Source organism: Copadichromis virginalis, linkage group LG8 (genome assembly GCF_057382275.1).
Source record: "Copadichromis virginalis isolate Kocher_CV1m ecotype Utaka linkage group LG8, C_Virginalis_male_GT1.1, whole genome shotgun sequence".
NCBI classification, from domain to species: Eukaryota; Metazoa; Chordata; class Actinopteri; order Cichliformes; family Cichlidae; genus Copadichromis; species Copadichromis virginalis.
The window spans coordinates 12,240,513-12,350,790 of NC_140625.1; the positions used below are offsets into that span (position 1 = coordinate 12,240,513).

The following is a 110,278-nucleotide window of genomic DNA, read 5'->3' on the forward strand; positions in this document are numbered from 1 at the left end:
TTTGTTACTTTTCCCTCGTGTTAAAAATAAATGAATGATCATCCAATAATTCATTCAATAATTCATTCAATTAGCAGCTGTGATAAGGCCTTTTTGATGGCTTGCATAATTAGACAGTTGTATCATCATGCACACACACTGACCCTTGACACACACTGCATGCTCGAAATTTTAATTCCCAAAGCCACCGCGGAGGGGCGGTGTCAGCCTTCTACTTCGGCTCCTCCACAGGATCCTTGCCTATGTATTTTTTGGAGGCTACGAAGACAAAAAAAACCGAAAGAGAAGATTGATGCTTGGTTTGTCAGTGTTGGTGCCTGTATGACTGCATGGGGTAGGAGGCAATGAAGTTCTTTAAAAAATGCTTTTAATGTGTCTTGCTTTATGGGGGGCGGTGGTAGTGGTCGGACGAGACTTTATAGAAACTGAAAGGCGTCAACACGTCAAACCTTATCAACTGCAAAACATCAGCGCAATTAAAATGAAAGGGGGCGGGGAGTTGGGGGGTATTTCCCCAGTTTCGGTGATTTCGAGTCGTCACCGTACCTGAGCCCCTTTGCTGCGCCCGTATAACCACGCTTGTACGTGGCATTATAACTGCAGGTTTGACCCTCGGTTTTAGTGCCTGGATGTGTGAATGTGGGTTATACCTCACTGCTAAGCATGCACTTCTCATGTGCTTTTAATCTCATTGGTTTTCTTGCATGCTGATTTGATTATGATCAGGCCAACACACGCTTGAAAGGGTTCAGCGCTGCTCCGGGCAGCCCCATGTGCTCTACTGTAGTATAGTATATTACCCTCGCTTTTCTTTTAAATGTGTCTGAAACGAGGCTTTGAAACAGTCCGGATTAACTGATGTATTGCGTTTCTAAAAACAAACCGCCTCTGAATCATTCATTAATTCACATTTGGCTATTACAGTGCGGGTTTGTGTTTTATGGGCAGAGTAGCTCCTTCCTGTGTGGTAGGAAAGAGTTAATAACGATGGGCTAAACGTGATGAGTGAGGGGACTCTGTGAAAAGCAGCGGGCCAATCCGCGTCAAGATTAACACCTTGTGGCGCCGTGATTGGACTAAAGCTCGCTCGTTGTCGTATGGAACTCAACACCCACGTGGGGGCACGGACCCTCAGTCGAGCTTTCACTGGCTGAGACCCCGCATTTAAGACCCGCCTATCAACGATCTCTCCGTGTTATTGGCCAATCTTCAGCATTCAACCACTCCCCCTTCCTCCCCTCCCCCTCTCTGTCTTGTTTTTCTATCCGAGAGGAAAGGAAATATCCCTCTCGCGAGCTCCGTGGGCCGCTTGCGCCATCGCTTCACATCTATCAGGAGGCGCGCGAACTCAGAACAGACATTTCGCTCCGGTCCTCTTCTTTCTTAACGGCTCGAAATTGCGACATAAACCATGGTTCTCTGATATGTTATTTAACTGTATGTCGACATGTGGGTGAAGAGTCAGTCCGCGTTACAGTCAGTTTCCACGAGACGTTGTCTGTTGCGATGTTTCCTTATCTTCAAAGCAGCCAGCCGACTCGCTCTCCCACGAAACTGAACATCCACCGCAACACACACATATCCGCGCGCGCCTTTGCCCGTGTTTATATGTGCAGTGACACGACCGTTAACCTTTAATAAATTAATTATATTACAAAAGATTAACAGGCAAGGAGATTCAAATAGAATTGTTGCGTGAGTATCTTTCTATCTATCTGGGAAGGCTATTGGAAGCTAACAGAACATTTTAATATTTTATCTATTTACAGTGAATGACAATTTTAAATGTCACTTATGGGACATCCAGTGTCTCCAAAGAGACCAGACCACTGCATCTGACTATACAAACTGTTCAAACCAACAAAATCTGCGGACTTGGGAAAGCGTTTTATTCTCAGAGATTGTTCATCTTGTTCGCAGCAAAGAGTGTGCAAGCATAGATTGCAGCCCCTTTGTGAAAGCTGATTAGCTTTTTAAACCAGATGTCACAAGTGCAGAGGCGGATATGACTGTGAAACCAAGTTATACTACACATTCATTGGCTTGCAACTTGTCAATCACTCAGTGAAGAATAAACTGATTTACCAGCCTGCTGTACAGTTTTTGTATAAACTAATAACGTCCAAAGTGCTGTATTAAATAAGACGTTTACAGAGGCTTCCTAGGTGTCTTTTTTTTTGCAGCCCCAGTAAGTTGCCATGTGCTAAGCTTTGGACACAGTAGAAATTTACGGCACATTTGCTTCACTTTTCAGAACTGGAAGCTACATCCATGTATAATAAATACAGTCTGCATTTGCAAGCTCAGCACTTGCTACCTTTTCACTTTTTAATAAGGACAAACTGTAACAATAATTCAGGAATCTGACCCCATCCAAGGCCATCCTGATCACACAACCACCAAACTGTTAATCTTCTAGGTGAACCTTATTTTTCAATTAAACCTCTATTACAGCATACACTGTTTTTGCACTGAACGTCGATGATGATGGCAGCGTATTCCTGTTATTATGTATTGCACCAGCCATGCAGGTGAGCCTTGACTGCATTCTGTTGTGAACACAGATAGCTGTTCCTGTTATATTTCTTTGAAGTCCACTGCCTGGACCACATGCGCAGATGGTGCATTGCTGTATTAAGTCTTCGCAGGAATAGTCCTCATGGTCACAAAAAATTGGCAGGCATACAGATGATAGCATGGACCCTCGTGCATCACTTGGGTCCTAGTGGACTTGTGTAAAGTATAATCAAAGCTTAACTACTAACGCCAGGATTGCTGGAAAAGAAGGCTAGCCCTTACTTGGACAAATTAACCTGTCTGGGCCTAAAAAAAGACAGAATTAAAACTTGGATTATACTTTCCATGTCCGCAACTCAGCATCTCATCTACTAATCACGAGGTTGGTTGTTTGATCCCTGGTTCTTCCAGTATGCCAAACTATTCCTGGGCAAGATACTGAACCCCAAGTGCGCACTGATGCATTCAGTGGTGCATGAATGCTTGCAAATGCTATCTAGAAAGTATTTTCACATATTATAAAAAAGTGCTTGCATGAATGAGTGAATGAAACAAGTTGTATAAATTGCTTTGAGTGCTCAAGAAGAGTAGCAACGCTCTGTATAAGAAACGGTCCACTTACGATTTACAAGCCAGTGCACTCCTAGTTTTGATCCTAAGGGGATGGTTGCCTCAGGAAGGGCATCTTCACCAAATCAAACATGTGGACCATCAAGACTTCCATACCGGGTCGGCGACCGCCTCCGTGCATCGGGAAGCAAAAGGTTTTTTGGCAGGGATAGCTCAGTAGGTAAAGTGGTCGCCCCATGATCGGAAGGTCGGCGGTTCGAATCCACTTAACGGCTACCCTGAGGTACCCCTGAGCAAGGTACCGTCCCTACACACTGCTCCCCGGGCGCCTGCTTAGTGGGCTGCCCACTGCTTCACTGAGTGAATGGGTCAAATGCAGAGAAAAACAAGTAATTTCCCCATGGGGATCAATAAAGTATCCATTATTATTATTATTATTATTATTATTATTATTATTAATTGTCAATGGCAAAGTATATATTTTAGTTAAATGGAGTAACACTAGCTTCTGTCTGAAGCTAGCATTCAATACTATTTAAGGTCGGATAGCAAAGGAAGAAAAAAACTAAACATCCATTTCATTTGGAACATAAGCAACTTAGGACATCTATTAGTAAAATCGCCAAACATTTCTAGTGCTAGTTTAGTACTATTAAAGTTGACTATGTTCAATTAGCTTAAATCAAAGCACATTTCAGTTTAAAAAAAACCTACGTGAAGCAGTGTATAAAAAGTGAAGCACTCAGGGCCCACAAGAAGCTCACAGAACACTTTAAACTCAAATCGAATTACAAAATGGTAATTCTCCATGCCCCCCCCACCCCCCAAAAAAGTGCAGTGCATAAGCTCCTAAGAGTTTAAAAGCTCTGACATTGGCATGATGTCAAAATCTCATAGGAGCTGCACTGGGAATTGTTGAATGCTAACAAAATAATTGTTCTTTCAGTTTGATTGAAATGATGACGGATTCAGATTTTACCAGGAAGTTGATTTAATTTTTTTTTTTTTTTAAGAAAAAGACCACAGTAGTCTTAGTATTTCATGTTTCAGAAAAATCTGTGACAACCTCCACTGTAAAGTCAATCAAAGGCTATTGAAATGAAGCGAGCCGCAGCCTGTTTGAGACTCATTCATCTTTAGACAGTATCAAATGGCAAAACTGGGTAACTTTTTTTTTAACCTCGAGGTAGCTGAAATAACGAAGCAAACTGACAGGACTGCATGTGTTTGTTTGTTTTCACATTTGAGTCATGTTTCTGGCATAGCTGGTGAATGTGGCTTTGAGATTACACAGATTTCAGTACCATTACAGGTCCAGTTATTGATCATTCATCCCCAAAACAGGTGCTTTGTTATCTGTGTCAAAAGAAGTAAGTGTTGTGCACATAGCTCCTCTGCCATGAGTTTGACACAACTGTTTTTGAAATAAACAACTTTCAGCGAATCATGCCAGCACTGGTAAAAGGGGCTGATAAGCTTTGAAGACATATTGTTCCGATACATTGGACATATCAGTGTTTGATTCCCGTCCCCACTCTTTGCCATGGTCTTAACTGACTCCTGAACTCGTCTGGTGCCAGGCAAGTTGCATGCTGTAGGCTTATCAGAGTTATTTTTTGCATGAAAGCTGCCTGAGCTATGTAAGCGGCTGTTAGTGAAATGTGGTCAGCAAAACCAAAATAAGATAAGGCTAAAAACCAGAGGTGGAAATCTCCACCCTTCCTTGATTTTTTGCATTCATATATGTTGATTTCATACTGTGGTAATGGTTTATGATACAGACAGATAAATCACCAGTATGCTATGTAATCTTATTTTTCATCTAAAGCTTTTACTGTTTGGACGAGAGCAGTTATTTCGGGCTTGTGTCTCCCTCGGAGGCAGCACTGCTCAGTGGGCCTCACAGACCCAGCTGCAGTGACTCCTTTTGGGATTTCTTCCTCTGGAGCATCCCTTACCCTTTGTCCTCCTCTTGAAATGTTGAATAATGCCGCTAACCTCAGCTCAGATTGAGTCTCCTGTCAATATTCAGTTCAACCTCGGAATCGAGATCAGTCAGCTTTTTCTCGCCTCATCCCATGCTGGAGTCATGCTGTGGATTTAGCTTTCTTCTGATCCAGCAGCAGCGGGCACAGCGGCCCTCGCTGTGTGACGCCTGCAGGAGGTGAGCTGGGCCAGCAGGGGAGGGAGGGGGTGGGGGTAGGGATACCCGCTACCCCCTTGTTGTCGTGGCGATGGTGGCCATAGTGGTGGTTGCCAGGGAGATGGCAGTTGCTTGTCTGACCCGTCCCCCTCGTGCTGTCACTGGCGTTATTGATGCACGCCGCTGCTCGGCATTGTGGGAGTGCGGGAGGGAGGGCGGAGAGGACAACGGTTAATGAGTTCAGGAGGAACAGGGACTCTCCATGCTTGCTCTCTCTCTCCTTTCTCTGTTATCCTCTTTCTCTCTCTAACTGTGTTCCCCCATCGTCTCTCTCTCCTTCCCCCCTCTCTCTCTCCCTCTCTCTCCCCTTCATTTCTCATGGGTGTCTGTCTTGTGCGAATGTGCATTAAGAATGTGGGTCTCTCATGATCCATCATGGCAAAATACACTTTCCCTCTCCTTCACGCACATGCTCCATGCAACACACATGAAGCCGCATAGACATTGCACTCACAAAAACATGTTCTCCCACACCTTTACTCACACACTGTAACCGACTCATTCGCTACCACTCCTTTCTCTCTCACTTACACACACATGCACACACAGAAATGTGGCCCTGCTGTTATGCCTGAAGGTAGGAGAGCTAGCAAGATTAATAATGACCCCTGACTCCCCATAGACAGACCCAAATATACACAGTTTGGAGAGGGAGAGCGAAAGAGCGATGGTGAAGGGAATAAAGAGGAGAACAAGGTGAGGCCAAATGCTGACTAAAAATATACAGTTTGGAAACAAAGAGAGGGGGAAAATGTATACAGTTTAGAAAGCGGTACAGATGAGAGAAGCAAGGGCGGGGGGAAAAAATGGGAGGCCAGACGCCAAAGCGCAGTGGCAAGGGACGCGGGAGCTCATGTCGGCTCTAAGCGGGTTGAATTTAAGAACTCGTTTTTCTTTATGCTTTTCAAAAATGGTCACTAGAGGGAATAAATCTGAAAAACTGGGCTCACATTCATGTGTGGACAAGGACAAATTATCTTTTGAAAAACAATGATCCAAAACAGGTTAGGGTGTGTGCAGTTAAGCTGAAGTGAAAGTGTACTCCAATGATTTAACGCCACGCACGCGCAAAAATATTAACCTCCTAAAAATAGAACCAGATGAAAATTCTAGACTTTTAGACACTACTTGACACCAAGTTCCAAAAATGTCCAAAACTCTTACAATTCCTATAATGACCAATGGTGTTTTTCATTAGACTTTCACTCGTTTACTGTGCAAGCTGAAGCCTACATTACCCCTCAAGAAATTTCTCCAGGAATAAAGAAGATATCATACGTAGTTGGAACCTAGACAGTTATTTATTCATGTTTTCAGATACTGTTGACAAACAGGACAAAATCAGTAATCTAAACCACAAAAACACAAAACAAATAGTCAAAAGTGAAGGCAGCAAAGAACCTGATTTGCATTGACCAACCAAAGTCAGCCACATTCAATGATTAACCCTTTAAGACCTACCATAGAACCAAGTCCGCCAGAGTTATCTTTATATTTTTACATGCTGTAGTGCCATTTTTGGGAGCATTTCAAGTTGCTATACATCAATATAACCGTCATAGCCCAAATTATGATAATATGTATGCATAAAGTCTACAGTAACAATATAAATAGCAAAAAAGTGCAATAAACTACAAAAAAAAATTAAAATAGTTTTTGTTTTTTTGTTTTTTACATATCTTTCTAGTTAGAGAAATTTAAGCGGTTTGTCCCTCAAAACTGTAAATACAAAAAAGTTGCACAAAATAGTTTCTAACAACAGGAAATTTATTTTAAATGTCTTCATAGTTTTATTTTTGAGATACACCAATTTTTATATACAGCTGGAAAAACGAAAATAAATATTATAATGCAAATTTGCAAAAAAAAACCCCAGCATGTGCATCAAAATAAACTATTTTCAGCAGTGCAATTTGAGTTCTATACAAAAAATATGAAGTCAAACATGACTTTTAAAAACAAAGGTAAAGGTAAAAATCTACATTTACCGCGAAAATGACGTCACTTCCGGTTTCGGCCAGGTAATGGTGGACACGCGATAGTTCGCGCTGACTTCTACTCCAACATAGGAAATGTTATGGACAGCTGATCGGATTGTGTTTCTGTAATATTGTGTTTTTGTTGCTTCAAGTGCTTTTTATGCTGTTTTTGCAAAGCTATATGTGGAAGGAAACCGTGACTTAGGACAAGCTGATGGCATAAGATGTAAGTACAACTCCTCCGGTTTCATGTGCAGAAAAAATTATTGTGTTAGCTTAAGTGGTTCCGGTTCTACAGGGATTTAAAAATAGTTACGCAAAACAGAGCGTGCCCGCTCCGACTGGTTTTAAAGGGTTAAGTAACTGTGGAGGAAAAAACAATTGCGACAGAAAATAGGCCGGTCCTGAGCTAAACTTTTCTCAATTATAGTGACTCCCAATGAGAGTGTATATTATCAGTGACTGACATATGACAGGGTTACCCAGGCAACCAGAGCCTTGACCATCTGCTAGTGACCAAATGTCAGTTTCAAAGTGATGTGCAACAAACAACTTGCTGTCTGTGTGGATGCAGCTTTAAACCTGCATTTTTTGATGGCCATCAAGGGGTAATACCTGTGATTGCAAAAAGAATTCCAGATGTATGGGAAAACAACTCTCTGACTTGAGCTGTGTAAACACTTTCCTGATGACTTTATGGACCAATTTTAGGTCATATCGGAAAAAAACATACAAAGTACCAAACTAACAAAAAAAATATTAAGCTCAGTTTGTTATTTTAGCAACACTATGTTTCATTGGCTCAACAACTTGTGATTGACGAGTTGTCAGGCAAAGAGTGTACAGACTTGAAGTGAGGTCTGCCCTTCTCTCATCACATCCAGTTAAAAAAACACCAAGATGGCGACTGAGAAAACTAATCAAATAGCACCAGCAGACTTGTTCGCAAGCCTCTGCTGGTGCTACCACCAGCAGAGGCTTGCGAAACCCGAGAGAGTAACAATCATGATGTTGAGATCAGCAAATTCCTGGAGGAAGATTGTTGAAACTGTTGAAATGGACATGAGGGAAGTTGCAAAGAAGTGGAAAACGTATAAATATGTTTGCTTTTGTTACAACATCAACAACTACAACAACAAAAAGGACCACAACGAAGAGCAGAGACCCAGAAGTGAGAAAAGTCCCACAAGGTAACTCAAACAACACCAGGCCAGCTATTAAGCTCTATGAGTAATAAATAATTACAAAATGATAATCCCACATACTTAAACATATACTCCTCTATTTAAAAAGTCATTTTAAATTACAAGGAGGTGGCAGATCATTTATTTTAAACGTTAACATCATATTTTGTTGATGGGACAGGCTGAAAGGTCAGGATAGTTGTTGAGTAGCCTACTAATGTTACTGGTATGAGGTTAGTGACACTGCATTAACGTAAAAGTTTTGATCATGTTAGCCACATGTGCGAGTATTTTTGCCTATGAAGCACAGCTAATTTCACACAGCATTCCTAACATAGAGTAGCTCCATGCTCGATTCTTACTGCCTTTGTTATCAGTGAGTATTGGTGGTGCTTTACAACTGGCTCCTATGTACATTTTTCTTTTGTAGGTGTCCGCTGCCACTGTCGACCCATCAATAATCGCAACCTCAAAATTTCAGATGGAGCCTACGGTACAAACAAGTATCACTGCATTTTTAATGTTTTGACATTAAAATATATTATAAGTATTAGCTCTGGTGACATAGTGCACGATCTTGATACTTGCACTCTTTAATCTGACTATATGTAGAGGAGTTTATTTAAACTAGCCAAGCCTGCAGCACATTTTCATCACAGACGTGTGGTTAATTTATCTTGTCATTCTGAATATTTTCATTACACAACTTCATAACAGAAACTTGGTTGTTAATAAACAGTTATCAACAAAATGACACCGTGGGTGTGATGTTTATGTGAAATTACCGTAATGCTGGTATGACCGGTGATAATCGCTAAAAAAATCTGAAACCTGAAATTTTAAACAAGATATGTAAGAAACCTGGTACGTGTACTGATTTCTTTGATTCAGTAATTTAAGATCCCAATTGTAATACATGTTGTACCTTATTGGATTCACATCTTAGCTGTCGATCCAAATTTAACGTTAAACATTTGCCTTCATAATCGTTCATTTATATTTTAAATAAATGTCTGTCTCTCTGTGTATATAATCTTCTGTATATAATACAGGTTAACAACATGCACACAAAAAAATTATAATTAAAAATAAAATTTGCTGTAGGGCTCCTGATGATCGTTAAAAGCTTCTTCAGCATTACAAGAATGAATTATCATCTGAAAAGCAAAAGAACTGGCCTTTGTAATAGATCTTTAAAGAAACATATAAGTGTTAATAATTACTGAATGTGTGAAGATGTTCAGGCAAAGCTTCATTTACATTGGAGGATGGGACACATACTGATCTAAGTCAGATTTTAAAACTTAAAGTGTGTGATAGCTGAAATTGTGGTTTAACACGAACTGTTTTTTTTTTTTTTAAATCTCTAAAAAGATCTTTCCACAGAGTGTAAGCGAGTCTATTTACACTCTCACCTCTCAGTGTCTCAAACTACAGTCTCAAATTTTTCAGCTGCCTCCCTCCTCCTTCTCACTCACACACGGGCTTGTGAGCAGGAGTGTGTTGACGCACACAAACACTCAGCGATACCAGTACCAATATGCAAACAAAAACACAAACAGGGATGCATACACACACACACACACACACACACACACACACACACACACACACACACACACACACACACACACACACACACACTGGCATGGATTAATGTGTTTGGCTCAACCATTTCATTTATTACTGTCGGAGGCCTTTTGTGATGAGGGCATTTTTCAGGTTACTAACCATTATTCCCTCTAGGCCCGGGGCTCCTCAAAGGACTTGCTTGTGTGTGTGCGAGTGTGTATTTGTGTGTGCGCTCATCAATGTGAGCCTTACCCAGCCTCGTGGTTATGGTCCAAACAAGTAGTCAGATATTTTCTCTCTATTCTTCAGGGGATTCACATTGCCATTTTCTGACTGTACTTAATGCTCCCTCCTCATTTGTCAACACATGCCTAAGCAGCTCGAAGCCTGTTTGTTTCGCCATGAAAGGTTTTTTTTTGTACCTCTATCATACCATGAAATATTGCTGAGTGTGCGCTATCCATCAACATACCAAAAGTATCAGAGAGAGGAGTGAGGGAGAGAGAGGGAAAACACACACACACACACACACACACACACACACACACACACACACACACACACACACTGAAACAAGTGGAGGATACCATGTCACTCGTCTCTGTCCTGATCTCCTTCTCTCTCCTTCCCCCTGTGTTTACGCAGTATTTGGATCAGCTGCGGCCCAAATTACATGCAGATAGAGATATAAACTCAAACCACATGGGTCTGCTTCTGCTCTGAATCATGGTTGGCGTTTGGTTGTGTTTTCTTGGGCTTGTTGCCTCGAGAATAAATTAATTCATTGGTTTACTTTTGGTTTTGTTTGTTTGCTGAGGAACATTTGCTTTTTTGGACAGTTAGCTAACGCGGGACACTGACGCAATAGTTAATCAAAACCTGTCGGGAAGTCAAAGACAGGAAGCAGCGAGAGCATCATAAGCAGTCCGCTCTCCTGTTCCTCAGCAATCCGATGCACTTTAACCGTGCAACCGCGAATGAACCATAAGTGCATTGACAACTATTCAAAACAAATTCAGAGGAAGAGGTCAAGGACAGATGTTTCCACATCCTTAAGGTGAAAGAAGAAGAAAACCTTTAACTGCAAACCTTCAAACTGAATCAGCTACAGGGAATGGTAGCTGATAAATGAAAAAGCTTGTTACTGGCTCTAGTTCAGAACTTATTAAAAGAAAGCCACTAAAGCTTAGTCTAATAGTCTGTCATAAATAATTGGCAGCTGAGGTCCATGGATGGGGTTACAGGATTGGGAAGGACTGAGCTTTTTGGATTCAGTTTGCACTGAACCTGATGTAATGGCTGGAATTCGCAAAAGGTTGAATCTACTACCAAACCAAGAGAGTTAGAATAATAGCTGAACAAAAACCTCGCTAGTGCTGGGTTTGATCCCTTTTGCCTTTTAGAACTGCCTTAATCCTTCATGTTACAAATTCAACAACGTGCTGGAAACATTCCTCAGAGATTTTAGCCCTTATTGATATGATGGCATCACACTGTTGCTGTAGATTTATTGGCTGCACATCCATGACGGGAGTCTCTCATTCCACCACATCTCAAGGGTTGCTTTATTGAACTGAGATCTGGTGATGGCGAAGGCCATTTGAGAACAGTGAACTCATTGCCATGTTCAGGAAACAGTTTGATATCTTTTGAGCTTTGTGACATGCTGTGTTATTCTGGTGGAAGCAGAAGATAGGTACACTGTGGTCATAAAGGGATGGGCATAGTCAGCAACCATACACAGGTAGGTTGGTGTTTAAGCAACGCTCAGTTGATACAATTCAAGTTCAATTTTATTTAATCACAATAACAGTTGCCTCAAGGTGCCTTATATTGCAAGGTAAAGACCCTACAATAATACAGAGCAAACAGCGAAAACCACAACAATCATATGACCCCTATGAGCAAGCGCTTTGGACACAGTGGGAAAGAAAAACTCCCTTTTAACAGGAAGAAACCTCAGTAGGCTCAGGGAGGGGTGGACATCGGCAGTGACTGGGAGTGAGCGGATGAAGGCAGCATGCAGCCATGCTGTGACATTGTTTAAACCAAATTTTGACCCTACCATCTAAATGTTGCAACAGAAATAGAGTTTTCCAGTCTTTTGCTGTACAATTTTGGTAAGCGCATGTGAATTTTAGTCTCAGTTGTATGTTTTGTTTTGTTTTTTTGTTTTTCTTGGTGTCCCGTTTGGATCTTTAGCCATCAGAATTGTTGTCTTAAGGCCAAGAAAGATGCCAAGCGGATTTATTTTACCAAGTGGATCATCATGGCCTTGCCATATTGGTCCATTTGATTGACATTTATTATAATTATGAATTAATTTTATTTTCAGTTGCTACAAAATCGGGACAGACATGACTGGGGGATAGGACAGGGAGAAAGAATGAAAGAAAGAGAGGGAGAGAAAGAAAACCAGAGGGGAGAAGAGACGGTGAGAAGGGGGGGGGAAGAAAGAAAAACAAAAACAAACAAAACACCTGGATCACCTGTATGGAGAAAAAAAACAGAAGAGAAAGCAAACAACAAAGAGCAACATAATAATTACAGCACCATCACAATAAACTAGCTAGCAGTAGATAACAGTAGATACTAAATAATAAACGATATTGTGCAGCACGCAAGATAGACAGCGCACAATGTGCTTTGAGGCAGCAGCCAAGAAAGGTGTAGTCCGCGTCTGTGAACACCTGTGTGTACACCTGTGTGCATACCTGTGTGGATCAGCATGCTTGTATTCCAAAGGTTTCTCCATGTAACGATCTGCTAGGAAGTGTGGGGAGCCATAGCCCCGTCCACCAGGGTATGAAGCAGGTATGGAGGAGATCCAGGCCCCAGATATCCAGAGGCCCCAGAGTACAAGGACCTGAGGAGGACCACCAAAGGGGGGGAAACCGTGCCACCCTCCTGGGAAGAGCTGAGTAGAGCCCCAAAGGAGAGGTCACCCCGCAGCTACAGAGCAGAGGCCAGAGGGGGTTGCAGTGGCGTGCCCGCGGGCTCTGCCGGCAGCCAGCTTTGCCAGAGAGGACCGAGCTTCAGGCCCTGAGGCATCCCACCCCCCGGAAGGAGCCCAGCCAGGCCACAGGCGCCCGGCCCCGCCAATCGGCCACCAGGAGTCAGCCGGTACATACATGAGCGCCCAGCCCCAGACGACAAGCACCACCAACACACCAACGTCTGAGGGCATCAGCCACCGGCAGGGAGTGTGGTGAGGGGAGATAGGCCTCCGTACTTTAGAGGGCCTGAGATGTTCCCAGAGAGGCTGAGTCTAAGACCCAACCTGACATATAGACACAGACGAACAGGCACATGCAGACACAAACGTGCATTCCCACCCCATATGCACAACCAAATACTCGGCACTCACCCAACGTGTAGACAGACACAAATAGACACTGCACAGACAGTCGCACTCCCCAAACATATACTCTATATCCCAGGTCCAGGTACCCCCGCCCTCAGAGGGGCAAGCCGCACCTAGACCCAGGAGATGTAACCCTTCTCTCTGGGGTGGAGGCAAGCGGACCACCTCCTTATCTGCAGTAGCAGGGAGGCCCGCATCCCAGACCCCAGTCTGACGGCCAGCACCTCCACCCAGCCCCCCAGCCCTGACGGCTAACAGAACCGGGATGAGTGAAGACCTCAAACCTCCCTACGCCCACTCATATGTAGTGTTGCTGTGTGCTGTTCTAAAGTGCATTTAAAACTCAGGAGAGCATGGTACTAGCTTCCTCTCAGAGAGCAGCACGGCTCTTCCCGAAAACCCTTAGTGTCTAAATGCATTTAAAATTGAGGGTAGTGCACCAGCGCCAGAGGTGGGTTGGAGTACACCGACCATCCTCTGGATGCTGTAAAACGTGCCCACCCCCAAGGCCCTATGTGTATGTGTTATGTGAGAGTGTGAGTAATGTGGATGTCTAGGTTGCAGAATAAAATTGAGGCACAGGCGGCCAGAAGGGGACAGAGGGGGAGTGCCTCCCCTGCACCCTGGTGACATACCTGCACCCCAAGCCCTGCGTGTGTGGGTGGGTGTGGTAGAGCGGGAATAGGGAGGCAGCTGACGATGGGGAGGGAAGAAAGGGAGGGGCAAGCGGCCCCTCCCTGGGGCCAGCTCCCCCGCTGACCCCAGTAGGCACCCCCACACTCTGGAACCCACCAGGGAAAGGGGGCCCAGGCCCATCTGGACCGGGGACCGCAGCACCGCCCAGCCCCACAGAGTCCGGAGCAGCCCACCCGACTCCACCCCAGAGAAAACTGCACCCACCCCATCATCCAATTATCTCCCAAACTACACAAGACAATAGACACCCAGGTTGAGTTCATTCTCCACCTCTCCTATAACTCTCCCCCCACCTGCAGAGTGAGCTCCTGTAGAGAGGGGACCACCTGCAAAGATATAACAACCTCCCCATCAGTTAGAGAGCCCTCTAGTTGGGCCGATGCACCAGAGGTCCCCTGCACTGGGGCTGAGCCCCCCTGCACCCACCCGCCCACTGCTCCGGCGACACAACAGCCAGGACCCAAGCCCCCAAGGCCCGGCCAGCACCCCAGACTGGGGGGCGGAGCACCCCCAGACCCCTAAGCCTCCACGCCCGTCCCGGACCCTCCCAGGGGCAGCCAGGCTACCAGGCCAGTAACCAACGTCCGCCAGCACAGACCCTCCCCCATCTCTGCTGTACGCAGTTGTATGTTTTTAGTCGACAGGAGTGGCACTCAGTCTGGTCTTCCACTGCTATACCCCATCTGCTTCAATGTTCAGAGATGCTCTTCTGCATATCATGGTTCTAAAGAGTAGTTATTTGAGTTACTGTTGACTGTCTGTCTTCTTGAACCAGTCTGAGCATTATCTCTGACTTCTTACTTCAACATTTTCTCCCAGAGATCTGTTGTTCACTGGATATTTTCTCCTTTTCAGGCTATTATTTGTAAACCCAAGAGATTGTTGTGCAGAAAAATCACAGTACAACCATGCTACATTCAAAGCCATGCACTTTTTCATCCCTATTCTGATGCTAAGTTATAACTTCAGCAGGTCATCTTGACCATGGCTAAATGAAATCAGTTGATTAGCTGATCGGAGATTTGTGTTCACAAGGTGACACAGTGATGGTGAGGATTAGCTCAGCAAGCACTGCCAGATATATGATCAGCTGTCAGTGGCAAGGCAGTGGGCGAATCTTTTTCTTAATCAAAGGTCTAAAAATTTTGCATAAAAGCATTATAATTATTTACAAAAGATGTTTACTTTTTTGATCAGAGATTTTCTAAAATGTTGACATTTTAATGATAGGGTGCTTATCAGTGTGAGTCTAAACTACACACAACAAAACCAACTAAATTCTTTCATGCAATAATTTAAGAGATGATAGAGCAAAGAGATAAAGTGGTTTAAAGTCAAAGCTCAGCCTCAGAGATAGACAAATATTTACTGTAACCTGAAAGCTGCTGAATATTGTGGAGATACAAAGCCCAAATTCATTGCAGATTTTAATCAACCTCTCAACCCCCGGTGTTACAGTGTCAACCAACACTGTGCAATGACAGAGTTTCACAAAGCTTGTATTCAGGGCTGCCATTCACAAATAGTCTTTTACCAAGGCCGAAGCACAAAGATGCAGTTGGTGCAAAAACCACAAAAACCCAGACCCCCGAGCAATGGCCAGGTGCAATGTGATCTAATGGCTGTCTTCATATTTCTCTTATAAGTGTCATCAGAGTCCACTGGGACCAATGAGTTCCTTTATGTAGCTTTATATCAGCTAAATTGTGTTTTTGGGCATGATTTCCCCCGCACTGAAAGATGATGATGTCTGGACACTATAAAGGAATTGAAGAGCGGTGTCACGAGATTCAGAATAAGTTCTTCAGTTGCAAACAACACTGACCCTATACACAGGAATCTGTGTAAAAATAGCTTTTGTTTGTATGGGCTTTTACCCAAAAGTCAAAACTGTACACAAATTGTGGAAAAGGGATAATGCGATAGAACGAAAATTATACAAAAACCCCAACATTTTAACCTCAATTGTCTTTTAAAGTTAAAAATAACATTTTCAACTCTCTGATAACACCTCTCAATCAAATGCACGTAACTCTACTTAAGTATTAAAAGTGTAATTAGTATATATATATTTTTTTTTATTTTATTATCTATCTAAATTGAGTTCCAGGTCCTTCCCCCTGTTTACCAGACGTTAAAGTTTTATTTTTACCTTTAAAATTTCCAGATAACATCTTACAAATGAAATCCAAACAGTGTTAGTTTATTTCGATGAACAGTATATTCTCAGAGTGAAACACACTACACTTTTACTAAAAGGTATTAAGATTGATGAGATTTTTGTTCCAGCACATTTGTTCTATTTAATTTCTCACACTTATTTGTATTATTTAAAAAAAAGAGTGACACATCGGTTGCAGTGATATACTACAATGACAGTCCTCACAGCTATTTCACCTCTTACTCACACGCCCCTGGTTTGGCAAGGGCTAAGATATTCCCTGGCTCATGAGAGACCTTTGCCCAAGCATGCAGGCATATTAGCACCATGAGTTTAACTAATGAAATAATTTTCACAGCTAAGTGAACAGCTGCTTTGTGTGTTGAAAAGATAATTACAAAAATGATTATACACAACAATGTAATGTTTTTAAAAGCCCACATTTTCAGTTTGGGGCATTTACTCATAAAATTACATCCATATAAACAGTTTTCTAATGCATTTCTAATATAGTGAAATGACTTGTGTCTTGAGCTATATTGATATTTGCAGCTGGTTAACTCGAAAAATATATAGGAAGATGATGTTCTTTTTCTCTGTGTGAGCTGGCTGCCATGGGATCATCTTCAAATGCACTCGAATTGAACAGATGAGAGATGTAGGCAAGATCTGGAGGTCTGGGAAGCTGGGTCACCTTTATGAAAATTTGCCAATGCACCGAAGGAATACTAAACAAAACCAAAAGCTACCAATAAGAGACTGGTACAGTCTATGTCATGGTTGGAATTGGTACATTATCTGTTTGTATGATGGTCTCTCAGCAAGATCATGCAAAACTACCAAACTTAGTGTGGAGTGAAGTATGGAAAACTGAAGGTGGACTGGGTCTGTCTCATCTGTCTTACTAGCTCATTTTACAAAGTTACAAAAGCCAACAGATTTTAAATAATAGCGAAAAACAATAAAAAGCAAATGAATACAGTGTAATAACATAGTATAATAATGTGTAATCTGAAATGTTACAGTTACTTTAAATGAATGAAATTTGTGTGACAGTTTTCATATCTTTTTCTTTCGGTATGGCAAGTATGTGCACTTTCAACAAGTTGGTGGAAACAGAGATTTTGGTCCACAATACTAAGATTGCATCACATACTTGATGCACATTTAGAAGCTGCACACGATGCAAATCTTCTGCTTCACCACTTCCCACATGTACTCCACTGGAGCATGGCGATTGGTTAACTGTGAAAATCAGGATGGATCCATGTGTACATCAAATTCTGACCCGACCGTCCAAACGGCACAGCAGAAATAGAGACTCATCAGACCTTCCTTTTTACCTTCCTTTCCTGTTGCCATTTTCATTCTTTTTAAATTCTACAAAGCGTTCTGAAATATTCAAACCAGCTCACCTGGTACCAACATCTGGTACCACATTCAGAGCCATATAAACCACCTTTGTTCCCCATTCTGATGATCGGTTTGAAATTTGGTTGGCTGCTGCCATGTGATTGGCTGATTTGATATTTGCATTACCAAGCAGCTGAAGGTGTCTAATGAAGTGTCCCATGAATGTTTGTATATATATTTTACAAATGTCTTTAATAAAAAAACTTCTTTATTAAATTTAAGTGACTCCCACGACACTAGTGGCATTTACTCCCCCCACCCCATTCTCCAGAGTTTAGCCCACATTTGCTTCAGATGGGCTCTAGGAGGTTTAAGACAATTTATTTTCTGGTCAGTGTTCTCGTATGCACCTTCGTCATATGCTATCTAGAACAACTGAGGCCTGCAGTGTACACGGGAGCACAGCTTTATACTGTGTTTGGCTGCTGACCAGAACAGCCTGAGAAGAGAGTGAGATGAGAGCCACGTTTAAAACAATCTACCACGAATTTGTGCTTTTTACTGAGCGTGCAGCCATGTTCAGCAGTTAATCACACACACACTCACACACACATACACTCATTCATCATTAAACAGCATTAAGTTTTCAAAATATGAATAGGGTTACTCAACTGCTAAAACCCGTACTTTTGTACTGTCATCATATCATCAATCATTCTGTTTCCCTGTGCCTCCGTCTTCATACCTGCATCTCTTATTGTGCGTGTGTGTCTGTGCGCACTCTGTAGCTCCAGCTAATGACATAAGTAAGCAGACATGTTCAGCAACATATTGGCGCATGTAAACACTGTACACTGTAGCAGCCACCCCCCGCTTCCTCCTCTTTCCTCCATGCTTTTATCTCTCTTATCTCCTGCCCTCTAAATCTGCTCATCCGTTTCTCTCTGTCTCTACTCATCTCTATCTGTTTATCTGTCTCCCTTCCTTGGGCACTCCAAGCCCTTTCTTCCCTGTTCCCCCTCTTTATTATAATATGCCCTCTTTTTCTCTTCTCGCACCCCGAAACACCTTCGCTGACATTATTTATTTCTCCCCGCAACTCCATCTGTCTGACGATCTGCCTTCCTTTCCAGCCGTTCATCCACCATCATTCTGCTGCTGATGTGCTGTGATGGAGGAAGTAAATAAATAGAACCAAAGCCAGGAATCCTAAAAGATCTGGTCTTTGCATAAAGGACAGTAATTCATCAAGCAGGATCTGCGTCCGGTTCTTCTTCATCGTAGAGAAGAAGATTTATCTTTAATAGTAATAGTCAGGTGATCTAGGAGGGCGGGAGGGAAGGTTTAGCGGGAGAAAAGAAATTATTAAATGTCACCAGTTGATTGATGCCACCTGGGGCTAAGATGCCATCTTTGTTTTGGGCTTAGTGCTCACTGCATTGGCAAAAAGGGAAAAAGTACGAAAGGGAAAGACGGGCAGGAAGGAAGGGATGTTATATCTCGCACTCTTTAAAATAAATAAATAAATAAAATAAAGACCTTGTCCTGTTTGTAGGTGTAAAGTGAGAGATCAGTGTGTTGAATAATTGCAAACAATAGGTGGTGAAAAATGCAGGAAACGTTCTCCGAAGGCACCACCTCATTGTAGAAATCCCCGCACCAAATCCAGGCTTCCTTTAACCAGCCTCCTCCTGGGTAAGTGAGCTCTTTTCTCTCGCCTACCCACCACACCCTCCCCCTACATAACCAATTAGCTCTGAGGCCATAATGGATGTTGTTTGCCGTGTTTCCCTGTCAGCGGATTGAATTAGCGCCTCTGTGTGTGCGAGTGTGTGTGCGTGCGTGAGTGATCATCTTATCGGCTCTTAGTACAGTAATGAAACACAGTTATAAATGGCTGCAATCCTGTTAACAAAACAGCACCTGAGTGCAGCCCGCTAGATAAATCAGAACTGGGCCGCCGCCATGCCGGCCCCGGCGGCTGTTGCTAAGGCGTGGAATCACCAGGAGACAATTGAATCATTTGCTCATTGTCTGATAAAGCGTCTGTCTTTAACAACCGGATCACTGCTATAAAAAAGAGGAGAAAAAATAAGACTGTTTGTTATCTCTGTGCTTCTCCTTTCACAGGATTTAGGAGAGGCCGCGCTGGAGTTCTGTTTTTGTCATCAAACCGATAATACAATAAAACAACAGCATATTTATTTGATTTCCAACATTAAAAAAACAGCCCGCTGCTCTGGTTCTGGTTTTTCTTCACTGCACCACGGTGATATGGATTGTCATGCATACACTCTCTCTCTCTGTCACACACACACACACATGCACAGATTCCCCCATCTTTGTGCTGGGGGACTATTAAAGACAGTGTCTAATGCTGCGACATACTCCAGTGCTCACACACTTAATTGTGTTAATGTTTGAGTTCACATAATCTTTCAGGGCTGTCATTCTCCCCGATTATTCAGCCCTGTTTTCAATTACCGAACGCCTCGGCACTGTAGGCCCAGAATGCATGATATACCTATCCGCGCGCGCGTTGTCTCTGTGTGTTTTCCCGCCGCTGTTTGGGCACGTGAGCAAAATGACTTCAGCTAAACAAAGATTGAGGATGAGGTATAGCGTGAATTATCTCCATGCTGAGTTTTTTTTGTGGTTTTGTTTTTTGTTTATCAGTTAACTCATTTGGCTCCGAAGCTGCGCACATGCGAATGTTTGCGCGCGCATGCACACGCAAGCGTGGTTTCAGCACAGCCATGTGTTTACACAAGCATGCTCGGGCTGTCAACGGCCAGTCAGATGAAAAATTGAACAGCTCCTCCTTAAACTCATTTTGAAATGTGTCTGCAGCAGTTTTGGCTCCAGTCACCGATCACACCACATCATCAGCTATTGTGAATATGAGAAGAGTGAACTGTGTTAGCGTTTCGACACACACGCTAGGAAGCGGAGCGGGAGTCAACTTTACGGGAGTAAGAAAAATAAAAAGCACATAGCACAGTCATTACGTTGTGAGCAGGGCCCACTCAACCAGATCAGTGTGTGTGTGTGAAAACGATAGAAACTGTGTACGTGTGTTTGTGTTTTCTTATGTCAATCATTCATCAGTACCAGTGCTGGCGGTCTATTGAAAGAATGTTCCTAGCATGGTTTACTTACTGTCACACAAAGTCAAATGTGTTACTGTGTACAGCGAGGATTATGGCTGGAAATTCAAGGTTAATCACTGTTGTCCTGTGAAGTTAAAAGCCTTGTATGCCAACTCCCATACAGCCTGAATGTTCCCCAAATATATCTTTCCTGTGTCATCCTGTTCTGTAGTTGGTTAATGATGTGTTGCAGGAGTGCGTTTAAAAAATAATAATAGTAGTAAGATAGTAAGCCAGTGATAAACTGGGGAATTTCCACTTCTAGCAGATGGTGTCATTTCAGTGCATGATGCAAAAAACCAGCAGGCTAATAATACTGGCTTATGGGTAAATATATCTATTTAGCTTTTATTTCTCTGTCATTATTAGAACAGCTCCAGACAAAGGATTTTCCTAGCTGAGTAGCACATTTATGAAATTGATTTGATCATTAAATATAGAGTTTGCTGGGACATTAGAAGGTGTTTTAGGTTCCAGTTTTTAGGTTCAAGTTAAAAACACCTGAAAAAAATCTATGCACTTGGAAAATGAACTAAAATAAGCAAAACATTTAGAGGCTTTAGACATCTCTTATAACCTGCCTGATGTGGCTTTGATGGACATGTTTACTGAGATTTAGTTTTTTCAAAGAGTGTTGGGTTTTGATTGTGATAACTATGTAATTTGTTTAAATCCTGCATTGCTATTCTTGCAATATTAGTCAAAAGACTAAAAACAACACTGAAACTAATAAAAACAAAAAACTTTAAAACAATAAAAAGTTAAAGTGGAATGAATACACCTTCTCTGGAAGCTGACTGAAATTAAACTTAACTGAAAAAAGTAAAAAAAAAAAAAGAAGACGATAAAAATGAAAGCTAATTAGAAAATACAAAACTTCAATAACTGAGCTGCAGAGTGCTCTTCTTTAGACCTTCTTCCTTTTGCTCTTGGCTCTATATGAGACAGGGAGAGGTGTTATCTTTAATATGCCCTGCCCACATACTGTTTAAACCTTCTGTTTGTGAGCAGCAGCCAATCAAAACAAAAGTTAACATAAAAAGGGGGAGCGGGGGCCAAAACACCTGTTTCAGCGTGTGGATGAACTGAAGGACTGGACCAGGGTCAAGTATAACATAATTGCTACAGTATTTTGAATTGGCGATTATTCAAAGTCCAAGAATAAAAATTTGAAGCTGGAAATTAGCATATAGTTCTAGTTTCATGCTGTGCTACATTACAGAGAAATACGAAACCAGAACAGCAATGCACAAACCGAACTAGTTTTTAACAACACTGACAAAAGTGGTACTGATTCAAAAAGTGTTGCAACCAGGAAGAAAACACCCTACCCACGGTGTGTGATCAAACTATCAAAGCTATTGGGGAGTTGCCCAACTATTATGTCTGTAACTGAAGGCATCATGCTGTAATGATGCTAAAAACATCTACCTGGACTGCATTTCATTATAAATGTCCTTTGACAAATAAACAAAAAAACCCCAGAAAGAACGAAAAAACGAATTAGACACTGGATGTGTCCTGTCCCATTTAGAAGCTCCTTTGGAACAGCCCAGCTGCTTTCAAAGCTGTTTGCAGAAATTTGAATGAGTCAGCTAGCGGGTTAGAGTTATTTGGCTAACACATACTTGTGTTGAGTAATGTCAGCCACCATGACTAGACAGACACAAACAGGAATGACTCAGGATCTTGGACTTTGTTAACATGCATGCAGTGGAGCGTTGACAGCTGAACCTCAACAAAACAGCACTGACTGACGTTGTTCAAGGATGCCACAAAGGTATCGCTAGATAAATAAATAAATTCACTGTAATCATAATAACGAAATTCCCGAAAACCTATTTTTAGCAATGAGGTCCAATGTAAACTAAGTTTAAACACACCAACATAAATTTGTTGCATACATGCAGAAGTTTATTTAAACTGTAAATTGCATAATATATATAATATATTACTTACACAGGTCATGGATAACATTGTAACCACCTGCTTAACATTATGTTGATCCCCCTTTTGCTGCCAAAACAGGACTGACTCATCAAAGCACGGACACCGTCAGAACTCCTGAAGATGCCCTCTGGTATCTGGCACCAAGATGTTAGCAACAGATTGTTTAAGTCCTGCTTTTTGCGAGATGGGGCCTTCATGTTTTTCCCGTATCCCATTGATGCTCGGCTGGGTTGAGATCTGGGGAATTTGGAAGCCAAGTCAACACCTCTAACTTGTTGTTGTGCACCAAACCATTCCTAAAGCATTTTTGACACAGCCATCAGGGAATACCGTTTCCATGAAAGGGTGTACATGGTCTACAACAATGCTTAGGTAGGTGGCACGTGTCAAAATAATATCCACATGGACTCAAGGTTGCCGTACAGAACGTCAATCAAAGCCGATGCTTACCAGGTGTTCCCCAATTAAGCATCGCAAGTGCACCTGTCCATCCGTGTGATGTAAAAGAAAATGTGATTGATCACACTAGGCCACTTCCCTCCATAACTCTGTGGTCCGGTTCTGATTGTCACGTGTCCATTGTTGGCGCTTTTGAAGGCAGACAAGGGTTAGCATAGCACCCCGACTGGTCTGTGGCTATGCAGCCCCAAATGCAACAAACTGGTATGCACTGTGTATTCTGACACTTTTCTATCAGAACCAGCATTTACTTTTTCAGCAATCTGAACAAGACTCACTTTGTCTGTTCCCACTGTCTGTGGGAGCTGACCTTCGCTCCCCACACGAATCAGTGAGCCTTGACTGCCCATGACCTGTCGGTGGTTCACCACTGTTCCTTCCTTTGACCACTTTTGATAGATACTGACCACTACAGATGGTTAGATTATGATGATTAATTAAATTATCTTCAAAACCTCAGTCTGGTATGGCAACCTAACTGAGACAGGAACAAACTGGACAGTATCATCAAAATGCTGGAAAAATCACTGGTCTTCATCTGATTTGTTCCAGCTGAAGTACTAATTATTATTAATACTTTTATTATGAATTGATTTGTGACTTGCTCAACCAATGACAATTTTCTACTAATGTTAACAGTGTAATTACTCTAATCCTAACTTGTGTTTAACTTGTAAAAATGCCTGTGTGTGAACATTTCTCTAAGGTTGGTGCTTATTTTTGTTCCCTAAATCTGACCACACTGCTTTAACCAAACAGCATCAGAAAAGACAAAGTCAAAATGAAAGTCAGGAAAAAGTTTATCTCTGGTTTTAGGCCATGTGATTGACGCTAAATGATCATCCAGGTGCTGACGGGCTACCTGTTGCATTAAAATACACCAGAAATGGGTTACTGACTGTGACTAGTTAAGTTGAAAGCGAGAGGTGTATGAGAGGCAAAGTGTATGACTCTGATACCAGAGGATGACTATTTGGCAAGTCTTAGTTTCCAATGAGTGATTATTTCATTTAAAAATGAGGTGCAACAAGAGTTGACACACATCAGTCATGCAGAGACTTCTCCATGTCTCCCTCCATCATCATGTTATCTGAAACACACCTTAGTTGTCCAATGAACGTGTTTTCTGTGTTTTGCATAGCGTGTAGATGAGTTGATTTATAACTCGGTTTACTATCTGTGTAACAGACAAGGAACTCCTCTTCTAGTTTCTGAGGGCGTTTATCTCTCTAAGGCTGTAATGGATGTATTCACACTGTGAACACACAATTTCTATTGTTGTTTTTGATAAGTCAAAGGGGTGTAAAGCAGTTGTAGTGATAGGGAAAGAAAAGAAATCATTGCATAGCTGTGACAGTTTAAAGATTCTCTATACTTCGGTGTTGGTTTTGGGGGTGGGACAACTTACCAGATAGCCTTTGCAGATATTTATATGGTGGCCATGCAGTAAAACTAACTGCTTGGTAGCCTATAAAGAGACATTTCATATAAAACAAATCTTTTCTTTTGCAGTCCTTTGCACAAACAAGTTAACTGATTACACAATCATGGAACATGTATGAGTTGAATCTCTTTTCTCAACAAACCCAAAAAATTAACAACTGACATCTTTGATGGGTATATCCCCCCCCCCAGAAACCAAACTATTGCAAAGAGTGTTGGGTGCAAACACAGTTTCATTTTAACAAAATGTAAATTCAATTCCTCAGTTTCTGAGGAATCCAATTTTCCAGAGCAGGATTTTGCAAGTGTAAACCTCAAACCTTTGCATTTACCTTTCTGTCTGTTCCTTTTTGACAAACTGGGCTAAATAGGTGTTGGGGACAACCCTTTGTAAAACAGGCTGTGGGTCCGGTCAAGGCTGCAGAAGCCTGTTAGAAGAAGGACAGGCTGGGGAGACAACTGAGGTTGTTTGCCATCAGGTGTGTGTGAAGATATCTCCAAACATTTGGACCCTGGAGATAACAACATGCCAGAGAGGGGGAGGCAGAGAGACAGAGATGAGTGTATTTCCCTGGGACCACCTAAGCTGCCTAATCAAGATATGACTCCACTGTGCATGAGTGTGTGCGTGTGTTTGTGTGTGAAAGACAGCGGGAGAGACAGAGTGTGTGTGTGTGTGTGTGTGTGTGCACGTTTCTGCGCCTGAGATAAAAGGCGGAAAATCAGAGGTTTCCCTCATCCTGATCCCTTATAGCAGACTATGTGCCTGTGAGCGTGTGCGCGAATGTGTGTGTGCATGTCTGTGGGTATAGGTATGTGTGTGTGTGTGTGTGTGTGTGTCAGACAACTGGGTAGCTGCTCCCAGAGCCCCCATCACATCACCTAGACCATGGAGACCAGACCTGCACAGGAGTAATGAGCAGTGCGTTGTTGTGTCTATGTCACTCACAATGTGTGTGTGTGTGTGTGTGTGTGTATTTCTGTGGGGGCGAGTGATAAGCGTTAGCACTGTGATGTTGCATTAATTGCGTGCAGAGTCTTTGGTTCCCTCTCGCACAGTTAATGAAGACACGACACGTCGCTCATCCCTCTCCGACGCTGCGCTTTGAGTGCCACTGTGGCCTCCGCTGCATTTGAGCACTGTAATTTGGCTTTTAAATGAAATAAATTAGTTATCTGGGAGATCCTAAGGATTACAATTATCATTATTTTTCCCTTAGTGACAAATGCCACGCTGTGATTGGTTAATGGCTTTCTTCTGAGTGGCAGCCATCCTATGGGGTCGTCCAAACTGAGGAAAATGGAAGGGGAGTGAAAGGCGCCAATCTGTACGACTAATGAGGTGCAATTATATCGCTGACTGTCTGTTGACGTGACCCCACCAAAAACCTTTGCATATACGCACACACACACACACACGCACAAACGCACGTGCTTAAAACAACCCTTGAAAAACACAAATTTAGTTTGTAACTTACTGGATGGCCATGGGACGAAAAAGAATATCTGTGAGTTACTCATTACATTCATCTTTTTACAGGATTAGGATGTATCGTTGTCCATGTTGACCTGGTTAAAGGTCACCATTTGTTACATTACGTTAGTCACTAGTAGCTTAGCAAACACTGAGTGTCTGACCAAACCGTTGGTGGTTGATTTGTGGGAAATGAATGCAGAAGGTTTTACTAACAAAAAAGATATAAGAATAAAAAAAATTAAAGACTAAGAAGAACAAGATCTTTACTTCTGCTGGATCAGCATCAGTCCTTTTAAGTTGTTCATCCTTTGAGAATTTGCAACTGTGTAATAGAAAAGCAAAGCAGGTTATGTTAAGCTTCAGAGACTGTCTCTCTATATCACAGTGCTGTTAGAGAAAGTTTATAGGTTTGTTTCCTTCTGTTTGGGTAATTTTAATGTAAATCTGTTCAGCACGGTGGACAAATCAGCTGATTTAATGTATATAGCCGTGCAGGTCCTTAAGTTTATTTCTGTGTAATCACCTTTTTATATTTATGTGACCTCAGGCAAACAGAAACTTTTTTTAACAGATTTGAACTGACCTAAAAGACATAAGACAGACTGGTAGCTCATATGGTTTAGACACATTATCACGTTTATTTTAAGTGGGATGTAATAACTAGACATGAAGACGGAATACCGTACATACTTTTAGACCAGAAACTTGATATGTGTTTAGATATTTGATGTGTTTAAAAATTCTATCTGGAGTGTGATTAGTTTGCTTCAGACAGTCGATGTAGAACTAACCAACATATATGCTCAAGAGCTGTTTTTGTTTTAGATAATAGGTTCGTTTGAATATTATGTTGTTCTTATGGTCAACAAATCTAACAAAAAGACCATAAACAAACAAACATTTGACACTAACAGCTGCTGTTTGGTCTGACATATTCTTGCTATAGTTTACTTTGTGCAAACATGCAAAAAGCTAAATTTGTGGTCAAAAACTAGAAAAAGCATAAAGGCAGGGAAGAGAAAATGCTGAAAGATGGACTCACAAATTGGCAGTTTGTTGCTAATGACATAATACCAAATAAATAAGTCTTATCTTGTGAGATTTTTTATATGAACTGTTTTGTTTATGCTTTTGCACATTAGCAGAGTTCCAGGGATATGTGGGGTTTTTTTTCTTTGTTTTTTTTGTTTTTTTCTTGCCACAAGTCTGTTTCATTGTGCGGTCTTTCATCCTATCACCGTGGCTACTTCATGCACGTATGCAGGTAAGATGTCAATTATTGTTTGCACATTAATGGAGACTAGAAGTCTTTATGTCTGTGCTAAAAGCAAAGCTGAAGATCGGCTTGAGCAGAATGCACTTCATGGACAAGGCTTGATTTTTCCTGCAGCTCAAGTCATAGAAAGCCTTCCACTCTTCCCTTTGTCTATTTCTCTGAATGCTTCTCTCATTGTCTTCGACTTCTTTCAGATAATCTCATTTAGACTTCCTCTCTTGATTTTCAAGCCTCCTTCTCTCTCTCAGCGGAGCTCCCTGCCTCTCTCCCATGGCTCTGTCTTTCTTGCTCTTTCTCACTCACTTCCTCTAAATGCACACGGTATTGATGTTTTTCCCTCCATCATGGCCCCTGTGATGCTTTCTCTCCTTTTAGCTTTCCCCTTTGTCTCCCACCTTTTATTTGTCAAAGGTTCTCTGCAGTGTTTTCTCCCCAGGTACAGGCTCTCTCATGCACACAGATGTATAGATAAACCAGGGGTTTAACTGAGTTTTTGAAGGGTAAGGCCAATACTGATTTTTTGAAAGTGCTGATGGCCAGTGAACTGCATATATCAACATAGAATATCTATAAAACAAACATTTTCTTGCTGAACTCATATGAAGAATATCATTATAGCCTAAGAGGAAAGCATGACATGTTTCTTTGATTGAAACAAACACAAATATAGCATTTTTAAAATGCCTGAACTGTGTAGTGTTTCTCTTTATTAAAATTCCAACTACTGCTCTGAGAAGAGAAACTATTAAATATAGTTAGGTTCATAATTTGTTGGATAGAGATGCGATTTTTGTAGTTTTGCCTCTGTACACCACCACAGTGGAGTTTCAATCAACAATCAGCACATGATTGAAGTGTAGACTTTATTTCGAGGGGTTTAACCGAAATTGTGGATTAATGTTTAGAAATTAGACATTTGTATACAATGTACCTCAATTTCAGAGCCTCAAAATTAATTGGATAAACTAATAAAGGGTTAAATATAAAGATTGTCTTGAATGCTGTCTCCTTTGCCTGAAGTCTTGGAGCCATGTGCATCGCTAAATGCTTTTTCTCCTCCCTCAGATTCTCCACCAGGCCTTTACTGCGGCCGCTTTCAGGTTTTGCTTGTGGGTCTCTTTGCTCACATTTTTGTTTTCAGTAACTGAAAGTGACTAACTTGGTCATTGAGAAATATCTAATTTCTTTGCTGTGAGAAACTTGATTTTTTTTTTGCAGCAGTATGCTTTAGGTCATTATCCATTTGCACTTTGAAGCCATTCAATCAGTTTTGCAGAGTACTTTCGAGAGCATAGCACTGTACACTTCACAATTCATCCTGCTACTTCCATCAGCAGTCACATCATCCATAAACACTGGTGACCCAGTTCCACTGGCAGCCATACGTCCCCATGCTGTAACATTACCTCCACCATGTTTGACAGATGATGTGGTATGCTTCAGATTATGAACTGTTTCTCTCTTTCTCCTTATTTTTCTCTTCATATCATTCTGGCTCACGTTAATTTTGGTTTCATCTGTTTGTCAGAACTGTGCAGGTTCCTTTAGATGTTTTCTGGCGAAGTCTAATCTGGGCTTCTTGTTCTGGAGTGTAACTAGGGTTTTAAATCTTCTTTATTTCCATTTATGAATGTGTATCTTGATTATAGACAGTGATACACCTGTGATGTTTTTCTTAACCATGGAAATAATTCTGCTATCCTCCACTTTAAGTATCTTTCGTGGTCATTCAGGATACTTGGTGTTGCTAAGCTGGTCACAGCAAAATCTACCAGAGAGTTGATTTAAATGCCCCTAAAACTTTTGCTATAACTCTTCTTTTTTTTTGCACTGGCATCTTTTTATGACTTAAAATTACATTTAACAGCTAAAAAAAATACAATTTCAACATTTATTTCTGCTTTATTTGTCATGAAATAACAAAGAAAGCTGGTCATAAAACTGCTTGACAGTCAATTGTCCAATTCAATTTGAATCTCTGAAAATGTGGACTGTGTGAATGTCTGTAATTCCTTAATAATAATTCCTTAAAACCCTCTAAAAACCATTGAATTAAACTTGAATGACTGCACTTCAGTCTGGTGTTGAGAATTTTTAATCCAATGTGGTGGTAAATAGAAACAAAACTACAAAAACTGTCTGTTTGTGCAGCTGATCTGTGATGATTTGTTGGAAGTTATAACTCACAGAAGGCAGGGCAGACCATTTTGTGAAAGTCAAATACAAAATGAAACCAAATATGGAAATCTTAATCTAAATGTGGAAGAAATCTGGATTCCTGGATAGGGATGTTAAAATGCAGCTGCCTTTCAGGAAATTCAGGTCATCAAAAGAAATGCCATAGGCATGGAGTTTAGGATTAAGTTCATATTAAATGGATTTGTTTGAATGAATTTGAATAAATATCATGGTTAAAAAGGTCTTACACTATTGGAACGTTATACATATTGTTCAGTAAGTAAAGCAGGAAGTACAGGGTGGGCCATTTATATGGATACACCGTAATAAAATGGGAATGGTTGGTGATATTAAAGTCCTGTTTGTGGCACATTAGTATATGTGAGGGGCAAACTCCTCAAGATGGGTGGTGACCATGGTGGCCATTTAGAAGTCGGCCATCTTGGATACAACTTTTGTTTTTTCAATAGGAAGAGGGCCATGTGACACATCAAACTTATGGCTAATGTCACAAGAAAAACAATGGTGTGCTTGGTTTCAACGTAACTTTATTCTTTCATGAGTTATTTACAAGTTTTCTTTGTTCACAGCCATTGACATGTCAAAGAGGTTAACACGTGAGGAGCGGATCGAAATTGTGTTGATATCTGGTAAATGCAATAACTGGGTCATTGCAGCAGATTTCAATGCAAGACCACCCATCTCCCATGCTACAGTCAGCAAACTGCTTGCTAATTTTTGTGAAACTGGTTCAGTGTTAGATTTGCCAAAATGTGGACGCAAGAAAACTGTCACTAATGAAGAAACATCAGTGGCTGTCCTAGCTTCATTCAGCAAGAGCCCACAGCGTAGCACTCGCCGCATGTCACTGGAGAGTGGCATTAGTCGAACATCCCTTCGGCGGATATTAGCTACTCACAAATGGCACCCTTACAAACTCCAGCTACTGCAGCATCTCAACGAGGATGACCCAGATTGGTGCACAGAATTTGCAGAATGGGCAAAACAAAAATTGGAACAGGACCCTCAGTTCACACAGAAGTTTTTGTTCAGTGATGAGGCAAACTTTTATGTGAATGGAGAAGTCCAAGATGGCCGACTTCTAAATGGCCACCATGGTCACCACTCATCTTGAGGAGTTTGCCCCCTCACATATACTAATGTGCCACAAACAGGACTTTGATATCACCAACCATTCCCATTTTATTACGGTGTATCCATATAAATGGCCCACCCTGTAGAGATAAGTAACTTAATACCAGAACAGGGCAGTAACATCTGCCACATTTTTCATTTTGGTAAACAGTTCAGGCCATTAGGCTTCTTGCTCCAGCTTCCTGGCTCTTCTTTTTCCTGTTTAAAATATGTTGTGTTAAGTAACCAGTGGGTGATGTCACCATGGCTACGTCCTTCCTTTAAATACAGGCTATGCTATCTACATATTTCTGTTACACAAGGCCAGTGTCCACATTTCTACAGAAGAAACTGCACATTCCTGCATGCTCCATGCTAAAAGCTTAAAGTGGCACAAGACAAGGGCTCTTTGTTGCATGTATCGCAACATTTCCTGTCTTCCTCTTGGCTAACTACATTATCAATTAAAGGCAAAATGGACTATCCTGTGGACAATCTGAAACAGCTAAAACCTCTGACGTATTACTTACTGTAGATCCTAATAGTACACAGACACTATTGCTTATTTACAACAGCATGACCAAAATGGATTTGTAGTAGTTAATCGAGGACACAATATAACCCTCATGCGAGGGTAAATTTACAGCGACACAGATATTTTGTGGCTGTGATTCAGGTGTAACCTTCATGCTTAATTTCATCATGATATATTGGCCTACCTGTAATAAAGCAGAAACACAGACACACTGAAATGCTCACGCAGCCTTTGCACCCTTTCTTTTGACTGTAAAAAAAGCAGCTGTAATAGAGAGCCGTGCGCCATGTCAAGCTATATTTTACATTTACAAGCGTATCTCACAACAAGCCAATCTAAGGTGGTAAGGCCAGATGAGGCTGGCTGTATCACAGCCCATCTAGTCAGCAGTTGCTTGCTTTATAACGCAGCCTGTATCCAAGCAGAAAGGATATTTAGGGAGCGATATAAAGAGAGATAAATGATGGGTGGCAGGGAGGATGGATGAGCGAGGGAGAGATGTAAGGAGAGAAGGCTCATGTATAAAAGAGGCTGTAAAGAGTGGAGAGGTTGGTTTCAGTGTGTTTAAGAGCTTGGCAGAGGAGCAGCTACCACTACTGCGACTGTGGTTTCTGGGGAATCAATGTCTGTGTGCGCATTTGTGTATGTGTGTGTGTGTGTAATAGGGGGGAAAGGATCCAGGGTATTTTCCTGGCATTTGATGGACAGCTTAACGCGCAGCTTGTAAAAACAGCAGTGCAAAATGTTCCACGTGCCAAGGGACAGGGTAGGTCTCACACACACACATCAGATACACACACACGCGCACAATAAAAGTGAAGTGCACAGTTGTAGTCTTATTTATTAGGGATCCTGTGGTGTGGGTGAACAGTCACTGGGTAGTAGATCAGCCCAGGGTAAAACCAGATGATGTTTTCTTAACATTTCCCCTGATAATTTCCAACATCTCCCTCGCGTAATCACATTTTCAACATTTCCCCATAGGGGAGGGCGAGCCTGTTAAAACCTTCACACTCGTGACCACATAGTCTCAATTAGCCCTCGCTGATATTTTGTGTGCAGCTAATGAGCTCAAGTAGTTTGTGCAACAACTAATGACAGCGAAACTGAGTCACAGAGAAATGGCAGATAGCACTTGGACTTCTCAGACAAGATCACTTTAAAGCCATCGCCTCCCTCACCGTTCACCTCTGCTCCCCTTGCCCTTTATTGTCCATGTCCCATTGGTATCATATCCCCAAACCTTTCATTTTGCTGCGTTACAACCAATGTTGCACAAGTTGTCCATCTCTCTGAACCCCAACTCCTCATTTCTCATTCCTATTTCAGTCTCAACACGAGAATTTTGAACCAGTGTTACAACATTCGGTGTTGTTGCATTTTGTCGGGGGATTGTGTGGTCGAGCAACGATTACAGAAGCTCCTTTGGCAGAGGTATTGCTCTTTTGCATTCCAAAATGAGCAGAAAAAGTAACTTTCTATGTAACATACCGTAAAGGATGAACTTACAAATGTTGTCAGGAAGTGATCTAAAAGCAGAAATGTTAAATGAATAATTTGTCTGTTTTATTTCAGATATCAGAGCTGACATCTTTGTGGATTTGGTTGTGGTCCCCACATGGTTGGATAAAATTGAATAACTCATGACATTTTCAAAGGAGATATTGAATGAACACTGCTGACCTTCAATAAATCCATTCTTAACTCATATGCTATTAAGATAAAAGATGGAGAACATACACAGTTGTGGGGAAGCAGTACCATGTGATTCAGATCATGGGGTTTTGGGGAGAAGCATTTTTAAATCGAGCTGCATGGCCCGGTTAGTCACTTACTTGATCAAGACTGTGATTTCGACAGCAACAGCTGGATAGTTTCCAATATATTTAGCTAAACCCATGTGTTGTGATGTTTGCAATGTAGGCTTTAGGTGAAACTTTTCATCAAAAATTTAAGAGATGGATATTCCAATTTGTACACATATTCATGCTGCACTTAGAATAAACTGTGTCATGTTTGATCATCATCTTTTTATTTGATTCAGTCTTTTATCTGCCCAATATAAAAAAAAAAGTATGATGTAAATGTATGATATATTTAACTGTAAATATCCTTTTGTTGGAGTGAATAAAAGTGAATAGAAGTAAATAAAATATTAAATAGATAGTAAATAAAATAATAATAAAAGACTAGACCCAGTTTTTGTCCTGTCTCCCTCCCCTCCCTCCCAGAGGGCTGCTTCTCCCCGAGTCTGGTTCTGCTGCAGGTTACTTCCTGTTAAAAGGGAGTTTATTTCTTCCCACTGTTGCCATGTGCTTGCTTTTATTATAGAGAAAACTGCTGTGATTTGGCACTATATATACAGTATCTCACAAAAGTGAGTATACCCCTCACATTTTTGTAAATATTTTATTATATCTTTTCATGGGACAACATTGAAGATATGAAAACTTTGATACGAAACTTTGATACAATGTAAAGTAGTCGATGAACACTTTTGTAAAATACATTTCTTCTTTTCTCTATTTACTTACTTTTCAGTCATTGCTTTGTTAAACCCACAATCATACAGCCCTAGATCATCATCTATCATAACGATCATCTAGCAACCATTGATCATGAGTAAAAAATGTGTCTGACCAGCTGGTTGAATGGTCGCTGGTGGTGACCGGTTGAAATTGGTTGCAATGAGGTATACGGTGCAGGACTGAAAACCTCCTTCCAGTTGACACCAACTTGTTTGCAAACACTTGTCAACTTTTCTCAAAGCAGCGCAGCCATCTTTTAGCAACCACAGCAATTACAAAGAGGTTTTTGGTGCAGCACCCTGTTTACAACTGATTTTTACCAGCCAACAACTTCCAACAAACACTTGTCAACTGGTCAGGAAATAGAAATTTTCCCTTAGCAACCGGAGGTTGCCATGGGGTGGTGACCAGTCTAGGCCTCTGTGATTGAAGCTCTAGGTTCAGAAACCAGACTACTTTACTTCCGTGTTTGAAAACTAATAGTTTGATTTAAAATGTGCCTGTTTACATGAATCTGTCATGCTGAAAATTGACACCAAATGATATCAGCTGCATTAAAATGTCTTATTATGAAGGTAAGTCTTGATTTATAGAACATTTTAATCTTTTGGGCTCAGTTTGTCACGTCACAATTTTTGTAAATTTTCTTTGCAAACTCATACTTTATTTATTAAATTTGAATAATGAATATCGAACAATATGAATAGTTTTCAAATATTTGACAACCCCAACTTCAATCATAGAGAATCAAACTATGGCTATTTTAGTTGTAGAAGATAAAAGTGATGAAAATATTTAATAAGTAATGTCACTCATGTCAGTTTATTGTCAAGATTTATGTTTTTTAGGTTAGAAAAGTTCTTTTCTATCATTGTCATTGTTATCTAGTTAACAGGATGTGCAATGATGCCATGTTGAGCTTAGATGTGGGGAAAAAATGCAACACGTGCTTTTATGTTTAAGGTTTGAATTAAGTGTCTAAGAATCGTGTAGTGCCTCAGAGTATTCAAGTGTCTAAAAATGACAGAGGCAGAGACATTTATTTCTGCACCAATGGTTTTTCATTTGCACACATGGCGCATATGGTTTGCCTGAGCATTTAAATCACTGCGTTTTGCTCTGATGAGTAAGTTTGTTACACTGTTTCAATAAAACATCTCTGCTGACAGTGAAGAGAGGTCCAAGAAAAACAGCATACACACACTTTGAATATCAAAACCCATAAGAAACTGTTTTAAATTAACACCTAGAGGATGTTAAATATATACCAGATGACAGAGCTGAAGTCACCTGGCTATGATGATGCTTTTAACGTATTGTGCTCATGGGGCAGAACAAGTCGGTCTCGTGTGTGTGTACAGGGGACTGCGGTGGTGGCTACTGTTTTGTTGTGGCTTCTCAGAATTACAGAGCTCAGATGTTTTAATATTACAAGCAGTGTGTATTTTTTGGCTTTAGCACTTAACTTTTATAAGGTAATCGTTGGCTTTTGCCCTGTGTTTCTTAGTGTTGACCTTTTCCCCATGTCTCCCGTGTTTCCCTGCCCATGCTGCGTCTGTTTTCCAGTGTGTGCTTTGTGTGACTTCTTCCTTTGACTTCCTGTTTTATTTTTATAATCAATTTGTCTTGTGCATCTTTCACTTGTCTTTGCCTGCATTGTGATTGCCTATCACTTCCTCATTAGCATTAGCTGTGTATTTGGGTCCTTTCTGCTGGTGTTTCAGCTTCACTGCTTCCCAGCACCAAGGAGGTCTTACTGCTGAACACCATTGACAACATGTTTTCTGCTTGTGGGTCAGCTGATAACTATCCTTTAGCTGGGATGGCTGCTGCCAGCATCTCTCATAGTCACCAGGTCCAAGCCTGTTCAAAGGTTGATTGACGTGAGGCCGGCTCCTCTTTAGTTTCTAAGCCAGATCCAACCGCTGTCTTGCTTGCTCCAAAGAGTGAGCTGGAGTGCTCAGGATCCTGGCCGGTCTGCTGAGGGATTTTGTCTCCATTGCCAGACTCCTGCCCAGCATTGCTTTCACCATTGCAGCCAGCTCTCCATACTTCTGGGACCCCCTCTTGAGTGGCTTCATCTGCTTCCCATGCCTCTCAGCCTTTCAGCCAAGTTTTCCAGCTCCCCTGCCTTCTATCCCCCGTGGTGTCAGCCATAACCCTTTGCCTCTCTCACCCTTTGCTTGGTGAATTCAGTTCTTATTGTCACATGGTCACATGAAATGAGGCTCCGACATGACATCTGGTGGGTGATTCACACCATGCTGCACCATGCCCTCTCAAACAACTGTGCATGTTCATCTTCTGAGTACCCACTCGCAATATTTTATACCAAACCCTTCAAAAAAGAGACACTGAGAATTGCACTTGTTGTCCAAAATACTGACTTTGCAAGAAAGATAACTTTTCCTGTGTCCATCTATGTCCTCAATATGCTGATTGCTGTGACACACAGGACATCGAGGGGTAGTCTTCACCTTTAACACAACCAATGCCTCTTTTCACAACCACTGACAGAACAACCAATCCGCTCTCTCCCCCTCTCCTCCCCTCCCTCTATCCATACTAGAGTTACTCATAATGAGGAGCTGCCACTCAAACTGCTTCAAGCAGCACTTATTGCAACACCGTCGAGGTTACAGGACAAGCTACCTTAACGTCTCAGTTGCATTTGTTGAATAAGAGTTTTGAGCAATACAATGGGCAAATCTGGAGGAAAGAGTTTGGGAACAAAGACCACCTCTGCTGTTACTCACTGGATGGGCTATATGAAGTGTGGCTTATGAATCGAAACACATGCATTATGCATAATGAACAGAGACTGAAGAGGGGAAAAAAAATGAGAGACACGGAGGAGACATCTTGTCATCACTAAAGGAGAGCGATGGAAAGATGGACAAAGGAGATGTCCCAAGGGAATATGCACTCATTCTGCATGGCTGCCTATCCGTCACCATGGAAACTGTGTGTGTGTGTGTGTGTGTGTGTGTGTGTGTGTGTGTGTGTGTGTGTGTGTGTGTGTGTGTGTGTGTGAACATTTGTGTATGTGTGCACTGGTGACTAACATTGAGCTGTAGGGTGTGTGTTTATTAGGAGGGGTAATAATGTGTAGGTGCCGAACGGCGGGCCTCCTACCGTGTTAGCAAGAATACCTTCGAAACTCTCTATGATCACAGTCGGCGTCACGTGAGTGCGCAGCTGTGTGTGTGTGCGTGCGTGTACAGACAGATTATGTGGATAGAGATCTTATCGTTTTAAAGCAGGACACCAGGCTGATGAGTGATCTGCCGTATGGTGTGATTGATGAAGGACAGACCGATGAACACTTCATGAGATGAAAGGGTGAAGAGGCATCGGCACGCAAACACTGACTCATGCACGCTCATCAGCACACACACCGAAAGACAAAGCCCACGACTGTGAGGCCTGTGATGTGCGTGTAGGTATCACACGTTTATGCTTACTTGAAGAAAACTTACAGAACCAGAGACACATTATGCAAAAACACACACAGGCACTCGAACACACACCTCAGGAGAAGATAAAGGGACGTTTAGAGATGAAATGTTTTCTTTGAGCCAATGGAAACGTGTCATGAATAACACACAGGGGGCTGTACTACCATATGCATGCTCCCAAACACACACTTAGGCTTACACACATGCAAGTATAGCTAGATAAATAAAGACTGACAGGACTCAGAGTAGTTCAGACAGCAGTGACAAAGACAGACTTGTGCCAATGTTCATACATATCATTTATTGTTTTGATGCAAACATTTCCTCCAGAAAGGAGACTTTAAAACATAAAAACAAAATTTACTTTTAATTAAACTCTATATTACCATATCCTAATTATAAGGTAATATGCGGTAATTTCCGGTACTTCCCGACTTTTGGGATAAATAAAGAACTTCTTATCTTTCTCATGTTATCTTATTGTAACATTAATATTTTAACATTTACCCCAATCTAATCCGAACATTACCATACCCTGAGGTCTTGAGGTAATCATATCCAACTGTAATGTAACCATGGGTATAGGCCTACACTATGCACCTCTGAATCAAAGTGTTTAGTCTGCGCAGGTTTCTTTATTTTGATAACCCACCCGATGCTGTGTCCTGTGTCTGCGCCTCTTTTTGATTGCTAACAGTTGCTTCTAGTTTCTGGGAACGATGACGGCTTGCCTGCGAATGCTTGTCCCTTTACTCTCTGAGCTGTAGTAAATGGACTGATTCTTATATAGCGCTTTTCTACTCTCCCAGAGTACTCAAAGCGCTCTATACAACATGTCTCATTCACCCAATCACACCCATTCTCACAAGCACTTTATCTATACATAGTGCTTTCTAAGTACATTCACACACATTCATACTCCGATGGATGCATCGGAGAGCAAGTTGGGGTTAGTATCTTGCCCAAGGATACGTGACATGCAGACTGGAGGAGCCAGGGATCGAACCACCAACCTTCCGATCAGTAGGTGACCAGCTCTACCTCCTGAGCTACAGCCACCCAGTTGAAGGTTGTAGTGAAAGTTGAAAAAGTGAAACATAGATTGGACATGGAAAAAATCAACTTCAAACTGAAAGTTCTACCTTACTGCTCAAACAGAGGTATTTTAAATTATGCAATTTTTACTTTGCAGGTGAGAGGTCTCCATTTTTGGTTTGCTTTTCTTTACCACTTAGCGAGTAGTCGGCAAAGGTTTGCAACTGAGCCGCCCTAAATGCAAACTATGGGTTACAAAGCACCAAAGCAAGCAAAGTTTTCATTGCAGCACAGAATACACAATATGTATCTCTAAGGTTACGTTCACACTGCAGGTCTTAATGCTCAATTCCGATTTTTTGATCAAATCCGATTTTTTTGTCTGCTTGTTCACACTACAAATAAAATGTGACAGCAAACGCGCTCTAGTGTGAACCCACAAAGCGGCCCGCATGCGCAAAAGAAGACGTCACACACAACGCACTCTGTTTAGACCCAGACCAAACAGTATTGTTTGACTGTTTCTGACTTTACGTTTCCCAGTTTTGCTTTAAGTTATAAAGTTATTTTGTTATTTACAAATGGCCAAATAATGATCCTTATTGCTGTTTTAGAGCGGAGCGGTGCTTCAAAGGATAGTTGCAGATTTCTGTCAGAATCTGCAGATTATACAGTACAAATAAAATGTTCACGTTTCTCCAACGTTGTCTTCCCAACAGTTTCACTGACATCTACACTGGATGGCCAGGAAGCGTTCACGATGTCTTCTCAGGCGCTTCTCCGGCGCTGATAATTGGCGTCTGTCTTGTGTCAGTGACGTAAAAGACGGATGTAATGCGACTTGACCGTTCAAACAGCAGTCGCTTTCTAAAACATCGGATATGTATCGGATTCAGTACCACATACAAAAGTGATCCAGATCGGATTTGAAAATATCGGATTTGTGCCGTTCACACTGTCATACCATGATCAGATATGGGTCACATAGGGTCAAAAAAATGCGCTTTCGCCTGCAGTGTGAACGTAGCCTAAGTGGTCAATTTCATGCTAACAACTGTGAGCAAGCTTTCAGAAAAACCGCCTAAAAACTGTGCCAGAATGCACAGGCATATTTGAATAAGCCTTTATCAATTAATTGATTGATTGATTTCACAGCAACTGCCAGCAAACTCCAGCAACTACTTGCAACTGTCTGGGGAAATACCCATTTTTCCCTCATGACTGGTGGTTGCCAGATGGTCACTAAGTGGTCTCTTGGCCCATGTGGCCCTGACACAAACATAGCCGTACCTTGCCTAACCTGGAAGTTCTCCGGATAATATTTGATGTTTTATTCATATAGCACACAAGTGTATAAAATGGACAGGCTAGGAATCAGATCAGTCTTTGTTTTTCTATTGCTTTCTCTCACATAGTCACGCACAGGCACACATACACTTGAAACTCTGGCACCTGAGGAGAGTGCCCTGACTGTGCTGACATGTGGGAGCAGTTACTGCAAGGAGACACTGCCAAGACCGCTCTGGGTGGGGCAAACAGCTGCCAGGGGTACACACACACACACACACACACACACACACACACACTAATCCAAAACCTTCAGTCTTATTCACACACATACTTTTTACTTTCACTACTGCAAGAACGCAACCACAAATTCTCCATACAGCTTCCTCAAACACACACACATAATTCTCACATAATCCTCCTCAGTCTCCCATTGTCATGCAAACACTCACGCACGCACACACACTTTGCTGAGTCAACACGGATAACAAAAAGACCAAAATATAAGCAGGGTTTCCGGGGCCTGTCTTGATTCCTGTTGTCTGACATATAGGAGGCTTAACTGTTCCATTGATTTTGTACTGTATGTTCCTGGTGGTTCGGCCCTGCTCACTCAGTGTGGCGTCTTAATCTCTCAGGATTGTTGTCAGTTGATGAATTGTCATTTATACAGACAGAGAAGAACAGATCTCATCTTTGGGGACCACAAGCGTGAGTTTTAAAACACACAAAGGCAGTTGTCTTTTATGACTCTTACTCTTCGTGCATCTCTCAGCCTTTCATATATTCAGAGTGTGTGGTTTTTTTTAAAATATGAAGCAGGCTCATCAGGGCTAATTCCAGTGCACAAATTATTACATTTACCAATTAAAATCTAAATTGTTTATTCATTTTCAGTCACTTATCACCATGGTAACTACATCTAGACACCATCTCTGTTTATTATTATTATCAATATTTGTACCTGGCTCATCTTGGGATTTCTAATAACTACAGAGTTTCTATGTGTTCTTAATTGCTTTCAAATCTCCCATATGTGTAAATTGGAAAGAAAAAAAGAATCTACCCCAAATTGCCTTTCACATTTTACCAGATATCTGGTGATATTATTTTTGTGTCTCAGTAATTAGAGCTTCTTAAAAAGAGAGAGCACGAAAAAAATTGCCTTGGTTTTCAAAATGTGTTTTTTCTTTCCTACGTGGGATGAGAATGACAAGCTGACTTCTATAAGTAACTGCAGGCAGCTTTTCAAGCTAGTCAACAGAGGAAGCCTGTTGTAAGTTACGTATATTAGGAAGCATGTTTTCTGCGTTTTTTACAGGAGAAGATAATAAAAAATATTATTAATAATAAAAACTATTAAGACGACAGATGCCTCAGTCATTCTTCTAAATACAAAGCAGCACCCAGGGGGCCTTTAGCTTAAAGACTAGAGGGTTGAATAAGTAGCTTGTCTTAAATTCTACCCCATCACCTCTGAACCTCATTAACTAAAATAATTTGTTAGGTTTGGAGTTAGACAAACTCTAGCACTCCCACAAACACTAAGCTGGTTAAGGAGTTAGGAAAATGGATCAGTGGTTGGGCCCGTTGATCCTGGCCAACCAGTATGCTCACTCATCATAAGGGAAGAATAGACATTTCCCAGTGGGGCGCGAGTGGTTTGTGAAAGCTGCTGTATTTCCATACACAACTTAAAGCTACAGCAGTTTTCTCATCAGTCTAAATTTACACACAGAACAACAGCAGCATATAATTTAACCTCCCATAATTCCCCAGATATCCTGACATATGACATAAAACAAGTGGCCTTTTAAGAAACAGTTTCACACAGAAGCGATATGGACTTGTGAGCACGCCACACGTCGATGAAAACTGTTACAGTGATCCTGTGATATAGTATCCATTTAATATGGAATATTGTTTTAAAAAAACCCGATGAAATGTTAGGAAATGGGACCCGACTGTCTGCCTGTTGCATCAATTCACATTTCAAGTGGTGATAGAAGCATGTGAGGTGATAAATCCTCCAACACTGCCACACAGTTCAGGTTTCGCTTTAATTTACTGTACGTGTTACGTCCAGATAGGTGTAATGTTACAGGTATTTTGATGACCCCCACAGTGTAGCTGACAACAGCTCAAGAGGAAAGAACATACAGGCCTGTTTGCGATATGTATATGTGCGTGTGTGTGTGTGCATGTGGGTGGGTGGGTTTACACTAGTTGTTTAATATAAATACACTGTATATATCTTTTCTCCTGCTGTCGCTGGGGTAGAGTTGGCAGGTTTGGCAATCGAGTGTGCCTCTCTTTCACAAACACACACAGATACGTGTAAATTCTTGCCTGCATCAAGATCCTATCATAAATATCACACACACATTCCCGCACTGCTGCTATCAGGTGTCTGCAGATCGGGTTGCTGTGTCCACTAAGACTTTACAAGATGTTTGACCTATTCTGATTGTCGGGGCAGGCGGCCACAAGTCAGCCAAGTCTCCTCTACTATTCCAAATATCAAATACCAGCATCAGTGATAACCGCCAGAACTAGTCTAAGCAATGTACAGCGTGTGCGTGTATGTGTGTGGAGTCTGTTTTAGCTTCATTACAGAAAGCAAACCATTACTTTTCCTGTGGTTTAATAGTGAAATAAGGACATCATGAAAGAAGTTTGGCACTATGTCACCCTGAGACAGCATCCTGGCTGCAAAATCATCCTGATCCTCGCCTCTTCCTCAGCCCCTCTTTCCTCTTTTTTCTTCTCCTTTCGTCACTGTTCTCTTCTTTCTACTCTTGTCACTCTTTTCCCTGCTTCACTGTGTACACAATGTTTGTAATGATAAAGGATTTAACCTTGACATGGAACGGTGTATCAGAAAATACAAATTGATTAAATTGGTCATTTTAATGCAGTTATTTTGAGCAGAATTTTCTCAATTAACTCATATTGTGCTCAAATAAATAACAGTTGCTTTAATGCGTTTTGCATTGCACCATTGAATCACCCCATAAACATTATTTTAGGAGTAATTTATTTTTTCTTGTTACCTTTATCATTCAGACAAAGAAGAAAACAAAATATATTTAAAGACGTCAGCCTTTAATATGCCACATGTAACAATGATTGCTTTGACAAACCACAGCTTTCACAAACAGCAAGACAAACATGTGTAAAATATGCTTTTCTCACCAGTGGCAGCTTTGATACGTCAGCTCTTCATGCTGTCTCTCATTACCAGCTGCAGATTTTATTCTTGGACTCTACCTTTTCTATCTTTTACACGATTCGCAGTTCAAAACAAACCTGATCTTTGGCGCAGCCCTTCAGTTCATCCTCTTTTAAACAATATGTGTTAACACGAATGTGTTAGCTTTTGTCACTTTAAGCCAGGCATTTTACATCCTGGGCCACATACAGCCCACTTTGATTAGAAGTGGGCTGGACCAGTGAAACTCCCCTTTCTGTAAGTGTAAAGAAGTTTAGCCACACATTTAACCCTTGAGGTGTTTTAATATGAAAGAATTGATATTTAAACAATACATGTCAGTTTTTCTACAAAGAAAAGGAAAGCTGCTGTAGTAAACAAAATACGTCTGTCAGCATGACTGTTCTGGCTTTAGTTTTAAGAAATAAATTAGTAAAAATAACAGAAGAAGTTCTGTTAGATCATCATTAACTAAGACTGTTCTGTGATAAATGTGTATTTTATTTAATAATTGAAAGATAATATCCTTTCTTTCTTTTATTTTCTTTGTTATTAAGTGAACCCATAGTAAAAATCATTCAAATCGGACCTCTCTGTCATTTCATTGTTTAGTTCTCATTTACTTTGGTGTATGAAGGAGATGAATTCCCATGGAGGAGATATTAATTAGTAGAAAAGTTGTAAACCTTGTGAAAATACAGGTAAATGTCCAAAATGTACGTCTTCCTTCAAATTTTCCAAAGCTGTTGAATCATCCAGATTCGAGTGTTTGGTGGGCCAAGTCTGGCTACCCGGCCTTTTGTTTGACATCACTGCTTTAAGCTAACGTTCTCCTAAGTTTCTAAATTGGAAAACCTCCTGATTTTGAAGGGCAGAAGAAAGGAACAGCAGGTGAGTGGGGCTCTGAGCTCACAGGCAGAGCTCTGTGCTCGAGATTACCATATCGAGGAGATACACTCTCAGTATAACAGTATATTTAGAGCAGTAGGAACCTTCCACTTTTGGCTCACAGGAATTTATTGTAGTTGTACTGACATCTTTATTTAACATTTTGACCATGTTTAATAGCAGGGCCAACTGTTATAACAATACATATCCATCTATCTTCTTATCCAGTTCACGGTTACAGAGAGGCTGGAGCCAAAATTTCACAAGGTTAAAGGAAGAGTACAGCATGGACAGGTTACCAATCTTGTCATGGTTCTTCTCTATCCTCAGGTTCTGCTTCTTTCACTTTCACTGCTACTCAGTGTTCTAATTCAGTAATATTGGTCTCTTAGTTTAACACCGTGTTGTTCGCTAACTCGTACGTTCCTGACCCGTTTGGGGATTCTGCTTTTGGTTAAACTTTACTGACCCCTCCTCTCCCTAACAAAGAAACACGAGCCTGTTGAAGAAAAGGGAATCATTCCCAGCAAGTATCTGCAGAAAATATTTGCAGTTCTACCCATGAAAGCAACCGCAACCGTCCGGTGCCTGCAACCTGAGAGAACAATGAACACTTACCTGTCATACCACATTTAACTCGACTTGAACCTGCAAAAAGAAAGAAAACCTTTGTTTGAACAACACTTTTAGCAGCATTCAAAAGCGTTAATTAAAGACTTTTTCTAGCTGTTTTTGGACTAAAGGAAGCTAGAGAACCGAGCCACATTAGGTCTACTTTAATGATCTAATGATGATAGAATAATCTAATGGCCAAGTGTAGATGTCTTAAAAGTCTTAAAAGTATAAAAACAGTGTATTTTGTGTACAGAATACACTGTTTATTATGATCCCCGAACAGTAATGCAGAATGGCAGCTATAAAATTAATGCCCAGTTCTCTGAGGAACTGACACCAAATCCTGATATTTACTGCCTTAAACCTGTCAAATATTTTTACTCATATGTTAAGCTGAAAACATGGCCGTATCATTGACACTTGGCCAGTTATCTGTGGGAATTCAGAAGAAAGTACAAGCCTAATGTTTTCCTTTAAATATTCCATGTAATGGTCCAGAGTCAAGTCATAAAACTGGGGGAAATGGAACAGTGGACGCTTGTTGGTGTTGTAATGTAGGAAGACATGGACATGACTTCCACACTGCCAAGAATCCATGATTTATGTAAGCCTTCCATCTGTTTCCACAGAATACGTTGCACAACTACAAATGAGTCAGGCTGGCTATAGGGACATCTACAGTATCACACACACACACACACACACACACACACACACACACACACACACACACACACACACACACACACACACACACACACACACACACAGATAGTAAGATGGATCATTGTGACGAGCTCTCTGTGGCTCAGATGAACGATGGATGAGGTGATGCAGAGAAGCCGCTGATCTCCTTACTCCCACACTGAGTGACCTGAATATACACAAGCTCGCACACGCATATAAAACTTCACGCACACATACACGTACCAACTATCTGCACACACATGCAGCATCCCGCTGCAGCTGACAGCCATTCATTCACTCTGGTGACATGCTCGGGCTATATCTAAATAGAGGGCTTTCTCTGGATTGGACCCACCCATCCCCCACCTCCTGGCATCACACACACATGCATACACACATATGCATCTTAGGTACACACTTTTCCTGTATCAGTCTGCCAAATTTCGCTGTTTCTCAACTCAGTGGATTGCTGAGGTGAGCATGCTTCAGATGTTGTGCCTTTGCACAAACCTACACCTGAAAACAGAGATATGCAACGAAAACTGCCACACCTTTCTATGACACCTTGACCCATTGCACACGCGCTCGCGCACACACACACACGCACACACACACACACACACACACACACACACACACACACACACACACACACACACACACACACACACAAGTCAGCTTTCAGCATGTTTGCTCTAACAATGTGAAAGCCCTCTCTCATTAACCCAAAGGGCACCCGAGCCTCCCATTGTGGCCCTATCTCCTGCAGCATTCTGGGTAAAGTAGTTTAACAATGTCAACCAGATAAGCCCAGTGCAAACCTGCTGATAAGGAGTCAAAGACTGCACTTAACGTGTGTGTGTTTTGAAGGCGTCGGTTGATTGAGTGGCCGATGAGGAGGATGTAAAAGACCAACAGTAAGCAGAAAGGGAGCATGTGTGTGTGTGTGGTGGGAGTACTGTTTCATATCTTTGTAATAACAAGTCAAACTGCCGAAACAGCTAAATGCAAAAGACAAAAGAAACGCAAATATGCACACATACCACTGGCCCCTATTTGAATGTGGGTATGTATGGCCAAGGACCATGAGTAAAGTTGTTATGTATTGACAAGCAAAACAGACGCTGGCCCGAGTTTTAAAATGGAAAAAACTGTGAAGGAGGGGCTGCCATTTAAAAAAAACAAAAAAACAAACCACAGCTCAGAGTAGAAAAAGTTTATGACCGATGTTCAAGGCAATGCAAGGGGCCACAAGGCAACTGGATTGTAATTTGAGGTCAAAGGTAAAGTAGAAGTTTGCCGTGAGCGGCATAACAAAAGGCTCAATGCGATACAAAAGGTGTGAATATGTTGCAGGAAGTCTTGAATAAAGCACCAGCAAATTTGCAAACTTTGGCCCAGGCAGTCCACAGCCTGCAGGGGGGATATAATCTCAACTGTTCTTGGGTAATACACACACACACTAGCAGAAAACCCATGCAGTGCAGGAATGCACTGACATAATTTATTTATAGTGGTTTATAGACTCTCACATGAGCTGTGTGCTAGCACAAAAATGCAGAGTGCAGATTTGAAATCTTTGCCAGCTGAAATCTGATATCCTCCCTTTGTTCTCTTAATGATCCTGTTCTGTTTTTTTATTATTCTGAATACCTGACCCACCTGTAGAGCCTGCAGAGACTTTATCCCGTCGTCTCTCATGAAACACCCTAAGATACAGTTGCCCTTTCTCTCCCCATTCTTCCTCCTCTATCGGCTACAGCTATAGTTTCAAATTGCTTCCTCCTCTCGTGTTCCCCCACCTACTCGCCTCCTCATTCTTGCTTTCTTCTGCGGTCCATTTTCTTACAGCAGACAAATGATCGGCATTGATGATCACTGGGAGGTATTCAACGAGCTCACAGCCAACAGTAAGGTGGAGGGAGGGCGTGGAGTGGGGAAAGAAACAACTGACATGCTTTTATTTTGTAAGAATTCTTCTTTTTTTTTAATGAAACACAAAAAAGGCAATAAAATTAAGATAAATATTTTTTTTTCTTTTTGTACATGAGGAAATATTTAAGTTATATTTCCATAGCATGACTGAAATCACATAATATATTTTAGTAGGCAATCTCAACCATACAAAACAGGTTCCAGTGGGTCTATAAAAAGAAAGAACAAAAACAAAAGTTGCTTCTGTCAAAATGTGATGTTTAGAACTGAATCCAGTGTTTCTTAAAGAAAAGCTTTAAATCTCTCTTTTTTCATTTTTTTTAAAATTAAAGACCCATAAAAGTAATATTTCCAAACTGAGTTTCACATTAGTTTCCATTTAAAGCTTTTGCTTTGCAGTGTAACAGGAACAATGTTGTTAAAAGTCAGTTAAAAAAAAAAAGGAGGGGGGGGGGGGTTGCATTCATGTTCTTCCCCCTTTACATCCGACACACAGACAGCCAGCACAGGCTTGCATAAACAAGAACAGAATGGTAAATGACGAAAACAAACAAACATAAAAAGACAAAAGACAACACACACACGCCCACACACACCCACACACACACACATATAGACATTTTTTGGCAAAGCAGGAATAAAAGTGACAAGAAGCATAAGTCATGATTGGATCCTTGTTTTTTTTGTTTTTTTTGTCCCTCGGCATTGTCCGATTGATTGGCTCTGATTGTCCTTCACAGTCACGTGACGCCATTTCTGGTTGCCATTGAGACCTCAAGTGCATCAGCCGGGCGGTGTGCAGACAATGTTGCTGCAACAGGGGCCGTCATAGCAACGCCGGATGTACGCGAGCGGACAACAAGAGGGAACTCTGTCGAATACCTCGGTGATTGCAGAGGTCCCAGATTCAGATTTGATTGAGCGTCTTTCATAAAATTGTTTCTTTCTTCCTTTTTTCCTCCTTCTTCTAATGTGGTGAAGCGTAAACTCACAGGTGCTTTGGTATGTTTCTTTTTGCTGCCGGATAAATATCTACATTTTATAATACAGGCTAGAATAGATACAGAAGATTCTTTCAGGATCGCAGAACAGCAGAAAGTCAGCTTGCTTTTTCCAGTATTTGTAAAAAAAAAAAATTAAATACAAATGAAAAACAAAACAAAACAAGGAAATGCACATTCTTAACCTAACGGAGTAAAATATAAAGAGAAAAAAGAAAGAAAGAACTGGACACAAGTAGAAAGAGCTTTTTTGTCTGATTACATTATAAAAAAAATTTCCCAAATACCCTTTCTACATATTTACCCTTTGCCTAAAGCAGAGGCTACAACCACAAAGTCATCACATCAGTCATACAGTCTGATGTCCAATCCAAACATCTGATACTGTTCAGTGCATTGAGAGCGAAGAAACCTCTGCTAGAGGCTGACATCCCTCCCCACCCCCCGCCCACCCCAGACTCACCCACACACCCTAAAAAAATCTAAATAAAATAATCTTCTCTGCAAAAAGAAAAACAAGAAATAAGAACAAATATATACTATTTACATCATGTAATCCTTCCCATAATGCTGTACAAAGCGCAGGCGCGCTCTCACGCACACATATGAACGCACACCCAACATGCACGCACAGTTCAAATAAACAATCCAACTACCTGTACATGTGTCTCCGCACCCGAGCAGGGGCATGCGAGAGAGAGAGGTATTGATGTGTATGGCTTGAAAAGAGCAAAAAAATTTAATGTTGTGTTTCAGTCGCAAAGACTGAAAACTGCACGTTTAATAGTACTGGGCTGATTAATATTCAGAGGCATGCCCACCCGTGTGCCATGACGTCGACATCTTTGCTGTATGAGCACACCCGTCCATGACCACACACACACACACATACGCACGCACACGCGCACACACGTACAGTATAAACACACGCTAAAGCACTATTTACTTAGAGCTAATTATATGTCAAACAGGGTCATCGCAGCCACTCTGCAAACACAAATACGCACATTTAAACACACAGTCCAAACTACAGTGTTTATTGGTCCTGTTGGATATCTTTCAATCTCCGCGTTGTAGTTACACTACCAGTATAAGACCATTAAAACCATCCAAACCAGTGTGGTTTACAGCATGTCTCTCCTTAGCAGACGCTCTCTGCTGCTCTCTTTGTTTCAGGAAGCCAAGTCTCCGTTATGCCTCCAGAAATACTACACTCCAAAGTGCTCATGTCCTTGGTTTTTCTACTTGTTTTGCAGCGATCTCGCCACAATTACAAGATGCTCTGATAAAGTGGTTAAATTTGACGTCGATCAGATTTTTCCTCGGAACAAACCAGTCTCCTCTTAAGTGCCAGTGTTGCCAGGCTTTATCTGGCGGGCTAGCGCCTTTTCTCGTGTAAATCAGTAACCAAAGCCCTCCGTTCTTTGTCCTGATTTGTCTTTGTCCCCCTGTTGTCTTCTGAAGAACCATCCTGGAAACTCCGGAGACAAGGTCAGTTTTCTGATTTCTTCCTAGCTGGTGGTGCTAGGACACAATAGCCATGCCATCTGCACTGACCAGCTGGCCTGTAGTTGGTTCATAAGTTCCGGCCAGATAGAAGAGGTCATTAGCCGTGGTACCCGGCTTGTGTTCGCGCATCAGGTGATCATACTCAGCCTTACTGACCACCTGACACCGATGGGAAATTGTCTGCACATCGTTCTCATCCTCGTGGCTCGACTGATACAAGGCATTCTGGAAGAGAGACAATCGGAAGAATAGAATAATGTCATATTTAAACAGATTTTCATGCTTTTTGTTGTGTGTTTTTGTTGTTGTAGTGTTTTCACTCCTACAAATACCTTTTTGATTGTGGGGTTTTCAATGAGAAAATTTGAGGTTTTGAAAGTGTTCATGGTAGTTTTGTCTTTGCTCATACAATATATGCTCCTGCTCAGTCTAAACATCTTGCTTTTTCTTCTTTATTCCAAATAAACCATTTCTTTTCCAGAAATATAAAATGCACGACTATGTAAAGCTTAGATTAATCTTGAGTCACCGTACGCTTAGTTTTTAGAGATCTGCAAATATTAATAGCTTTATGATCTAAGTGGAAGTTCAATCATCTGGGGGTACGGAATAAAAAGAAGTAATATATGCTCATGAAAACTTCACAGTCTTGTTAATTTGGCCATTTCCCTTCCAGAAATTCTGCATGCACTTCCCACTTTTTACCTTGCCGTCACGGTGTCGCTTCCCCAGGCGAGTCTCCTCTGGGTGGTAGAACCACTTGACCCTGACCACCATACTGGAGCTCCATGACTCCCAGAGGCTCTCCACTCTGCCCACATAGGGCAGCTGGGGCCGGCCGGGTGACAAGAACACAGCGCAGTCCCCGACACGCACTGTTTCTTTGCCCCGCACAATGGCCTTGTAGAAAAGCTTGCGGGCTTTACCCTTCAGACCTCTCCTCTGTGAAGGAAAGAGAAAACAGCACTCAGTTGATTTAGACAGTTTCTACAGTTTGTTTCATCACCAGAGCAGACTAGGGCAAGGTTCAGTATAATTTACCAATCCAACAAAATCTGTGCAACACAAAAGAAAAAAAGAAAAAAAAAAGAAAAGAGAAAAAAACCCAGCCCAGTCAGCTTCATTTTTTTAGTATAATCTTAAGGTATGGATATTTCTATCTTCAATAATCTATATTTGGCAACGTGGCTTTGTTTTGGGACCATCCGAAGCTGGATGTGGGAAAAGTGGCAGTAAGAAAAAGAAGAATCAATGACATCAGTGACAACAATGATAAAGTCAAATACAACACGAAAGGAAAAGCTAGGATACAGATGGGCTGCAAGGTGGCTTGCAGATGCACACCAGCTGCAAACAGACAAAAGCAAATGAAATGCACCATTCAAACCATTGAGCTGAACTTGAATTAATTCTATGCTCGGTCAACTCCACATTTTTAAGGTTTTTGTAAGCTTTTGTGTTTTGTTTTGTTTTTTTTTTGTTTTTTTTACATTTTCTATTTACTAGTGTGTGTTTTTCTCAGGGCCACCATAATGTATTCATCTAACATACTTTTAGTGGATGATTTCCAGCACCTAACATTTACAATAACACCAGTAATCCTCTCTGATAAAGCAATAATACTGAATCTTATGCACAAGTTGAGTAATGTACCTATATTTGTGCTGCACCTTTTGATTTACTGACCGAAGGGTCAGTTTCTTTTCGAGCTGCACGTCTCAGACGACAGATGTAGTGGTGTTTACTAAGCAAACAGCGTGATAGGATGAAAGAAGAGAATGGCAGCGGTTGTTCAAAAGGTTTTGTTCTGTTATCTCGGGACTGCAACTTAATAAACTGGATAACAATTTCACAGATTAAGCACACCAACTAAGATAGATTGCTAATGTGTACAAAGTCTGAAGCAGAATACGCAATCTGAGATAGACCATATTTGATCATCGCATTTACCGTGTGTAATCAAGGTATGACACGGCAGAAACTGGAGCAACAATCAGTAACCTACTTAGATCGGAGGACTCAAGTAGGATACTGATACTCGACAAGTCTGGCAAGACCCCTTTAGTCAATATATGGTTGACTGATGAGGTTTATTTTGGTGGTGTGACTCTGGCCTTTCATTTGCTTATATGGAAGGTCAAAATGCTGGAAAAGCAGCAGAACTGAGCAAGCATCAGTGACAACAGACAAAGCTGAAGTCAGAAACACCAAGAACATCGTGAAATATAGGATCTCGGCTAGAGGTCGGTTGCCAAGCTACTTGCAGAACAAATGTATGAGCCTTATGCAGGTTAAATAGCACCGTATACGATTTTCCAGCAGGACTCACAGACACATATGGACTGAGCCAGCAGGTTTAGATCAGCTGATTTTGTAAAAGCAATAAAAGCAAAATAATATATTTGCATTATGAAACAAATGACTTAGAGAACGTAATTAGAAATCAAAGCTGCTCGGAAATTCTCACAATGACAAAAAAGCTGAAACAGTGCCAAAAAACAGTCTGGGAACACAATAGACTAATCAATAAACACTGATTACTCACAAATAGCCATCTCTTAAGCCTTGTTAAACACTGATAAAAAGTAGTCAAATACTACACAAATCTTCTTACCTGTGTGGGGTTGCCGGACCATTTCCAGAGCTGGCGTCCAGGCAGTAGAGGAGCCATGTTGGGCAGGGGCTCGGGTGAAGACATCCTCTGCTTCTTAGCTGTTGCCGGGTCCTTAGAGGCAGGTTTCAGCTGCTGGCGGCCAGCACTGCTTTGACTGTGATGGTGGGTATTGGGACCATCCTTCCTCTTTAACTGGTTCTTAGCTGTGCTGCTGCTGTTACTCATCATACTTCCTTTTGATACGTAGTCCTTTCTGTCTTCTACTCTGTCGGCTCTCATCTTTGAGCTCATGGCCATGTTGGCTTTTGTCACATAGCCATGAGCTGGAGATGAAGAAGATGGAGAGGAGTTGGAGGTGGCAAGATCAGGGCTCAGGAGATCAGAGTTCATGCTCTGTCTGTGCTTTTGTTTGTCCTGTTGGAGCAGTGCACGGCGCAGCAGCACGGAGGAGGACTCTTCATCAGAGGAGTAGGAGGAGTCATTGTCGGAGGAACAGAGGGATGAAGAGGAGATGGAGCCGGAAGAGGAAGAGGAGGAGGAAGATGATGAGAAACAGATGGCGTGACGAGACAGAAAACGACCACCCCGATGGGACGAGACAGTTCTTCTTCGTGTGTCAGGGTCTTGACCGTCATCCTCATCATCCTCATCCAGCTCCGAGTAAGAGCTTGGACAGTCACTCGGGTAGTCCAAACTGTAATCTCCGCCTTGAACTCCGAGACCAGCCGATAGAAGATCCTTTCTCAGATGTGGAACGCCTTTTACAGGAGCCTTAGAGCGGGCCCCGCCACTGTCTCTTTCCCCTCCTCCCTTCTTGCCATCTTTCACCAGCAGGGAGGGTTGGATGTATCGCAGCGGTGCCCCTGTGGAGGCGTGGCTCTTCCCTATTCTCACTGCAGCCCCCCCTAGTCGAAGCAAGGCTTTGCCATTCTTTGTTTTAGGAGAGGTCACTCCTTCGTGGTCTAACTTCACAAGAAAGTGTTTCCTGTCACGTTCACTCGCTGGCTTCCGGCTCCCAGCTGTCATACCCATGGTGACAGACGAGGAGCAAGAAGAAGACGAGGAGTCCCGGAGCCCCATGGAGGCTACTGCGTTAACTGGTCTCCCAGATCCAGAGTTTCCACCACTTCCAAAGGTAGAGTACCCATTAGCAATACTACTGAATGAGTCAACTTCAAAAGGAGAGCCAAAGATGCCTTTGATAGGGGTTGGTGGAGCCAAAGAGTGGGAGGAAGGCCGATGAAATAACCCCAAGTCTCGCTCTCTGATCTTTTTCTGGGTCTTACGGGACGTCCCATTGAAAAGGAAGAAATCCACTGGCGGTCTCTTCCTGGGAACGCACCAGTTCAGCATGGAAGAGCTGCCTTTTGTTATGGTGTCAGTCACTGATGTCGGTGTGCTGGTAGTCTTAGGCACCGAATGTATTTTCTTCGGTCTACCAACTGTAAAAGGAGCCAGCACCAGAGGGAAGTTAATATCAGTAGAAAATGTCAGGTCTAACGAACAAACTATGATTAATTGTGGAAGTAAGGGCTTTAGTGAAACTTAATATCTTTATCTCCTTCATCTTCACCTGCCTAAGTTTCAACATATCCATTACTCAAACTACAACAAACCTGGTAAACCTGTCTCTCCTCCCAGTTTTATTGTCACTCTTACTTTGAGATCAGTTACTTGTTTGTTGCTTAACTTCACAAAGGACACCGACGACATTTGATGAAATCATGATTTATGTAGATAGTCTACACTTAGGCAAAATGACAGGTGGCTAACTAGGAATGTAAATTTATGAGTCTTTGGGTATTGAACCTGCACTCTGAGCTCCTGATTATTAGCTGATAGTTGGAACAGTAAGAGGCTTTGCTTCGCATGTATGCATGTGGATCTGCACTTCTCAGGCAGTATATATGTTAAAGCCTAAGAGATATTCAGTCCCTACAGATTCAACTAAGCCTTCGTTCCTTTTGTCCTACCTGGTCTTTTTTCCTGAGGCCTTCCTTCTGACTCATTGGGTGGTTTTTCTGTGTCTTTCTTCTCCTGGGTGGAGCTTCGTCGACCTCGTCGTCCAGGAGAGATCAGAAGCGCTGGAGAGGGTTCAGCACCTGACAGAAAAGGGTTGATAAGTGATTTATACATATACATATATACATATATATATATATATAAAAACACCCAGCACGCCCCTGCAGGCGGTTTATCCTTCAAGCTCGGGTCCTCTACCAGAGGCCTGGGAGCTTGAGGGTCCTGCGCAGTATCTTAGCTGTTCCCAGGACTGCGCTCTTCTGGACAGAGATCTCCGATGTTGTTCCCGGGATCTGCTGGAGCCACTCGCCTAGCTTGGGAGTCACCGCACCTAGTGCTCCGATTACCACGGGGACCACCGTTACCTTCACCCTCCACATCCTCTCGAGCTCTTCTCTGAGCCCTTGGTATTTCTCCAGCTTCTCGTGTTCCTTCTTCCTGATATTGCTGTCATTCGGAACCGCTACATCGATCACTACGGCCGTCTTCTTCTGTTTGTTTATATGTTTATATATATATATATATATATATATATATATATATATATATATATATATATATATATATATATATATATATATATATATGTAATACACTTGTGCACTGCTTCTTTTTTCAATAACTCCTATAGTCAAAGCCATACTCACAGCGAATTTGGTATCCGGGGGGCAGAAGCCTGATGTTCACAAGGGAGATCCTTCCTCTGTCACCATCATCAAACTCCACCATCACACTGCCGTCCTTCTCCTCCTCACCTGGACCTCCTAATTGCCCAACACAGTAGGGAGAACATGGGTTGCTGGAAAGATTTGTTATTGCGTGCAGAGTGAGGCGATTGGCATGTGTAACTCACCTCGGTGGACGTAGCCAGGGTAGAGGCAACGGGAGCGCTCACTCCAGTAGGCACACACTCGCGTCCCTGCAGTCAGGATGGCCTCGGTCTGTGGCCTCACATCCAGCACCTGGTAAAGAGAGAAAAAAATTGCAAAACTTTTCAGATGAAGGTCATCACAAACCTGCAAACGTTATACAGGCTAAGGGGTCTCACTTACTGCTTCCTGTAGCAGTTGCTCCAGCGAGTATATCCTGGGGCGATTACCTCGTTCCCCTTCAATTACAACACTAAATCTAAAAAAAAAAATTAAAACATTGAAAAAAAACTGTAATTTTAATTTATGAGTTCCAATTTTTAACAGTTTTTATTGTTACATTTCAAAGCAGTCTTCTGGGAACCAAGAAAAGGGGTTTTGTCCTAAGGCTTTGCAATTATCTCAGCAACTTGTTTGTCAGGATTCTCACAGCTGCCAGGCATTTAAATATGCTCGGTTTTCGAGTGTTTTGAAAATCACACTCTTGCTGCTAAATGCCTTCTTGGTGATAAATTCCGCAGTTTTCGCCTCTCGAAAAACACTCCAGATCTCATGATTAATAAACAATTTATCAATCCCTCAAATAAAGATACCTGTATTTGAGGGATTGATATGTCACATTGTTGCATTGACAAGCACATTTGTGATAAAAACAAAAAAACAGAAAGTGGAAATGCCTTATGCACTACTAACAGGAAAATGGGGTCTTACATATCAGGCAGGTCCAAAGTTTGGACACAGGCGGCATACAGCAGCTCGTCCTCCTTGGAGATGAGGATCTTCAGTCCATCTACCAACATCTCTTTACTTAACACACAGTTTGGCAGAGCTATGGAGGGAGTAGAAAGATGGATTGAAGAAGAAAAAAGCTGAAATATACAAAATTTGAGCATGCACTGAGTGAGCTCGTCAGTTTCGGTGTAACGTGAGGAGATGGACGCAGGAGCAGACACGGAGCATTTGTGTGTGGTAAAGCAAGCCTGTGATTCTGTGTAATACTAAGTTATATGTCAGCGTTTATACTTACCAGGTATTCTGGAAGGCATGTTGGGAGGAAGATGAACCAGCAGCTTTTTGGCCTCCTCTTCTTCATCCTCCTCTCCCTCAGAGAAGCTACTCTCTTCATCCAAGCGAAAGCCATCATCAGCTGCGAAGCTTTGCAGAAGTCTGCTCACGGCATAACCCTTTTCCTAAAAGAGAAACCGGACATTACATCAGTGGTCAGAAAGCAGGATGTGGTAGTACACAAACTAATTATCAGTACACAGGACCTGCAGACAACTAAAAGAGTCGTTTCAGTCTGATGTAACTGATGTGGTTAATGCATCATTGGAAAGTAACCCCAGGCGTCAATGTCTTTTGTAATGTGATACATCATTAAAGCCTCAAGGATGTTGTTTGTTTTGTTTTGTTTTTCTTGGTTTATTTTTATTTAAATTTTTAGTTTTTACACTTGCCATTGTTTGTGCACAGGCGGCACATATTGCACATCCACCTTATTGATGGAGGACTCTTGACCTGAGGTGGACGTTCTCACCATCGCGTACGAACATAAACGCACACCAGATACTACCCATCTCCAGACCGGTTTCAGCTAGTTTATCCAAAGATGACAGATGACTGACGAAGTAAGTAAGCTCGCCCAACAGGTTTCTGCTTGTATTTAGGCTTTCCGAAGAAGAGCGTTCATAATATTTGACGTGTGTGTTAGGTTTTCCACATCAAGAGATCATATATTTTATTAATAGAAGTTTCGTCACCAGAGGGCATGGGTGACTATTTCCTTTTAACGCCGGTGATATGTGTGTGTTTGTGTGCCAGCACGCATGGGTGTGTGAAGCATTAAGGCCAATGATTATCTTTATATTCCTCTGTTTGGTTTGGAGTTATGTGTTTTTGGACATTCCCTTGCAATGACTCAAAGACTAAAGCAACCTGAGGGCATCTCACATTAAAGCGAAATGCGAGTGTCTCGCCAACCGCTGCTCGCACAGATAAAATGAGGCCAGCGGTCTGTTAGCACAGCCGGCGCGCCTGCAAACATGCACCTATAACGACAGCAAACGATGCATTTGCCACAGTGACTGATTTATAGCTGATGTTAAGCATCTGCCCGTATGGGAGCAGGAGTTATTGGTAGGCGCTGTCAGTGTTAATCTACGGGATTTTCAAGACTTCCTGGCAGGGTGTGGCTCACACCTAAACAAGCAAGGAGTGAACTTGCGGCGAGGGCTTTTCCTAATTCTTCTTCTCTCTTTCTCAGCTTTACTTTGCATGCAGTAGCCAAAGGGAGTAACCCTCTGAGTCACCTGCCCTCTTTTACTCACGGTAACCAGTTCCCCTTCTGCTTTGTTACTCAAAAATCATGTTTTATTTCTGCCTTGTTTAGGACTCTGTAACAGCTCAATGCTCACTATAAAACCTTTCCACCAAGCTTCTAAATGTGGCTATTGTATCTCACCTTTCCGTTCTCGAATCCTACTACTTTGTGTAGTGATCAGGGGAGACAAATAGTTGTAGAGCACATAAACTCTCTCTCCCTTAAATAAATAAACTTTGGGAGAGCATTTATTTGCACTGTCCTCAGAGCATCATATTAATTACAAATATTGCATGATTTCTTTCAAAGTACAGTTCCTATTCCGTGCAAGGGAGCAAATAACAAACGTTATCAGAAGCGGTCATGCAAAGTAAGTTGTAAAAAAAAATTTCAGAAGTGATGCTTTTTATCAGTGCCCTCTCTTTCCTCTGATCATTGCCACAGAGATGCACAGGTGTGGCAGTTGAGTGGGGGGATCCGAGGTTTGAATGTCAGTTTACACGTCGCTATCCAATGTCCCACCTTTCCACGAAAGCTCTGTCCTGCAGAGGTCTTCCTCTCATCTTTCTTGCTGATCCTCTTCGCCTCAGTCAGAGCTCTGTGGTTTTCATGGCTGTCGCCAAAACTGCAGCCCACTGGCAATACGCCCCAGCTGAGGGGAGATGCTCTGTTGGTCGGCAGGTGATCTGCACGACTCCTCTCTGTGTTGGCGAGGCCTGGCCTGAGGGGTGCTCTCCTTTGGTCCGTGGTGGGTAAGATCCCCATGCCTGAGGATGGAGACGAAAGCATCATGTAAATTAAAGATAGCGTGTTAAAACTGATATCAAGTTGATATGATCGGGTTATGGTTCTTTGTGAAAAAAGATACATTTTAGAAACATGCGTGTGAAGGGAAAAGAGGAGGAGACGACATGCAAAATAGATTGCAACTCTTCAGCTTCGCCGGACATCTGAAGAGAAAATAATGTTTTCCTCTGAATATGGGAGCAACATCACAATTTGCATGACCGTTAACAGCCAAAAACTACTCAAGTGAACGTTGTCATTCAAACCTGTTGACTTAGGAGAGGAAAGTTTCTGTCAGTTTTTCCTGTTACTGACACAATATGTTATAATCCTTGTGCATGCCTTTTCATTAACGCAACAGTGTGCAGTTCAAACAGATAACATGATATGTAAATGCCTGGTGTACCCAGTCTCTATTCATGGAATTTTTCTTATGGAAAAGTGTCCATTCAGAAAATAAACACAACCAGAAAAACGGAAGAAAGGAAATCTGTCTCCTGGAAATCTAAAGATATGTATAAACATCTCACCAAGAGGTCCTGGTCTCCTACTCCTGGCTTTCTGGTTTGTTTGCAGCTTGGAGGACTGTGATGAAAAAGATATGCCCCCAGCAGGGTTTGCAGGAGCTTCTTTAGAGGATGAGCTAATCTTGATGTCACCGGCTCCGTCTTCGCTGTCATAGCTGGCATCTTCCTCTGTGAAATTGTGAAATCACGACATCAGTATGAGAGTCAGAGCGCTTCAAGTCATTTATATGTAAACTCTGTTAACAGCCAAGGACTCACTCGATGAGATGCATCGACAGCGAGCTTTCGAGATTCCTTAACATTTTGGGCCTGCTGCTAAATGCGCGCATGTTCAAATGCCAAGCAAGTCAAATTTCTATGAGGGTCTATAAAAGTCGGGCATTTCGTCACAAATTAACTCTCAATGAGCAAACCTTCTTTAATGGCTAAACAATAATGCCCTGCTTGTTACTTAACTGCTGTGACAGGGAGCAAATGTTGACACACACACACACAACACACACACATACACAGATTGTTAATGGCAGCTGTGTCTCGCTGGCTGCAGGGGTCGCGTCGGGTGTTGACACATCTGACACACTTGTCACTTACATGGCATTCTCTTCAACGCTTTCCCTGACACACATACAAACACTGGCAAACACACACACACGCACAGATAGACACACACACAGATAGACACACACACAGACACACACACACTTAACTGAACCACAAATTCTTCATGCCAATAAGGCCACGGGGTCAGTGAAATTCTAGTGTTTTCCTCCATGTTATGTTGGTTTCATGGCGCACCCATCTCTCTGGCAAGCCGTTAAAAGTCAGGACGGGTGTCATTGTGTATCCTCAAGTCGAGGCACTTCAGTGTGGCCATTTTCACAAGGTTGGAGAGGTTAAGGAGAGATGGGAGGAGCTGGGTGTGACATTCTGAACGGGGAGGCCAGGGCAGGCTCACATTACCATATGCCGATGAGGGCGGAGGGCCGTGTCGCATGCCCGTGGCAAGTCGTTAACTGTTTTAACAGTGTGACAGACGAGCTGGGAAGTGAGAGGACACCCCTGATGACGGCAGACATCTCACTCTCAGATGCTCCACACACACACACACACACACACACACACACACACACACACACACACACACACACACACACACAATCTCACAGCAAAATCTCACAAGATCTGGTTGGTGTCCTTTGACCCACACACCAAATAAGCGCCGCTTGACTCACATGTGAAACTGTCAGTGAGCTTTTCCAAACTTCTGAAACTGTAGTTTTGTCATAAAGCTCTTATCAGCAAAATGTGTGCATTCCATTGACCAAAAAAGGCTGTAAAATTTTACGGCCAAAGCATCAGCTGCGTGATCCTTTTTTGGTTAATTGGCAAGGCGACACAACCAGACTGTATATCAAGAAAAAAACCTCACCATGCTCTGAGCTCTCGCTGTCACTCTTCTCATCATCTATTTCATGCTTCTCAGTAACTCGGCTGTCCTTGTGGTGAGGTCTGTTAGGGTTGATGTCCAAGGGAACTTTGGGCTTTCGACCTCTCTTCCTCTTCCCGGTTTGAGCGGCGCTGTGGGATTGCTGCAGGTCTAAGAGATAAGCAGAAAAGGGGTGAGCTGAGTTTCGAGGTGCTGCCTAGTGAACAAGTGTTTTTATGCACCCTCTCTCTCCCCCACCTTTTCCGCCTTGTCTGCAGTGACTCTTGGATGCGTCTTTCTCGCTGCTGTGCAGCATATCTGCTGACTGTGAACCACGCTGGGCTGCAGCCTTCTGCTTCAGCTGGGTCACCCGCCTGGCCAGCCTGGAGCTCAGGGCGCTGGGTCGACCTCTGTGCTTACAACGAGCTTTCATCTGCAGTCAGGGAACAACTAATTATTGACTCATTCCTTTCTGCTAATTGAAATATCTAGAAAAAGAAAAAAAAAACAGGAGCAGGAGGAAATAGTTCTCAGCGTGTGTGTTTGTGTGTGCGGATGAACCGTGAGAAGCAGCGAGCGGCTGACCTGTGCAGTGCTGAGGCTTTTGAAGTTGTGATTGGACATTGAATTCCTGGCTTTTTCCTCCAGTACATTCAGTCCAGCCCTGAAAAAAAACATAAAAACACAGCAGGGACGCAGCTGAATGAGAATTTATCCTATGTGAAAACAAAGAATCAGCTTAATCACACGTCTTTATTCTCTGCATCTCTGCATTTCCCTTTTTTTTTTTTGCTTTTTTCTTCTTAGCGTCCCTTCTATCTGTGTTGAAGCTCAGTCATTGTCTCGCTCTCTTCCCACTCATCTTGTCTGTCTCGTAACTTTGATGAGGTAAGAGACAGCCTCGGCGCGGTCTGACGGCAAACACGGGAATATTCGGATCGCGAGACTAAAAAAGGGTAAGAAATTATCTGTCGTGAAGAGAACCAAGAAGAGGGAGAGATAGAGAGAGACAGTGGGTGGAGGAGAATGGTTGAGGGGGGAGGGAAAGAGACAGAGAGAGAGAAATGAAGCAGTCTCGGGGGAGTCTGTCCGTTGACCGGAGCTTCAGGGCTCAATCGATAAACACTAACCTCTATTGAACACTACTCCTCCCTTCCTCCCTCTCTCTCCCTCTTTCTGTCCTTCCTTCATTGCCCGCATGCTCTCTCGCACCACCACAGGCAGTCCCCACACACACACACATTAACATTCATATACACACACATAGGCACACAACAGTTAGCAGCTGGTGTCTGAGGCAGGTGAATCCTATATTCCCAGAGAGGGAAGGTTTGGCTCTCAGCATCTCTGCTCCCAGGAGAGCAGAGCAGAGGAGAGGAAGATTCTAACTATCCAGATCACCTTTGTCTGTTTCATTCCCCTGAATGACTGACGTTTAACCCGAGATTCAGTCAAATTAGTGTTCGGGAGTACACGGCACAAAACAGCAAGGTGGTTGCTAGGTTCTTTAAACCATCTTTAAGTGCTTTTAACAATTTTTTATGTAGCCCAATCACTTCAAGAGCAACTGACAAGAGGTGAGACGATAAGCTAGGTTCACCTATAAAATCCAAGCTGGCTATCCGCACACCTTTCACCATATATGCTTCATATTCCAGATATCAAGAGAACAAGTCAGCACACTTTAGAAGAGCTACCATTCCTCTTCATCTCGCTTTCTTTCAGTTTTATTTCACCCACACCCCAACTCTCATTAGAAGATGAAAGCATAAACAAATGATACATTGCTTGTTAATAACAACAGAAATGCTGCTCAGGCACGGAGAACCCAGCTCTACTAATTAAACAAGTTCTCTGCGTGTGTGTGTGTGTAGTGCACTGGCATGTATGACTAAAGGCTTTCATTGTCATTTTCATTAGCGCTTTCTAATCATGGTAACCGTGACAAACCTCGAGTTTCTCTAATCATTTTATCAAGGCGAGGGGTGCACATGCTAACAGAGGTGGGGCATCGTGAGAAAACACATTTATCACTGCTGAATCCCGGCTGCTTGCACGCACTAGCACACGTGCGTGTGTCCGTGAATGTGAGTCAGTGTGGAGGTTTGCATGTGTGAGGTGTTAAATAATGTGTGGTTGCGTGTTGCAGCTGGTGGGGGTGGCGTGGAGTCATTTATCACTGTAATAACTGTACATCAGAACTTTGTCCAGCTGTATTAATATATGCTGGAGGTTCGCATGGAATCAGGACATAATCAATACAAGTGATAAATATGATTAAAAGTGATTAATGGTGATTAATGAAGCCCTCATCTCCATTACCTTCTCTCATTAAAAATCACACCCAGCTTACAGCTCCCATCACATAACCCCCACTGTGTATGTGTGTGTCTGTGTGTGCATCAGTGTGTGTGTGTGTGTGTGTGTGTGTGTGTGTGTGTGTGAGCATCTCCTTCCAGTGCCCAATCAAGCAAATCATCAGCTAGAGAGCATTTGAATCAATTCAGCTGAAGAAGAACTTCTTGAAAATCAACCATGCCTTTCACTAAAAACACAAACAGAAATCAGGATGAATGAGCTGGGCTTGCCAATCACACTGATTATACCAACGCAATATCAGAGGACTGACCTGAGTCTTTTGGAGCTCTCTGCAGCAGCTGGGCCGGGGGTGGACTTGCGCTTACGGGGGCGGCCGGGCCCCCGGCGAGCAGGGCTTCGAGATGTCTCCTCTTTCCTGCAGAAAGAGGAAGGAGGAGGAAGAGGAGGTGGAGTGGTACGGAGAGGGAGATTAAAGATGCAATCCGGACAGCGGGAGAAATCAGGAAGAAGCTTGTATCGGCTACAGGTCAAACTGCATTAAATATGAGCACGCAGATGCAGCATGAAAGCAGAAGAGTGAATATTGGAATGCAGAATTCAGACTAGACAAAATAAGTGTGTGTGTGTGTGTGTGTGTGTGTGTGTGTGTGTGTGTGTGTGTGTGTGTGTGTGTGTGTGTGTGTGTGTGTGTGTGTGTGTGTGTGTGTGTGTTGTCTCTGCTCACTGGTGGTCGTGTTTCCTCTGTAGTTTGGCCAGTTCTCTCTGTTTTTCTTTGTAGCGGCGCTGTAGCTCAGCCAGCTGGACACGCATGGCCAGCTCCTCCCCTCCCATGGTCTCCATGGAGCCCTTCACTGGGCACACCTGACACACACACAAACACGGACACACACACACAGAGCAGAGGAATTTAAATGCTGAACACCAACTTCAGCACAGCAGTCATTGGATATGTAGCCAGCTTGTGTTTGGCCAGCTTGCTGAGGACTTTCCTGTAACCAAACGCTCACACGTTTGTGTGAAGCAGTTAATTTTAGCAAATCAACAACTTCTGCTCTTACTGGCAGATTTCTAATAGGCTGATGTAGTTCCCTAGGCACTTTCTGTCGCAGATAACAAATATTAACATAAGTAAAATCAATCTGTAAACGTTAAAAAGGTTTCGCCAAGTAGTTATCTAATAATCTGTAGGATAAATGTGCGCTTATTGAAGTCTTAAAATCAAACGCCTGATAGCATTGGTGAAGCCGGATCTTGTTTTGAAGTTTTTTGAATTTAATAAGAAATGTAAAGCTCCACCACACAGGAAGCACTTGTGTCATCTTTACTTGAACATTACCAAAAAATATGAAAATGTTTTATTTTGAATTTCAACACAGATCAAACTAAAAGAGTTTTTTTCTAAATTTTATCCATCCATTTTATTTGATCACTAACACGTTTTGCTCAGTTATTCAGTGAACACACAGTGTATTGGTTTTAATCCACACTGCTTTTTGTTTCTTATGATAGATTATATTTATTGCACCCGTGTTTTAGTGTTCGTTTGCTACACTACACAATGCATTCATTTTATAGTGTGATTTTCCACTGAATTTATGGAATTTATGTGTCATTTTATTGTATGGATCAGTGCATGCAAAACACTCATCGATTCCCACCAGTGCTTAAAAGTAGATATGGGGAAATAAGAGAATAAAGGGGAATTTCTTTTAGGAGAGTGTAAATAAATTATGCTGTAAATAATTTAAGAAATACTGGGTACCTACATGGTGGAAAACTGGGGGAAAAAAGAGCCAAATAAAACACATTAAGTCATGATGTAGTAAAAATGTTCATTTTACATGTTTTATGTTGAATTTACTGGCATGTTTGCTTTAATCTTATTATTTAAACTCTTAGAAATTAGTCTATTTCTCATTTGTATCCCTGATAATAACCAACAGGCTTTTTCCTTTATGATTTCTTAGCTGTTCAGTTCAGAAATTAGATTTTTTTTTAAAATTGTTTTGGTTTTATTTACAACAAGTATAAAACAATTCATTTCTGTTCAAACTGTTCAGCACTCCATTGAGCCACATTTTGAATCCTCACTGATTTACGTCCTCATGCACAAACACAAAATACACCCGTGCCTCACCGGCTCGTGCCGAGGCGTCCAGCTGCACTTCCTGCGCAGGTTCACCCTCTTCCTGATTGGACACTGCTGGTCCACGGCACCATCCGCATCCACATCTACCCGTCCCCCTCCGACTTCCAGGGCACGGGCGGCCACCAGAGTCGCCAGACTGTGGAGGTCAAAGGTCGGCATGTCCTCCTCACCTGCGCGGAGACGGATTGTTTCGATTTAGATTGGTACATCACGCAGCGGCTGACACCTGGTTATAAAACACGCCGTGTGCTGAAAGGATTTATTTCTCGGGCGATGAAACGGCGTCTTGAAAAGTGGTGATATTTATGATATTAGCTGTGTAGTTTATTTGATGTATACTGGTGTTCATGCCTAATCGTACACACAGACACACACGCATGGGAGGGGGGGGTTGTAGGGAACGATCTCTACATCTGTCACTGTCATTAACTCTGTCATTGTCACGGCAGCGGCAGATGAAACGGAATATTCATGAGACGGTCCACACACACACACACACGCAAATAAAAAAACACTCATTTAGAATACACACAGGCACCCTACAGCATTTTCGCTGAGCTATGCAGACATGGGCAAACTGCGTGAGGCTATGTGAGGGAGAATTGGAGAGATGGTAAGAGAAGGAGGAGAAGAAGGACTGTGGGATGCGGTGAGAAAAAGGGAGGGAGGGATGGGGAGTAAAGGGGAGGAGAAGCAATAAGAGGCAAAGTGTTTATTGAGCTATCTATTTATTCTCCTACATCTCCTCATTATGGACATGGACAGAATCCAATTTCCCCTTAGAGAAGAAGACGAGGAGAGAAAAGAAGGAGACGAGGAAAGGAGAAGAGAGGCAGGTGAGGAGAGGTCTTCCTCATTCACTCCCACTGTGTACTGGAGCCGCAAGGCCCATTCACTGACACCTGACATCATTAAGACCTGTGTGAGTGTGTGTATGTGTGTGAGGGAGTGGAAGATGGAGACAGAAAAACACGGCAAATAGCGACGAAAGAAAGGAGGGCAGTCTTTGTCTGTGAAGAGAGAAACGAGAGCGTGCGTGAACAAACGGATGTGAGATTGACAGGTAACTCCTCGGAGAGCGACAGAGCAAGCGGGAAGGAGCTGAGAGATGCGGCTTTGTCCTGTCCCGGCTCGCAGAGGTCAATGCCATCTCATCTGTCAGACCTCTGAGCCAATGGCATGCTCCGATTACCCTGACAGGATGACATCACTACTGACATCACCACACCTAGTTTAGTATCCTGGAGGATGGCCACAATCGATAGATACCTTCCGCCTACAGCGCACAGACACACATATGCACGCACACACACACTCATCGTTGCACAGTAATAATACCATACCGTGTCTCTAACGGGGGTGAAGGGTGTAATAAGAGGCGGCACAGGGGATTTCAAGGGGAAAAACAAAAACAGTAGAGGAAAATTAAAAACCATTACAGCTGCTGTGGACCTAGTCATCATTAGAGACCATTAAGGAATTTATTGGTGTGAAATTTCAAAATAAAGGAAATGCGAAGGAATAAATTACACAAATACCTCCTCTGTCTACGTGTAAATAGAAGTAATGGCGATAATTCATGAAGAAGAGAAGGGGTGGGGGCACATCTCTTGATTCCTTAATCTGTAATTGTGATCTCCAGTGAACAGCTGAGATATCCTTCTGCATCAAGGAACGCCATAAACGCATCTGTCTGGGATCGGTTTCATCTCCCCCAACGCATTCACAATGACAAAAACGCCATCAGCGGTATTAATAACATTCTCGGCGATGAGGTCAGAGCGGGAGGGGGGGGGTTAAATAAATGTGTTGCAACTTGAAGAACGTTTTCCACGCCACAACAGGGCTTATTGATTTCACACCTATTACACATGCTAACCACGTGCATGCACATGTAAACAAATGCACAGTCGCGCTGTATCTCTGACACACACACATGCACAGACAGCAGCTGAGCGACTTATGATTTTTACACTTATTAATTCCGTCAACAAGGCTTGCAGAGGCAGGATTTACACACAAGATTACATTGGTTTAATAAAAAAAAAAAGAAAAAGAAAGAAAGAAAAAAGAAAAAGGAGACGTGTGTTGGGGGGGTAACAAAGAGGGAGGAGAGGCGGGAGGAGGCGCAGGCAGGGAGCAAGCAGCCTGGTGGAGAGACACGTAGACTCTGATGGAGGAGAGCAGGGATTCATCTGGGATTACTTAACAGCTTACACACACACACACACACAGCCGCGTGCACGCCACGTACAAATCGCACACACACACAGATGCTGGCATAAATAAAAACACTTTCTCTCAGAGGGACGAGAGGAAAATAGGAGCGCTTACAGGAGAAGTGTTTTAAAGGAAAGGGTCTAATTAGCAAAGCAAGACGCCAGAGCCTGGGGGACACACTGGGCAGAGTATGTGTGTGTGTGTGTGTGTGTGTGTGTGTGTGTGTGTGTGTGTGCGTGCGTCCTGGCTTGTTTCTAAAGCTTAGCTTGTCCATCTCTGGGTCCCCTCAAAATGCACACATACTTTCACGTGCATGCACACACACTGGCATATACACATAAGCATCCTTCCCAGAGGGAAAAAATTTGGTCTATAGGCAGGAGCGGAGAAACAGAGCTGAGGAAGGAAGCAGGATAGTTAGTGGGAAATTTTTTGTGTCTGTGCATGTGTGTTGGTGTGTGTGACATGAGACACATCTGGATTGCACACATCTCCCAAAGCTCTCTCATGTGTTCACTGTAAGTGTGTGTGATTGTATAGCAAGAAGAAAAGCATGGTGACAGTTTTTTTCTTTTCTTTTTCCTTGATCTCAATTTCAAGGGCATTTTAGTCTTTTTTTAGGTCTTTTTTTTACTATAAGAAGATAATGTAAGAAAGGCAGACCTAATTATTGGGGCTGTTTAGAACTATTTTGGTTTCATTTCATAGGTTTCGAATTGGACCAATGTCTGTAGATGTGTAAGCAGATTAGACCACACAGACAGACGATGCGTTCTCAAATGAATTTCTTCTCACCTGCTTTGCTCGCCCTGCTCCTCTGCTGGATCTCAAGCTCAGCCAGTTCCCCCAGCATCTCCATGCCGTGGTTGGGTGAAGGGCATGGGGCCTGGTCAACAGGTACAGGTGGGTACAAGGCATCTCTGGTGGCACACAGAGCTGCAGCGATTAGGAGCTCCAGGCTCCACATGTAGGCCCCTTGGAGCTGAGCTGCTGTACTTGCCGTTGGAGGGACGATCGGGTCGGCGGATGTGGTAGGAGCGGGAGAGCTACACGTTAATTTCACCAAGCCCTCACTTGGTCTTCTCCCATCCCCCTCATCATCCTCCTCATCCTCCACTACCTCTACATTCTCTCCTTCTTTGTGCCCATCCTCCTCTGCCTGGACTTTTCCAGGCTCTTCAGGCACAGAGACTGTACATTCTGTTGGTTTGGGATGAATTTTCTCCCCCTCATCCCCCTCGATGTCCTCTTTTCCATCCTCCCTATCATTCTCCTGCTCTTTGGGTAGCTGGGGCTCCTCCAGGCCAGCCTGCTGGCCCGGGCAACCCAGGGAGAGCTCTACTTTTAGGGTTTTGCCTGTGGCTGTGGCTGGGCAGGCTGGATCTGGGACTGGAGCTGGGAAAGGGCATGGCGGCAATCCAGAAATCTCACTTTGAGGCTGAGAGACCGAGCAGCCTTTTGTTTCCTGCTTCGCCTCCTCTGTAAGTGCACACTGGGATTCCACCACTTCACAGACCCTCTCATTGTCTTCCTTCCCCAGCTCTTCAACTTCAACAGTGAGAGGCTTGATGTGGCACTGGTGTGGGAGGGACTTAGTGTCAGGCTCTGCCGGCTCATCCTCCAACATAGGTTGCTCAGCCAGTCGAGCCTCTGGAGGCGAGGGCCCGGCCTTGTAACCCATGGTGATTGGAGGGTAAGTATAAACAGGTGGCAAGTCTGGGGGAGAAAGGGAGAGAGCGCACTGGTCAAATAGTTTCTTTGTCATTAAAGCCTGTAAATCAGCCTGAAATAGGGGAAAACAAAATGTATTTATCTGCAACAAATAGAAATATTTGTAGTTTCTTGTTCTTTAAATTCATTGCAATTCCGTTCAGGTAGATAGGATGAAGCCAGTGATTACAGTTGGCATAATACATTAACAGCAAGGTGCTGAAAACACAATGTGCCCACAGTGGTGTGTATTATACAGCATGTGTGTGTGTGGGTGTAGAAGTGTAAGTATATAGATCTAGGTGGGATATTGATGACACCCTGCCGTTTTCCTGTGATTGCAGCGCCAGCCCTGTCACCCCTGCTCTCTTATTATTGATGATATCCCTCCGCCCCCCTGACAACGCAGCCAGATGAATGCGTATCCTTCCGCGTGTTCTTCTCAAGGACCCCTGAAGGATAAGGAGGCTCTATCTGAAGATTTCACTGACCTTCACTGACACACATATGCACACTGGCAGGTCACACACATACATACATGGACAGAGTGCCCATATGCTTTTTTCTGACCTTAATGGCTTGCCTGCCCGCTGTCCCTCTTTGGCTCGCACAGAAAAAAAAAAGTGCACACATACACTCAAGGACACACTGAGTAAGGGACCAGCCATGCTTCAAACAATTTCTGCAAAATCAAAAGAATACCACACTTCAAAGCCCAGTGCTGCATTTCAGCAGCAGCGGCCTCCATCACTCTCCCTCTTTCTTTTTCTCTTATGCTCTGTCTGTCTCTGTGTCCTGTTTCGCCATCTTTATGCTATCTGATGGTCCAGCCTGCTGGCACAGATTTTTCAGTTCAGACAGTGGATTCATTAACGAGCCTACGGGAGCTTCTGCACACACAAACCTGGCTCGAGGGATTGTGGGTAGTCCTGAGGTGGCTGTCCCTCTCCTCTGTCACTGCCCCTCTCCAGTCCTTTAGAGAGGTGTGAAGGAGCAGGGCTGAGGGCTGGGGACCGGGGAGCTGCTGCAGCAGGGCTCGGTGCAGGAGTCAGAGGATTTGGCGGGTGCGGAAGCGTGGATGGGGAGTGGTAGCAGGGTGACTGACGGCTAGTGGGGCACATTCCCGGAGATGGTGTGGATGTCTTGGGTGGAGGTGGGGTGTGAGAGAAGGGTTTGGCTGCATGGGAGGAGGCAGTGGACGTGGATGAAGAAGAAGAAGAGGGAGTCCTGGATGGTGGAGATTGATGAGTTGAATCTTCCAGGGTGATGGTGCTATCATCATGTTTTCTCTATGAGAGGAGAAACGGAGAACAAGCGATTGAGAAGTAATCCTTACAATGATTGGATGAATACATTTTAAATGTGTTACACGATGCTAATTTAACACTTTGATCTTCATGGCCAGTTACGACTGTATGACAGCAGGAAATGCAGTTGTATAAGACAAGCCAAATTGCATCTAAACACAAACATTAATTCTGAAAAAAAAAAAAAAAAAAAACATGACAGAAAAGCAGGGGGGGGGAGAAGAACTGTAGAAATGACCACATCGCTTGATTGCCAAATGATCTGGCAAATGTGAAAGCGTAAAAGCAACACATCAATGTGTCTTTATCAGTAAAACCATTCTCCAACAAAAGAGGAAGTCATTGGCTTAAATAAATATTGCTGAGTGTGATTTTTGCATATGTTTTTCTTTCAGTGTTAAGAAGTCAGGATATCTGCACTGAGAGATCTTCAAACAATTCAGTAGTGGTCGCGTATTGTAGTCATAACAGCTGAAACGAGGAAGAAGTGCCATTGCGCAACTTCAGCGTATTTCCCAATTCTCATTTGTCCACAGTTTCACAATAATAACTCATTGTCATAGGTTTCTGGTTTATACTGGTCTTACTTGTCCTAAAGATTGGCGTTGGATATGCTCCATGGCTCGCTGCTGCTGCAGGGCGTACAGCTCCTGTTGCCGTAGAAAGGAGGGGCGGGAGTAAACTGGGTGATGCTGCAGGTGAGGAGGGGGGCCTCTGCCTCCATAAACAGGAGGCCACAGACCCGAGGGCTCCAGAACATCTAGAGTAGATATTGTAAATGAGAGAAACGGCTGAGTGTTTTCTTTTGATTTAAAGAAAAAAAAAAACAATGTAAAAAGTATGAAGAAAGACATTGATGGATGTTGTTGCAAGACTGAAAATAGACCATTTGTAGCCCGAATGAGCTGTGTTTTGGCCTCAGACACAATCACTGAATAGTGAATGCATGCTTAACAACCTGTAATCACCACTTTTAACGCTTTCTATGCAGGTTTTCTTTACAGGGAAACACATAGTTTCATCACATCCTCTCCCTTAGCACATATGAATGTGAACACACATATGAGTATACATACACACACACACACACACACACACACACATCCCTCCTTGGCTGCCTTGTCGCTGGGAACCTTTGTTCTGTGAGATTAGCCTGAGTGGGCTAATGTTTCCCAGGGGAAGGGTTCAGTGGATGCACTTCCCCTCTCCACAGGAACTCTCACGGAGCGAGGCAAGGGAGGCGGGAGATAATTAAATTTCACAGCCTGTTTGCAAAGCAGCGCTGACACACACACTCACCACACACACACAAAGACAAACACTTTTGTCTCTCCAGCAATGGCTGAGGTGCCCAATAAAACCCTTCACATATCGTATTGTTTCAGACGTGAACACAACTTTAAACACACACACAGAAAGCACACACACAGAAAGCACAAAGTCCAGTCCAAACACATCAGTGCTCCACCACAAGAGAGATGAAACGCCAGTTAAAATGGTTTGCATAATGCCGGGCACACGCAGAGGGGGGGCAGCAGAATAGCTGCTCCCATTAACGAAGCTATAAAACATGGTCCCACTGACAGAAGGACTTAGTTGAGCATTATATTATGATTAGCCAATGATACTAAAACTCTGGGAGAGAAATGGCAGAGGCTTTGATGATACAAATGAAAAGGGGGGGAGGAGTATGTGTGTATGAGGATGCTTAGCATACCAAGGTGGTGATGAGGCCCTGGTTCTGTTGGAAGAACCATTAGTGGGGAGTTAGGGTCTTGGGTAAGTGACCCCAAGACAGGCTGCAGAGTGCTGGGAAGACCTGGAGGAAACCCTGGAGTCATTCCCACGTGACTCAGACCTATAATGTAAAAATATAGCAACTTGGAATTGCAACAAAAAATAAAGAAATAACTTTATGCCGTCTATTGGAGGGCATCAAAAGAACAGAACAAGCTGAAGGTATAAAGTTAGATCTCTACTCACTGTATGAATGCCCCATCCAGAGGGATGGACTTCCTGTTCTCTGCATCCAGTGGCGGTGAGCTGGGTGAGCATGTGCAGCGGGATCAGCCCCCAACTGGCTCGCTCCTCCGGGGACCAAGAGGTGAGAGGTCAGATCCCCGTGGCAGCTGCTGGAAGGGTGGATCCTGGCGAACTCCATGCAATCCTTGTTTTCCCTGTCGTGGCAGTAGGCGGTATGAACTTTGTCATTATCTTGATTATCCCTCTTATTGTCACCATCATCACTGTCATTATGATCATTATCTTCATCCTTGTCATCTTCATTACCACTACCGCCATTATAATCATCGAGAAAAAGGAAATGTGACGGCAAGAGGAACAGACATCACCTTGTGCCTGGTCTATGAGTTCTCATTATATGTTTTCTTCCCTTGATATGACTACATAATAAGAGCCCGATACTTCAGAGACATCCATATTAGTCCCCGTAACATTAATGCACCACATCTCATCTTAGGTAGAAAGAGAGAGAAGAGAAGTGAGAGAGAGCGAGAGAGTGAGGGTGTACAGAAATACCACATCAAAGGGTGAGAAGAGTAAATGGATGAGAGAGAAGAGATGCGCAGCTTCAGACTGGAAGAGAGAAGCCGAGAATAAAAGAACTACAGCTTATCAGATAAGAGCAAAAATGAACAGATGCTAGTGTGTGAACGTGTGCGTATGTGTTTGTGTGTGCATGCGTGTGTGTGTGTTAATATGTGTTTAAGAGTACCTGATGATCATTTCTCTGTCTCTGTCCAGGTGATGAAGACCGATCTGATCCTCATTGATCCTCTTCCTCTCCTCAGCCTCCCGACCAAGAGGATACACAGGGCGTGACACCCCTGAATTACACAAATACAGCACCAGAAACATATAACTTATCGGCACTTTTATGTACAATCAAATGATGTAAACAATTTCCAACCAGGTATAGGAAATAAATGCACAGCAAAAGACAGTACATGGTCTACATAGATTACATGGATTTTGCTAACTTTTAATGTATCCCATATATTCTATGTCAAAATATATCTTAAAGCAGCGGTCCCCAGCCTTATTTGCACCACGGACTGGTTTATGTCCGGCCTTTAAGGTGTCGTGGATAAATACAACAAAATAAAACCATTACCGGTACCAAAAAAGAAGAAGATTTATTCATAACACACGGGAAAAGACCTAGGGAAACTGAGTTAACGCTAAAAACTGAAAAAAATCCTGAAAACCATCAATTTCACACCTGAGCCTCAACTCTCACGTCCCAGTACCAAACAACTCATGGACTGGTACCGGTCCGTGGCCCGGGGATTGGGGACTGCTGCCTGAAATTATTTTGTAATAAATTTCTTCTTGAACGTGCTAAATGATAAGTAGTGTGGAAGGGTTTTGGAGTCATTCTAAATATATCAGATGTCAAAGTGAATCAAGAACACCATCAGCTGTTCTTGTGTGTTTAATTGTTGATATTCTCCATTAATGTAGCCTCATGTTGAAATTTTCAGTGCACAGAGCACAAATGATGTCTGACCTTTCATGCTGTGCAGTACCCTGCCTTGCCTGCTGTGGCCAGGGGTGCTGTCTGGGGAACGATGGGGGGGCCTGGCTACTGCGACTGCAATACCCACTGGAGGCTGTCGAACTTCCCCCTCTCCTGCTTCCCCTGCCTCCTTTCCACCTCTGTCACTTTTCTGCCCCTCGTTAGCGGAGCTTCGGCGAGGAGGGAGTGACTGTTTGGGAGGGTCCTGCTGGGAGGTGCTGCTTTTAGCTCCTCCTCTGTCTCCCTTCTCTGATCTGTCTCCACCCTGCTCGAGGCAGCCTAGACCTCCAAAGGGGCTCCTCTGTGGCAGAAGCAAAGGCTGCTGGGAGCTGTAGTTCATTAGGTTCTTCATGGCACTGCCTTCACTGTCGGCAGATGAGGAGGACAGAGGTGGAGGCAGTTGCAAATGTAGCTGGTTGGGATCATTGTGTGGAGCTTTGTTGCTCAGCCCTTTTACTTCACCTTTACCAACCGAACCTTTTCTCTGGTCCTCTTGGTGGTCCCCTCGTGCCCCCCATGAAAGTGCTGTCTGAGTTCCGTCTTTCCCCCTGTCTTCTGCACACGCTCCGTGGCTACTGTGCTGTTGGTGCCTTATCCTTGCAACCTTTTGTCCCTCCCTTGAAGGTGTTGCTCCCGGTCCAATCTTCCCATCAGAAACTGAGTGGGAACAGTCCCCCAAGGGAGAAGTGCTAGCATCGGGGCAATTTTTTGATAAGCCCTGTTCACCTGACTTTTTCTCCTGGGCATCTGCCGGAAGCGAGGGTCGGTAAACGTCGTCCACAACCTCAACATCTCTGAAGGACGAAGAAGTTTCAAGGCTGCAAGACCTCAGTTCTGACTGAGAATTGACGTTGGAGCCTTGTTTGTGGAAGTGTTGCGTCTGCATACTCCAGTCAGGAGGTTTGTCAGCCTTGCCGTATCCCAGCTGCTGCTGGTATTGCTGCGATTTTTCCTTCTTCTGGCAGCTACTAAGTTGACTAAGGTGATGAGAGAAACTTTCATGAGATCCTTCTCCACTTTTATCATCTGCCTTTCTCCCACCTCCTCCTGCTCCACGACAGTCTGGAGTGCCCAGGTCCCCCAATGGCCCCACTGAGGGCACATAAGTCGGGCCAATGACCTTTGCCTCCCTGCCAGGTGTGGATACTGGATCTTTGGAGGGCGTAAGTGTGAGAGGAGCGGGAGAGCAGTAAAACTCAGGATGAGGATGATGATGGGCATGGTGTAACCACCCTCCCGCAACCGTGGATCCCATATGCAAGGCATGAGGAGGTGGTGGCGGCGGAGGAGGGGGAGGCATAGAGTAGGAAGCCACTGAGTGGGGAGTTGGAGATGCCAAGATTGCTGTCGCTGCAGCCGTCCCCCGTCTCATACATTCAGATGAGGAAGTCGAGGATTCGCTGATCCTCATCTCTCCATTTATAGGTCCATCTTTTGAGCACCTTCTGCTGCCTCCAGATAGAGGTCTACCCGCACCACCACCGCAGCTACTTAGTGCTCCCGCCTTTCCTCGAGAGCCAGCCTCTGCCCCCGAGCCAATGGACAATTTGCAGGCACTCATATGTTTCACTCCCTGACTGCCCGAGTCACTGTCTCTGTACTCTTTATACCGCTCTGCAGCATGTCTGTGGTCTTCCTCCCTTCCCTGGAGGTTGAGGTGAGGAAGAAGGGCGGGGTGGGGGAAAGCTTGTTGGTGGTGGCCAGACGGAGTGGTAGCAGGGCTCATTTGATGAAGATGGTGATGACTAAGTTTGTCTTTGCTCTCCTGGTGCCTCTCCTTGCTGCTCGATCGCTCCTTTTCCTTTGACACAGACGAAATGCTTTTCTCGCCAATATCCTTGGTGCTCTTGCCACCAACTCCCCCGCTGTCTGTCTCCCGGCTGCAAGAGCCAAGTGGGTGTCCCGAAGCGGTCCTGGACAATGGAGGAAGGCTGTGACTGGTGGAGAGAAGAGGTGGCTGAGGAGGAAGGCCTCTCAGGTAGAAGTGATCTAAAAGCACAAGATATAGAGGATAAAATAGATCTTTAGGGTTGAAAATGTGTTCCTACAATGATTTCTGCATAAAAGAGACAAGAAACTGCCATGTTGAATAACTGGACTCTGAGTGTCTAGGTGTTCTTATTCCTGTGGTGATGCTGATTAAGCATTTTAGGGATGCCCTGTATATAAAAAGCTATTTTTTTATGAACACACACACACACACACACACACACACACACACACACACACACACACACACCTACCTTTTTGAGTTTCATAGAAGCGGTGCTGTCCATAGAGGCTGTTGCTATGGTGATCCAGGGGACTCATGGGGAGAAAAGGAGACGCTAGACTTCCTGAATAGCTGGGGTACCCTGTCAGTGGGAGGCAGAGCACGAAAGAATTGATGTTTCTTTGCAGCGTTGACATTCAGCAGCCCTCTAAACAAACAGTTTATCTCTACAATCTATCATGGAACGGGGCCATTTTGGAAAATGCAGGAATAAAAAAACATGTCCAGTTAGTGCTACTTTCACCATAAATGCACTTTCGCACAAACATGCCAGATGAGTTGACATTATTTACAGTGGACAAAGTGGTGACAAAAACCACAGCCGACAGCTACTGCCAAGTGTTTGCAGCATTTTACTGGGTGGAATTTGCTCTTTCTCCCAAACCCAAGACAAACATTATGAAGCATTTGAACAGCCCACCCCCTCTTTAAAACACACACTCGCACACAGACACACAGACACACACACACGGGGTCCTCCCATGAGGTCAGTGGGAGGTAAATGGTCGTTTCACTCTGTTCCTCGTCTTCAAGGACGTTGAACTTTATCGTGGGATAGAGGAGGTCTTGGAGGTTGTGTTGATAGGGGGGTGGCTGGATGCATTGATGGGTGAACAGCACTGTGGGTGTGTGTATATGGTTGGGGAAGGGTGTTATTGGAGGGGAGAAACAAAAGAAAACACACAAAAATAACCACAATCCCATATAGGTACATGAACGTGCGCGCACACACACCATACAAGAGGTGCACGTCTCAGCACTGTGGAGAGAAAAATGGCTTGGGATTGTTTGCGTATGCATGTGTGTTCTCCAGCAGCTGGTTTCATGCCCCACAGAGTGTCCTTGCCGGCCTGTTAATTGGCAGCCGTTAAAAGTTTAACGGCGGTGGCCAAAGTAAACAGCACTCCATAAAAACTCATCCTACGCATTCCACAGTCACACTGCAAAACCACCAACACCCCCTCACTGCTTCCAGCATGTGTGTGTGTGTGTGTGTGTCAGGAGGAGGGGGCTTTCTGTGTTCACGCTGCAGTGTAAATGCACAAATGTGTCATACCCGTGTGTGTATGTGTGTGCCTGTGTGTGTGTGTTTGCGTGTGTGTGATTACTCTGACTGGTTAACAACCAGTGAATCTAAATGGCAACAATTAGCCAAAAGGCTCTATCAGCCATCTAAGGGCAATCCCCCGGGTAATGACGAGTGATAAAACTCAGGAGGGGTGGGAGGGATGAGAAACAAGAGCGAAGGGAATAAAGACAGCAGAGGGGCAGAGTGGCAAAAAATTAGATGAGGAATAAAAAGCAAGAGGAAAGGAAAAAAGGGAGGGAGGAAAGGTGAGCAACTGAATGAACAGGGAGACAAAAAAAAGACACCAGACAAACAGAGCTGTCGATATGAAAAGCCCCCCAATCTGGTGCTGCTGTGAGGCGTATGGTGAGAGGAGAGGGGAATGTGTGTGTGTGGGGTGGGGGGGGGTGGGGGGGTGTCAAAGGGAAGTGGAGGACTTATAGATGGTGAAGATGAGAGGACGTGGAAGGGGAAGTAAGGAGATGAGCTTGTGAGAAATGACAGAAAAAAACAAGGATAGATGTGGAGAGGAGAAAACAAGCGCACAAGGGGCTATAATAGTGTCTGTGTGTATTGGTGTGGGTGTGAGGTAATATGTCTCATCTGTGACTTTATGTGTGTGTGTGTGTGTGTGTGTGTGTGTGTGTGTGTGTGTGTGTGTGTGTGTGTGTGTATCGGCCAGGTTTCTTCTCTCCGTGCTGGCTACGCTCCACTCTCTGGACTCCGGCCAGCTGGCAGACCGCCTACCGGAGCTCCCTGGCTTGAATTCTTAAAAACAATCATTTGTAGTGTGTGTGCGCGTGTTTGTGCATGTGGGTGCGTGCACTCCTGCGTAAGTGTGTGTGCTCAAACATCAAAGCTGAGCCACACACACACACAAAATACGTCTGATACGCACACACATTCTTAGCCTCCTTTCACTGCTGCTCCGTTCAGGTCCTGCCTCTGACTCTTTCTATGAATCTGAACTAAGACAGAAGCTCACACGGGGCTCACTTTTAGGGCTCAACTGCAGTCCTTTCGCAGCTAGACGAGCTGAGAGTGAGGCAGTCGTTACAGACAAAAGTCTTTAGAGGCACCGGGAGAAGTTCCTTAAGGTAAAAACCCAGCTCTTGCGAGTTTGTCTAGTGTTTAAAACATAAACTCAGGGCAGAGTGGAGAAGTGTACCACCAGCGTGAGTGACAGGCGGCATGTTTGTCCAAATTAAATTTCGGTGTTTGTACACTTGGTCGCCAGCAGGGTGTGACAAGGAAGGGAAGGGGATGTTTTTTGCTTTGCCGAGCTTGCTTTCTTTACTCTCCTGGTTCAGAGTGATTAAAGGTAAGGGTTAGAGGCAATTAAAGTGACAAATGTATGAGCTTGCTATTGTTTGCTCAAGTAGTTAGTGGCATCACTGGCAGGTAAAGTGAGTCAGAGGAGGCCTTTTTTTTTTTTCTTTTTTTTTTACAGTAGGCGTTTTGACTTGTCTTGGCAGGAATAGTGCAGGTGTACTACATACACAATGGGCTTTGAAATCCATGACTCAGCAACGACAAGATCAGGATAGTAGAACAGCCATACCCGAATGGTACACAGTCTATTGTTTTCATTAAATGCACGTGCTAAAAGTGTTCAAATGCAGTGAAAAAATTATAATTGCATGTGTCAGATAGCTGGTTAAATGTCACTGCTTTTTATGATATCGACATCAGCACTGGCTGTTTGTTTAATTCATCTGCAGTGGTTTGAGGGGACATCACTGTGTGTGTTACTGTTTACCAGCGATCAGTTAGTGAAAAGGTAGTGAAACGTGAAATCCTGATTCTGGCCGTTTTCAGTCAGTTAAGAAACGCAGCCTGTGGCGGAAACTGTCTTTCTGTTGAAGTTATCTCTTTGACCCATCTCACTGTCAAAAAGAGAAATCCTCGCTCTTTCTGTCTCGTTTTCTCTCTCTGTCTCTCTCTCACACACACACACACACACACACACACACACACACACACACACACACACACACACACACACACACACACACACAGGAACAGCATGCATACACATACCTGAAAGGGACAGATAACTAAGTCAAGCTCAGTCTTTCACCACAAATGGTTAACAGTCGAAAAGAGGACATGATGCGTGTGGATGCGCACATTTTGTGTGTGTGTGTCTGATCAGGAAGGGGGCCGTTGGAGGTCGGTTAGCCCAGAAGGGGCCCTGAGGGTGGGGCTGCGGTCAGAAGGGGGAGGGGTTGTGGAAAGGGAGAGGATGCTGGAAATGGGGGTGAGTTTCAGTGTGTGATTATGTGTGTTTACCGGGGGTGGGGTCACCCTCCTAAAAGAGAGGAGGGGTGAAAGCCTGAAGAATTTTATTAAATAATTTCTGATTGTAACATTATTTTTACGCTGTGTTGAGGTTTGAGCGTGCATGTGAGGCCTGTTTTATGGGTTGGGGCCAGAGAGAAGGGAAATATTTTGGTTGCTCATCAGTTTTTGACACGGTGCTTGAACATGGTGAACTAGAAAGCAGCCACAAACACAAAACCGCATGCTTGCTATCAAACAGAACAAGAAGTGTGTGTGTGTGTGTGTGTTTCCATAAGTAGCATCATCTAAGGCATCACTGCTGCACGTGTTTGGCCTTGGCTCAGTGTTGGTTAAACCACTTAATGGCTCCATCACAATCTAATCCCAAACCAAGACCCTGGATTAACCAGAGACCCAAGTTCTCTGCGCTGCTTCCTGTGTGTGCATGTGTGTGTGTGTGTGTGTGTGTGTGTGTGTGTGTGTGTGAAACTTACCTTCATGCGAATGTGGGTACCAGATAGGGGAAGCGCTTGAATGGGGTCCAGACCTGAAGGAGGGGGAAGAAGGGGAGGCAGCAGGTCCTGAGGGGTGAGTGGGGTGGGAGGACGGGGACCCGAGGCTGCTAGCCAGGAATGAACCCATGAAGGAGGCACCTGAGGGACACAGAGAGGGCCTGGAGGTTAGAGAAATGATAGGGGAATAAATGGGGGAAGGGGAGTCATGGGGACTCTGCTATGGTGCCAATGAGCACACGCGACTGTAAATCACTTGAGAACGCCTTTGATTTTACCTTGTGCCAAGAAAGAGATGTAGTTTGTTGCAGACATATTAATATCACTGACTACTGCTGAGAAAAATAATAATAACACTCATTTTTGACCTGCCCAGGAGAAATTAATCCCCTCAGGCTACATTCGCACTGCAGATGGAAGTCCTCCAATTTTGATTATTTTTTCCTCTTACCATGTGACACACAGATCTTTTTTTTTTTTCTTTAACCTACAATCACTAAAAACCTTCAGGAATTCCATTTTGATCTTCATGGGTATAAAATGGGGGTCTCAGGCATGAATGTGACATTAAACTATTTTTTTTAATCAAAGATGATACCTTTAACCTTAGATGATTTTCATTACTTTGATGCCAGGTCTTAGCCAGAATTAGCATCAAATGACAAACCGAGACAGCTGAACTACTCGGGCCACCGGGAGGCAATTTTAGCTGTTATTCTTCAAATAGCTATCATGTAGCAGAGTGAAAGACGAGATATAAAATAAAAGATTGCAAGGTTGAAGTGGTGTTGTGCCTAATTCCCACTGGTGGAGAGAATTTTTAAAAAGCGTTAACGCCTAACACAAGTGACTGTGAAGCCCCACTTACTGAATTTAAGCTGACCTTGCATGAAAAACCAGCCCCCTGATGTGACACCTAAACATTTTCTTACCCCCTAAATCTTTTACTCAAATACAAACCCCGAGAGTTGAGCCCTGCAAACTGTGTTAATATTACTTCTGATCTTTTTTAGCCCAAAGTGCTAAATATATACATTTAATTACAACACGAACACAAACATACATGCTAAAGTCTCTACAAAATATGCAAATAAAGGCACCACAATAACCATGGCTTGTAGTGCGGTCTGACTTCTTATCTCACCACGTATGATTGGGGTAAAATAATCACACAACTGTGTGAATGTATTAATTTATTTACGCCTGTTCCTATTATGCCAAAGCTTTTTTTTGGTGTAGATGTGCATCACGTGGTCAACATAGAAGATGTGGTAATGTAGCGTTTCCACTGGTTGTTCCTGTGTGAATCAGAACCATAGGCTGCAAATAGAAAGTGGACTTAGCCGCTGGTGAGTGAAGTACAGTGAGAAATATTGACGCATTCTCTTGTTCTTCTGAGATCAGATCTGACAAATGAGGTGGGATGCGACTGAGAAACCAAAGGACGTTGCACGTTCATTGCATAAAGACAGGTCAAGCATAAGACAGCCACCCTAAAGCACATGCTGCTTTGTCCTCCTTTCTGACTCTAAGAGGGGACATAATTTACAAACCGCACATTGCGTTGTATTCAGTAAAACTTAAAACTAGCAACCAAGATCATAAACTCATCCACAAAGTGTGTACTAAGTTAAGAGATCACGTGAGCAGCAAATTCATATTCTCATGAACTTCTATACAGTCAACTCCTGGTGGCCATTAGAAGCAAGCTAGTTTGAGGCACTTAGGTTAGCTTGTAGCTTAGCTTAAATTTTTAGCTAAGCTACATTCACCACTTGTGATCAGAACAAGCACCATTCAAGTACAAACATGAACGAGAATTTTAAGATATAACATTTAAAAAAAACTGGTTAGCTGACTCGAATCATCGTGAGGTGGTGTTATATGTGCTAGCATAAACAAATTAACCTCGCAATTACCTGAGCCTTCCCCTGTTGAATAGCTGCCTACAAGCTAAGGCATAATTCCATCTTTGCCACGTGTGTGCACTGCTGACGTAACGTGAGAATCCCGTTATCATGTACTGAGCTGTAAGTCGACGGTTGGCAACGAGTCCAGCATAGAATCAGTGTTAAAGGGATAAAGTGGCGGGATAGAAGTCATTAGGTAGTTACAAGTAAAACACCGGTTTGCAAAAACTGCTGAAATGACATGTCGCCGACTCACTGCAACTCCTCGCAGAAAAATCGAACAAAGATGCAAATCCAACTTCCCAAGAGATTCCTAAACTCAAGTTTCCTACACTAGTAAAAGAATCAACAAGAGACAAACCAGAGGTACAGTATTTATAGAACTCGATCTCATGTCTTAGCACGAGTCTGCTCTTGCGGTCACATATTTGGTCGGCTGGGCCTGCTCTGCACCTTCAAAAGATTTGATCATTCATAAACCATCACACGGGGTCACAACCAAGTTCAGCTCTTGCACGGAACTGAGTGCAAGTCTAATCTCATGCTGTAACAGTTTCGGCAAACTGAGCAAGAAGACTCAGTTCAGTTTGGCTCATCAGCATGCTCTCATTTAGTGGAACAAACTGAACAGTTGTAGGGGAAGGAGGAAACAAATCCACAGGGAATCAGGTAATTAGTCACGGGATTGAGAGAGAGAGAAAAAGAGAGGGCGAGAGAGAGGTGGTGGGTTGGGTCGTTACTCATAAACGCTGCGTCGCATCAGAGGCAATTACCACAACAGTCCACATCTGAGTCACACACACACACAGGAACACACGCGTACAGTACCTTCACCTCAACGACGTCCCGATGCCCTAACAACCACAACCACAAGTGCCTTTAGCTGTCTGCCAATCTGTCTCTGACACACACACACATATGCAAGAGGGAGGGTACTGGGATAAGTCAAGAGCAAGATGGGGTAGCAGCGAGTATTAAAAGACAAATCTGTGTGTGTGTGTGTGTGTGTGTGTGTGTGTGTGTGTGTGTGTGTGTGTGTGTGTGTGTCTATTTATACAGCTGGATCCCAAGCATCAGAACACACACGCACACACACACAGTGATCAAGACAAACACACACACAAGCCAGAATATTTAAAAGTCGAAATCTTTCCATCTTTTGCTTTTGATATCCGCAGCCTCTGTAGTGATAATAAATTTGTAGGAAACGAAAAAGACACTCGAGACTTTCATTTTCCATCTTCCCCTATTCTCTTCCCCCCTCCTCTCGCGCACGCTCTCCTCTCTCACAGCAGATCGTTGCAGTGTTTTCTTTTTCTCCCCCCCACCCCTCCTCCCTCCAAATCCTCTCTTGTACAAATGTAGATCAGCGGCCTTTTCAGCCAGTCATAATAAAACACAGCTCGTGTAAGGCTGCTCTCAAGGCCCCTGGCAATGCAGACTCTCGCACAAACGTATACTGACACTGACACGTCAAATACACACTGATGCACACATAACGCTACCTGTATCAAGTCTAGTGCAACAGACGATAGAAAAGAAAGACAACTTTCACATGAGCAATGGGGTTTTTAAAAAGAAACACAAATCTTGGCCACAAAATAAAATTGCATTGAATGAAAAAGAAGCTTAGGCGACTATTTCAAATAGTAGTGCTGTGATTTAAGTTTAGCAATGTAAATACTTTGCATTCCTTCCTGACTTTCTTCCCACAGCTGTTCTTTAATGTCTAACCCCTATCAGATCTCTGCCCTTCCCCCATCTCTCCATCTTTTTTCCATTTACTCATTACTTTCATTTTTCTTGTCTTTTCCCCCCTTTTTCCCTTTTCCTGTCACCTGACTCCTGACCCTCTCTGTCTGTTTTCTGTTGGTTGAGTTGAGGAGAAAATCATATTTGCCCACTCTGTCTCTCTGGCCTGCTGATATGGAAAATCATCTCAGAGGCCAGCCACTAACATAAACCTCATTTCTGTCCCTGTTTCTCTTTTCTCCTCCCCTTCTTCCTCTCCTCCTGGCCTGCGTTTCCGCCTTTGTTTTATCCTGATCCACACATTCCCTTTCCATCTGTCACCGCTGCATCCACTTGGAGTTTCCCCTTTTTTCTCAGCAGAAACACCAATAGACAAATGCAAATATGCTGAATTAGCCTCAGCCGATGAAGGAGCGTAGACGCTACTCGTCAGTGCTTTTAATCTTCTGATCAGCTGCAAATATCCATTTATTCAAATATTCATTGTGACCCCCAGTGATACTAGGATTGTATACCACCTATCTCTGTGTTTGCATGTGTTATTTGCCACATATAGAAGTCCCCAACCAAGTAGATAGCTACATGAAGTCTCCATGGCAGTAATTAAAGTAGAAAAACATATTCGTATCCCTCCCATTTTTTTCCGAGTTGGCATTGTAACTTGGAAAAGTGTATAAACACACAGCCAGCGAATCCTCCGATGTTGACAATCCAAAGTAATAAAAATCAGCTTCGATTCACAGTAATACAGGCAGCTGTACTTACAGTGAGCAAAATCTGCTTTAGTTTATTCATGATTGACTGTAATGTGATTTGCTGAGGGGAAAATCCACTCAAAAACACTTAAACACTGTTTTAGAAAAAAAGGGGCTGGATATGCGCCTTACTTTTCTGGGCAGGTTTTTGTGGCTTGGCATATTTCTGGTATTCTCGTGGATAACATGGGGCCCAAAAAATTAAATTACACACACACACACACACACACACACACACACACACACACACACACACACACACACACACACACACACACACACACATATATATATATATATAAACATAAAGAATGACAGAAACGGAACTTAAAAATGAGAACACAGTTGCTAGTGAGAGTGATCGTATGGGCCTATTTAAGGGGGGGAACCTTTAAACGCTACCAAGAGGAATGTAATGAAAATGCCCTTTTTTTTTCGGAAATAAAAAAAGTGAACTCGTGACTGCTTTAATCAAGGATCAACCAATCAGGCCTACTTAAAAACCTTGGCAGTCATGTTTAGAAACAATAACATCATAGAGCCTTTCATGGAGAATTCCAAAGCAAGTGTCTGATGAAGGAATGCGGCCAAAACATCAAGGTTATTTTCTCTTTTTTACGTTATAAAAAGATCTGCTTTGGCATTTGTTAAACCAATTAAGTTACACTATATGCAATATAATGTGTCAATTCAGCTGAAAATGCTTAAAAGTGAGAAAAGATATAACTCTGCAGCCTCTTTTGTGTGCTTCGGCAGCTACTGAAGAGCGCTTGATGAAGTTTACTGTGAAAAAAGCAACAAAAAAAGCATGAAACAGGACAGAACATTCCAAGATTTCTCACTCTTCGAAAGAGGAAGAAGAGGGAGATGAAGAAGAGAAGCGAGAGAGGGGAAGAGGAAGGTAGATTTGTTGCAAGTGGTTAAGAAAAAAAAAGTCCTGTGGTAAAAGAAGCAAACACAGATAAAGTGATGGATGTATATTCTTTGTTGCATCTCACTGAATGGACTGCTGGTGATCGATACATGCACACACACACACACACCTGGAAGGATGATGAGTTAAATCAATCTCCATCCGATGGAAGATCAATAGCCTCTTGTGTTGTATCGTCACATTTGCCAATTAACAAAAGCCTCTGTGCTCCCACTGATATACTGAACTCTCTCCTACATGCACATCTACACACACACATACTGTCACTCGCAGAAAGAACTCGAGAGTCTGAAACTGCACTCTGTGTGTGTCTGTTTGTGTGTGTGTGTGTGTGCGCGCGTGTGTCAGAGGTTCTGACTCTCGTTAGCTTGGCTGTTACGCTTATTGCCGTACACTTGGCAACCTCTCGTCAGTCCGACCCTTTCATAAGCCTCCAACCACCAAGGGCCCTGGCACTGAGCCTTCAGTCTGTGTGTGTGCATGTGCATGTGTGTGTATATCTAAGTGTGTGTGTGTCTGTGTGTCTAGGGCCAGGAGTCAAGCCAGACCTTTTTGATCTGTTTTGACACCACGGAATTGCACAAGTGACAGGGCTACTCAAACAAGGCATTCGTGGAAGGCGCTTAGACACACACACACACACACACACACACACACACATACACATACACGCACACACGCACACAGGTCCATAAAAGCATTATGGCACTGGGGACACAAACACATTCAATGTGTGAGTAAGCGCCCAAGCGGTGCTTACAAAGAATATGTTCAGGGGAGAAAAGGAGTTCTTTTGCTCGACTAGATCCAGATAGCATTTTCCTTCTGCTCTATCTTATTATTCATCAACGATTCCTCTTGACTCATTCATGTTAGAGAGAGTAGGGTGTGCAAGCAAAGCATGGCATGTCGCCTGGGACGAGCAGCTGCACTGAATCACATTACGTAGGGAAGAAGAGAAAGGACAGAGGAAGAGAAAGGGAAAGAGAGAGAGAAAGAGTGGAGGGGAAAAATGAGATGAAAGAGCTACAAATGAGAGATTTCCCTGTGAGGCGTATAAATCAGCAGACTATGAACAGCACTGCTCAAAGCCTGACTCCCAGGCTGCGGACTAGAGCCTCGCCATCCACGCACACGCACGCACAGACACACACACACACACGTGGATACACACACGTTCTCTCTGCTACCATCTTTGAACATTCACTGCTGTAGCAACATTCCTATCTCACAGCACCTACACGTGTGTACTTAAACATCCAACAACAGCAAGTATCCTAAAAGAAAAAGCACCGAATCTGCTGGCTGTTGCTCCATGAAGATTAAATGAAATCAAAAGCTGGAAGAATTAAATGAAAAATGAGAAGAAAACGTTGCACCTTGCCTACCCCACCCCGGCTCCAGCCCCCACACACGCACATACACACACATGCACACACTCTGGAGTTGTTCCAATTTTTCCATTGGCGAACATAGTCCACAAACGCACCGCTAAACTTTGAGAAAAGAGGAAAATGTTCCTGCTTTTGACCACAGACTTTCTGGACGCCACACACCCACCCACCCGCGGCTGCAGGAAGGACCATATATGGCTTCGAAGAACAGGAACTCACAACGGGAGAGATTCTTAGGAAGCAGGGTGGATGGGGAGGGTTTGGCGGCGGGGCTGTCAGAGTAAGTTTTTCCAGGTTTTACCAAGGAAAACATGGGAATTTGGAGAACAGGGGTCATATGAGACTGGTCTGCTGCCTGGGTCAGAATGAAACACAAATGGTATGTGCAGGCACATGCAGACATACACTAATCAAAAGCATAAGGTTGCTGATATTTCAGGGAAGCCCGCGGTGAGGGTCAATAATGCAATTCCGCATGTGTGCGTGCGCGCGCGTGTACAGGGATGTGTATGTAGCACCAACCCACCCCCAACTCCCCACAGTTACCACCACAGTGGTTTTGCAGCTCTGGTATAGAGTGAAGAAGCCTGTTCTGGAAGATTTGGTCGTCATCCAGTCTGACATGCCCGTGCCACGCCTCTGTGGTCCATTCAGCCTCCAGCCACAGCAAACACACACACACATTCACATACACAGGCTATAATGATTCGAAGCTGCATGGACCTGTGTGCGGATTAAATACACCTGGGGGTCAAGACGCCAGGAAGAGTGAGTCTAACAGAAAACACAGCACCGTGAGCTGAGAGCAGAGTGTGTTTCTTCGTATCAAGTCATATCCAATCATGCGATCTGCTGAAGTTAAGACACAATTAAATTCTGACACCTAGCGCTTTATACTCACTCCTTATAAAACACATTAAGACGCTGCCCTTAATAAACACTTGTGGTTTGGTGCCGCAGCCCTGTTACTTATCAACAGTAATTTATGATTACAAATATGATTGAAACCCAACCTTAAGTAAACAATGTGTCAAAGCTGTGCGAGGCAACAGGTCAGTATTTAGATTGTATTAGATCCTCTGAAGCACTCAGTATTGTACATTAACAATGCATCCTATGCGGCTTGTAGATGAAAGGGGAGGCTCAAAACTCCCCTTTTAGCCTCTTTGCGCTTATTGTTTTGGCTGTTTAGTATACCTTTATTTATATATAAGGACAAATAATGAGCTGCTGATGAGAGCAGAGCATTTCTTTTGCAGAAAAATATATTTATATATATATTTAGTTTATCGACTTAACATTTTTAGGAAGCCAGATACACACATGACTCCACGTGCAAGCTTTTATTGCTTAATATCTTCCAGAGGATGTGTAAATAACCCTGATTGTGGTATCTACACTTGCTTGTGATCATTAAAGAATTCATAATATACCACAGCTCTGTCCCCAATCAAAAAAAGAAATTTCTAATTTACAGGAAATACTAGCAAGTGTGATCTAAAATCGGTAACAAAATCTTACTTCAAAGTATACAGCTGGTTTTAAATGTGGAAAAAAAATACTTAAGAGAAGGAAAAGCTTCTAGTTATTTTAAGTGATGTAGAAATAAATGTAAGCCATGTCAAATACTCTTCCTTTTATCTTAGGCTGAAGTTAAGACTTGAATCTATTTATGTTACTATGAAGGTTACAGATCGCAGCCTGAGATTTGTAGCAGGAGTGCAGCACAATCCCGCTTCATCTAAAGTTAGCACAGACTCCAGTGGAAACAAACACACCTACGCAGCAGAAGCGAAGCAGGAGGACGGCTGCAGAGGGGAAGACAGCATCCTTTAACCAGCAGACCCAGATTTAACCACATCCATGTCAGCAAGCATCCACCCTACTGAAGTGTCCTTTGGCGAGACACTGAATCCCTACCTGCTACCGCCAGTGCTTTGACTGACCCTAAAGTCAGATCTTGCCAGCAGCCCAGAAAAAGGTGAATTTCCCAGCAGGGATCAAGTATCACATTATTTTTTGAAATATGCTACTTGCAAGCCATCTGCAGAGCTCTCCTCAGTCCTACACCACTGAGACTCATATCCCAGTATCACTGGAGGAAATGTGTCTGCGCAACTATGTGTGTGTGTGTGTGTGTGTGTGTGTGTGTGTGTGTGTGTGTGTGTGTGTGTGTGTGTGTTCGACTCTGGTGTGCCGTATCACCCTCCATCATCATGAGTTGAGGGGTTGTGGTTCCTAGAGAAGCACTTTACTTAAATTAGACCCTCAACGACTCGACGTGCAGGTGTCATTGTGTGTATATGTGCATGTGCGTACGCTCGTGTCTGCAAAGTATACTGAATGAATGCACGCATGTGTGTGTGTGGGCGTCAGAAAGTCAGTGTGTGTTTGTGTGTGAGAGAGGGAGAGAGGAGACTGAATGCCGAGAGAGGAGCGGGATCAGCAGACGGCAAATGCGAGGGAGAGAGAGGGAGAGAGACAACAAGATAGGAAGAGGAGAGGATGGGGCGAGCGAGAAGGGTGGGAGTCTGCGAGGGAGAGAGTGAGCGACACAGAGAGAGAGAGAAAGCAGGTGAGAATAACCCAGTCTGACCTTATTTCAGCACGGCTTTTCCATTCTTTATATTCCCTCATTGCTGTAATATTTACACAGGAATAAAAGATTATTAGAGCGATCCACAGAGAAGAAATGAAGAGGAAGAGGGGGAGGGGGGAAATATAAACATAAGGAAAGATGAAGACACTCATGAAGGTAGAAAAAAACCAAAGGGAAGAAACCTCAGATTAGAGAGTCTATTGATTATTATTGTCATCAATTAGGTTGCCAGATTTTTTTGATTTGTCTCGTACTGTGGGAAAACTGTTTTGTTTGCTTTCTCCAACCAGCAGCCAAAACCTTCAAGCTTCAAATTTAATTGGTAATGCAAAAAGAAGCAGAAAATCCTTACGTGCCAATATTTGGCATTTGCTTAAAAACGATTCAGATATTTAAAAACGAAAAATCCTTATCAAGAGTCCAATCACTTCAGCTTTCATACGTTATTTATGAACGTATCACAGACAAATCTCTAAAAATAACAATAACCAATAAAGATCCCCAACGTCAGGAAAAACACGCTTGAAATGTTATGAGATTAAAATGTACACAGATTTAAAGTGCACTTTTTAAATGTGTCTCTCCACAACAGCAAATAATAACTCGCAGATGTGCAGATTAAATGAATAACATCTGCCCATCAATCATCAACATTTTAATGAAACACAGAGCTGAAAGAGTTCAAGTCTTAATTTGTTAATTGTAAAACAAAAATGTCAAATTTATTAGGTTACATTTCACCCTAAATTTGGACTTCATTCTGTCTTACCTGATCTTAAATGACATACCTTAAGGTTTTAGACTACCATGGATTTTTCTGATAATCTACAATGAAACTGATAGTTAGATCTGAAAAAATACTGTTATTTATTGTTCTGGGATAATGTAGACATGCCTATTGCTGTTCACCCAAATAATGCAGTTTTGTTCAGGTATAATTTGCAACAAATCTGTGAATAATAAAAACCTTTTTTTATGATTTGCTTGTTTGTTTTAAGAAAAAAACTGAATATGCAGAAGAGAGAGTACAGGTATGACATCCAGGAAATAGTCATCCCACTGGGATTATTAACCAGGAATCCAATGCTCAGGGGGGTGCATGTTCAGTTGGGATGTCCCCTGAGCACTCGGCTATTGGATTGCTCCAATTAATTATTTCTTAGCTGTTATACATGGAATTTTGAGGGGTTTTTTTTAGCAATACTTGGGTTTTTTCCTAGACCAGACTGGACCTTTGAGAATGACAGAGCATCACTGTGCATAGTGTTAAGGTGATGAATTGATGTTACCTTGTTTTGACAGAAATGCCTATAACGCTTTAGTAAAAGGAAACCAAATGAACAATGCTGTTTTTAAAAGAATAATAATAATAAAAAAAAATGCTCATTTTGCTAAATTGTTTTTAAGATGGTGCAAAAAAAATCCTCTTTGCAAGAAAACACTGAATAATTTCTCACATCACAATAAAAAAAGAAAAAGATAAATCCAGGCTATAAGCCATGTCGTGTCTTCAGCGCTTCACTGTTTCCCTGAATGCCCAAAACTGCACAGACTTAAAAGAAGAATTTTCACACCAAACTCAACGTCACATTGCATGTTGAGAAATCCCCTATCAGAAAAAAAGGTAAACATCCTGGCATAACTGCAGCCTTCCGAGCAGCAAAATAAATCAGTATGCCACAACTGAAAAGAAAACACAGGGCTGCTTCTTTGTTCTCACGCTTTCTTTTACATATATAAAAATATATAGAAATATGTAGGATTATACTATTTAAGATATATGTCTTATTTCTAATTTTTCTTTTCTGCCCTTCTGAACAGAATTGTATTGAGTATTTTGTAGTCTAGCTTTGGATGCAACGTTAATATCTGTTCCACTAACGTTTATTTGATTTGAAAAAAGACAGAGCCTGCACAAGTTAAGCAAAATGATAAAACGCAGCGAGGCCAGCACTGGGAGCTTCTGAGAAAGCAACACATTCATACAGACGCGTACACATGGAGAGCAAAAAAGCAAAAAAAGAGAAAAAAAAGCCATACGTATGTGAGCATCCGCACACAAAGAAGTCCTTGTATTATGCATGCATGCATGCTTCCAAACATTACAAAAACACACATCAAAACGACCGGAAAAGACAGTAGGTGGTTATTAAAGAGACAAGAGAGAAAAACAGAGAGAAAGAGAAGAGACACTTTACCGGCAATCAAAGATGCAGAGGAGAGGAGACAGGAAGAGAAGGAGAGGGAAGTGGAGGTAGAGAGAGAGAAACGTGCAAAAAAAAAGGGAAGAAAAGGGGAAAAAAAGGGAGAGCTTGCTTTTAATCAGCCTGGATCCAAAATTTAGACAGGCACACACAGAGGCACGAGCAGTCCCTGTAGGATTAGGGCCTTGGCACTGTGTGTGTGTGTGTGTGTGTGTGTGTGTGTGTGTGTGTGTGTGTGTGTGTGTGTGTGTGTGTACTGTGCACGTCCCACGAGACTGATTAGCCATGAATGACTGATGACGGATCTTTTTTTCCCTCCTCCTTGCTCTCTCTCACTCTTGTTTTCTTTCTCACTACTCTCAGCTCGGGCAAGAGCATGGGAGAGGATACTCCCTCTCCCATCACACACACACACACACACACACACAAAGCTGCACACAGCTCCATGTATATTCAACAAAGGCTCCTGAATATACTTAATGCTTTCATGTGTGTCACTGTGTAACGATCCATGCTGTTCCACACAGCTGCTTCTCTCTTTTTCTTACTCTCTTCCTCCTTCACAATCATGCACACACACACACACACAAATATGTACCTATTTCCTGTTTAGGAGCACATTAGCTGTATTTCACACCAAATACTAAATCTGCTCAATCTGTATGACAGCAGCAGTTTGACTCTTGAAAAACACTGAAGGGTCCTGCATTCAGGCGGCAGGCCGACCGCTCTGCCTCCTTTAACCTCACCTCCAGATGAACCTCGGGCCACCGCCATCCATCTAAAGCCCTGACAGCAAAACAAACTGGACATAGACCCGCCTGAATGGAGGCCATTACAATATGAATGAGCCAAACAGAGCTGAAATGAATCGAGTGGAGAAGCAAAACACAACAGCTGAGGAAAGGGCCCGGGCTGAGTCAAACGAGTCAGCTCAAGTGACGATGAGTCAGGCAAAATGTGACCCCGAGACAGGGTAAAAGCAGAGGCCTGTCTCAGGTGTCCGTAGCCGTTCTGATAAGGGTTACCTTGCCGTGGTGCTTGCAACACTGCTTTTTCAGGGGGTGCAGACCTGTGGATCCACTGAGACTGTGACATCATGTCTGTCCCCCTGCTAAGTGATGTCACCTCCCTGTCATGTTGCGTAAATAGGGAACTGCCTTGACCCCTCTGAAGAGGAGAGAGGCCATAAAATAGCTGGGAATTACAGCATCTGCACACTTTCTTTGCACATATGTGGTGACTTTTTTCATGCAGTCATGTCACGAATAAGAGCCACAACGACGAACAACTTATATTGTTTTTTATGCACGTGCACACACACACACACACACTCACTCACACATACAAAGCCCCCGTCTTCCTGTACAGAGTAAGAAGCTGTTTTAGCCTTGTGTTTTGCGGGCTGTTTAAAATGTCATTTTTCTCTCGTTTCTCTGACTTCAAAGGCGCCTCACTGAGCTCTCACTCCCTCTTGCCAAATCCTCCAAACGTTTCTGATTTAGTGAGTTGGCCACGGGCCGAGTAGCACCGGGACGGGCCCGTTAACAACTGTCCGAGTGGTGGGGGAGAGGAGGTGAGGAGGAAGGAAAGGAAAAGGGAAGAGAAGAGAAGAGAAGGGAGAAACAAATGAGACAATGTGGAAAAGGGAGAAGAAGCAGGCTGAAATTGAGACAGAAATAGGAGGACTGCTGAGAGAAGGTCTGCTAACAACGCGAGGAGGCGATGGGTGTGTGGGGAGTCAGACAGAGACGGGAGATGGATATAAGAGGTGGGGGGATCGATTGAAAAGAGAGGAGAGAGAGAGAGAGAGAGAGAGAGAGAGAGAGAGAGAGAGAAAAGGGGGTGGGGTGAAGGGGGCCATGGCTGTGAGGAGGAGGAGGAAGGAGGGCTGGAGCACCACTCGAGAAGCTGAGAGGAGCAAATGCAATAGTGAAGGGGAAGCAGAAGGAGGAAGAGGGGAGGGCGGGCGTGCGATTAAAGAGGGGTGAGGAAGACCGGGGAGGGGGGGGGGCAAAAGGCCTGGCCAGTAAGAAACAGAAGAAGAAGAAGGAGAAAGAGGAAAGAGGAGCAAGTGACAGAGAAAGAGGAAAAAAAGAGCGCATGGACACAGGAAGTCTGGCGCTTTCCATTCACTTCATGACACATCAAATCATCAGATGGTGGTGTGTGTTCACACCCCTGAGATGTCGCAACCAAACGCACCCCACACCCTTCAAATCACTGCTACCGACAATAAGCAGCTGTTCTCGTGTTGGAGGAGAGTTGGAGATGAGACAAAAGTCTTCCTGTCACAGTGGCAAGTGCAACTTCAGAACAAATGCAAGCTTCACTCCAAACTCAAACATCAAAAGATTTTTCCTTAATTTGTTTAATTTTTTTCCCCTTTCTACTGATGTGACCTTTTAGACGCCTTAAATCTCAGCCACAGTTACTCCGAGGTCAATTTGACCTTATTGTGGAATATATTTAAATGACGCGCCACGGTTTGCTTGAAATATCAAAGCATACACAAGAGTCTCATTTGTAATGGAAATGCCTTTAATGACTTTACCGGCCCTTACTTAATGACTTAATGCTTTTAATGTGTCAACAAATTTCCAAAAAGTCAGGCTCGTTTAAGTGATTTCTTTGGCCCTGCTGCATATTTTAATCTCACGCCTTGATAAGTGCACAGCGCTGATTTGCTATATTTTGAGGCAGACCAAAAATCATGTATGTAAAATGCAATTTTGAAAAGAAAATGGTGAGCATGTGTGTAGCGTGTGTGTGTCTGTGTTATGATGACACACACTAAAATTACTCCAGAGCCTAGTCCAGTGTGTTTAAATGCAATGCTAAGGGAGCTTTAACTGGAATCAATGGTTTTTTACACTTGAATTTATTTTTCTACTCAAAGTCAAATATTGTAGATTTTCACCCAGTTTGCACTGAAATCGCCACAAATTAATTTTGATTTTATTTAACACATATAATATATTTTCTGTTGTGAAATTTATAAAAAGGAAAATAATTGTACATTATCCAACAAAAATACATATATTTAGAAAAATTTCCCTAGTGGTTTCCTACTCACTTATGCACTTACGGTCACTCGGTGTAGCGTAGTGCTGATGACACAAAGTGGGTCAGTCAGTTTTTTTTTGTTTTTTTTTTAATTGAACTGAATCGACAGTTTACACTCGTCTCCTTCCTCACCAAATCCAGTCGCAGCTCGGCTGGCCGCAGCCTAGACCAGCTGTCTCCTCCTCACAGGGGGCCGTCTTGCACACTGCACCCTACATGTGCCCCCTGTACATCCCGGGTTGCATTGGTTGGATTGGAGATTGGTGGGTGGTGTTGGAAAGGGGTGATTGGGCTTGCTCACTGCTGACTCATCCTACACACAGACACACACACATACACTCGCAGGGACAGGCAAGCATCTCCTCTCTATCGCTTTCATTCACTCACACTCTTGAGAAGCAGAGGAGACGCCAGGGCGGGGAGTCGGTGGGGGTGACGGCCAGTGGGTGCTGTCAGGCGGTGGTAATCTGACTGGATTACCAACCAGGTGGAAACATTCAGCCTATCTACCCCCCTCACACCCTTACCCTCCCCCTTCCTCCTCCTCCTCTTCCTTCCTCCTCCCTGGCTCCATCCATCTATCATTTCTTCCCTTATTTTTTTCACATGCCTTTCTTTCTTTATCTATCTATGGGGCTTCCCTTTGCCTTTAAACATAATGAGTACCCTAGACACACACACACACACACACACACTACTCTATAGTAACTACAGGCCTTTAATTCCACAAGCATGGACAGAAACCAAACCCATGCGTACGCGCACAAACGCGCCGTCTCCTTCCATCACGGTGCAGGTTGTTTGTGCGCCAAGGTGTGTGCAGGTAGTAAGGTGAAGGGGTGTGCCTCATCTGTGCTGCCGCAACGTTCAAAGCCTATGACAAAAAACTTCCAAGGGAAGAGAGAGATATAACTGACAGCCTCCTGATGAATGGACTGGATGGTTGTGCACACACACACACGCACAGCTACAGGCATTTGTAGTAGAGATATGCAGAATTTAACTACAGGGTCTTGTGTTTCACTAACAACACCGAACATGGGGAGAAGGAAAGGGAAAATGCTGGGATGAAAAGGGGGCATAAGCTGAAGAAAGAGCTCAAGAGAGCAAAGACCGAGAGTAACCGAGAGAAAAGAAAGTGAGAAGTGGCAGAGAGATAATCTAGTCTATGACATTTTGGTTATGGTTTATTGCTGTTTTAAAGCACAAAAAACAAGCATCTTAAGACTAACGTTCTTCAAAGTGTGTATGTGTTTGTGCGTTTGTGCAGCTGCATGTGTGCACACACAACATGAATGTAAACTCCTTCTGTCTGCATTACTTAGTCACACAAATGCACACTCGTTCACGTACACAATCATGTAAACAAAAACGGTCTGCTGTCTGGGAAGTAACACACCTGTTCAATGACAAGAGCAGCCACGCCCTCCATAATACTGCACACCTGTGCTTCTGCGGGCTAAACCTAACCCTAATCGCACACGCAAACACACACACATATACACTTGCACAACTACTGCCCAGGGGCTAACGTCAGAGAAAGGGGAAGAAAGAGAAAGAGAAGGGGGGACTGGAATAAAAAGCAAAGCAGTGAAAATGGGAGGGGAAGAGAGCAAGACAGACAGACAGAGACAAAGGCTTTCCCACTGCTCCTATCAGTAATCTAAACGCCTGTGTAATATCATTGTGGGGTTTTATCAAATGTGGGCTGAGTCTTATGGCGTTGGTATGCGTCTGTCATTCCATCACCTTGTCAAGCGCGACCATATTCAAGCAGACACCATGCTGATCTAAATAAGAGGCTTCAGCAAATTGATGGATTGCAGGTTTTCCAGGATATGAAGAAGCAGGGGAGAATGAGGGGAGTCTTTTTTTTTTTCATTTAGGATTTTTTTTAAGTGATATACTCAGTTTGATACTGCGAGACTGTGTGTGTATATATATATATATATATATATATATATATATATATATATATATATATATATATATATATATATATATATATATATATATACATAAAGAAATAGTGAGGGTGTCTTCACAAAGATCTGAAACAAACCCTTGTCAAAACCTCCCCCTCCACCCTCCTGTCCCTGCTATGGCCAGCTCCACATCACATCTACCCCCTGTGCTGAGGCCTAGGGCCAGGCATACAGCTTTCTGGATCTCTAAGGGGGGCAAGGACAAAGGTAACCCGCATCCTAACCTCCAAGCAAACACACATACATACACCAACCCCCCATCTCTAAACAACAATCCTCTATGCCCATCATGTCTGTCAAAACCCCATAAGGGACATGCATGGAGAGTCTGGATATCTGGAATCTCAATACAGTGTCATGCACCTTGAGACCCAGTGAGAGGCCCTCTTGAATATATTTCAATAGCATTATCACCCTGCATTACTATGCTTATACCCCCTTTATTCAACATTAAAGAAACATTTTTACACTGGGCCATTATGCATGTCAGCGCACAGCAAAATCAGTCAAGGTGCTATTTAAACTGCAATGCAGGTTACATTTGTATTTGATATATTAGCTTTGAAAATGAGCTGGGCGTGTTTTTGCTCGAATGTTGTGTGTGGAAATCAGAAACAGGCAGGCAGCTCAGCGTGTCATAAAATATAGAAAATATTTTATCAATATAAGTTAATGCATGGAGACTGAATCATTTATAATATATTTAAATGTGGTAAAGTGTTGATCAATATTTATGTGAATTGTTTAATAAGTATTATACTGAAAAGAATGTACGTATGAGAGAATAAAGCAAAGCTTAATAACTTTTGTGCAACAACACGTGTTTTTAGACGTGTTGTCAATAAAATGTGTTGACATTTAGACTTTTTTTACTAAAATATTTTTTAAAATAATAAATAAATAACGTACAGTATCAGTTCAAGTTTTAAGAAACATACACGTTACAGCCTTACGTCAGTTTATATAATTAATATATTTATATATGAATAATTTTTAAAAACGCAGAGGAAGAGCCCAAGTTTACAAACCTAAATGCTCACGTGCAATAAAAAGTATATTAAACAAACCAAGCTGACGTAAAATTGCATTTTAAATTAAAAATAATAATAATAATTGAAAAAAATTCCTCTCATGTGAAGAAACCAGAACCACAGAACCAGGAGGTGGAGCACGAAATATCAAAAGTAATTCACGGTAGGATTTCTGGAAAAATCCACGCGTGTTGACCTGAAATGTGAAATGTATTTTAGCAACTAATTAAAAATGAAAACCCGGTTTGCCTCAATTTTTTCCCTTTTACACATGAAAACAAGCAAATACACGCGAGACGTGGATGGCCACTCTTGACACACATGGTAACTAATGAGATTTCTCATGTAACACGCATACATTCATCCAGCGCGTGGGTATAAACGCAGTATGATTTCGGACAGTCTTTTCTTTCTCTCTTTGCACGCACACACAGCCCCCCCCCCCCCCCCCCCCACACACACACACACACACACACACCCCACACACCCCTATTGAGACAGGATACCAAAGCTACTTGTTAAATCTAATGCATGCACTGTCAACCCATTCGCACCCCGTCACGTCTTCGCTCAATATAGAAACCGGATTTTCTGGTATTACCCTCACCTCTATTAGCCAGAGCTCCCCTTCACTCACTCAGTCCCCCCTCTGCTCTCCACCCGGCAACTGCGACCCCCAGTTTGCGCCCAGCATAAACCAAAACCACCAAAAAATAATTTCAAAAACACACACACGTGAAGGAGGAGGAGGCGCTGCGCAGAAACTGGCTCGGCTAATAGCTTTAATTTATTGTTTAATGGGAAATATAAGCGGTGGAATAACCCAATTCTAATTAATTACATCAACTGGCAACGATTAGTACTTCGCTAATTGATGAATCCAAATAAATCTATGACAAGATTATGCCACTAATAATCCCAGCTTGATATGAAAAAAAAAGAAAAGAAATAAAACCAAATAACCCTGGAATTAAAGTTTTAAAACAACAACACCAACAACAAAGGTGAGCTTGGACTGAGTTGTAAATTTAGAGTTAATTCTATCTGCAAAAAGAAAACACATTACCCTTTTTCTTTTATGTGATTTTATATACAGTTTTTTTAATTCTTGCATTTCGGCAAACAGCCATAAACAGTTGATTAAATAAAGTTAAAAAAGATAATTCCTAAATTCCCCCCACCCCCCGAAAGTCGGAGCACTTTCCGTCAGCGTTAAATTCTAACTCGTCCCTGAAGAGCTCCAAGGTTTTATTTTGCAATATGGGGAACATATGCTTCAGACAAGAGAGACAGAGAAAGAGAGAAACACAGAGTATATATTTTCTTTGGGTTTTTTTGTTTGCTTGTTTGTTTTGTTTTTTTAATCCACACTTCTCTGTAGTTACACGGTGGGGAAAAACACCTTGCTTCCAAAACTGACCTGAGTGCGGACCCATGGAAAGGTGGGATGAGTAATATTTCCCGGGCTGGAAGTGAGCGGGGTGCTGCACGGATCCGTGTCCGCCTGGCGCCATCCGAGACGCGGCGCTGTGAACCAAGGCGCTCCGCTCCGTCAGGAGGTGGTGCGGAGGAGCGAAATCTCGGCTTTCCATCCCGATGAGAAGCGATAAATCCCAAATCCCAAAGTAAAATCCGGAGGCACCGAAGGTTTCAGGCACCCAGATGCAAATAATCCCTTTTTATGAACTTCGTGCTCGCCTCGCATTGAGCGCGGTTTTGGCTTTGCAGGGTCGAAACGGAGTCCCCGTCATGTCCTACAAAAGAGAGAGCAGGAGACGAGTCAAAGCGCTGACAATGACGAGCCAGCCAGGGATGTGGCGCTGAAGAAAAGGCTTGACTGAGAGACAGTCGCTGCTCGTGTTTAGACAAACAAGCACGGTTTACAAAGAGAGAGAGAGAGAGAGAGAGAGAGAGAGTGAAGAAGAAAAAAAGGAGGAATAAGAAGCTATTCAAATGTCACACACAACAAACGTCCTAAAATAAAACAAAATCCCCACATTTACTGACCAACTTTGGTTCTGCGCTGCACACTAACTTTCTAACGCCGATATGCGCCAGCTCGGAAAGGTGGGTGAAGTCTGCACTGTGGATGAAAATGTGGGTGAAGTGAGTTTGCGTGGATTTACCCCGCACTACATCGTTGGCCCCAACAGAGGAGCCCCCCCCTCCTCGCGACCAAACACAATGTAAATCCTGAACACGGGAGCTTCCTTTATCAGCGCAAAAAAGAAAAAAGAATGGAGCAAATGACGAACAAATGAAGCATATACAGTACAAGAGTTCACGGCGGTATAAAGCCTCTCCCGGTGAAGGAGTTGTTGAGTCTTGAGGCTCAACAAGCGCCGGTCATAAACAGGCTGGACCTCGGGGCACTTGCGCTAAAACGTTAAGGAAACCATCTGCACCAAGTATAGAATGCGTAAAAAACATATTCTTTTTTTTCTCCTTTGGGTGACTCAAATAGCCTATCACTCTTTGGTTTCAGACGGATACCGTCAATACGTTTATCTTTTGGTGTAAATTGAGATTTTAATTCGAATCTGATCCGGTTCATATGTGGAGGAAATGTTGATCTCTGACTTGGATCGACATTTCTTATATAGGTTTTATAAACCAAGAGCGCCTTTACCGTTCTCTGTTTTTTTATATACACGTGTTTACCAAAGTTGCTTCACCATCGCTGTTTGACTTTTGATAGTTTGCACCGTTGAAATCGGGATTATTATCCGTTGTGTTGCTTATTGAGGAAAACTGGCGTTGAAACAGCCATTTCTATCAACTCATACGGAGTCAGCAGCAGTGGCCCTCGCCTTCTGACAATAGCCATGCATTTCTGCTACACGTACTGTATATATAGGATACAGTGTAATCACAAACACAAATCAAATCACCTCTATGCTTCATCGCCAGAGTTGTGAGGTGGGCAATAAACAGTGAAATAGACTAGGAAATCATCGCGTTTATATGTATACCTCATAGCCTAGGTCATTTATTTAAATAGGACTCCCTGCGATGCTCATAGGGAGCTCTGGGTGCTTCCATTTCCATCCCCCCCCCCCCCCCCCACACACACACACACACACACACACACGTACACACACACAAACACACCTCAGCAGTCCATCTATTAGGCCTTTCAATGCGTGGCACGTCCATCTAGTGCTCTGTAGATGCTGATAGCACCTCCCAGGAACCAAGATAGAGGAACAAAGAAAATACCAAATGCTCTGGTGGACCAGGGGCTTTATGAAGTGCATAAGAACAGCCTTCATAAGCTCGGATATTCAAGTCTTCTTTAAGTCACACACACACACACACACACACACACACACACACACACACACACACACACACACACACACACGCTGCTCAAGGACTCAACTTTCAGGAATTGTATTTTTAGAGGGGATTTTCACCCTGGCTCCCTAAAGTTCGCAGTTCTGATAAAACCCAGCAAATGTGATCGTGAATCGTGAAAATGTGTGTGTGTGTGTGTGTGTGTGTGTGTGTGTGTGTGTGTGTGTGTGTGTGTGTGTGTGTGTGTTATACGTACAAACATTCCCCGTAACCCTTCCTATAAGGATATTTTTTCGCAAAGTGCGAGGGCATGTAAATAATTTAATTTCCTTTTTGTTTGCTGCAGGATGTTATTTTTTCTGACCACATGTAGTCAACAGTAACAGGGGGAAATAAGGGTAAAAGAAAAATAAATGGGGGGAGAAACGGAGGCTGCTGCTGTTTCTGCTGCTGCTGTTGCTGCTGCAAGCTCACTGGGAAGGCAAAATGGACTCTCCTGTCCCCTAGGCAGTGAGAAACAATGGCCCTTCTCCACGGGACATCAATCATAAACTACTATCGTCTGACATTTGTCTATACATTTTTACATTTTCTGTCCATAAACACACGTCCTGGATATTTACATTACACGTCAACAGAGAGCCACTCAGACTACATTTAACAACCTGAGTCTAAATCCCGTGTTATCGCACGCCACGCAAACAAGCGGCGTGAGCAGATCGCGCGTAACAGTTTTGGGAAGAAAGAAAAAAATCATCATTTGAATCTACAGTAGCGTGTGTGTGTGTGTGTAGCCCACATACGTGAAAGGCGTTCAGACTTCCTTCCACTCTACCCAGACCTCCGAAACCTTCTACACACACCTCCACAAGCACACACACACACAAGCACACATCCACTAAGCAGTGCCCCGAAAAGGGTCAAACTGTCGTCAGAAGAAAATCCCCCCCTTCCCTTACAAAAGTAACCACTGCTGGTCAAGACGACATCACATGAACTTCGCACAAAAGCCAGCAAATCCGCAAAGAATTGCGTTTGTCAGAACTAATGCAATTGAGGCTTCGAGCATAAAAAGAAGAAAAGGAGAGAGAGAAAAATGCGCCTATTTATCTGTGCGTGTGTGCGTGTGTGTGTGTGCGTGTGTGCTGTTTGAGCATAAATCTACTATATCATAAATGCGTGAATCTTTGGATAAAAATGAAAAAAAAAAAGAAATTTAAAAAGGCATTTCCTTTTGAAGTGGTCCGGGTCCAGAGGGCAACTGGTTTCCCTCAACAATTTAGCAATAAAGTAAAGTCGCAAAGCATAACCGGCGCACTAAATCCGGATATTCAGAGGCCGGCTAAACGGGAGAGACAAGCCCGGCTGAGCCGAAGACAGCTCGGCGTCTACACAGCCTTCACACCGAGGGAGCACTGCAGCTTGCAATAAAAAAAACCTCTACCTCTCTCTCGCTCTCTCCCACACACAGAGATAGACACACAAACACACACACTTGCACAATGGAGAACTAACAAAGAAATAATCTACAATTTAAAATGTATGAAAATGGGCTCACTGAAAGAGCAGAAAGGTGTGGAGCAGCACCCCGAATGAATTAGAAACACACGCTCGGCTGTGAGGAGAGGTCAAATCAAGAAGTGACACATATCGCCCACAGCTCAGCACTGCACACTGGACAGGAAACGGTGGAAATAAAGCTACGTGAAATAAATCCCCCCCCCCCCCTTCCCCTCCCTCCTCTAGATTACAGTAGAATCGTGAGATCTGCGCCTTTAATGTATTTAGCAAATGAGAGATGCCTACAGATTAATATTCTGCACAGAACATCAGACCATCTCGCGTTTTATTGCCTCTAATGGAATGACAGCGGATAGCGGTGCGCTTAGAGAACAGCCAAGGTATACCTCCATGTAAATAAAAAAAGATTAAAAAAGACAAAATAATAATAAATGTGTAAACTAAAATTCTCTCTTACTTGAAAAAAATGAACATGAAAAAAACGGCATTCAAACGGCTACAATCACACACACAACACACACACAAAACAAAACAAAACAAAAATGACAAAAACAGAACTGTAAAATAATTTCCTACTCACTGGCAAGTTACATCCACCGTGCGGCGAGTGGCTTATAATGAAAGAAAAAGTACGAAAAATATTCAAAGTGAAAATCCCGGAGTCGCAGAGATGAAACATGTGGGATTGATTACATCCTATGCTGCTGCAGACTGTGGTGTGCAGTCAGTTGAGGTATGGGAGAGACGCATCGTAGAAGTTCAGGCTTGTAGTGAATCGAGGCTCGTTCATGCAGCCGGAGACTCAGACACGCCGGTAGGAGGGAGGGAGGGAGGGAGGAGGAGGAGGGAGAGGTTGAAGGGGTGTGTGCGCGGGGAGGGGTGGACTCGCAGGCCTATTGGTTTGAGAACGACAATGTGAAAGCGTGCCCGTGAGGCGCTCCCCCACCACCGCCCCCACCTACCCTTTTCTATACACCCCCCTCTACGCCACACACACACATACACACACACCCCTTTCTACAGTAAATGCGCCCTGCCATTGGTTGCCGTTCGGAGCCAATGAGGAAGCCGGAGGATCCGCGGAGCAAAACGGCGGGCGTTTGATTTGCAGCCCTCGGCGCACTGCGCGGAGAAGACAGGCGGCACGGAGAGGAAAGGAGCCGGCTCTGCCTGCGCTTTCTGATCGCTGGTGGAGAGCAAACAGCGTCTAGCCTTTTATGCCGTGTGATCCCGTTGCAGCCCTCTGTGCTGTCTGTCTGACTGCAACGCTGTTTTATTATTATTGTTATTTTGCCTGACAGCGATGGCGTGGTAGTGTTGTTGGCGCTCCTTTAGGGAAATCTCCCTTTTATGCTCTCCTTTTTTGATCATCTGCTAAATAAATCCTTATTAGAATTTGAATGTACTTTAGTGAACAAGCCTGCTCTGTTTTGCATGTGTGTGCAACTAAAGTCACAACGAGACCTACATTAGCAGGCCTGAAGTTTCAGTGTAGAGTGCAGATTTGCTATATTATAATAATAGTCTGCTTAAAAAGGGGGGAAAATGCTATTGGAGTCCTTAATGGTCATTGCAGGATAATTCAGGCTCTGTATAAAGGAATGTGTTATAGGTTTACACCTTTTAGTTAATATGGCGGGGGATTAAAAATATTGCATCTGTTTTAGGGAAAAGTTATGATTGCTGTAAACACACAAGATAGGCTACGGTATACTGTATATTACCTATATCTATTTATTTATCTATATATATATATATAAGCTACACACACACACACACACACACACAGGCAAATTGAATCACTGCATAATTTGAAAGCATTACTGTCCTTGGGGTTGGCCCTGCACACGGTTCACTAATTTAGCCAATTAAAAGTGGAAGGATATGGGGGCTTGTGTGTTTCCATGTCGAAATATATGAGCTGCTATAGGCTAATATTGCCGCGCGGGTTTGTTTATACGTGGAGGCAAAGGGTTAAAACTCGGGCGCTTCGGTGCTGCGGAGCTCCCGATTGGCTGGCAGGTTGCCAGAGCACCGTCAATCACCGAGTGTAAACAAGGCTCTGATTGGCTGCTGGCCAGTCCGCACTGGGCTGCCTGAAAAAAGCAATTACTGCCCTTGCGGTTTCAAGGCGGCCCCGTGCTGAACGATGAAAGGAGATAAGGAGGGGCGGTTTCAAGGCGCCCCCCACGGCGAACCCCGTTGGCCCCAGAGCAAAAGGAGAGTCAAGAGTGACTAAATCAAAGGGAATACGGTTAAAAACAACAAAAAAAAGGTAGGGGGGCAAATTACACGTTGTAATAAATGTAGGGGATAGATTCGCGGAATGGTGCAATAACAACTTGTTTTTTTTAGAAAATGGAGGCGAGGACGGCAACAAGAACCGGAAAGCAACTATTTCTCTACCGAGAGGGAGCTCTTCTTCTTTCTTTTATGGTGGAAGAAAAGTTTTGTCTACAAAGGAGACAGCGGGAAGACGGCCGAATGTGGGTTTTTTTTCTTTTGAGTTTTAATAAACAGAATAAAAGCATTTTCTCATCTAAACGTTAAAACGGTGACACCACTGTATAGTCGGAACCGAGCTTTGATTTTGGGCGGCACGCACGCGGTGTTTTGACCAAAAACTTTTTCTTTTTTTATTGCCAACTAATCAATAACTAAGTGGACATTTCCGGGTTCACGCGGGAGTATAAACGGTAGGTCCGTGACGATAATAAGTTGGTCTTTAAATTGTTTGTGAAAGGGTGTCGGAGGGTTTTTGTTTTCAAATATTCCATAAAATATTATATATAAAATATTCCATAAAAATATGGAAACATTTTTAATTAGAATATTTAAATATATGTCATTACTTTGGCTAAATGTTCGAGTCCTATTACAAAAACACACAAAAAAGGGTCATGTTTCATTCTGCAGACAAATCCTTGCAGCCAGCCTGTGTGCTTTTTAGCTGAACTTTTCCACCACCGGCACCACTGAGCACGCACTTTATAAAGTATATCCAGGCTGTTCCAACTGATGTCCCTTTACATTAAAACAGAGACTCTCTCCCTTTGCTTTGGTCCAGTCCCAAACAAAACATTGGTGGGGGGAGTGGAAAGGGGGGGGGGGGGGGGGGGGTTGGAGTGAGCCAAGCTGGTCTGCAGCCGATAGATAGCTTATAAAACTGTACTCGCGCGGAGCGAGGAAGGGGGGAGATCTCGACACTTTCGTGTGAGAGGAATTAATTGATACATATAAAATTCAAATCAAATAACGCCAAAGCGCGCAGATTTATCGCGGCCGTAATTAGATAATCGTTACCGTCTTTTCCCATTTACCCAGCAGCCTGCGTGTCCGAGCCCTGCACTCTCCAAAAGGCTTCAGCCACCACATTCACAGACACACACACACACACACACACACACACACACACACACACACACACACACACACACACAAAAAAAAAGATGCACAAAGCTGGATTTTATGAAGACTCGCACTGTTGTTCAAAGTGACTATTTTAATAGCCCAAATGTGCTTTGAGGCCAGTAAGACGTCTCTAAATTATAACGCATTAGAGTCCATTAAGGTACAAATTAGCATTGTGAAAGCTGGTGCTGTTGGTCCATCAAAATATGCAGGCTGTGTATTTACTCACCGGGCCTCAGTGTGAAGAAATAGATTTTTTTAATATATTTATTTCTAATGAATAATTATTTTTCTAATAAGGGAGTTCTATTACTTGCATGAAGGAATATATTAAAAGACCAGGTAGACCAAATATGTTTCACTTTATCTCACGCCAAACAACAAAAACTCCTGCGGAATACAGCGTAAATTTGGATCTTAATTAACCATTACAGTAAATGATTAAAATCAATGTTGACGCTTTTCCTGACTCCAAAAGCTTTTTTTTTTTTTTGGGGGGGGGGGGGGGGGGGGTTTGTTGTTGTTGTTGTTTTTTAAGGAAAATTAGAAGGAAAACGAGTACTACATCCAACCCTACTACACAGCGTGCTGGGCAATGCATGTGCAGCCGACTATACTGACTATACCTGGCCAGTAATAATTAATATTATTATTACTATTAACTGACTTCATGTCCCCGCTCAGTCTCCTGAAGGTGTTGTCCTGTGCGCTAATGACAAGAGGGACAATAATAAAGACTCCTGCTCCGCAGCTCACAAAAAAGGGCTCCGCCACTTAAAACAGAAATCTGCATTTAATTTATTTAGTGACAAGGAAAAGCCTTTTACTGCTTGATTTTTATTGGTTCTCTTTCACTTAAAAAGAAGTGGGGGGCTGGGTGTGCGGGTCGGTGCGTGCGTGTGTGGAGACAGAGACGAGAAAGCACAATACGCACACACGCACACCCAAGCCTCCTCTGGTCCGTGTGCCAGTGTGTGCTACCCTAGAAGGAGGGGGGAGAGGAATGGAGGGGGGTGGGGGGTAATTAATGCGGATTGACTGATTGCTCTTGAAACAGACCGGTCCTGCGCGCGGATTGTCCTCGAGCAATGAAGCGTTCCTGACTGACACTTTCCACCTACCCTTCTTCGCTTCCTCTTTTCCACTGCTTCTTTCCTTCTCTCGCCCTCCCCTTTCTCCCCTTGCACACTGGGAGCAGTGGGCGAGACCGCTCGAGCTCGGCCGCTTTTTCCTGACGTCCAGCCCCGGCCAGCAGAGGCACTTTTCTGCTCGAAAGCTCGGATGTCACATCTAACAACCCAGCATTTTATTTTATTTTTTAACTTTATTTTTCTACTTTTGTGGGGAGGGGGGGTTGCTTCCAGACTGTGCAACTCTATCAGTCCACTTCAGATTAGCTCTGTCTGAATATATCAACTTTAGCTATCTCGTGACGAGTCACATCACCGTAAGGAGGAATTTTCCGCACATTAAAAGTAGATAGCTAAAGGGCGTTTAAGTCGCCTTCTCCCCCATCCTATAAAACCGAATAAACGTCTGAACTGCTAAATGGGAAACATTATTTTTAAAAGGATAACCCAAGAGCCAACGGGAAACACATTGAACTGGTTGGTTTTTACATGTGTCCAAATGGAGAGCAGTCTCCACGGGAGGCCCATCGTTCAGGGCAGCCCTTCTTATTCTCACCAGATATTTCTGATAGGCCTTTAATGATGAGAATTTCCAAACGGGGTCATTCGCCAGGGAGACGCCCCGACAATCCAAGGTGGTGCAACCCCCGTGAGACAATAGAGTCATATGAGAGGAGAAAAGAAGAGAAGCGCTGCCAAGCTTTGGGACTGTGTTATAAAATAAAGGAAGAAGAAGAAGAAAAGGGCTGTTCCTTTTCCCCGATCTTATAGCGGCTCTCTCTCTCTTTTGGTTCCCAACACATTTTAAGACATCAACCTGATCACAAAAACAAAAAACAAAAACAACAGAGGAAACATAGTGAAAACACAAGTTGACTGGACACATACAAACAACGTGACCTTTTCTCCCCTGTGTGCCGGACAGATGCTGCTGTAACGAGTCAGGAAATGCGAAATAAATAAATAAATAAAAAAGTTGCACTCCTCCACGGAAACACTGTAAAGCCGTATGTCTACTGACACCTTTAGATCGAGACACTGCGTAGCGGAGGAAGATGATGATGATGATAATGATGGTGACAGAGGGAATGGCTTGGGAACCAAATTAGTGCCTGTCACAGAGCCATATATCCGGCTGTAACCACCGCCAGGCCTGTACGGATGAAATGAAAGCACCGGCATCTATTTATGGGCCATCAAAACACGCAGGTGGAGGCTTTAATTATCATTACCATACGAACATAAACAGCCATATCGTGTGTGACTTTGCGCTGTTTGCGCTGTAAGTTTGTATTCAGCAAAGGGTGAGGAGAGAGAGAGGGGGGGAGTATGCAACTTTGGGAGATGTTGCTATTATACACACAAATAAGTGGATTAAATATAACGCGTGTCTGATGTGCAGCGGGGCCACTTCAGCCTGGTACCTTCTTAATTTGTGTATTTGTCTTTTAAGACGTCGACAGCACTTCCTCCACCGCAGAGACGTGTACATGCACTCACACACTCGCGGGACGTTGAAAATGAAAGACGCCTTTGTATTTCTCTGGTTGCTCACAAAAAATGTTCATATAATACAGAGTATCTCCACGAGGGACAGTAGGGTCAAGAGGTCACCCACTTTCTGCAACGAGCCACACAGCATTTCAAGAAACGCCACTGATTCCTTTAACCGGACTTCTTTTGCAACACAGGACTTTGCGTGACTCCATCACGGTGACGCACCAGCAGCAATCTGACTGAAGAAACAAGACTTTCAGAAATCTTTCAACTCTGAGGAAGATGTTTTGAATAGTTTTGAACATACAGTCCTCAGGACGTCCTGGAGTCTGTTGCTCAAACCATAATGGAAGTCTCATTTTGAATGTATTTGATAATAATTACACAAATCACGAGATTGTGGATCATCTAAAACCCATCCAACAATAATTCGATTTGGAAGTGTGCTCATATGTGTTCAGAGATTGAGTTTTAAACAAGTTAAACAAAATTTGAAAAATGTGAAGATAACTTTAACTATAATAAAGGTATTTATTATAGTTAAAGTATATATATATATATATATATATATATATATATATATATGTGTGTGTGTGTGTGTGTGTGTGTGTGTGTGTGTGTGTGTGTGTGTGTGTGTGTACATAATGTTATTTTTTTGGTCCATACAAAATGAACACTAATTAAAGGCTACATTATAATTGGAGCAAGCTTTATTCCACCTGCTAAAAAATTTGCTGTATAATTTTAGATGATTTTGGGCCATTAAATAAAATAAAATCCTAGTAAAATGAAATACTAAATTACTAGTTTTTATTTTAGTTTTTAGGACAAATTCCAGATGTGTGTGTCTAAACGATCAGAATTAAAGGGAGTGTTTCGTTCAGACTTCCCGTGTCTGCAAACTGAAGTTTATTTTCTTTTCCTATAAAGCGTCGGTGTGTTGGCTCTGCTTGAGAACTCTGGGAACTCTGCACGCGGGCGTGAACACTGTATTTGACTTCACGTAATCACGTCGGTCACAATCTTTCGTTAATTATCTAAACAATGGATGCGTCTTTGAACGTTTATTTTTAAATAAATAAAGCACAAGTACAAAGCAATAATGCAGTGGAAACTTTGTGGTGGTGGTGGGGGGGCTGGAAAGAGAAATCCCTGCATCAGTCTCCAAATCCAGGATCAGTCAAAACTACCCCCCCTCCTCCCTTGCTGCCACTTTATCAAACTAAGGCAGAAATCAGACGAACTGCCTGCCAACGTTTTGCCCGTGTGTGTGTTACTGTGTGTGTTATTGTGTGTGTGCGTGTGTTGCTGTGTGAACAGAGACAGAGTGAGACAAGCAGATAAACAAGAGCTCAGTGTAAGTGCACAGTTTTGCCGCGTAACTTAATATAACAGGAGAAAACCTGATAAATTATAACACCCAGCTAAGGGGTGTCACTCGAAGAAGTGTGTGTGTGTGTGTGAGGCCCCAACTGACAGACCTTCTCGCATTAACTTCATACTCTTAAAAGTATCCATCTGTGTCTGATGACAGATATCACACGTTTTAGGACAAACCGTTGTTGGAATCGTTCAGCCTACAAAAGCGATTCTGCAACGTTTTGTGTGTTTTTAGATCTAAATAAATAATCACAGCTGTACAATCAAACATTTACATAAATAAATAATTTCATGTACGCATACGCTACTGGACTGTGGGGCCACGGCTCAAAAAACGCTTATAGAAATGTTTAGGCTAGTTTTTAAAAAATGGCATTGAAAATACAAGAAAACACAGCGATCGATATATAGATATATATATTTTAAGAAAGCACTCCTTGAATAACGTCAAACACAAAACAAAATACCACCTACCTAATAAACAGATGTTCCCCCAAAGCGCCCAGCTTTAAACTAAAAAGGAAAGAAAATCAAATGAGTCTTTCTTCCTCCCCAAAACTTAAAAATAATCGAGCTTAACGCGCATTCAACTGTGTAGCCTTAAACAGTCCTCCCATTTACTTACATGTTAACTCTTTTTTGCCGAATTTACCCACCGAGGGATTTCTCCCGTCTACAAGCGGCAGGATCTTCTGGGTGTGAGTCTCCGTGAAGCTTGTATAATAGCAAATTTATGCCCGGATGACGCGTCCTCTCGCTCCCACAATGGAGCTAAAGCGCTGACATTAAACAAAAAATTGATGGAGAAACTCTCCCTTGCTCCCTCTCCCTCTCTTTCCCATGCACTCTCGTCTCCTGCAGGAGACTAGAAGCTTTCTTGCATTCTGTTTTTTTTTCCAGGGGAGGGGGCAACGGGACATCATCAGGCATGCTTATATGAGTCGCGCACCAGGAATACTCCCACTCCCATTCCCACCAACAAAGGTGTAGCTTGAGCTCACACACATTTACTCACACACTGACACACACACACACACACACACACCTTTTTCTCACCACTACTGTTTGTTTTCATTTGTGATTGTGCTGAACCGGATCTATGCGTGAAGGTGGAG

At 43.0% G+C, this 110,278-nt stretch overlaps 1 protein-coding gene across 3 annotated transcripts; it reads right to left on the reverse strand.

Moving 5' to 3' along the window:
• Positions 1-46,873: 46,873 nt before the first annotated feature.
• Positions 46,874-109,997, reverse strand: bahcc1b (BAH domain and coiled-coil containing 1b). Of its 3 annotated transcripts, XM_085465789.1 has the most exons (29): positions 109,789-109,997; positions 109,638-109,676; positions 98,348-98,681; positions 79,280-79,438; positions 75,405-75,515; positions 73,153-75,150; positions 72,358-72,469; positions 71,607-71,800; positions 71,341-71,481; positions 70,211-70,383; positions 69,221-69,605; positions 67,402-68,322; positions 64,375-64,556; positions 62,962-63,098; positions 62,548-62,652; positions 60,504-60,582; positions 60,177-60,351; positions 59,922-60,089; positions 58,496-58,660; positions 57,702-57,946; positions 55,887-56,049; positions 55,571-55,688; positions 55,043-55,118; positions 54,844-54,952; positions 54,638-54,754; positions 53,942-54,070; positions 51,969-53,410; positions 50,060-50,296; positions 46,874-49,579 (listed from the first exon to the last, which is right to left on the reverse strand). In XM_085465789.1, the coding sequence occupies exons 3-29, from the start codon at positions 98,517-98,519 to the stop codon at positions 49,370-49,372; spliced, it is 8,223 nt and encodes a 2,740-aa protein (XP_085321915.1). In that variant the 5' UTR covers positions 98,520-98,681; positions 109,638-109,676; positions 109,789-109,997; the 3' UTR covers positions 46,874-49,369. The 3 variants fall into 3 exon arrangements, with proteins under 3 accessions (XP_085321915.1, XP_085321916.1, XP_085321917.1); XM_085465790.1 differs by lacking the exons at positions 109,638-109,676; positions 109,789-109,997 and adding an exon at positions 102,326-102,507; XM_085465791.1 differs by lacking the exons at positions 109,638-109,676; positions 109,789-109,997 and having other exon boundaries at positions 98,348-99,064.
• Between the last annotated feature and the right edge of the window lie 281 nt (positions 109,998-110,278).

What these genes read in the sequence shown, in the direction of transcription:
- bahcc1b (XM_085465789.1), bottom strand. Translation starts at nt 98,519, where the DNA reads ATGGAAAGCCGAGATTTCGCTCCTCCGCACCACCTCCTGACGGAGCGG. An exon ending in CTGGATGGGGCATTCATACA is followed by an intron (nt 71,482 to 71,606) that starts GTGAGTAGAGAT and finishes TTTACATTATAG; the next exon opens with GTCTGAGTCACGTGGGAATG. An exon ending in AGGGCCTCATCACCACCTTG is followed by an intron (nt 70,384 to 71,340) that starts GTATGCTAAGCA and finishes TATCTACTCTAG; the next exon opens with ATGTTCTGGAGCCCTCGGGT.